The sequence below is a fragment of the Eptesicus fuscus genome, chromosome 2 (genome assembly GCF_027574615.1).
Source record: "Eptesicus fuscus isolate TK198812 chromosome 2, DD_ASM_mEF_20220401, whole genome shotgun sequence".
Classification (NCBI taxonomy): Eukaryota; Metazoa; Chordata; class Mammalia; order Chiroptera; family Vespertilionidae; genus Eptesicus; species Eptesicus fuscus.
The window spans coordinates 71212984-71357162 of NC_072474.1; the positions used below are offsets into that span (position 1 = coordinate 71212984).

The window sequence follows — 144179 nt, forward strand, 5'->3', positions numbered from 1 at the left end:
TATGATGGTATAGTTTATTATCTCTTGGCTGTGTGAAATATTCAGATATTTCAATGTTACTATTCGGGGTTACTGTGGCATCTTGTTTAGGGCTATTCAGATTGGTTTCAGAAACTGAAGGTGGCAAAGTCCATTTTCAAGGCAGTAGATGAGGTGAAAAAGCTGGCAGGTGTACTATTATGTTGGTATATCTACACATGAAAGAAAAAAAAGGAATAGGATGCAATTAGAGAGGACAAAAGCCTTTAATGGCATGCATTTGTCTTCTAAATTAATAATAATAGCTAGCACCTATTAGCTAGCTATTGAGCCATTTTGTCAATATTTGACCTACAAAAGCAGCAATTCATTTTGTTCAAACTAATAGCACTTACCATTTGTGAAGCACTATATTTAAATATACTAGAAGCCCAATGCACGAAGATTCATGCAACAATGGGCCTTCCTTTCCCTGGCTGCCAGCACCACCTTTCTGCTCCAGACCCAGAGCCACCTTTTTCTGCTCCGACCCCACCTTCCCACATTGTCCAGAGGCCCTGAGCAGCCAGGGATGGGGTGGAACATCCCGCCCCGCCCCTGGCCGCTCTGCACCTGTGTATGCAAATTAACCCACCATCTTTGTTGGGTTGATTTGCATACTCACTCCTGATTGACTGGTGGGTGTCACGAAGGTATGGTCAATTTGCATCTTTCTCTTTTATTTGTGTGTGTGTGTGTGTATATATATATGTGTGTGTGTGTATATATATATATATGTATGTATATATATATATATAGTCTCATTTAATGTTCATTAAATCCCATGAGGAAATTACTCCTTCAACCCAATTTTATAGATGAGGAAAAGAAGCCACAAAGAGGTTAGGAAGCTAGATAGAAATAAAATCTGTGGCTTCAGAATCCACACTTTTAAACCACCTCAGGCTGTGGCTTCACCCTAAATCACACTCCCTCAATCTGGCATCCTTTATGTGTCCTCATTTGTAAAATGGGAATAATAGTATCTACTTCATGAGATGGTTGTAGGAGTTATAGGAATAATACATGTAATAATATGATCAAAATACATGGTTGGTTGACACACAGAAGTATGTGATAAATATCAGCTGTTACAATTAAACTATGATATGTCCCACCCATCATTGTAGCTCTATCTTCCACTAAATCTTATGCTCACTACTTCATTCTTATCTTAAAACTAGTCAAATCAACTAACTCATCATTGCTTGAAATACCTCACACTCTACCACATCTCTCTCTCTGCTGAAACTATGTCCATTTTCTAGTCCTTGACCATGACCTTTCCTGGTCTCCGTGACAATGTGTGTATCAATATTCCTGTGCATCATATCATCTATTAGCTGTGCTCTGATTTCTGACACCAGAAATTTGAAACGTGCCCTTTATTATAATTCCTTATGTGTTTATAACTTGTATGAATTCATTAGTGATCTGGTCTTATCATATTCATGTTATTGTCTGCAGCACCTAACACAGCATATTGAACATCATAGTTACTTAACAAATGTTTATTGGGTTTAACTTGCCAGTGTATATAAGTATGTTGAAATCACTAGAGTGAGAAAAACTATTTAGAATCAAGTAAAGAGCACTATAATGAAAATTACATTTTTTTCTCTAATAGAAATAATCAATTATTTAGTAAGCACTAAAATATTTCAACTTTTTTTTTTCTTACAAAAAGAGATCTGGGAAAGTAAAAAGTCCATGATAAGTTCTTTATGTTATTTATGCCAGGATTTCTGGGGAAAAGACTATTATAAATTGTCACTGAAAGCTCAATTTAATTTAAATATAGTAGGATCCGTTGGTTCCAATGTCTGCATCATGTATATAGCGTAAAGATGGAAGACAAAATAATTATGAAAGTAACTTTATTACAAAGCACACTTCATTCAGTTCTTTGATGATCACTATTAGAAGTGGTATAGACAGAAACTCCAGTTGCATTTGGGATAACTTTTACTCTAAAAACCCAGTAGCCAGTTTCCAGGGGATGTGGCAGCCCATTACATCTACCTGAGGCTCTTCAAAGGTGCCTTGATGTCCTATTTCTGTTGCTGATTCTAAGAAGCATAAAGATTATGGGTGGAATGGAGAATGAAAGTGGGTTGTACAATAAGTAGATTTCTCTGCTGAGTAGGAAAGGAGAATTCAGTGTAAACTGGCTAGTGTTCTTGAGCAATGTTGTGAGTAGCTGAAAAATAATTGTTGATTTGAATATTAGACATGGGTTTCATTATTCATGAAGAATAAAATGCAGATATCAGCAATCATCCTACATTGACATTTCTGGAATCATTTAGCCTCCTAGGAGAGACTGGCACTTTTCTATCAGTTTGGATGCCTAAGGAAAAAAAGAAATAAGCACATGGGTGAGTGAGGGAAAAACAAACAAAAACATTTAAAAAGCTCTGACCCCCATATAGAAAATCTTTAAGACTTCCCTGTTGCATTCCTGAGTTGGACTCTGAGAGCCTGCTTCTCACAGTCTTAGAATTTCTCACAGGCCCAGTCCCTTAGCTTAAGGATTTAATTAACTGCACATTTAATTAATGTGTCTCCCACTTTCAGGAATTTGCTGCCTCCTCACAAAAACAATATGTGATGCTTTTGCTGCAAGGCAAAAATGGACAATTAAAATCAGCTTCTCACTGAATTTTAAAACTGCTCTAGGCTACTTTTGTGCTAAATCATCACATAGCCAAGTACAGGAACTCAAGAGGAACAAACCCCTAAAATAGATCAGAATATCTCTACCCCCTTCATATATACTGCTATAGACCTCTACATAAATTTCAGCAGTTTTCCCCAATTTTTACCTTCTAGATGTTATTCCAACAGAAATTATTTGTGATAAATAAAAGTGAGATTTTTAGCAAAGTAGGATGGGACACCCAGAACTCTACTGCTAAGATACACACACACACACACACACACACACACACACACACACACACACACACACGGGAAATAAATGACTTACAATCCTAAGAGCCCCTAGGATCCTATGGAAAATGATTACAAGTCGATTAATTTAGTCCTCCTTCCTGCCCTCAAACAGCACCACATCTGAGTTATCTAGAGAGATTGGAATCTATTTAGGCTCATTTTAAAATATACCTCTGGAGTTGAAGTATGATCATTTCTTTGGTAAGCCATGACTTTTATATCAATCTTCGTAAGAACTTTGCCATAAGCAACCTCAAGATTCTCATATTTAATCTTGTTCATTTTCTCGGAATCTAACAATATTGGGGGAACTCATAATTCTACATATAAGTCTTTCCTGACTTTATTTATTCCATAGTTTCTTGGTAAATTTCTGATTTGTTATGATAACAAGTGCTGGGAAAGGAGGGAAGAATTTTTGGTAAAGATAAGGAAGAATGGAGGCACTGGAAAAGATTACTATAATAATGAAGAATGCCCTGAGCGAGATAAGAAGTGATAACTCCACATTTTGAGATAAGGCCCAAGCAAGATTTTGAAATACAAAATATGGACTTATCTGATGGAATGTAGATAACCGAGAAGAGAAAGAGGAAACATCTTTCTTACCCTGAGACCAAATCAGCCATTCTCTGATTTCCCATAATGCTGGACATGTTGGGAGACTGCTAGCATGTCACCCTTCCTAAGACTTTGGGATAAACATTACCAGTTTATTTCTCCATATCCTTTGGGACATACTTTTAAATCCTTTTTCCAATCTGGAAACTCTTTGGACATAATTTGCCAATATACTTTTAAAATGTGCTGTCTCTCATCTTTTCCAAAATTACAATTCAATAACAGTAAAAATGTACAAAAATTTTTTAAAGAATAAAGTCCTATCAATCCCACATCAATGTAAGAGACATTAATGAACTTCTGGGAAACCAAAGGAAAGCCTTTGGTATGATATTAACTGATACACCAAAGTGCAGAAATAAGAGCTCAGAAGAGTAACGTGAAGAGGTGTACCAGCACTAAAAGACCAGAGAGTCATTGATTCTGAGCTGTTTTGGCTCTTGTCTGCTGCCTAGCCTATTTTTTAAACTTCCTAAAGATTCCTGAAGCCACCACTATCCTTTCAATAAATTAATTTTTACTTAGGTTAGCTACAATTTGATCCTATTATTTACAACTAAAGAATCCCAACTGACATAGCATCAACAATACTGTGCAAATATATAGATAATAATATTTTAAAATATGAGGACCCAGAAAGCTGATCTCCCTTGTGACCATTTGAAAAAATACATACAGCCCAGCCGGTTGTGGCTCAATGGTTGAGCATTGACCTATGAACTCGGAGGTCACAGTTTGATTCCTGGTTAGGGCACATGCCAGGGTTGTGGGCTTGGTCCCCAGTGGAGGGCATGCAGGATGCAGCCCATCATGATTCTCTTTCATCATTGATGTTTCTATCTCTCTCCCTCTCCCTAGTCCTCAGAAATCAATAAGAATTTTTTTTAAAAAAAAAAAAAGAAAGGAAAAATACGAACAAAAGTAAACTTGACCAAACTTTAGAGATGATGCATAGTTACCTATAATAAACATTTTAGAAGTAATTCTAACAAATTTTAATTAACATAATATATTTTTTAGATAACTTCTATTATCTCCATTAGTTTGGGAAGAAACTGTAAAAGAAAATAGAAGAGGAAGGGGAGGGAAAGGAAAACTATTTGGGCTCTTCAACTATATGGTTGAAGATTACTATTAGGCAAAAAGTGTGGGGAAAAGCACACAAAAATCTTGCTGTCGTGCTAATGATGAACTAGATGGAGCAAGCACAATTCATTCTCAAGAGCAAGAAAACTTTCTTGGGAATGCCCAGGCACGTGCTCTTCTGCAAACGTGCTTATTTGTGTGGCTGTGGGGTTGTTACTCAGGTAGAGACATGTTTTCTGAATACTTCACAAAAAAGTAAAGAGGCTTTAAAATAACTAAATAAATTCTAGTATAGGTGATTATTTTCACTTTGTGTATCAGCTAGTCTGGGAGTCAGCAAAAATTTTTTTCTGCAAACAGCCAGATATTAAATATGGAGGGTTTTGCAGTTACCACAGTCTCTGACACAATTTAATTCTGCAACTACTCAATTCTATTATTGTAGACAGAAAGCAGTGGTAGACATTATGTAAATAAATGGGCATGCCAGGTCCCAATATAACTATGTTTACATAAACAGGAAGTGGAACCAATTTAGCCTAAGAGCTGTAATTTGCCTACTCTTTACTTGACCATAGATATATGACTTTTAATATAACACATGTAATATAGCTGAATAGGTAGAAAAGAACTACTGAAGGTAATTAGGCACTCATGAAAATTGTTACCTGTAAAAACATTTTCTTGGGCCATTACTAAACTTAGCTCGAGTCCTAACCAGTTCCAGCTGGTTTTACAGTTTTGACTGTAAAGGCTGCTTTATTATTATTTTTTAACTTTATCCTTGCATTTTTCTGTTTAGATACTACTAGCTACTGTATCCGAGTTTCCACTCCTCAAGTTATGTCCCTGGGAGAGCAGTCTGTCCTACCTCCTCTCTATTAATTTACATGAATATTCTGTGCCACCATGAAATTTAAGTCACACAACTTCATCATCTTACGAAAAGTCATTTACTTGTTAACTATATGCAATTACATTAATTACTGAAAACAGTCTCCTGGTAGGCAGTTCAGTGTGTATGCACAGAGAGATACTCTGTTCTGGCATTTGTTCTTTCCTCTCTCTTTTCTCTAATCTCTAATCTAGTGATCTGGCTACTGAGAAAATAAAATCTTTATGTTTCCTAGTTAAACCCCAGTTACATTTGGTGACTCTTCCTGATTGTGCCCTTGAAAATTTCTAGAACAAAACTGCAGTTTGCTCAGACAGATCTTGAAACTGTTATTACTTTAAAGTTTCTCTATATTTCCAAGGACACCATTTCTCTACAATTACCAAAGTCTTCAATTCACCTTCTTACTCTCACTCCCAATCCAAAACATCACCAGTACATCTGGTGGCATGACCCTTGTATTCATTCTCTAATCATGTTTAACACTTCTAGTTTCCTCAAATAAATATAAATATTAACATATCCTAACACATCCTAAACCCAATTACACCAATCGATTGAGACCAGCCATTTTCAACCTGTGTGTGGCAGAATTTTTAAAACATGCAATACCTGACTAAGTTAATCAGGGGCATTGACCTCTTTACCTTAGATTGTAGAATTAAAAAATGATAACAGCCAACACAACAATGGCTGCCGATGTGAATACCCTGTCTTTTATTAAAATATATTTTTATTGATTTCAGAGAGGAAGGGAGAGGGAGAGAGAGAGATGGAAACATAAATGATGAGAGAGAATCATTGCATGCCCCCTACTGGGGACTGAACCCACAACCCAGGCATTAAACCATGACCTCCTGGCTCATAGGTCAATGCTCAATCACTGAGCCACTCTGATCAGGCATGAATGCCCTGTCTCAAACAATAAATATACAGGCAGTCCTCGGGTTATGTCAGAGATCTGTTCCTACGGCGCGATGTAACTCAATTTTCACAGTGAGTCGGAACCCACCTACACGAGCACCTATGTCACTCACATGGAGCACGTACACAGCAGTAATGAAGTGAAACAGTAAAAAAAATTAAAAGAAAGATAACAATTCCTGACCTTTACTTGTGGTGAATAAATAATAAAAAACACAAAGCACATATGTAGATACATCGAAATGACGGAACTTCTTTTTTAATAAATAAATGGGAGATGGTGACGTAACCACAAAAGAACGTACATCGGGTCTGGTGTAACCCAAGGACTGCCTATATATATCATATAATAGAGTTATCTTATTGGTCATGTTTCATAATAAGGTTGTGTCTGATTGGTTAATTCTTTGGACCAGAAATCCTCATATACAAGTATAGGCAACTGCTTTTTTTAAAAAGTCACATTAGAGCAAAAAGGATAAGTAATTACTATTATTTTCTTGTAAATCAATCAAAATTATACCTGTTATTGGTCACATAGGCGAAAAGCATATTTTTTATATGCTGCAGAATTTTAGTAATACTTTATGTGTGCCATGAGATGAAAAAGGTTGAAAATTGCTGATCTAGACTGTGATTTATTTTTCCGAATCCACTACAGATTGGAACGGAGAAAAGAGGTTTGTTGTTGTTTTTTGTTTTGTTTTTTAACTTTAATAAGTCCTAAGAGTGCTAAGAGAATAGACAAGGAGACAGGAATACCTCTTCTTGGAAATATGTTTCACGTTTTTCTTCTTGGCAGCACATCTTCACCAGCTGAGTAAAATCCACAATAATTGGCTGGAACTGCATCTCTGCTGCATATGGTCTCTGCTTCACAAGGTTGCTGAGGAGCCTGAATCAGAAATGAGTTGCAAAAATAAAAGCACCTCTGATTTCTACAAGAATAAACTCAAAATAGAGTAAAGGCTTAAATGTAAGACTCGAAATCATAAAAGTCTTAGAAAAATACATAGGCAGTAAAATCTCTGACATCTCTGTTAGCAATATTATTTCTGACATCTCCTCAGGCAAGGGGAAATAAACAACAAAAAAAATAAATGGGACTATAACAAACTAAAAGTTTTTGCACAACAAAGGAAAGCATAAATAAAGAAAAGATAACCTACTATTTGGAAGAAAACATTTTCCAATGACACATCCAATAAGGGTGTTAACAATCCAAAATTTAGAAAACTCATACAACTATACACCAAAATAACAAACAATACAATTAAAAAGTGGACTTGACATTTTCCTAAAAAGGACATACAGAAGACCAATAGATATATAAAAAGATGCTCAACACCACTAATCATCAGAGACATGCAAATTAAAATCACAATGGATATCACTTCACACTGGCCAGAATGACTGTCATCAGTAAATCAACAAACAAGTATTGGTGAGGATGTAGAGAAAAGGGAACCCTGATACTCTTTTGGTGGGAATTTGAATTGGTGCAGCCATTGTGGAAAATAGTATGGAGTTTCCTCAAAAAAATTAAAAATGGAACTGCTTTATGACCCAGCAATTCCATTTCTGGGTATATTCCCAAAGAAATTCAAACCACTAATTTGAAAAAATATATGTATCTCTATGCTCATTGCAGCATTATTTACAACAGTCGATCTAGGAAGCAACCCACATGCCCATCAATAGACTTGATAAAAAACAGTGATACAAGGGAATATTGCTCAGTCATTAAAAAGAATGAAATCTTATCACTTTGGTAAGAATCAAATCTTACCACAGCATGGATTGCCTAGAGAGTATTATGTTAAGTGAAATAAGACAGAGAAAGGCAAATACCATATGATTTTATTTCTATGTGGAATCTAAAGAACAAAACAAATAAATTGAAACATTCATCAACACAGAGAGCAGTCTTGTGGTTGCCAGAGGGGAGGGTTTTGGGAGACTAAGTGCTAGAGGTGAAGGGATTAAGAAATACAAATTGTTAGCTGCAAAGTAGCCATGGGGATGTAAAGTACAGCATAGGGAATATATTCAATAATATTATAATAACTACTAGAGTCCCAGCGCACGATATCACGAGAGACCCAGACCCCGCTGTGCCATCGGGACCCAGACGGACTCCCATGTATCGGGCAGGACACGGGACCCAGACTGAATCCCACCACGGCAGGTGGGATGCAGGACCCAGAGTCAAGTCCCCACCCACCCGTGTGCACCTTAAGTCCCTGCCCACCTGCGCGCACCTCGCCACTCACATACAGCCTCCTGATGACCAGTCTTTGGTCGTTCTGCTGTTATGGCATGATGACCACAAGCCTTTTATGATATAGATGTATAGTGCCAGGTGGGTACTGGAAATATTGGGGGGAACACTTTGTAAATTAAATGATTATCTAACCACTATATCATACATCTGAAAGAAAAACATGATATATGCTTTTAAACTAAAGAATTATTTTAAGTATAATTTTATAAAATAACTTGAGGCCTGGTGCACAAAATTCATGCGGGGCATGGGGGAAGTCCCTCAAGCCTGGCCTGTGCCCTCTTGCAATCCAGGACTCCTTGGGGGATGTCTGACTGCTGGTTTAGGCCCGAACGGTTCTAAAATAGCAGTTGGACATCCCTCTCACAATCTGGGACCCCTCGCTCCTAACCGCCCGCCTACTCACTCCTTACCACTTGGCTCACTGTTCCTTAGTCCTGCTGTGGAGGCAGGAGAGGCTCCCGCCACTGCTGCTGCACTCGCCAGCCTTGAGTCCGGCTTCTGGCTGAGCGGCACTCCCACTGTGGGAGCTCACTGATCACCAGGGGCAGTTCCTATGTTGAGCGTCTTCCCCCTGATGGTCAGTGTACATCATAGCGACTGGTCATTCTGGTCATTCCACCATAAGGGTTGCTGGGCTTTTATATATATAGATAAAGGAATCTATTTACTATGGAAAAAAATAAAATAAAATAAACTCACAAGCCAAACATTCAAGAACTCCAATTTTCAATGGGCACTAAATAATTAAAATGCCTTATTGTCTTGAAAAAGAAGAAGAAGAAGAAGAAGAAGAAGAAGAAGAAGAAGAAGAAGAAGAAGAAGAAGAAGAAGAAGAAGACAGAAGTCTGGGACTCAGAGCAGGGTTATCAGGATGTCATGCTAGCTCTCTTCAGCATTACAGATATAAAGGCTGCCATTTTTATAGCTGGGACTCTGTGGAAGCTAGACACCCCCCAAACAACTATGTCACATACTTGTCATAAACTTGGGGTTGATTTACCTCTCCTGCCCTTTTCAACACTTCCCCACTATGATCTCTCTCAATCTGACTGCTTTTATTTAAAAATATTTCCTTTAATCCTTTCTGTTCATTTAGTTTTAAAATGTTTAATTTACCTTGTATATATTACTAAAGGCCAAGTACATGAAAATTCCTCAGCCCAGCCTGCGCCCTCTCGCAGTCCTGGAGCCCTCACTCCTTACCGCCCACCTGCTCCTTGCTCCTTACTGCTTGGCTTGCTGCTCCTTAGCACTGCCTTGGAGGCAGGAGAGGCTCCTGCCACTGTCTCTGTGCTCACCAGCCATGAGCCCAGCTTCTGGCTGAGCAGTTCTCCCCCAGGTGGAGAGCACTGAACACCAGGGGAAGCTCCTGCATTGAACGTCTGCCCCCTGGTGGTCAGTGTGTGTCATAGTGACCAGTCATTTAGGCTTTTGTTATACTAGAGGCCCGGTGCACAAAATTCATGCGGGGGGGGGGGGGGTGTCCCTAAGCCCAGCCTGCACCCTCTCCAATCTGGGACATCCCTCTCACAATCCAGGACTGCTGGCTCCCAACTGCTCACCTGCTGACCTTCCTGATTGCACCTAACCACTCTGCCTGCCAGCCTGATCACCCCCTAACTGCCCTCCCCTGCCAGCCTCATCACCCCTAACTGCTATCCCCTGCTTGTCTGCCCCCGCAACTGACCTCCCATGCAGGCCTGGTCCCCCCCAACTGCTCTCCCATGCAGGTCTGGGTCCACCCCAACTGCCCTTCCCTGCAGGCCCAGTCACCCCCAACTTCCCTCCCCTACAGCCTGGTCCCCCCCGACTATCCTCCTCTGCAGGCCTGCTCACCCCTAACTGCCCTCCCTTGCAGGCTTGATAGCCCCCAACTGCCCTCCCTTGCAGGCCTGGGTCCCCCCTCAACTGCTCTCCCCTGCAGGTTTGGGTCCCCCCAACTGCCCTTCCCTGTAGGCCTGGTTGCCCCCAACTTCCCTCCCCTGCAGGCCTGGTCCCCCCCAACTATCTCCTTTGCAGGCCTGGTCCCCCCTCCCAACTGCTCTTTCCTGAAGGCCTGGGTCCCCCCCAACTGCCCTTCCCTGCAGGCCCAGTTGCCCCCAACTTCCCTCCTCTGCTGGCCTGGTCACCCCTAACTGCCCTCCCCTGCAAGCTTGATCACCCCCAACTGCCCTCCCTTGCAAGCCTAGTCCCTCCCAACTGCCCTCCCCTGCTGGCCATCTTGTGGCAGCCATCTTGTGTCCACATGGGGGCAGCCATCTTTGACCACACGCGGGCAGCCATCTTGTGTGTTGGAGTGATGGTCAATTTGCATATTACTCTTTTATTAGCTAGGACTAGAGGCCCAGTGCACGAAATTCATGCATGGGGGTGGGGGGGTGGCCCTCAGCCCAGCTGCACCCTCTCCAATCTGGGACCCCTCAACGGATGTCCGACTGCCCTCTCACAATCCAGGACTGCTGGCTCCCAACTGCTTGCCTGCCTGCCTTCCTGATTGCCCCTAACCGCTTCTGCCTGCCAGCCTGATCACCCCCTAACCATGCCCATGCCAGCCTGATTGATGTCTAACTGCTCCCCTGCCAGCCTGTTTGCCCCCAACTTCCCTCCTCTGCCGGCCTGGTCACCCTTAACTACTGCCCTCCCCTGCAGGGTTGATCGCCTCCATCTTCCCTCCCTTGCAGGCCTGGTCCCTCTCAACTGCCCTCCCTTGCAGACCTGGTGCCTCCCAACTGCCCTCCCCTTCTGGCCATCTTGTGGTGGCCATTTTGTGTCCATGTGGGGGCAGGATCTTTGACCACATGGGGACAGCCATCTTGTGTGTTGAAGTGATGGTCAATCTGCATATTACTCTTTTATTAGATAAGATAGAGGCCTGGTGCACAGGTGGGGGCCAGCTGGTTTGCCCTGAAGGGTGTCCCGGATCAGGGTGGGGGTTCCCTTGGGGTGTGGGGTGGCCTGAGTGAGGGGCCTGTGGTGGTTTGCAGGCCAGCCACACCCCCTGGCAACCCAAGAGGAGGCCCTGGTGTCTGGAATTTATTTACCTTCTACAATTGAAACTTTGTAGCTTAGAGCGTTGCCAAGCCTCCTGCTCGCTCTGTGGCGGGCAGCCATTTCTGTTTAGGGTTTGTTTACCTTCTATAATTGAAACTTTGTAGCCTTGAGTGGAGGCTTAGGCCTGGCCAGGGAAGGCAGAAAGCTTGGCTTCTTCTATCACCTTGGAAACCCAAGCCTCCCTCCTGCTCTCTGTGACTGTAGCCATCTTGGTTGGGTTTATTTGCACACTCGCTCTGATTGGCTGGTGGGCGTGGCTTGTGGGTGTAGTGGAGATAGGGTCAATTTGCATATTACTCTTTTATTAGGTAAGATAGGATTTTTAATTTTCAATCCCATCAACTTGTTTTCAGTTTTTCATTTCTAAGGTATTAATCTTTCATTTTCATCAAATTTATGCACCATTTTATATACTGTCTTAAGCCTTTACATTTCAACTCAATAGTTTTCATAATTGGACCTAAAATTCTTTTTTACCTATTCCTTTTTATTTTCTCTATCTTAGTTCATGACTTCAACTTCTACTTTCCCTTTATTATCCTCCTGAATATTTTCTTTTTCTTCCATGAGGCCCTTCTCTTGTTTTTTATTTGTTCATTCATTTGTTGTAGTGTGTGTGTGTGTGTGTGTGAATTTATGCTTTGACGACCAGCCAGAATTATATAAGGGTAAAACCATGGAGAGAGCCCTTGACACTATACTGGGAAGTTGGAGGGTTTTTTCCAGCCTGGGCTTTAACTCCCAATGTGGATCTACTCAAGATAGTTCAGAAATGCCCATAATAACTTTCTTGATGTTAATTATACAGATAACACAATGAATTTCCTGTAATAAGGATGTTTCCTAATACTTCACACTTCTTATCAAGCTCTTATATGAACAGTTCCATGTTTTACAAATAATAACCAGTATTATAACCCTTTGGTTGGGGCATACTAACAGCTAGATGTTGGCAGTTAAGCACATATTCTTTGACCCAGACTGCTTGGGTGAAAATTCCAGCTCAGCAACCTAGCTACCTGTTGCATGACCTCATATCAGGTCTTACTTTCATAGCTTCAGTTTCCTCATAATTAAAATGAAGTCACAACATTACCTAGCTCATAAATTTTGTAGTAAGAATTTAGTGAAATAACATATGTAAAGTGGTGCCTATCTATGCCCAGAGAACTTCCTCAAGAGAAAGCAAAAGCCTGCACTCTGGAAGTAAAATAAACTTCTTTATCCTCATATTTCCACATCAAGCTCGGATTAAAGAAAGAATGATTGACTGAATATTACAATGTACTCTGGGTGCTTATTGGAAAGTTTTAAAGTCTGGTTTGTGATCAGGTCACCTTGGGAAATGAAGAAAGAACTTCAAGGTCAGCTGGCTACTGAATTGCAAGTACTGTGATAAAACAGAACAAGTGACAACCTTGTGCTTGCTGATCATGAGGAGGTGTTCATTTCCAAGGCAACATGGCCACACTTGGCAAGTTGATATTGTTGGACTAATAATATTTGATCTTGTACAAGCAAGACTTATAGTAAATAAGTTAATTATAAATAAACTACCACTTCTAATGCTCTTGGGTGAGAAAGAGCAAGGAGGCCCAGAGCCATGTGAGAAGGGCAGGAAGTGTGATGGGCACTATATGGGAACTGACCCACTGTCAGGGGTTGGAGGACTTTCAATGTATCCTTCTGACTCAGAGAAACCAGAATTTCACCCTTTGGCTTTTCCTAGAAAAGTCACCTTTTGTTGATGCCAAATGGGCTTTCAATATCACATCCATCTGCAGCAGAATTCATTCTAAAGGAGAATGCCTGGACCATGGGGATATCTTGGCTCTAGGCTTAAGAGTGGGGTGGTGTAAAAAGATAGATGATTGATGCCACTAAGAAGGATATTTTTTTTTGTCTGCAGCGGCAAAGAAATAGCCCCTTTTCTAAGATCTGATCATAAGTGTTCATTCCCACCTATCCATGTGTATGGGATAGGGAGAATTTAGGGAAACGTCAGTCACTTGTGAGCTCTTAATCACCTGTTTTCGGTAGCCAGGGGCAAGAGCAGCCGCCCTAGGTGTGTGCGTGCTGCATGTGCTATTTCTAAGGCTAAGCTCGTCATGCCTCAGCCACCTCAGTCACGGTCAGAAGTCTAAGTAAGTCTCCCAGATTATCTGTCATCGTACTGATGCTTCTACATCCCTAATCTGACCCATCTCCTACCCTTATGGCCTTCTCTAACTCATCCTCTGTCTCCTTTGTAACTTTAGGCTTTCTCATTTAAAAACTTCCCTATATCCACAGCCTCTTTTCTTAACTTCTCTTTCTTGCTCTATAGGAAAACATGGCTCTCCAGAGGAAACAGCTTCCCTGAGCCTCTAAAAAGAAGGCTATTTTTACTTGAACTCCACTTACCTTACCACCTAGTTTTCTTTTACTACTTCCAACACATTCCTCCTACAATGTCTTTTAAAAGCCATAGTTTCTTCTAAGTATATGTCATCAAATTTATAATATCCCCCATCCCTATCTATTCCTGTCACACATAAGAAGCTTAGTCATGCCACCTAATTTTTGATGGCCTCAGACCCAATAAATTGCCTCACTTTCCATCATATCTTGACATTCATCATTGTCTGTAATTTCAACAACTACATTAATGATTCACACGAGATAGATTGATTACAAAAATGGACGCAATTGTCCATATTTCTCTGTATCCATGCCCTTTACATGTGACTTTCCAACTCCGCTTATCATGAAGTAAAGTCTATTTCTATATCCTTTTAATCTGATCCTGCAGAATCTTAGTAGATTCTATGGCCCAGATGATGATAAGTTAGAACAAGCTAAATAGATTATTGCAGGACTTCTCCAACTTCCATTGTTAATGGAAGGTATACATTTCTGAGAAGAGCAAGGATCAAACTTATTTGATCATGGAACCCTATTTTTATGTACTTCTATGTCAATATTTTCTGATTAACAGACTTCAATCTCATTTTCTGATCAAGTTTGGACATCACCCATGATAACCTCAATTGCAGAATTGCATAATATTCTCAATTCTACTTGATCTCCTAATATAGTATTTAGCAGCTCCATTCATTATGTAGAACTTAATATCTGCACCTGCTTTATGGTTCTCTATACCTGCTCCTTCGTTGGCAGTAATAAACAAATTCAACAAAAATTCTTACTTTTGCTTTTCAGTTTGGATTTCCTCCTCTTGAGCTTTGCACAAGTCCTCTTTAAGGCTGATAATTTGGTCACAGGATAAAGGTGGAGATATATAAGTTCCATCAACTTGCAGATCATCAAAGCATAGCTTTCTGAAGGCATAGGAATCATCACAACAGTGACCCACTCCAGCATTGATAGGTTGTGTCTCATGTCTTCTGCATAAAGCTCCAAGAATTAGCTTAGCCTTTCCCAGAAGAGAATTAAAATAAGAGCCATTAGGTTTGCAGTTGTTATTTTCTTACCCATAGAAAATAAGGTTATATTTAAGTATTCTCAAATTCTAGTGCCTGCTCGGTCAGCCTTGAATTCACTGTTTGGGGGAAAGGAAAAGTCAGGTCCAGCCTAGTTCTGAGACTTGGCTTCCCTAGTCCTACTGTCTTCGAGTTCACTCTATGAATCTCTGTATCTGGCTGCTCATCTCTGTCCTTAATCATATCCTCTAATCAACTGATAAACATAAGGAAGTGTTTCCCTGAGTCATGTGAGTTCCTCTAGCAAATTAATCAAACCCTAGAAGGGAGTTGTGTGAACCTCTGTATGTAGCTAATCTGTCAGAAGCACAGGTAACAACCTAGATTTGTAATTGTCATCTTGTAGAATTGAGCCCTTAACCTGTGCTATCTGAGGCTCTCTCCAGGTGGATAGTATCAGGACTGATTTAAATTGTAGGACATCCAGCTTGTGTCACAGAGAATTGCTTGTTGTGGAGAAAAACCCACACACGTCTGGTGTCAGAAGTATTTTAAATGTGGTAAGCACTGTGAGATAAAGAACACAGGAGGAAGACTGGGTACTTTTTCCTATGCATTTGATTAAGATGAGTTAGTCTAAAGTCAGCATTACCTTTGCAGTTGCTGGCAAAATCTTGACTTGGGGTGGTCAACACACAATACAATATACAGATGATGTGTTATAGAATTGTATACCTGAAACTTGTATAATGTTATTAACCAATGTCACCCAAACAAAGTAAATTTAAAAATAAATAAGAAGTCACTTTTGTTGACTTAAAAATCCAAGAAATAGAACAAGGGGTGTTGAATCTGACATCCTCAATGTTAGGGAAGTGATAGCCTTACCCCTGTTGCTAATCAAAGCCAACTGGCATGAGCTGACCTGAAAGAATTTCTCCCGGGGACAGAATTATTAGGCTCTATGGACAGGTCATAGATGTACCCTGACATGAGATTACTTGCTGAGGGTTAGAGATTAGAACTTCAAGAACAGGTAAACATGAAGTCACAGATGTGCTTACCGCGTCCTCCATGCAGACAAACTGCTGTTCATCACTCAGAGGGCAACATTTGGTGGTGGCAGCTGCCATGTTCTTTGTGAACATAACCAACTCTTGAGCAGGTAGTTGTGGGGCTTTCTTAGTATAAAGGACCAGGAGCCTGAAAGAATAAGTTCCTCTTACAATGGCTGTGTGCCTAAAATGAATAATTCTACAGAGTTTTCCCCAATATCTGACATTGTCTCTGATTGAGGTTGAACATGGCATTAAACTGGGTTTAATTCTATCCTTTTAGTCCTTGTTCCAATAGCCCAGTGGCTTATTCAATATACATGGCATTCTCTTCCAACTTCACACATTGTAATGTTAGCCATGCTGTCTAGAGAAGGGTTCTTCAAAGAAACACGGCCACTCTGGGAGTTTTCTCTCTTGCTTTCATGTGACATTATTTATGTGGAAGATTAGTACTATGCCCCTTATTACACCGGTATTCAATAAAATCCTATTTTTCTGTTTCTGTTTACTGGGAAGATTCAGATTTACAATTTTTTTTTCTCTCAATAGGTAACATTTGAAAAAATATCAATCTCATGTACAATGTAGAGACATGTGAATATCCATAACAGTTTTCAACTTGTTTCTGTTAAAACTGTACCTTTAAAAATATAATTTGAATAACTTGGTCTTGTCAGACTCTGAAGACTTCAGTAATTATTGTCTTCGGGGACAAATAACCTACAAAAATTTTGCTCCACACTGATCTATCTTTTTCTACTTACCAAGAATAATTATGATAGCTAATTTGGATTGCTGAAAAATCAGACGTGAACAGGTTCCAAAGTAAATATATGCATAGAACATTCAAGCTGTTATTAGTTGTCTACAATGTGAAAGAATAAGTACTACAGCAATGTTCAGGAAACAATCAGTAGGGATCACGCTCTAGTGGGGAGAGAGACAAATACACTTGGTGGAGTAAGAGGAGTACAGAGTGCTGTAGGTGCACATAGAATGTAAGTGCACAGGGAAATTGGACAGGCCTCCTGGAGGAAATGACATGTGAGCTGAGATCTGACAATAATTAAAAATGAGCTGGGTCGAGGGGAATTAAAGTGGAAAGAGAGCCTTTTGGAAGTCATTGAATATGATTTTTTCCCCTTGATTGGAGGGTAGCTGTAGAAAGGAGAGGAAAGATAACTTAGTAACAGAATTAAATTTACATTGTTTTTAACATAATCATGGTTGCTGTATATAGAACGGATTGGAGGTGGGGACAAGGCAATATGAGTGAAGAAAAAATCTGAAGGCCATTCCAGTCATTTAGATGAGAGATGGTGGTAGCCTAAACTAGGAGAATGGTGGTGGGAATTGAGGGATATAAAGAGAGATTTTGAAGAGAAAGACTCTACAGGCTTGGATTTGAGAAGCATAAAAAAATCAGAGTCAATTCTTGCATTTATATTATAATGGAGTTGGGGAATGGAGTTAGCTATAACATCCAATAAAACAGTCAACCTAATCCAGTGGTTCTCAAATTGTGAGTCCTGGACAAGCTGTATCAGCACTCCTGGGAACTTGGTAGAAGCCTAAACTTCCAGGTTCCATCCCAGACTTAGGAATCAGAAACTCTTGGGGTGGGGCTGTATTTTAACAAGTCTTCTAGGTAATTCTAAAGTTTGAGAACCAGAGATCTAATCCTTAAAGTAGACATTAGCAGTTGAACACAACATAAAAGAAAAGTAATAAGCCACATATTCTCTCTGAAAAGAGAACAATTTTTCTGGATCCATTATTCTGGACATTTAATTTAAGATCAATAATACTATGGGACACTATGTCAAACTGAACTTTGCCTCAATAATCTTTTTCTAAATAGACTATTGCAGTGTGATCCTAAAGACTCCTAAAAATTGGCTTTTGCTTTTTGATATATTAACCTTTGAAATACAGTGGGATTTACCAGTCTCTCTGCACATAAGAAGTTGTGTGTGTTCCCTCTGGCAATTAACTAAGGTATCCATTCATCTGTACTCTCAGTGGTGACAATACTAAATTTGCTATATGGACCTGATTTGAAATGGACACAGGGACCCTACATTAGATCTCTGATGTAGCTTTGGCTCAGAATTGCAAGCAAAGCCCTAAGCTAAATGCCCAGGTGTGTGGGAGGGAGCCCCTCTGTGGGATTGCAGAAAGGCAGCCAGTGCCTGCTTGGCTCCTTAACCTCTGGGCATTGACTGAGATCTGGAATCTGGCCTGGAAAACAGAGGAAAATTTATGTGGTCATCTATCTTATCGAGACGAAGATAGCTAGGTTAATTCTGAACTGATTTTTTTTCCTTAGCCTCTGAGGTTTTAAGGTTGGATACAGACTCTTTGAAACTCTCAGCATAAGGAGTTAGCAAAAGCTCACTAAACAAGTATAAATCTAGACAATATCTTACAAGCATACCTGTCATGGAAGTTACTGTCTCCTAATTTCTCACGCAAATCACAATGATGTTTAACATGCTCGTGGCTTTCATGAACCACTCTTTGGAACATCTCTTTCTGAAAAATAAAGATAATCAGTGTTTATCTATCACTGTAAAAGTATATCTCAGGTAACATTGCAAAAGCATCTTCTATAAGAATTTAATATAGCTGTTTTCCTAAACCCAGGGCTTTATTTACTTACTGAGTTAACAAATCTTGAAAAACACATTTTGCTAAAACAAGAATGACCATGTACTTTGTGGGGGAAAAAAAGTGGGACAATGAAATTAATATTCAGTTTTCCATGATAAAAACTCATTGTGATGAAATAGCATATTTTACATGCATAAGCCAAATCATTTATCAAGTCAAAAAGAGCATTAACAGTAGTTTATAGATCTAAGTTTAATTTGTCAGTGTTTTGTGTGTGTGTTTTTGTGTGTGTGTGTGTGTTTACTGGTTATTTTTAATAATACTGTCTTTTTACATAAACAGCAAATATAGAGAAAAAGATATAGGTAAAGAAATATGGACATGTATTAAGAAGTGATGGTGTAATAAAAACATGCAGCCTTGAATATAGTAAAACACTGCACAAATCCACATTAAATCAATCAAAGGGAATTCTCAGTGATAACTGTAAATTCAGAGTTTTTGAACACACAAATTAATTCTGTTAGGAAGATACACGTGACCTTGCAGGCTGAATACTTTGGTAGGAGCACCAAACCAAGTCCCCCTGATCCTGATAGGCAGTGTTTGTTGTAGGGAAAATTTTGCCAGACATGCAAACTGTTTGCCTGGATTTAAGCCTCATCCCTGTCCTTATTGCCTGTATGGCATTGGTCAAGTCATTTGAACCATCTGCGATTCAATGCTCTCATCTATAAAATGTTGTTAGTAATTCTGGCATTACTTGATACCAAGCCTATATGAGGACCAAATAGAACACTGGGTATAAATTTGCTGTGTTAACTCTAATCATCCATGTTTCCTTGGGTGTTATTACCATGATGATTATTGTGGAGGTCTGCTGGTGATGCCACCAGAGGGTGCTAACCTACAGGAGACTACATCACCTTCATTTATCATTCTCTCTGTGAACAGGAAGATGCTAAGTGTACCTGCTCATGCCCAGACAGGTCAAGAGATTCCCTTCACCCTCCACTCTCACTCCTCCCCACACTATATAAATATGTAAGCTATTGGTTAGAATAACAAAAGCCTGTTTCCTGATACCCCCACACCCCAAAAAAAACAACAACAATCAAACAATCAGATTTATAAGGCCACCTGCATTTTTCATGTCAAATGCATACCAGGAGCTTATGAACAATATGATTTCTGGCCAGAAATAGGGACAGTTTCCAAGCCTGCTTGGTAGAAATAGTAGACCTTCCCAACAGGCTGTGCTGTCATGCTACCTGCTACCGTGCCAAGCAGACATTCACTTTAAAGAGGAGATTGTTCAGTGAAGCTTCCAGGACATACAGAATCTCTAAGACAGTGACTTGCACAGAGAGTCACTGTGGCATGATGATGTGGCCTTTGGTTTAGATGACAGTGATAGTCCATGTGTAGTGAAATTAGCCAGAACATGTATAATCATCTTACGAAAGTATGGCCCTACTAACAGAACTGTATTTTTTCCTGTGCTTATAATCACTTATGAGTAACAGGTTAAACAATAAAAAGGCATTTACCCCATGGCTATAGCATTCCAGAGGATTTTCTAATTTACAGCATTTTTCCAATAACTTTTGATATACTGAATACACTCTTAAAATCACTGGAACTGCCAACTCTGGATGTCTTCTTGAATATTCATAAAGAAACCTGTATCCATATGAACATATTTGAAAGTAAACAGTAAAATTCAAAGGCGATGAGTTTTCTTTCAAAAGCCAATTATAATTCTGAAATGTATTCAATATTTAACTGTCCTTAAACATTTAGAAACCTTAGGAGGCTGGGAGGTAATTTTATTGACTACATTTTGAGGTAAGGAAACCAAATCAATAAAATATATGATGTTTTTTAAGTCACACAGTAGCCAAGTCGGGATGGTTCAGCAGTTGATTGTCGACCCATGGTCAGGGCACATGCCCGGGTTGCAGGCTCGATTTCCAGTAGAGGGTGTGCAGGAGACAGCCAATCGATGTGTCTCTCTCATCAATGTTTCTATATCTCTATCTGTCTCCCTTCCTCTCTCTCTAAAATCAATTAAAAAATAATAATAAATAATTTTTTTCAATAAAGTCACACAGTAATGAGTGGCAGATCCAGAACTTGAACCTAAAATATTCTAATTAGCTGATAGTTCTTGGCTTAGGATCTCTAGTTACTTTCATTAGAAATTAATTTCAAGTACTTGGGTGAGAACACATTTTTCTCAATGATTGTTGAGGCTAGACTTTATAAGTATTACAATTCTTTTGAAAGAAGTGCTGACTGGCTAGATATTAAATCACCATCTTTCCTTCTTTTCCATATAAACCTTCAAGCATGAGTAGTTCATGCATAATCTACCCATTCTTCTGGGTTACAAGAAAGGAAATTTGGAGTCTAGTATATTTTCAAAGGAATCAGGAGGTATTTGCAGGAGGTATCTTAGAAGTCATCTTATCCAACCACCTCAGTTTACTGTCGGAACACAAGAGCCTGGAGAAATTTCGTGGCTTGACCTATATGCCAAATGGCAAAGCTGGATTGGAAATCAAGTCTCCCAACTCATAGTCTAATGTGAAAACCACTAAAAAGCTAGGCCTATCAACTTTTTCAGTACCAGATGCAAGTTTAGAATAAGTAGGTTCAGGAAGAGACACTTACTTTTTAAGCCAATATCAAATACAAATTTCGAAATATAGCTATGGACTTTCTACAAATCCAAATCATATTCCACAAAGTGATCTTGGAAATATTTTAACCAGACAATAATATTGAAATCAGTTTGTCTTATGCACAAATTAATATGCACTTGTGGATGGTTACCAGAGATATTAATACTCCATCCATATCTCTAATCTTTAAATGCCACACTATGGCTTTGGGAGTAAGTATTAATTAAAATAGGAGAATTGCCCTAGTTGGTTTGTCTCAGTGGATAGAACATTGGCCCGAGGACTGAAGGCCCGGGTTCAATTCCAATCAAGGGCACATGCTCCTGTTGTGGGCTCGATCCCCAGGCAGTCAATCCATGATTCTCTCTCATCATTGATGTTTCTATCTCTCTCTCCCTCTCCCTTCCTCTCTGAAATCAATAAGAAATATGTTTTAAAACTAATAATTAAAATAAAATAGAAGAGCTGACCAGATATATCATTCTGAAGCTCTTACTTAGAGGACTCTAAGTCCATTAGAGAAAAGGTTGCAAACATTTGACCCCCACTGCATTTCTTAAAAAGTCCCTGTGTTAGTTGTCAACATTTAAAAATTAAAAGACTCCCAGAATCTCTCAAAATGCAGTAGACCTAACCACCCAAAGCCTGCATTCCAGTATGGTAACATGTGGCTGGAGTTATGTAGTGCTGCCAACTTTGGACTCCGCAAAACATCTCCTGCTGGTCACAGTTCCCATTTAGTTGCTCATTCACATCATTGTGGAACCGCTTTCATCGTTTAAGTTTACAACTCTATATACCATTTTAAATAATCCGTAAATATAATATTCCATCATTAAGATTTTACAAAAATCTGTATTACTCTTGTAGGAAATCATCTTGCTTGTCAGTGAATTGTTTGCATACAAATCGATCTTCTGTAAACCTACTGAGTTGCAGGGATGAAAGATGAGGTTTATTGTCATTTTCAGAGTTGATAATGCATTCCCCTCTGAATGGCACTGGCAGTGCACAGCATGGAGTGATCTTGCTGGAGAGGAGAGCCTGTTTAGAGCAGGTGTAATTCATAAGCTGGCTCTAAAACAGAAAAGGGAGCAGTTGTTTTTGATGATTTCATTCTAACTTATTTATTTATTTATTTATTTATTTATTTATTTATTTATTGTTATTAATAGAACACAAGAGAAAAAACTTCTCATCTTATATTGCTTTATCTTTGGCAAACTGAGAGACCAAAAAAATCATTTGTAGTGACTCATTCTAATTAGAAAAGCTTTTCTTTTTTACCTTACTCAAGTGTCACAATCTCTTTTAAGTAGACCATATTGTTGTTTCCATGTTTAGGTCAACAAAATACAAATGAAGAGTTGTATTGTCTTGCTATTGTTACTATTGTTGTAAGATATCAATTTAGGAAACATTTGTCTCTGTCATTTACTATATATCCTATATAATAAAAGGCTAATAAGCAAATCGACCAAACAGCAGAATGACTGGTCACTATGATGCACACTGACCACCAGGGGGCAGACACTCAATGCAGGAGCTGACACCTAGTGATCAGTGTGCTCCCACAGTTGGGTTCATGGCTGGTGAGTGTAGCAGCGGTGGCAGGAGCCTCTCCTGCCTCCTTGGTAGTGCTAAGGATGTCCGACTGACGGCCTAAGCCTAAGCCATCAGTCGGACAACCCTCCAGGGCTCCTGGACTGTGAGAGGCTGCAGGTTGGTCTGAGGGACAACCCCCCTCCCCCCCGCCGAGTGCACAAATTTTGTGCACCGGGCCTCTAGTATTACAATAATATTACTATTATACTTACATACATTTACCTATCCATACATATGCACACACAAATAACTGTGTGTGTGCATGAATAAGCTAGTCTCTATACTTAAGCAACTCACAATCTATTTGGAGAGTCAAACAATTAAACAATAATAATGCATTATAACAGAATTTGTAAGAAAGGTATACTAGTATATATGACACTTTGGAAGAAAAAAGCAATTTGTAGTGCAAAGATCTTGAATAATTTGAATCTTAAAGGACATATAGAAGTTAGTTGGAAACAAAAGAAGAGGAAAAACATTCTAGAATCGTTCATCTTTATATGTAAAGAATCTTAGAAGTAAGAGAAAGCTGTCACACCAGTTTCTGTCTTCATCCCTGCTCATTTCACAGACAAGTTCTTTCAATCCTTCACAGAAAGGTAAGTCTCAATACTATTTAATTTATGTCAGAAAATTCAAAAGGAAAATAATTCTAATTCATTATTTAGAACTTTGCATAACTAAATACCAAAATCTGATGAATGATAATTACTTTTTCAGATTCATTATATACCACTATCACCTTTATTTAAGCAATACAAGGTTTTTAAATTAACTAATTGGGGTGATATTGGTTAATAACATTATACAAATTTCCAGTGCACAGTTCTGTGATACATCATTGCATTGTATGCTCAACACCCAAAGTCTACCACCATATAGTTGACCCCTTTAACCTCTTCATCCTCCCCCCATTCTTCTTCCCTTATGGTAAGAATTATAAGTATTTTAAAGGTCGAAGTGAGTTTTGAGAAGACAGAGGATCTTACCCTGCCAAACACACATGCTACTGCATTTCCTTCACAACAGATCTGATGAAGATTTTTAATATCAGCAGCCAGTTTGGCAATTTCAGAAAAGTTAACATTAGGTTGTTTTTTAGTCAACAGAACCAATTCCCTGAAGAAAAAAAAAATGTACATTTTAAACAATATTGTGAACTTGATAATTTCTAAAGTTAGTTCTAGTTCATTGAGTAACCAAAAGGTTAGAAACACATTGTAAATGTAGGGTGAAGCGAGTATTCTAAATGCTTTCTATTTCTTCAATGATGGCACCCAGAGTCATACAATATCTAAGTCACAAAACAAACATGATTCAACTCATAATCATGGATAATATAGTCATTTTAATCATTTAAATTATTGCTTAAAGAGTTGAGCTGCTTAGAGAAGTATTTAAGGTTTGGGTATTTATCTGACCTGATTTTCCAAGTAAAATTCTTCATCACAAAGACAATAATTACAGGAGGTTTGGGTCTCCCTTGCCTCTCTCTGTTGACAACTGAGCAACATCCCTGAAATTTCTTGGTAAATAAAGAAAATGGGCCTGCCTTGTAAGGAGAACTGAGCTTCTAGGCAGCCCAATGTTGTCCTAAATTGGAGAAGAAGGTAATATAAGGCAAATGCATGTTTTTAGGGGCAACTTGGGCAGAAACACAATCTAGGCCAGAAAAGAGTTATATTGGATAACATCAAATTCTTCTCCCACCTCATCCTCCTCCATTCCCACCCCAAGAAACACCACTGACCTCCTCTGTTCTGTATAACATTGAAGCCAATGTTTTCCTATCTTCCCAGAAAAAATAATAGCTTTTGTCCTCCAGCCTTTACCATGCAGAATAATTAAGTACCTGCTTCTGTATATGGAATCCGTTGTGCACTGAGGAAGAGACTAAGGGTGAGCAGATAGAAAAAACTGAGGCAGGAGATAATGGGCAGAGATGACAATTGTGCAATTTCATGCCCAGCCCTGTGTGCCCTATTGCACAGGCAGGGCAAGGAGCATATGTGTAGAGAAAAGAACCAGGTCTATACTGAGAGGTATTATTAAATGAAAAATAAATGATTTTTCAAATGAGTTTAATCAACAGGGGTGATCCAGCAACAACAAAGTCCACAAATCTGAATAGGTAACTTACACTGCTTTTGCTACTTTGTGGTTGAATTTAGTCCCAATTTCACATAAATGGTGATGCCTCAAAGATATTTCTCTAATGTATTTTCTGATGGGTTGTAGCTGTAATTAGAAAAACAAATCTCAAAGAAATATGGTAGTTATTTTCATTAGTAAAGAAAAGAGAAAAGTAAAATTGTGTTTTGAAAAATTTTTCAAAATTAGAAAAATTTTAGTGTCATATTTGAAAGAGGCCAAACACAACAGCATAATTTGGGGGGCTTTATTGTTGTGGTGATATATATATAATGGCATCTCTCTTTCTCAGAGATCACTTGTTCCAGTGATAAAACATTTGGAATAGAAATGAGAACAAGAAACTGAGCAAAGGAAAGTCCAAAGAGCCACTAGAATACATTCTATATGTCTTACAGTTGTATTTTGGTTTTATTCAAGTAACATGTCTCCAAGTGTTATCTATAATATATGTTTTAGTTCTACAATATGTATTAATGAAGTCCCCCCAAATATGTTCATTCTTTAACTCAGGATTTTTATTTTTGAAACTATTGTAAATTAACTTTTCTAAGTAAATAAAAATAAAATTACCCAAAAAATGTATTTTATGATAGCAAAAATTTGGAGACAAATAAAATGTTTCAACAGCAGAGAGGGGGTTAACTTAATAATAGCACATTCTTTTTTAAAAGATGTATATTTCTAATATAAATAAGATGTTTAAATCTCTATCAAAACTCTGTATTTAGTGTGATTACACAATGTACAAAATAAAATCTGTAAAGAAAAATAATACTAAAATTGATATCTCTGAGTGCTGGGAATGTAAGTAATAGTTTAAAATTTCAGAAGAGGTCTATATTTCCACTGAAAACATTATATTGACCACATAATACTTTTACTTTGGGTAACTGCACCATACAGTACTATTTTTAAGGATAAATTAGAAAATATATACAAAGGAAATATTCAAACCACAAAACTGACACAATAATTATAATTATATTTATATAAATAATTATAAATATCATTTTTATCTTTAAGACTACACATTTGAAATTAAGTACAAACAAGCTTATTTATCTATATGTATAAAAGCTTAAGTGACCATTATGACCAGTCAACCAGTTGCTATGATGCACACTGACCACCAGGGGGGCAGACGCTCAACACAAGAGCTGACCCCTGGTGATCAGTGCACTCCCACAGCCAACCTCCCACGGTCCCTTCCCCTGGCTGACCAGCCCTAATCAGCCCCAATAGGGACTGGGAGTGAAGGCCACAGTCAGCCCCAATCGCCAGCCAGGCTGAGGGACCCCACCCATGCACAATTTCATGCACCAGGCCTCTAATTTATTTATAAGAGAGTTTCTGATACTTAGTTCATAAGGTTGTGTCTGATCACAGATACAATTTTTGCACAATAGGTTACGTAATTTTTTCTGAGGTTGGGAGCCTGAACTGCTAGGAACAGACCTCTTGGAAACAGTGACTCTAAATATCACAAAGCAAGGTAGAGGAGAAAAGAACTCTTAGCTAACTTAAAAACATTTGCTTATACTTAACATTATAGAGGCATATTATACATGAAGGAAAAATTTTCATTGCAAGGGTTAAGGTTAAGAAAACTTTGTAACTTAAAATAGTAAGCATCAAGTTACCTTGAAAATGCATCTTCATGAAAATGCTCATTCTTCAGAAATACCAGGTAATGAAATATAAGTTTGCATGATCATTTACTTTTTGTTTTTTACTAATATGAAACCAAAAGCAATAAAAAAGACTGTCCTACTAGGAATACAGAATTGGCTTCTGAAAGAATTGGTGTTCAAGAGAAAGAATGAAGAGGTAGGTAAAATATATATATTTTTTATATATCCTCTTATATAATAAAAGGTTAATATGCAAATCGACCAAAGGGTGGAATGACCGGTCACTATGACGAGCACTAACCATCAGGGGGCAGACACTCAAGCCAGGAGCTGGGCTCACAGCTGATGAGTGCAGCGACGGTGGCAGGAGCCTCTCCTGCCTCCACGTCAGCACTAAGGAAGTCCAACTGCTGGCTTAGGCCAGGTCCCCACAGCAGGCCTAAGCCATCAGTTGGACATCCCCTGAGGGCTCCTGGACTGCAAGAGGGTACAGGCCAGGCTGAGGGACCTTCCCCCAAGTGCACAAATTTTTTTAATGATAATAGCTATAATTGTATAATTAGCATATCCAGAAACTCTTTAGATATATAATTTAATTTCTTACACAAGGTAGACAATGAAGAGTTCAACAGGAGAAACAGGTGTAAAGGAATAGAGAAATAGCAGTTTAGAGGAATATGAGATAAAAACCTCACTGAAAAGATTAAAAAAAAAACACACACAGCAAGGAAGAAGCGGCACTGCATTTAGCCTTCAGGAATTCATCAACATGATTATCAAACTACTACTCATTTCATCACAAACTTTGGAAAATCCATCTGGTGCCTCCTCTAGAAAAAATGGTTATTGTATGTTGATATTTAGAACCTTTAATTTGCACACACAAAACATACTTTTATCATGAAATTAATCACATTTACAACTATTTATACATAATTTAGTGAAGGACAAAATGCCACATGGTTAAAGTTAAGTGTGGCTGATTGTATATTCCAAAGATGACTACAGCAATATTTTCTCTTCTTACAGTGAGACATTGACAGTTCTCCCATCAAGAGGTACAAGATTATTATATACTGTCCCCTTCAAACTGATGAGTTTTCGTGGTGTTTCAACCATAGAGTATGGCAGAAGTAACATCTGAGTCTGGGTCATGAAAGGCCATACCATTTCTGCTTTACCCACTAGAATACTCATACTTAAAGGCTTTGGCCATGGGAAAGCAGTGGAATTGCCAAGGCTGTCATGCTGTAAGGAAGCTCAAAATAGTTAAGGCATTGTGGACAATGAAGAGGCGCTATAATAAATCTCACCAAAAATAACCTCACAGGATGATCTGATCACAGCTTCCTAACTGGGCCCATATGGTGGGCTGTCAGTTTAGCAAAATGTTTATCTTTGCCTTAAGCAAGTCCTGTCCATTGTTTCTGTACATCTATGTTAACATCTTTGAAATGCTTCATAATCTTGTTAACTATCCTGAAAGCCAAGCCCTGCCTTGCTTTCTCCCATCTTTATGTAATCTTCTTTAGATTCATTCCCTTCTTAATTTTCAATGTATAAAACTGCCACACTGCCATTTTCCCAAGCATTTGAGATTTTGATTCCTGACCGTGTCACCAGTTTGGCTCATATAAATTCTTTTAAAAAATTCTCTATAGGTTTTTGCATTCTTTTTTCAACAGCGGAGAGACTGCCCTGAGATTATATGAGAAGAAAGAGATGTTGAAGCACCCCCCTGGTGTTTCAGCCCTTCAGAGCTCCAGACCCAAGCATTGTCTGACGATAACCACATGAAAGGCCATGAGACAGAAGCGCTCAGATGAGTCCTTCCTGAATCCCTGACCGTCAGAAATCGTGAGAGAGAATAAAATTATTGTTTTGAGTCACTAAAATTTGGGGTGTTCTGTTATGTAGCAACAGTAAATGAGATATTAAATATTTATTATGGAGTAATATCTATGCTAGATCATGCTCCTCAGATTTATATGACTATACACATCGCCTAAGTATCTTGTTAAAATGAAGTCTCGTCTAGTAGGCCCGGAGAAGAGCTGCAAATTCTGCATTTCTAACAAGCTGCCAGGTGATGCATGTGCCGTTGGTCCACAGCCCACACTTTGCATAGCAAGGCCCTGAATAACAGTTGACATACGAGTATCTTACCTTTATCTGGAAGCATTCAGTCTTATTTTCTTCTTGGCAACATGACTGAACAGCTGTTTCATAGCAAGCAGACATGGCCAGAATAGTGGGTCCATACAAGAATGGATGCTTTCTAGAAGTTTCATAAATGTACCTGTAATTTGACAAACCCGAAGTTGTGTACTTTGGAGTTCAAGAACATGTGCTGATGCTGTTTCTTAAAAATTTAGGGTTGCCATAGCCAGTTTGGCTCAGTCAATAGAGTGTCGGCCTGTGGACTGAAAGGTCCTGGGTTTGATTCTGATCAAGGATATGCCTGGGTTGAGGGCTCGATCCCCAGTGGGGGTGTGCAAGAGGCAACTGATCAATGATTCTCTCTCATCATTGATGATTCCATCTCCCTCTCTTCCTCTCCCTTCCTCTCTAAAATCAATAAAAATATATTTAAAAAACAATTTAGGGTTCACTTAGTTTTGTTGACCTGTAACACCTAGAATATCATGGTGAAAGATATGAACTAGCACTATACTTAAATGCATCAAATGTTTACAATAGATAGATTACTGTGAGGTTAGTCAGATATTCCGAGTGCCCATGAGGTGACCAACTGTATATCTGGGGCGGTGGGGAAAGAGAATCAGTAATCAAAACTTTTCACTCTTACATAAGCATAGAAATTAGAAGATTCAATAGTCTAAACTGAATTGTAAGTGCAGGATTATACACAAGTACAGAAGAGTTAAATTTAGAAGTTCTTTCTAGACTAGGAAAGTTGTTGTGCTATCTTTTCAGTCCAAAGTAGCTGACTTTTTCTACAGCTTTGATATAAATTACTGTTTCCTTGGTTGAGAATTAATTCAAGTTCTTGGCTTATAATTATGAGGCAAGTAATTAGAAAATTATTTGTCCCTTAAATACTTATAGTTGTATGCACATAAGTTAAAATCAGCATATAAATTAGTCCCTTAATTACTGACTTTATTGTAAATATTCAAGAAGAGGTTAAATTTGCAGCTTGAGTATTGGTTAGAATTTTTAATCTCTGAAAGTTCAACCCAAATCTGATTCTATAATTCTCACCTACAGTAAATGAGTAGCCATTTTTCCATTCCCGTTTGGTTGCCCTTAATGTCAGATAAGTTGGGACCCTATCCAATTTCTGTTCCATCATCCTTTCTTCCTATGTGGCTGAGGCCACTTAATTTTTTTCTTGAAGGCTCAGTAATTGCTGCGGCAATTCTGCCCTTTTTATGGGTGAATTAATAGAATTAGAATTATTCAGCATTGTCACCCTGCCTGCCCATTCATCTCTGGCCTAGAGTTTCATGACTAAAACCTGAAACCAAACTTCTATGATCTTGCACTCTAGATCCAGCAATCAGATCTTTGCCTTATTCTTGGTGCCTGAGCCTGTGTTGATAAAATGGCCAGAACTGGATTCCTTGAGAACTGAAGTCTTGTATTTCTCTTGTCATTTCTACCTCTCTGCATATTGATTTCCTGCCTCTAAACCCCAGCCACTTGCTAGCACACTGCTCTCAATATATAGACTCCTTCTGTGTTAACTAGAAAATCAAAATATGAGCTTGCCTACCCATTTGCTATATGCTGTCCACTCCAGGTGGGAATTATAGAACCAGAGTTCTTGAGTAGAAAACCCATCTCTGACATATACAATTGTTACTTATTCCTAGTGTCTCAATGACAGCCTCTGTGTCCATGCCTATCAGATACCACCCCTGATATCCCCTGATGAACATCCCAAATGCTAGCCCCTTGCCTGAGGTATTACCTGCTCTCTGTTTATTATGCTTTACCTGCTTTACCTGCTTGACTGTACATTTCAACATCATTTGCTTCTGGTTTGACTAACCTAACCTTTAAGGAGATGGGTCCATTATAGGTTCTATAGGTTCTAGTCACTTTTAATGTTTCATGGCTCAGACATTTCCATACCCTATTGAGTTCTCTGAGACCATAATTGTCAGTCAGAGGGGGAATATATATATATTCCAGGGCCTAAAGAAGTCAATATATTTTAAGTGAGAATTATCTACCAATAATATATATATATGCTCAAATTTTCACTTTAATTCCATGTAATAAAGCATTGTGTTCTCAGAGGTTGTTATGTAAAAAAGACCTGTCTTCAAAATTGGAAAATACTCTTCTTCAAAGACAATGGCAAGGAGAAATGACTTACCTCTTCTTCACTAACACTTGATTCTCTTTGTTCACCTCACAAATCTGCTCAAGATTAGGAATTTGCAATATTTCCCTGTAATCTGCTTCATCATTTTTATTTAATAGGAAGCACTTATGTCTTGCTGTGTTATTTATATTTCAACAGTCAGAATATTCATGTTTGTCAGCCATTCCTTGGTTATTACATATACGCTCTAAGAAGGTGGCCATCTGTAGGAGGAAATAATAACTTAAAAAGGAAGCATGTGTGTTCTACATTCCTAACCACAGGAAGCGTAAGGAATTATTATTTTTTAAAATATATTTTTATTGATTTCAGAGAGAAAGGGAGAGAGAGAGATAGAAACATCAATGATGAGAAAGAATCATGGATCGGATGCCTCCCGCACACCCCCTACTGGGGACCGAGCCCACAAACCAGGCATGTGACCTTGGCCAAAATCAAACCTGGGACCCTTCAGTCCCCAGGCCAACGCTCTATCTACTGAGCCAAACCAGCCAGGGCAGAAATCTTTTTTTTTTTTTTAATAGGCAACTGAGTGCAGAATGTTACACTTTATATCCAATAGTCCCTGGATATAGTTCTTCTGAACAAAAGTCTTTTAGGTTTCTAAGTCTAAATTCCCACATGTTGGACATTGACCAAATAGAATTTATTATTTTCTCTTTTCCTATGTAATTACTTCATTTTCATACAGTTCATAGTTATTAAAATAAACATAAGCCAGAATGTCCAGGGCCTAAAGAAATCAATATATTTTAAGTGAGAATTATCTACCAATAAATAGATAGTAGTTTGCTTTCCTGGCTTTCTAGTTTTATTTCCATGGAAACTTATATTAAGAATTGAACTCTGAAGCAATGTGTATTTAATGTCAAATATTCAAGTGGAAATGTAATTATTCAGTTAGTTTTCAAATGTCTTTTAGTGGCAGTAAATGTGTGGAATAGTATAAACTTCAAATGAAATGTTTTAAGATTTGGGGGATAACGGAGTAAAATCTTCAGCTTTTGAAATGTAAATAAGAAGAAATCACTATAAAATAAATGAGTCTAGCCACTGACATAAGTACTTCATTTAAAATCTATTTCTAATAAGACTAATGATTTTTCTCTATCTACATACAGTCTAATAAAAGGTAGGCTTTAGAAAAAGGGATAAAATATTACAAATAAAGAAGAAAACTACTCATTTGTATTTTAAATTTTTTGCCATGAGAATAATTGATCAAGTAGATAGGTGGGTAGGTAGATGATAGATAGATAGATAGATAGATAGATAGATAGATAGATAGATAGTAGAATATGTTAGTGTTTATCAAGAATTTGCTAATCATAAGATAGACATACTTTATAAGAAACAATAATAATTCCTAAGATTCCAAGATTATCTACTAACTTGGAAAAGAGCCCATAATAATATTCACTTCTTTTTTTCTCTTACATATTCTCTAAGAAACATTTTAAAATTAGTACTTCATTTTCCCAGGAACCTTTATACAAAGATGTCAGACTATAGTAGTTTAGTGATAGAGGCAAAGAAACCAACTTAACAAATTGACATTTTAGGCTATAATTCATTCCCTTGAATGTTTTATTCAAAGAGTCCTAGAGATGAACTGATAAACTATAAGTTTATAAAACTATAAAGATTATATCTTAAGTATGAATATGTACATATTGCTGCCTTACAATCCTCAACCAATTTATTCAGTGAGCCCTCCTTATAACAACATGTTTTGGTTGCAATGTAGTTAGTTAGAGAGAGAGAGAGAGAGAGAGAGAGAGAGAGAGAGAGAGAGAGAGAGAGAGAAAGCACAAGATGATTTACATACCAACTGGTAAGAGCATTCTGAAGGTGACTCATTTAGCTTGAGGCTCTTGCACTTCTCTGCAAAATCTAGTAACTCTTTAACTATGGTTTGTACTTCTTCATAAGTGGATTTCTGAAGAAACTGAGCAACCATAATGCTAATGCTGAAACATGACACTGTGAGTGTTAAAGATAGAATTGAATCCCTTTCCACCATCATTCTTGTTATCTCATTGTCCCACTCCACTCCCCCTAAATAATTAATGTGATTTTAAGTTTCAGATAAAGGTATATTGATATTAAAACTCACATGTCTCTTAAGTTCTCCTCCAGATAATTCTGGCTATTAGAGTGCTGCATGGCTGGTGGGTGGGGTTGGGGGGGTGCAGAGAAAGAGGCTTTATATGCGTAACAGGAAATTTTCCAAATTGAAATCCCCCTTTACAGTTCTGAAACCTATATTTGTTCACTCATAAATTTCTAGAGGTATTTTTGATTATCATAATAAATTAGAAAAATTACTAGAATATATCTTTGCTTGGTATTTAAACTGTATTCTGCGAATGACATTTCTATTCAATATATTGTGCAGTTGAAATCTATCATTGGTCTACAAATGAGTTACATATACTTATGTTGAAATTTCTAAAATAATTGAACTTGATGATTTGGTTATTTAACTCTACATTAGAAGAGTTCAATACCACACTGAAGAAATATTAAGAAAATTAGAGTTTGCTTCATTTGGCAAAAGTAGTATCTCACATGTTTGGATTTGCTCATCATCTTCATCTTATTCATCACCTCCACTCACCACATTGTTTTCTATTGAAAATAATGTATTCCTTCTTATACTAATAGCTTCTATAATGCTTAGCAGCTATTTAGTAAGTAAAGAAACCACTATTATTTGCTATACTAACATAGGGAAAGGCTTTAGAGATATCTATTCTGAGTTCAACTTTGAGCTCTGATGCTTAATGTGGCTTTGGGAAAATAAGCTCTCAGAATTTGTGTTTCTCTATAAAATGCAAACAAGTTCTTACACTAGGTAGTTGTTCACAATAAATGAAATCATATGTGTTAAGCACCAAGCATAGTGCCTGGCTCACAATAGGTACTAAATAATGTAGCTCTAATATTATTCCTGCTATTATGAACACTTTTGATTTATCTAAAGCCATTTACCAAATTTTAAATGCCAAGTTAATCTCTACCTGTGAGTGCATGAGCAAATAATATGACCCTATCTTAATTCCTCAACAAAGTGAAAATAAGACTAAAATGAGGTCTTCCTGTGGATTGATTCAATATATTCAATATATTAGCTCTCTTCATTCATTCATTCATTCTATAAGTTAATTTCCAGCAATTTTCAACAACCCAATGACAGTGATGAACACTGAGAAAGAGAAGTGTTTCCATATGCATTTTAGTATGTCATTACCTCTTACTCCGGGCACATGGAATGTACAGATTAGAAATAGGATTCCCTACCTGCATCTAGTAAACTTCTCTGAAGAGTTTGACATTTAATGTGGCTGAAGAAAGCAAGAAAATATATGAATCTAATAGTCTTCATTTTTTCAGACAAACTTTTATGGAAGGTGCTCTATCATTTGAGGGAATTGAAGAGTCCTCTTATATAATTAAACTTTTTCTGGTGAATATTTAGCCAGGCCACTATGACCTTGATCAAGTCAAAGAATTCATAGCAATGAAGAAATGTTGTTGATGGATAACCATTCATTAACGAATACTGGATTTTAAAATGTTTTATGTCAATGTACTTGTTTTTTCAAGATTACACCATGTAGACCTTGCAATGAAGTGATCAATAACACTTTGGGTAAATATCTCTTTTCCTGGAAGTGTCTGCTGACATGGTCAAAGTTCTAAACTGAGGGAAGTAGATAAACATGAACCACCCCCAATTCAAATAAATGGTTAAGGCCCCAGTTCCAGTGCTAGACACCTTTTTAGGCCCCTGAGAAAAGTAGGGAGCACAAGACTTTGGAGAAAGCACAAGGGAATGGGACCAAACTGACTGGTGCTTATTGTGAGCCTGGCACTTTATATTACCATACTAGAAGCCTGGTGCACAAAATTCATGCATGGGTGTGTGTGTGTGTGTCCCTCAGCCCAGCCTGCACCCTCTCCAATCTAGGACCCCTCGAGGGATGTCCGACTGCCTGTTTAGGCTCAATCTTACCAGTAGAATTGGGCCTAAATGGGCAGTTGGACATCCCTCTTACAATCCAGGACTGCTGGGTCCCAACTGCTCGCCTGCCTGCCTTCCTGATTGCCCCTAACCGCTTCTGCCTGCCAGCCTGATCACCCCCTAACCACTTTCCTGCAAGCCTGATTGATGCCTAACTGCTCCCCTGCCAGCCTGATTGCCCCTAACTCCCCTCCCCTGCAGGCCTGGTCACCCCTAACTGCCCTACCCTCAGGCCTGGTACCCCCCCAACTGCTCTCCCCTGCAGGCCTGGGTCCCCACAACTGCCCTTCCCTGCATGCCCAGTCACCCCCAACTTATCTCCTCTGCTGGCCTGGTCACCCCTAACTGCCCTCCTCTTGCAAGCCTGGTACCTCCCAACTGCCCTCCCTCGCAGACCTGGTCCCTCTCAACTGCCCTCCCCTGCTGACTATCTTGTGGCGGCCATCTTGTGTCCACATGGGGCAGCCATCTTGTGTGTTGGAGTGATGGTCAATTTGCATATTACTCTTTTATTAGATAGGATAATAGCAATACCCTTTCTTGAATAAGGAATTAAGACAGGGTCATATTATTTGCTCATGTACTCACAGGTAGAGATTAAGGCTTGTCTGACTTCAGAGCCTATACCAGCCAATAGCTAGTATCAAAAGCTGAGGTCCCAACATTCCTCAGCTACTGTCTGCTTGCCTGTCATTGAATTCTTGGGTCTAGAGCAGGAAACAGGTAACTACTGATTAAATAAAAATTCTAAAATAAATGTAAAGTCCACAATTTTTGGAAATGGGATATCACTGGTTACCACTTTAATCATTTCTGTCCTCAGTTTCCTCATTTACAGATGAAGCGTTTAGAACAGGCCATCTCTAAGGCAGGCAGTCCATTGCTTGATTCTACTACCCACGTATTCTCATTTCTGGTCTTCTATGCGAAGTATATCACAACTAAGAGAGATATTTGTTTGAAAAGCAAAACAAAACTGTTATTATTTAAAATTGGGACACATTGGCTAATGTAAAGAATACTGATGGCCATGTGTGATAGAAAGCCAGGGTCAGCAAATGGAAGAGTGTCTTTGCCAGGTTTCCATAATCATTTTCAGGGTTCTCTAAATAGTCCCAATGCTCAACATTTCTTTTGTCATGCATTCTTAGAGCCCTTCCCTTGAGATCTTACTCTAAACCTCTGGGAACTATCAGAAATGGATCTATTACTTTAGGAATGACATTACTAATTGATGATTGCATTCTTTCTCTCTGAACCTAGACTCAGTCTTAAAATCATCCACAGCACAATGCCATAGGACAACCACTATTAACTGATTGGGATTGGAACTTGTTGTATGTGGGCAAAATTCATTAATCTTTCTAAGAAATTGAATGAAATTAACTTCCCAGGAGAACCATTCTCTCAGAGTAAGACTTTTGAAAACAAAAAGATGTTAAGCCTGATGGTGGAATTTCAGACCAGAGGAAAGACAAGTAGCTATTTAAGAAAGGGCAAGGAATGACTTTTGTGACAGGACTCAAAAGACAGCAAATAATTTGTTCCCTGAGAGAATTAGATCTTCAAACTGACCTTTAATATAAGAAATGGAAGGTGTACAAGTACAGAACACACTGATAATTTTTAACAAATGTTATTTGCACAGCAAACTTAATCCTTGCCCAACTAATAGAAACAGAGTTCAAAGGAACTTCAGAAAAATCACGACTGGATCCCTAGACCCCACCAAAATTCTGGTGGTGGTTGCTCGTGCACTCATTAATCTTGACACTCATTAGTGCATCAGGAGGCTTATCACACTTACAAGCATCTCTAGTACCAGAGCATTCTTCCTGCAGAAAGTCTAGGTATATTTTACTCCTTGATATGGGTTTTGTCAGAGCAATACAGAATAAGTGGCTCTCAGTTCTCACTTCTCCATGCAAAATGTGTGTTTTGAATAAATCATTCCTTCCCCTCCTCACATCACATTGGTTAATATTAGTTTGTCCTCTGGCACATCAGCAGAGAGTTGTACGGCAGTTTCCTCTGTGATAAAGAGCCTTGTGATGGTAATAGGTTTCTGGGGCTCAGGTGTCATAGCTGCTGCTCTTAGCATAGTATTGGACACAGAAGAGGATCCACTATTAGATACAAAATAGAATTAGCTAATTGTGCTCAGTTTCACTTCTGTTGGCTGAATTTATAATCTATTATTTACGTAAAACTTTCTTCCTTGTCATCTTCATTAGTAAATGAGTGTTTAGAAAAATGGCAAAAGGAAAAAATAGCTCCATGAACTGAATACCTATCATCTGCTGGCCATTGTATTGGGGACGTTGTAGTACAGTAGTTTAATATGTTTCTCTGAAGCCTTTGTGACATGGAGGTTATTCTCCCATCCTACACAAATCAATGGAGGTCTAGGTAGCAGAGAACTTGGCTGAAGCCACTAGTATGCAGCAGGTTAATGGCAGTAGGAATTTGAAACTCCACACCCCTTCTCACCCTGTATCTTCAGCTTAGACCAAGTGCCTGTGCAGTGTACACCACAGCAGGGCCCTTTTCCCAGCCCTGCACCTATGACATGTGTGATCGCTTGCTTATGGTCCTTCTCCCCTGCCCAGCAAGACACAAGAACGATGTCTAGTTGGCTCACATTTGTATCCACAATATCTGACACACAATAAGAGTCTGATAAATATTTGTTGAATAAATGAATAAGAATCCCAAACATTATTCCCTCCATGCCATACCAAAAAACTTTGTGAATATTTTCTTTATATTTATTTATTTATTTATTTTTCTTTATTGATTAAGGTGTCACATATTTGTCCTCATCCCCCCATTCCCATCCCCCACCCCACCCCCCTGTTGTCCTTAACCATTGGTTAGGCTCATATGCATGCACACGAGTCCTTTGGTTGATCTCTCCCCGCTATCCCCACCCTCCCCTACCCACCCTCTGAGGCCCGATAGTCCGATCGATGCCTCCTTGTTTCTGGGTGTGTTCTTGTTCCTCAGTCTATGTTGTTCATTATTTCCCCTAGATGAGTGAGATCATGTGTTACTAGAAATATACTTATAAGAACCGAATGTGGGACGAGCAATAATAGTTATGCTGACAGGCAAATGAATCAGTCTGTAGTAAGTTTCTTTCTGGACCAACAGTTCTTTTGAGACCCATTTTCAGTGTCCACCAGTTCCTTATGTGTACATGTCGGCACTGACTTTTCAGTTCTGGGTGGTGGACCAATGGTGGTAATGCAGGTCCGACTCCCTCTGGTTTGGTCTCGCCTGGACCCAGGGGCGCGGCTTCACCCGGACTCAGGGGCTCGCGGCCTCACCCGGTCCCGGGATCCAGCTTCACCCGGACCCAGAGGTGCGTGGCCTCACCCGGACCCAGGGGCGTGGCCTCACCCAGACCCGGGACCCAGCCTCACCTGGATCCAGGGGTGCGGCCTCACCCAGACCCGGGACCCAGCCTCACCCGGATCCAGGGGCACACGGCCTCACCCGGACCCAGGATCCAGCTTCACCCGGACCCAGTGGTGCGTGGCCTCACCCGGACCCAGGGGCGCGTGGCCTCTCCCGGACCCAGGGGCGTGGCCTCACCCAAACCCGGGACCCAGCCTCACCTGGATCCAGGGGTGCGGCCTCACCCAGACCCGGGACCCAGTCTCACCCGGATCCAGGATTATTTTCAAGTATTATTTATTAAGTGATCATCATCTTCACTTTCAGACATTGAAACACTAAAAGCCTTAAAAGTTAAGAGACTGGTAAGGATGGTCAGACCCTGCACCAATGATCAACCTTCATTTCCTGGCTTCCCAGTTCCTACCACTCCCTCGGCTTAGACATCACTGCCACACACTTACAGCTCCAACATCACAGCAATTTTGGCTTGGAATGGAGGGAGAGAAGAGTCACTGTCAGTCTTCCTTCTCTCTAAATAACAGATTTTATAAGGCATACAGCATGGCCAGACCTGAGAGGTTGTATGTACGTGGCTAAGAATATCCTTCTGGAATTAGAGGACTCAAACTTTGGTTCTGCCTAATACGAGTCATATGACACTGAACAAATTAGTTATCTCCCCAAGCCTCAGATTCCCAACTTGTAAAATAAGAATAGAAATGATGTATACTGCATAGAGTTGTTAGGATTAAATGCGATAATGCATGAAAAGTACCTAAGGACAGTGTTTGGTACATGGAAAACATTAAGCACCAGCTGGTGATAGTAGTAGTAGCAGTAGCAGCAATGCTGGGAGCCCTCAACTCCCCTTTTCCTTGCCAATAGCAGCAAAAAGGGGGTCTGTGAGGATTATGCCCACACCTTTGCTATTTGAATCCTGCTGTCTATGGAATAGATTTAGCCAGTGAGCCAGAGATACTGATGGAATAAACAAATCTTGATTGTTTAATTTTATCAGTTTGACACATGACATCAGTCTTTGAGAAATAGCTCTATATTTTGTGTTACAATAACATTTTAGGTAAATGTTCTTTTTACTGTATTCTTCTCAGAAAATGAAATTCCAGGACAGCTGGAAGTGGGTAAATTGGTCTTTCTCTCTTTTTTCCACAACCTGGGAAGAAAAAAAATAGTATCTTATGCAACAAAAGAATGTGAAATATTATAGCTTGGGTGATGGAAAATCATTTATATAAAAAATAGCTAATGGTAACTATGTTCTGCCTTTTGTAGATACAAACCTACTCCCTATGGTAGTCAGGTCTCTCTTCCTGGGCATTGAACATCATTTCCATATCTATGCAACATTTTGTTCCTGAAATTTGTATATGAATATTACCTAAAGTGCAGAAGAAAGCGCATCTATATATTTTTTTTTGAAATCACAAGCATTGCTTTTTGTTTATGTAAATGCTGCAGTAAGACTCTTGGAACAGGTTGTCTGGGGCATGTCTGCCATCCCAACCCCTCCTCTCTCTGTCAACATCCAGACATTCGATTGCCTCCCCTTTCTGGTCCAGAGAGCTGAGTGCAACAGCAGAGGCAGAGGAGTGGGTGCCTTGGGAGTATTTAGAAAACTGCTTGGACAGTAAGAAGTGCAGGCTCCAAGGCGGCAATGCCAGCCCACTAGGAGTGGTAGGCGCCCAGAGAAACGTCACAGGTCCAATATCAGGGTCTGATAGTACAAGGCATGTGGGATAAACTAGAAATAGACCTGGCAGCACGAGAGGGGGGAAGCCAGGACAACCAGAGAAGCTACAAATACATTTGGCATTTGATTGAAATGTTACCTTGGTTGTTTTTTTGTTTCTCAAGAAGCCTGGATTTTGGCTGCCAATTTTGGACCCTAAGAGGGGGAAACAGAAATAAATAAGTAAGTAAGTAAATAAGTAAATAAGTAAGTAAGTAAATAAATAAATAAATAAAGGAATTAAAATTTAAGACATTGTTTAAATTTAGAGAAGCATGTTGCCTTGAATTTTGGAAATAAAAATTAAACTATTCACATATTGTACAGGGAGACAGTGAACACTCTTCACATGAATTTGAGTCCAGACACCCCAAACCTATGAACTGCCAGTGAATTTATCCCTCCTTTTACGTGGCCTCAGGTACACAGTCACTCGGTTAGATGCTAGATATTGACTCATGCCTCTAATTATGTTAAGCATCTTTTTAAAAAATCTAATGACTTGTTCCAAAATAAATTTCTCATAGACGAAGCACTCGATGCAAGCACAGAGGGCTCTCAACCGGAATGAAAGCCGTGGGTGAGTGTGTGTGCCGGTGAGTGTGCACGAGTACCGATTGTGCACAAAGTCAGTGTGTGTGTGAATTGTGTGGAAGGCTGGAGTAGAGTTGGTGTCGCTAGGTAAGAAACGGTGAGAAACAATGTTGGAAAATGGTGAAGAAGTACCTCCAAGGAGCCATCACTGGGGCTGCATTCACAAGTACTGAGGATGCCTGGACACCACAGTGAGTCCGTCAGACTGGTCACTGGAGTGAGAAGAAGCAGGACACATGTCCTCTCTTCCCTCGTTCCCTGCTACCCTTACCTCCCACTTCCTCACTTCAAACACATCTATTCTCAACCTAGGGATGTTGGGACAAGGTCAGGAGGGTGAGACAGGCATGCCCTGAAAGACTTCACATACTAATGACCTTCGCATTTGCCTGTGAAGTTGATTAATTTCCTTCCCAAGTCAGTTTGACTATTTATTTTATTAAAATAAGGGGTGATTCAAAACAGAAAAGGGCCAATGGTATAATCCAGGGACAATAATTGCCAACCATCCTTATTTACAGGTGATGAACTGCAGCTCGGTTTAAGACTGGTGGCATCTGAACCCAGGTTTTCCTAACATCTTTTCTTACACCATGTTGTCACCAAGGAGAGTGCCAAAACCCTATCAGTGACAGGCTGCATAGTAGCTGTGTAGCAACTCTGCCCTCAAATATCAGCCTCTGAGACACTGTGGGATGAGTCAGAATCCTATGGGGAGTTCCGTTGCGTTTCATTTGACTAGGAACACCGGCAGAATTTCAGTGGAAAATAAATGTAACTACCTCTTCATTGAAGCAGGCTTCAGGCTCCTCTACTTTGCAGCACTTGTGCACTAGGTTAGTGAACTCTGTAAGCGATGACCGCAGCTCCTCATCTGTAAGTTCAGGCTTTAGCTTCACTAAATTCACAAGAAACCTGTGACCCAAAGATGTCAAATAGAATTAATTAAAAATTTATTTCTTAAGTTCCTCTTCTCCAAAATGCTTGTTATAGTATCATATATCTTGGCAAGGGAGGCATCTCAATTTGAATGAGTATAAAAAGTTAAAATATTCTCACTTTTGAAAGGTCCTCCTGAAATTTTTCTGTTAAACTTATAGGACAACTTTCCATGGTAATATTCTTTATAGGGTTATGTTATAGCAAGATAGTATAAAAAATGTGAACATATATTACGTCTTCATTATCACAGTATTATAGAATATGTGACTACATTTGATTTTCCTAGAAAATTTATTTTCACTCCCCTTGATACAGACATTTCCTAAGTCTAAACACTAGGTCTTATTTCTTGACATTTATAGTATTGCCTAAGAAAATAAAAGTAAGATTCCTGTCACTTTTAGGCCTCTCCATTTTTCAAACACTAAGTGAGATTCTCAGGGCATTCTCTCAAGAAAATTTGATTCATTATAATCCTACTAGAAGCCTGGTGCATGGCATTCGTGCACTGGGGAGGGGGGGTCTACACCCTCTCGCAGTCCAGAACCCCTCAGGGGATGTCCAGCTGCCACCTGGTCTACACCCTCTCGCAGTCCAGAACCCCTCAGGGGATGTCCGACTGCCGCCTAAGCCAGCAGTTGGACATCCCCCAAGGGGTCCTTAGCAATGCTATGGAGGCCAGAGAGGCTCCCACCACCTCCGCTGTGCTTGCCAGCCATGAGCTTGGCTTCTGGCTGAGCAATGCTCCCCTGTGGGAGCACACTGACTACCAGGGGGCAGTTCCTGCATTGAGCATCTTCCCCCTGGTGGTCAGTGTGCATCATAGGAACCGGTCATTCTGCAGTTCCATCGATTTGTATATTAGCCTTTTATTATATAGGATAAGCCTTTCTGCTGGGTATCCTAATTCACTTTCCCAACTCACAGTCTACTGGACACTCCATGCCCACAGCAAAGGAAAAGGCTAGCTAGGTTTCCACGTTAAACAATGCAATCAATATGCTCTGGTATTTTTCTGAGTTAGAGAGACAGGACAGTTTGATGGAAGAAAATGGACTGTAATACTGAAATCACATATCCATTACAATAAACCTTCCCATTAACACACGATGTGTCTTCCCGCTGCAGAAAAAGATGAGTGGAAGAGAGTGGTAGTACCTGTTTTTCTTTCTCTGGAGCTCCTCCTTATGTGCCTGACACAAGTCTGTGTGAAACGTGAATAAACCTTGAGAGGCAGGTGGAGGCACATATGTTTTATCGGCTTCCAGGGCCTCAAAGCAGTGCCTTCTGAAGGCAAAGTTGGTTTTACAACAGTGGTCCACGGCAGGGTTGATGGTTCGATTCTTTACTCCACATATCTCTCCAATAACTAAATCCACCTGTACCAATGAAAGTTGGAACTCAGATAGGACTTTAAAACTTGAGTGGTGCTCTGAAGTATGGTTAAGTGAATCATTAGATTATTATATGTTCACTGTTAACTTTACTCAGAAAAACCCATGCACCCATAACATGACACTATGTACACAGAAAAGTAGGAGCTGGGGCCCTAAGTGGCATTACATATAACAACATTTCAAGCCATAGCAATTTAAATGCCTAGAGATAGATTTCTTGTTATCACATATACAAATTTGTGACTGTTAGCTACAAACAGCTAAGTGACAGTGGCAGCCAAACACTGTGGCCCTTAGATTTATATCTCTCCTGGGATATGTCCCAGGGTACTGTTCAACCCAACCCTAAAATACACCCAACTTGCAGTGGGGGGTTGGTAGGGGCAGGGAAACAGCAATTCCCTGACTGACCTGGTGGGCAAGAAGGATAATTTGTAACATTGCTTAAAATGATAAGGTTTCTTATATCATTCTGAAACATTATTGTGATTCCTAAAACATTTGTCCTAACAAATTACTTCTATATAAATAAGAGGTAAGGAAGATGATTTGGAGAACTCCAAGAAAATATTTAAGACATTCTCTTTTTCTTCTTATGATTTTGATTCAGTGAGTCAAAAAGAAAACTTGACATTCCTTGCTTAACAATGTTGAAAACAATGAAGAGAGGAAACACATAATTGCTATAAAGCAATGAGGACAAATACAGGGTGTCCCCAAAACATGTATACACACTTTAATAGCTGATGGATCAATACCTGTTTCTTTCTTTTCAGCCAGACTAAGCTTTGAACAAAGGAAATTAATCCTAAAATGCTACTGGAAGTTTGAAAATGCAGTTGAAGTACAAATACTGCCTTTATAATTATTCAGTGTGTATAAAAATGTAGACACACTATGACAACTGATAACTCACTTAATTTTCACTCCTTTTCTGGTTTAACTGATTTGAAATAATGGGTGAAGCCAGACTAAGCTTTGAAAAAATACATTTTTATGGGGACACATAAAAGGTAAAGTTTATGGTACAAAACTGGCAAGGGTTGGCAAATTGAGGGTGTACAAATACCAAACACAATGATTCTTGATGTTTGTGATTTCATTGTTGTGCGTTTTCAGCAGTGCCTGGGCCAAAACGGTCATCAATTTGAAGACAATTGACATTGACAAAACAAAATAATTCATTTCTGTAGATACCTTTAAATTTTGAAAATGAGCTATATGTTAATAAACACTGACTTTATCATCACTCAAAGTGTGTATATATTTTTGGGACATTATGACTATAGGTATTGGTTTTGTTTGGTAGGAATACTCAGGTACATGGGCCATGCTCACCAAATTATCGGCGCAGGCAAACTCTTCACTCAGAGTGCAGCAGGTGAGTAAAGCTGTCACCATTTCCTCGCCAAGGAAGGTCAGTTCGTCAGTGGAGAGCTGAGGGGCTATCTTTGTGAATTTGATAAAGTAGCTGAAAGAACATTTGTCTGTTTGGTTCTGAACGAAGCAGATACCCTTTTCCCTTGACTCACTACTTGAAACCCCAACACTTTAGGCTACAAACAGTCAATGTGCTAGTAAGGACAATGTGAACCTCAGCTCTCTCATAAAAAGGTAGAGAACTGTCTCTTCACCCTGTTTTCCTGCACCCTGCCTTCTAGATCTCTGTATTTTGGCTTCCTTCTGATTTCACAGTGATCTCAGAAACAGGAAGGTTTGCCCTTCCTGTTTTACCTGTGATATGAGGAGCTCCTTGGCAGCAAATACCTTGGCTAGAATGTAAAATTCTGCTTGAAATCCCTTGCATGGTAATAAATATTGTAAAAGGGAGACTTTAATAAATACAAGTGGAAAAGGATAAACTGGAATGAAAGAAACTTAGATCTTTAATGGGCTGAGTGACTTCCCAGCAAACAGCCAGATTGCAGAAATAGTTAAAACATATTTTGGTTGGACAGTCTGCTCAGTGTAACCTTGACTCCGGATCCAGTTTTGTTAATCAGTTTATGGTGATCATTATACCCCACATATGAGTGAGATCATGTGATATTTATCTTTCTCTGACTGGCTTATTTCACTTAGCATAATGCTCTCCAGTTCCATCCAGACTATTGCAAATGGTAAAAGTTCCTTCTTTTTTGCAGCCTGGTAGTATTCCATTGTGTAGATGTACCACAGTTTTTTAATCTACTCATCTGCTGATGGGCACGTAGGTTGTTTCCAAAGTATGCATACATATTAGCATGACCAATGGACAGTGACACTGAGGCAGTGGGAGCTTGCCCTCAGGGTTGAGTGGCGGGGGGGTGTTAATCAGGAAAAAAAGGAGACATGTAATACTTTAAACAAACAAAAAAACGTATTTTTAAGTGTTTTGTTTTGATTTGAAGATGTTTGGTTTCAACACACACGAGATTACTATGGTAATTAATTAAGAAAATCCAGAATAAACTGCATATTATCCATGAATGTTCACCAGAGCACTAGAAAATAAATATTAAAACTTTAAGCAAATCCATAGTTATTTCTACAAACTTAGTAAGATGGGCTTAAATCCTGGCATGCCATCCTTTCCTTGGGAAATTGTAATCACTTAAAGTTTACTTCACCTCACCCTCACCTCCAAATGTGGAAGAATCCAGAAATTCTGGGTTGAGAGTAGGAAAGACAAGTCCAAACAAAAACTAAAGCATTATAGAATCAGTTTCTCCAGAATCCTGTATTTCTTTAATTTCTAACCTCCTTCCTGATAAGAGCTTACTATGCTAACTCAATGTACATTCCTGACTTTATGGTTTTATTCTTTCCCAGAGTTTATGAATTCACCATAACTGAACGACTGAACTAAAATATTGACACTTGGTGGCTCTCTTTATTTTATCCTGGTCACAAGTGTTAACCGACTTGTCCAAACAACTTACTGGTATTTCAAATCGTCTTTCCCCAAATTCTGGAAATGTTCACATTCTCGTTGTACTATTTTGAGGCTTTTCTCAGTTGTTTTGTTGAATTTGTTTTCCTGAAAATAAAAACAATATGTTTATGAATATTTTATCTAAAATTTAATCATAAACTTCACATCAAGTTGTCAAATAGCTTTTTAAATTTATATACTATTTTCAAACCATTATTAGCTTATATTACTCACTAAATCAAGGGTAGTTTTCTGTATATGTGTGTGTAAAAATTTGTATCTCAATCAATCATAGTTATACTTTATATATAGTAATATACTTTTTTTGCTTAAATATGAAAGTCCAAATTTTTTATCATAATTTTGTACATTTCTTAGCTTACCAGTTTACAAAGTATAATTCAAATGTCATGGTGACAAGGATTATATTCTATTCTCACTTTGAAGTAGACAGATCAGTTGTTAATCTGTTTTTACGTAATGGAAACTGACCTTGTGAAATAGTGACTTGCCCAGAATGACCCAGCTAATAAGTACTGCTAAAGAATATTTTAAGTCCCATTTACTTTTATTTTATACCTTCTTTTTCATCAGCTCATGTTGGAAATTAGAACCTCCAATAGTTGTCTTCAAATACTTTATAAACTCTCTCTCTCATGAGGCATAAAATTAGACACTTACTGAGTCAACACCAGAGAGAAAACTATACACCAGTGGGTAGATGCTGTGGGACAAATTGTGTCTCCATGTAAAGTAAAAAAATTATAGTAGTATGATTCATTTAAGGATCAGAAAAAGACCTCCTCATTAGGGACAGTGGTAGAGCTGTACTGAAACTCAAGTCTTCTTACTTCATTGCTCAAATATAAATGAATATAAACTGGCTTTTTGGCAAGTGGAATAAATTTTTTAAATAAACCAAAAACAGCATATATCAAATGAATAAGAAATAAATCATAAATTTCAAATAATTTTTATAATACAAAAAGAGTATATATATATATGAGTTGATATTAAAAACATGAATTTCAATAGGAAAATGGGTAACTAACATGAACAAATTGTTTATATAAAACTTATAATTACTATAGCTAAAATTATATGGGAAAAGCTTAATTTCATTTAAAAAACCAAAGGTTTGCTTAAAATATATTCACTATTTTTTATATATAAATCTAGTAAAGTTCATTTTTGTGTGCAACATTGGTGAAGGTGAGAGTAAAATGAGCATTTTTAAGTATTCTTGTAGGACTATATGTTGGTAAAAACTTTCTAGAAATTAACTAAGTCATTTGTATTAAATTTTTATGTCTACATATTTAACCTAATAATTTCCCTTCTAAGGGAAATAATCTATTTTAAGAAAATAATTAATAATAAATATTAATAAAAATGAGTACAGAGATATTTCAGGTTTGCTTATGAGATTAAAAACAACCTAATAACTAAACATCCAAAATGCCCAACGTAGTAGAAAAGCAGTTAAGTAAATTAGTATGATGGTATACCTCTGTTTAAAGAAAAGTAGATTTTAAATTCCATTTAATGACATAAAATTTTCTATAACACTAAATAAAAACCACATCCAAAAATTCTATCAGAAATATTATTCTAATCTTATTTTGAAACACACTTATATACAGGGTGGGCAAAAGTAGGTTTGAGTGCACAAAACACAGGTTATTCTTGTCTTATTATTTATTAATTATTGTATTATTTTCCATATGAACAACTACAAACTATACTTTTGCCCCACCCTGTGTAAGAATATTTTAATTCAAAAGATGAAAGAAAATGTTAATTATAGCTATTTCTTGGTGACAGAATCAGAAACTTTTTATATTTTTCTTTGTAACTTATGGTACTTTTTGAATTCTCTTTAATAATCATTTATTACATTTGCAATCATAAAAATATTCAATATGATTCAATAAGATACAGAGTACATAAATAAAAATACAAATGTAAAATGTTTAATGGGAAGTTTGTTTATCAACGCACAGGATTAATAGTTCAAAATATTATACATAACCCAATGATTTTGGTCTTCCTAGTGGTCATCTTGCACTGAATTCAAAGTAGACTCAGATTGGTCAATCACATTTTCTAGCCCCTAGACTAAATTAAAACTTTGATATCAATTTTTATATGTTTGTTGTTTTGATTTGTGGGTTTTGTTTATTCCCACGGAATGGAACCTACCACATTACTGTAACAGTCTGAAGGGTTTTCTGCATTGCAACACTCTTTCAGGAGGTCATCATACACTCTAGCAATTCTTAAAAGCTCAGGTGTAGACAGTTCTTGATGTCTCCTTGAGTATTCATAAAGAAACCTGTGATGTATAAAGTATCTTGTATATTAGAACTCAGAGAATGAGCAAAACACCAAATCCTGCTATCTTTTAGTCTAGTCAGATCTAATATAAGTCTGCTCTCAATGCTATGCCTTCTCTGGTTTGGTCAGGGAGTGATTTAAGAGGGCAATATAACTACAGGCGATCATTTTACCTAAATTCTCTATATATAATGATTTAAACTAACAATGCTTTTACTTAGAGGATAGAATTGTTAGAGCTATTTAGAATTAATTATTAAGATTATTTAATTAATAAAGTGTCAGAAATAGTATATCATACCACCAATATTTGAGAAAATACAGATCAGGTATAATTCTGCTGGGAAATGCATTCAGATTTTCAACTAAATACAGTTATAGATATACTTAGTCCTCAAGATAAGTACTATTTTATAGCTGAGGAAACTAAGTCTCTGACCAGTTAAGCACCTTGCTATTAATGGAAGAATAGAATTTGAACCTAGTTTCCATGTGATGCCCACTTAATTCTTCTTTAAACTATAAAACTCTCTTCTTAAACTCTTCTCAAGAGAACTCTTCTCTAAGTACTCATCTGTGCTATTTACAATCTTCACCTTAAGAAAACATTACCCATTCAAAATAAATTAAAATGGTCTTTCCGCCCTAGCCTGTTTGGCTCAGTGGATAGAGAATCAGCCTGTGGACTGAAGAGTCCCAGGTTCAATTCTGGTCAAGGACAGGTACCTAGGTTGCCAACTCCTCCTTGGGGCAGGCGCTGGCCAGGGTGTGTGCAGGAGGCAACCAATTGATGTGTTTCTCTCACATCAATATTGCTCTCTGTCTTTCCCTCTCTCTTTCACTCTCTCTAAAAATCAATAGAAAAATCTCCTCAGGTAACGATTTAAATAATCTTATCTAATAAAAGAATAACATACAAATTGACTATCACTCCAACACACAAGATGGCTGCCCCTATGTGATCAAAGATAGCTGCTCCCATGTGGACACAAGATGGCTGCCACAAGATGGCCAGCGGGGGAGGGCAGTTGGGAGGGACCAGGCCTGCAAGGGAGGGCAGTTGGGGGTGATCAAGCCTGCAGGAGAAGATAGTTAGGGGTGACCAGACCGGCAGAGGAGGGAAGTTGGGGGCGACCGGGCCTGCAGAGAAGGACAGTTGGGGGGACCCAGGCCTTCAGGGGAGGGCAGTTAGGGGTGACCAGGCTGACAGGGAAGCAGTTAGGCATCAATCAGGCTGGCAGGGGAGTGGTTAGGGGGTGATCAGGCTGGCAGAGGAGTGGTTGGGGCAATCAGGAAGGCAGGCAGGCGAGCAGTTGGGAGCCAGCAGTCCTGGATTGTGAGAGGGATGTCTGACTGCCAGATCCCTACTGGGATCAGGCCTAAACGGGCAGTCAGACATCCCTCGAGGTGTCCCAGATTGGAGAGGGTGCAGGCTGGGCTGAGGGACACACACCCCCATGCACGAATTTTGTGCACCGGGCCTCTAGTAATAATAATAATGGTCTTCCATGTTTTTTGAGAGCAGTACCTCACAAGAATTTTTGAAGTCCAAGGAACAATTTTTAACCCTTTTGTTTTGCAGCCTTTGGTTGTCTTGATTCATCTTGGTTTATCTGACATCTTCTTTCCTTTTCCATCTGCCTTCTCAGTCCCATTTGTAGGATATATTCCTATCCCCTAAAGCAGAGGTGATTATCCCTCAGAGAACTAAGGGCTCCCTTTAATATCTGACATAAGTCATGGACCTTTCCACAAGAATAAAATTACATCTAAAATACCAACAAAATGTTGCAAACAAAAACCCTTAGAATCCTACCCTAGCTTGGCAGATCCATTGAAGTCTTGCGTCAAACATTCACACCCAGAAAGACTGCACTTTAAATCTCTATTTCTGACTTAACATGCTCATTGTTGCTCTATCATTTCTCCCTACACTTCAAACACTATCTATGTTGTAATAGTGATGATGATGATGATGATGATGATGATGATGATGAAGATCATGATGATGATAAAAATTGCTTGCCTTTAGTAAGTGCTTGTGCCAGTCTCAAGTGAAATGCATTACATCTATCATTTGGTTGACTTTAATTTGACTTAGCACCATGACTTGTGAGAAGCAATAGATCACAGTGGTTATAACAACAGGAGTCTGGAGTCAGACTACTTGCATCCTGGCTCTACTGCATATTAGCTATGTGACTTTAAAGCAAGTTACTTCACCTCTGTGCTTCAGTTTCCTTGCTTGTAAAATGAGAATAATAAAATATTTTAACCTCAGAGGGTTGTTTTGAAATATATATATGATAATAGGTGAGAAGCACTTAAAATTTGCTAAATATTCAATAGCCTATATCTTCAGTCCAGGCCTCCTTCCAGAGCTCCAGGTTGTCATGCAAAATTTTCTCTTGACAGTTCCAATTAATTATTCTACAGGCACCTCACAGTCAATGTGCATAGATTCAAATATACTATTATACTCCCTAAACCTGCTTCTTCACCATACTTTCCATCTCGTTGAATCTGAAAACTACTTACCCCACCACCTAAGCCCCAAACTGGGATTCATTCCAGATGAAGTTTATAAAAAACAAGTGATTTTGTCCTTCCTTATTCTTTAATAAAAATCCTTCAGTGACATCTCGTTACTTAGCATGCCTGCATGATCTGACCCCTTTCACTTCTTACTACCCTGTCTCTCTCCGCAGATACCCTATTCATAGCCACATATACACCAAGTGGTTTTATAATTCAACACATGCTCTACCCCCTGGATTACCAAAATTTCCTCAAGAACTTCCTTCTGATCAAGCTTTTCCAGCAGCCTCAAGTTCAATTGACCACTTCCTTCTTCTCTGCCCTCACATTACTTAGCATATAGTGCAAGAAATAAAGAACATTTCTTGCACTCATTTATATGTCTGTCTCTTCTCACATTATACTCCCTATTGATGAAAGCTTACTGGAGATATAGAAACCTTATAGTAAACCTAGTAAAGCTCCTGAATTATATTTCATTATCAATAAACTTTGAATGAATGAATGAATATTCCATAAATTTTATAGATGGTGAATTAAAGCAAAGAAAGGTTAACTTATCCCAGTGACTCAATCAGGATTCATATCTTGTCCCTTTGGTTCCAAGTCCACTATTTTTGCCTTGAATAGATGGGGTGGCATCCATGACAGTTAAGCCCACAACCTTCTGGAGTCAAATCCTTACTCTGTCATTTTTTTAGCTGTGAATTTGGGGCAAGTTACTGAGCTTCTCTGTACCTCATCTGAAAACATGGCGGGGGGGAATCATTTATTTTACATGACCTTATAAGAATTGAAATAGATAATCTATATAAAGTATTTAGCCCATTGTCTGGCACATATTAAGTACTCGATAAATGTTAGCCATCACTATAAAAACACAGTGGCATTTTCTTAAAATTGTGAAAATATCACAATCTGTAGCCATGATTTTTAAAAATTATATCATACCCAATGATTTAAATGGTGCCCATTCTTTCCACCCAAATTAGCCAAAATAGGTCAAATCATAAGTTTCTGTTTGCCTTATAAATTTCAATATGGAGTTACATTACTTATCCATGAAGGTATCTTGGTCAGCATTTCGTTCTTCACACACATTTTTATTTTCAGTAAATGTTTCTTCTTTTAGAGATAAATCCTTTGGCTTGTCATCGTTATTCATGTTAATTATGCACTCGCCACGCTCTGGTATTTTCTTTCTACAGCACTCTTTAATTTTGCTAGAGATAGAATCTTGTTTTGAACAAATATGGCTCATAACCTTGCTCTGTAAGAATGAGAAATGAATTTATTTTCCCAACTTTGTTGGGGCTGTATTTTCCTTCATAATGAAATGCAAAGTCAACCATGAGCATAGCATCTGAAATTGCTTCATTTTGATGGGTATAATTTGTTTAAATTTTGTATTAATTTAATACACATGAAGTATCATATTAAAACAAGCTTTTTACTCAAGATTTTAGATGATATGACTATGAAAAGTAAACTCTATTATATAAGTTCACATTTATTGATAAATAGTGATAATTTAAATACTTTACTCCTACTTCTCTAGTATATTGGCATTTTAAATTCTACATGTTGCTTCTTTCCCATAAGAGTTTACCTGTGCTTCAATGAGGGCCACCCAAGATATTACTTTAATACTTATAATTCTAGATTTCTTCCTTGTGGCCTAAAACTACACTGCCAAACACATACTAGAAACTCAATAAACATTTGGTAAGTGAAAGAAAGAATGGTAAACAAATGAACCACTATAGTAACTACCAGATGAAGACTTCTGAAACATAAGAAACCATTCTACTCATTGTTGTTCTTTTCTGATGGATACTATTAATTTGAAGCTGTTCAAATTATCAAATAATGTACAAAATAGAAAAACCTACTCTAGTCTCTCTCCCTGTCCCTCATCCCAATTCTGATCTCCACATAAAGCTATGGAAATAAGACAGAGGATGAGGTTATCTTATTTATACATTAGTTGGATAATTTTTTACAAGCTGATCTGGCCCCTAGTTCCTTCTCTAGACTCTCCAGAATGAGGCTGCACATTGTTTCTACTCTCTATTGCAGTTCACATGTACTTCATTGAGTTCCATGAAAACACCAGGCCATTCCAGAGCTCTCTGACTTTGCTGAAGCTCTTCCTCCTGCCTAGAATCTTTTTCTGATGCTTACTGAGGGTGAAGAATAGGATGCAGCTCTGGGTTGAGGTGAGAAGTGGAATGGGGGTTGGAATCATGTTTTCCATAAACTACATAGAACCAGAGAGCCAGTCTTTGCAAACATGCACACATCTCACCTAAGGCCATTATCATTCAAGGCAACACATATCTTATTGTCTGGAATTCATTTCTATTTTGAATGAACTATAATTCAATTTCTCTTATTTCTCTATAAAGGCATCAATGAAGATATTAAGGATATAATATGATCCCTTTGTCTCAGCTCCAAACTTCATAGAAAAATCTTCAATTATATCTTAGTTCAGTACATTATACTTACTATTATAAAATCCACATGCCCATAAACAAACAATATAAAAATAAGTAGCTAATGAGAGAGAGAAAAACATTGCTGTGAGAGAGAAACATTGATCAGATCAAACCCGCAACCCAGATATGTGCCCTGACCAGGAATTGGTGCTCCAACCAACTGCATCACCTAGTCAGGGTAGAATTTGCAATATTAAAGAATACTTTAATCTGGTGTTAATGAATGTTCACAAGTATATTTATAAAGTTTTATGTCAAACACATTTAGCCATATAAAATAAAATCTGCTAAAACAATCCCATGTATTAAAAAATGTTTTTTTGGGGGGCATATATTTTTACATTTTACTTTTTTATTATACTTATTTTATGTTTTTATTCAACAATATATTAACATTCTCATTTCATTATGATAAAGTAGCCACACATTAGTGCAACTTTAAGTTTAAAAAATGACTGTAAAAATCACTATCTTTACTTGCTTTTAGAGAATATTTACCCTGCCACGGATGCACTGCACAGCATCCCCTTCACAGCATCCATCATACTTAGAAGAAACATCTTCTAGAATGGAGGTAAGTTCTTCAAATTCAATCTTGGGGAATTTTTGACTAAGGATAGCAATGTATCTGGAAAGAGAATTGATAAATCACTAAAACATCTTGAATAGCAAATAAGACAAGAGGGAGTTATTTGATGATACAGAATATGTAGCTGCAGAAAAAGTATTGGTACCCTTGTTTTTTCACAGAAGTCTTTACCAAATAGTTGTTTATCCATTGCATGACCTGCATGATAACTTTGAAAATTCTAGGCTTATAGTTGAGTCCTATATCAGGACTGAGTATAAAACAAAATTACCTGAGAGATGTGCTCTCTCCCATCATTTTTACAGCAAAACTCATCTTGTTAGGACCACCGCTTCCAGTTGTGAGCCCATGGTTAGCATAGGTAACCCATCACAGACCACTCTCCTGCTAATCTACTTGAAATCTCAGTTTTCTCAAAGCATTGAACTAGCACCATTACTAATTGGTTAGGACAAGCAATTGAGATAAAAATGTATCCATATAAAGTAATCTTCTATTTATCAAGGTCAAAGATAGGTAGATATGTCATATTAAAGCACTTGGAGGTTTTAGTTTCTAATTGGTAGCTCTCAGACCAATTCAGATTCTCAACTAACCATAAAATATCTTAGAACTAGCCCTCTCTCATTCTGGGCTCTCCCCACCTCCCAAGTCTTTATTCATCCCAACATAATGTCCCGGTCCTGAGTTATCCACATAGACTGAGGAACTAAGGAGAGTATAAATAAAAAAGTCATCAACAATTTAACAAAAATGGGGCAAAGACAAAAAATACAAGTAGAGATAAGATACGTATAATAACACTCACATAGATTTTAAGACTTTCGGTCCAAATTTCAAAAATGCCCCACACACATTTTTTTGAAAAGAAGAGAATGCTTTTAAGTATTGTATGGCAGGTACTGCCTGAAGAAGAAAAAGAAAGTTCCTTTGAAGCAAGAGCAAAATTCTCTTATCTCTTAACTACATGTTAACCAAATTATTCCAAAACTTGCTCAGAAATTTTAAAAATATCTATGAGATTTTTATTGTAATAAATTTACATATCAGAAGAAATACTCATTTGTGACACTTTAGAAAGGTGAGGCCAGTCTTTCTGATAACTACATTGCACTTGGTGAGAAGGTGAGTCATACTGTGCACTATGATCTTCTTCATCTTTACTGGGATGAACCCATGTTTGGGTTAGCTAAGAGAAATCTTGCTAAGGATAGAGATAAAATGTCAAACTTTACCCTGAATAGTTATTCACTAGAGCTTTCTTGCAATTTACAAGTAAGACAAAGCCAGAAGAGAGACCCTGGAAGTGGGTATTTGTCTGTCAAGGGTCTCAGGAAATAAGGACTTTTAGATCAGAGCAAGTGGTCAATGGGTTGAAAACCGGTGAAAGTAGGAAGAGAACGGTTATAAATGGTAAACAACTCTTTTGCTATAATTTAATTTTCAATAAAGATCTACTGCATTGGGTGACTCCTTATCCTTATCTAGGAAATAAATGGAATTCTTACCTTTGTTCTAAAGCAGTTAGCTTTGTCTTGTTCTTCACAACATGTTTTAGCCATCTCCTCAAAATGAGACATGGCTGTTAGAAGTGTGGGGGTGAAAACAAAGGGATTCCTTCTGGAAACTTCATAGATATAGCTATAAAAGAAAAAATAGAAAAGGAAAGAAATGAAAGAATGATAAAATAGAGAGGGAACAAGAGAAGGGAAAGGAATGATAGAAAAAGACAAGGAGATCAAAGTGTGAAAATGAAAGTATAAGAAAGGATTTCCCATTAGAGAAATCTTCAATATAAGGCAGTGCTATCCAGTCTCCAATAAAAGATTTTACAGTCTTATCATTGAATTTCCAACTCTAAAATGAGATTGATGATTGATGATTGCAGTTACAATCCTGCACACTGAGATATAGCTATTGCCCTTCCTTCCTATGCTGCCAAATGGTCGGCATCTCTCCCTTCCATGTTTAAAGAATAGCTACCTAGACACACTCCATCTGAGATTCAGGAATCAGATTCACTTATGTTCAAACAGACTTGTGATTTAGGTTTCAGTGAGTATACAGGAAAAGTCTCTGTTCCTGTAATTACTGTACTACTGAAAACAGATTTTTGCTAAACAGTTACTGATTTCATCTTTATTCTCAGTAAAAGCTGTACCTTCCCTTGGATGGCAATATTATTTCCTCCACTAGCAATTTTTCACCATGCACATACTTCCGTTCTAGGACTTACCACAGTAGAAAATACACATCATTCATGAAAGGATCTTGAAAGCAGGTTTCATATCTTATGTTTATATTCTCAACACTGAACACAGAATCTGACACACAATAAACACTGAATGAATTAATCACTCAATGAGCACCACTATATTCCTTTGAAATAGATATTAGGTATTCTTTAGCCTAAGGATATTTCTTCAATTAGATCATTTTTCTATTAAACTTACTTGCTTAGAAAAGATTCACTGTTATTTTTATAAGCCTGGCATTTCACTTCAGGATCCAGAGTAGGGAGAGGAGGTAGAAATTCTACATCAGCTTTCTTATTATGGAAGAAACAGAGTCTTCTTTCAAAGTCAACCTTATTACAGCAGTGTGAAAAGTTGTGCTTTTGTGGTACCCCCTCCATAGCACATATTGCTTCTAGTAAAGCATCATTCTGGACAACAGAGAAGAAAAAGACACTTTTCATTCAGTGTATAGTTTCTCAACATTTTGAAATTATGCAATGATTAGTGAGCATCACCCTTTAAGGAAAATATTGCAATTTTCCCAACATCAGCAGCTGAGGATCTTGACCCACACCTTTGAAAACCATCCCTTTGGCAAACTTTCAGGAAACTTTTTCTATCCTATCCTCAGGCTCTCTAACCTCGTACTTTTCCTTTGCTGCTTATATATCCCTTGCATAACAGTGTTTTTCCTCCTCTCCCAAGGTGATGAGGTCAGAGTGTGAGTGTATTGATAAAGTATTTAATAGAGGTGTTTAGTAATACTTTTTTAGCGATGCAGATGGTGATTTTGTGCGGGAAAGGTAGAATACACATTGAGAGAGGCAGGAAAAGAGGGTACTTCCGTACGTCTGTGAGCTTTGCCAGGCTCTGGTTGCCCTGTAACTGTATGTATAGAGCATGGACTGGGAGCTCATGATCAAGTCCTCCTGTGCATTATAATACAGAATTGCATCTCTTCTAGGAAACTGCCTTATCCTAAATACCAGTCAAAATAAAATGAGGGCACATAGTATCTTTCTTTTTAAATTTTCAAGCCAAAAATTCTATGTTGACAAATAATCTTATTTATTTATGAAATGGAAACAAGTTACTTACAGGTAATTTTGAACACTGAGGGAGTTTCAAGTTGGCCAAGCATTGATCTCTGTATTCCATCATGGCTTTTGCCAACATTTCTACTTCCTCAAAGGATGCCTCCTGAACATATTGAGCAAATGAAATGATGGTGCTGCAACAGTCCACACAGAGCGCACAGTGATTACCTGCAGAATTTCCATGTATGTCCAACAAACTCATAGAAACATCCACTTGTTGACTAACCTCAGGAAATTATCAAAGTGTGAGGCTACAAATTGTACAACTTCTTGACAATTCAATTACCTCATCTGAATTTTATGATTAATACTATATTTACATTTTTATATAGTTTCTATTTAATTAAATTACTTTTAAGAAGCATTAACAGTTCTGGAATATATCAGATTAGATTATGATAAACACCATCATCATCAAAAAGACTTTAGAGAAACTCACATATAGCCAACATTGTCCTCTATAAATTTCTGGGTAATATTAAAATCATCTGAAAAGCAAAGATATTAAAATTATGAAATATCCTGATATTTTTAACAGTTTCCCAATAACTATATAGATTATTTAAATTCACTAAGTATAAAAGAGAGAACTAATGGTAGAAAATATTTTGGTATATTTAACAAGAATAAAAAAGTCATAAGAACCAAATATGGGATCTTAATCACAGCTGATTGTGTGTTCAAGATACATTCATTAAATTGAATTGACTTTGAATTAATCTCAAACTGACCAGACTAGATTTGCCATTGATGGCTCCCCAGTCACAAATGTCAAATACAAGCACCACTTCTTCTATGTTAAGTATTTATCATGTAAGACTATAAAAGTATTGTGAAGGTAAACTGATAGGTGATGTAATATTACAATAGAGACAAACAAGTGCTGCCATGGCATGCTGATGGTCAGTAGGGTTTACAGTGCTAGCCAGACATACTTATTTAGGTGACCTCTGGACTAGTCTTAGATCATTGATTCCCTCCCAATGAGCATAATCCAAGCACATTTATATTTGTCCACAACGACTACTTTTATAGAGTCCTTACTTTTACAAAATATTGAGCTATACATTATGAGGCAACCAATGATGACCTACCCTTGGACATCAGGTTCCTAAGTACTCTCACAGTACAAGTGACTCATGAACATGATTATGTATAATGCAATTTAAAATGTATATGGCAGCATACTGGTTAGACAAACATATACTTTACAAAGCATTCCCCCCAATATTTCCAGTACCCACCTGACACCATACAGTTACTACAATATTATTGAATATTTTCCCTATGCTGCAGTTTACATCCCCATGACTATTTTGTAACTACCCATTTGTACTTCTTAATCCCATTATACTGTACACCTGAAACTAATACAAAATGATATTGAATGTAAACTATAATTGAAAAATAAAAATAATAAAAATAAAATGTATATGACATTCTAAAATAAGGTGGGTAAGTATCTAACAGGCATGCTTTATGATCCCTGGGTGAGGAACTAGAAATGGATTATGGGAGGAGTGACATATAAGTCGAATCTTAAAAAAATGTATAATATTTCAGCTAACAGAAAAATAAGGAGACTCATCTTTCTGTGTGAGTAAAAGCACAAATGTGAGATATTTTGGTATGTCTTTAGGGAAAGTCAATTAATCCACTTTGATGAGAACATGGGCGATAAAGAAGAAGAAGAATGGAACCTAAAATAGAAAGGACCTGGGTCCAGACTATGGGGGTCTTGCATAGAAAGCTGGGATTTGGGGCTTAAATTGGAAGCCATAAAGAGCCATTGAAATGTTTATCTGAAATTATTATTTCTCTATTCTATATGCTAAGAAATATCAGCTGAGATCTCCCACAGTGCCTGATAAATAGAAAGTGACAAGAACTATGTCAAATAGATGGATAGAAGAGTGAATGAGTGGATAGAAAAATGCAAAAACAAACAAAAAATACCAAAAATAGCAAAACCACCAGGAGATTTTTATTGAGAAATCAATAGGACATTGATTTTAGTAGGATAATGGAAATACAAAGGAAAACATAGGTGCAAAAGATATCAGAGACAAAAATCAATAGCATTTTGAACAAGTTGTTACAAGGGACAAATGACAATGAAAACTCAAGAATAATCACTCTTGTTCAAGCCTTGTGACTGGGTCTCACTGCCAGGCACTGTGGGCTATCAAATTGAGTAAGACACAATCCTCATCTTCAGGCCATTATGTACATTATGTGGCAATCAAAACACTTACTGCATCTTTGTGCAAATTACAAAAAGGTACTCCTTTCAGGCCAGATAAATTACAACCAGACACCTCCTCTGATCAGATGAAGTTCAAAATTTTCCCCTTTGGGTAGAAGAAATATAAAAGTCACCCTTTCCTCCAAAAGGGCACTCCTTGGCCATGTTTGTGAGAAGGGGGATGTTCAAGTTTGGGGAGATTTAGAAACTATATAGTTGGAAGAAACAGGGTCCAGCATACTTTAAAGAAATGTTTTACCCTGTTGGAGAGATATTGAACAACTGAAGGTTCCAGAAAAATCCCAACTCAAATCTAGTGTTCACTGTTACTATACACTATCCACATTTGTGAGAAATATGAATATTTTCAAATCCAAATTATATCTCCCAGCAATACTTTCTATACTAACATAAGACTAGGTTTCTGTCTGTAGAATGGGTACTATGATCACCAAAATACAAAATCTGGAATAGTTCAGGATATCCAATCAGCATATACAAACTAACAGGGGCAGGGGAGAGAAAAAAAGAACACAAATAAAAATTAAGTTGAAAGAATACAGGTTAAAAAAATAGAAATTACCCCAACTTAGTCATTCCTTAGCTGATATACAAGTAAATTTCTTACCAACATCTTGAGGCTTTGTGGGCAAGTTTAGGCATTTAGTCAAAAAGAACAAGAAAATAACAAAACCGGTAAGTTTTAACTGTTTCATTTCTTTAGAAATCACGATATTCACAAAGGAAAGTAATGTGATTGAGGAAAATCAAGTTTTTATATTATCCTTTGACACTACTAGTAAAAAAGTAACCTGTTTAACCTATTTCTCACATACCTCATATTTGATTGTTACTTGATCACACTGCAGAATGTTTGCTAATTATTAACTAGGAAAAAATTATCTGTGTTTTACTGGGAAAAGAATCTATTGAGTTAGAAAAAAGTCCATAGGGTAAGTATGCACAATACCTAATCAAATAGATAACCGAAAAAAAAAATTGAAATATTGCAAATGCTAAGAAAATAAGGACTAAAATAAATAATTCACCAAACACAACTAGAGAAATGTTAAATTTTGCTGGTAATCAAAGGAAGTCAAATTTAACAATAATAATTTTTATACCTGATAGAATTAAGAAAAATAAAACAATTAAAATATTCTGGTAAACATATAGCAAAACAGGTACCCATACATTCAAAGCTTTTGAAAAACAAGTTTATAAGGATCAACAGTCTTAAAAATATTTGTTATTTGAACCAACCACTCAAATTTTTAAATCTATATTTATTAAGAACATGATCCTAAATATGGAACTATTTTAAAGTACATGATAAAAAAAAAAAAAGCTAACAAATCAGGTGTTAATGAGAAGAGTAACAGTGTAAGCAACTGGGTGCAATCTTACTGGGAATTGTCTAAGAAGTGGAAGATTTCCTAGAATCATCCTACCAGAGGAATGGGAAGCTGGGGCATTTATCCACTGGCTCAGCTATACATGAGCAACAAAGAATAATCATGAAAACCTTAAGAAAAAAAAAGTTACTGGGATGAAGTGTTATGCAAAGCAACACTACTAGATAGTACAACAAATTTTAAAATCTTACCTAATAATAGAGAAACATGTAAATTGACCATACCTCCGCTACACCCACAGCCAATCAGAGTGAGTATGCAAATTAACCCAACAAAGATGGCGGTTAATTTGTATACATACCTGGGTCCCAGGAACCTCCTTGGCACCCAGGTCACTCCCAGCCAGCCACAGGGCAGAGGCTTTTAGGCTTGAGAAGGGGACGAGCCTGCAATCAGAGGGATGGGGGGAGGGGGTCCCCCTTCCCAAGCCTAAAGCCTGGGGCGGAGGCTTTAGGCTTGGGAAGGGGCTGAGCCTGCAATTGGAGGGGTGGGAGGACCCCTTCCCAAGCCTAAAGCCTGGGGCAGAAGTTTTAGGTTTGGGAAGGGGCCGAGCCTGCAATTAGAGGGGCCCCCTGCCCAAGCCTAAAGCATGGGCAGCCTGAGCTCGAGATCAGAGGGGTTGGGTTGGGGCAGGGCCCCTGCCCAAGTCTAAAGCCTGGGGCGGAGGCTTTAGGCTTGGGCAGGGGTCGAGACTGGGATCGGAGGGAAGGGGAAAAAATCAATGGAAACATATCCTCAAGTTAGGATAAAAAGAAAAAGGAAGCCACAGTCTGGCCTCCCTTTGCAAGAGGCGACAAGGCTGATCAGGGGAAGGCGCCAGCCCCATCACCCCACTGCTGCAGCCACTGCCAGTCACTGCAGCCGCCAAGGTATTTTCATCAACACGGACGCCAGTCCCTTCACCATGAAAAAATGACAAGTTTCTTTAGGCATTTTCAATATGTGTCTTTCATAGAATATGACATTTCTTTCTTCATTTTTCTTTTTATCCTAACTTGAGGATATGTTTCCATTGATTTTTTCCCCTTCCCTCTGATCCCAGTCTTGGCCCCTGCCCAAGCCTAAAGCCTCCGCCCCAGGCTTTAGGCTTGGGAAGGGACCCTCCCCCACCCCTCTATCACAGGCTTGGGAAGGGCTCCCTATCCCCCACCCCTCTGATCGCAGGCTCAGCCCCTTCCCAAGCCTAAAGCCTCAGACCCAGGTATGTATGCAAATTAACCGCCATTTTTGTTGGGTTAATTTGTATACTCACTCTGATTGGCTATGGGTGTAGTGGAGGTACGGTCAATTTACATGTTTCTCTATTATTAGGTAAGATGACTAAAGTACTAGGTTATACATTGTGGCATTGTTTGCAGTAGTAGAAGAATGGAAATAATCCAAATGTCCATCAATAGAAGGGTGGTTAAGAAAATATAGATATACACACAAAGAAATTCTATGAAGCTGTTTTTAAAATTTTAGGGAAAAAATTATGCATAACATTGAGTGATTGTCAGGATTACATTTTTAAGTGAAAAAAGCAAGGTCTAGAACAACATTTGTAATATGTAACGACTCTGTAATAAAGATAGAATGGTGTAATAGGAACATATTTATATACATATTTGCTTAGATATGAAAAATAAAGAACAGGTAGATTAAATAGAACTAAGAAGAGCTATTATCTATAGGAGAAAGGAAGAACAGGAGAGAAGGGATAGATTCTTAATCAGTTCAGACTTCTCTAACAAAATGCCATAAACTTGGTGGCTTTTAAACCACAGAAGTATATTTCTTACAGTTCTAGAAGCTGGAAATCTGAGATCACCCCTCCAACATGTTCAAATTCTATGAGAGCTCTCTTCTAGGTTGTAGGTAGGTGGCTGCCTTCAGGTTATATCCTCAGAGGGGGGAAAAAAGGATATCAGGCCTCATGAGTTAGAAAATATTTCTTTCTCTTCAATTTTTTGGAAGAGTTTTTGTATAATTAGAATTATTTCTTCTTTAAATATTTAGGATAATTTACCAGTTAAGCCTGCAGGTTTCTTTATTTAAATGACCTTAAGGAAATTTTTCATTTCTTTAACAGATACAGAATTAATCAGATTATATATTTTTTCTGGAGTGACCTTTGGTAATTTGTGTCTTTTGAGGCATTTGTCCATTTCATTTAAGATATAAAATTTATTGGCAAAATATTTTTCAAAATATTCCCTTATTATTATTACTAGGGGCCCAGTGCACGAATTCATGCACCTTGAAAGGAACTGTGGACCGCAAAGCTGCGGTGGGCAAAGGGGCAGGTCTTGGCCCATCCTCCATGCCCCCACCCAGCCTCTCCTACCGTGGCCCCCAGTCCCCCATCTGCCAGAAGCTCCACTCCTGCTGCCACTGCTGCTCCCACATGCTGATGGTGCCGGCCCCACTCACACCCCGCAGTGGGAGCAAAGAATTTTCAGCTTTTTTGATTCATGAGTTCTTTAGAAATTATAGATTTAGTTCATGAACATTTTGGGGTTTCCAGAGACCCCACTATTATTTATTACCAATTTAATTCCATGCTCTCAAGCAATTCTCTAGAATCTCACTTAACTCTCTTCAAGGAAGACAAATTCCTTACATGGTAATCCATGATTCCTTATATGACCGGGCCAGAGGGAGCAGGGAAAAGTTTGGGAGAACTCATTCTTTTTCTTTTCTCTTTCAATTTTATTTTGTACTAGTGGCCCGGTGCACAAAATTCATGCACATTAAAAGGAAATTAAGTAGAGGAAATATTTTAATATTGCTATTTGCCCTTTCTCTATAATAAAAGTGTCAGAGATGTAAGAAAATTAGTAAAATATATATGAAAATCTTCCTTTTGTCAGAGTCTGGGGCATGCTGTGGGACCCAGAGTCAAGTCCCCGCCCTTCTGTGCATGCCTCAAAATCATGCAAGACCCAGACCTGGCCAGTCCCACCCCCATTGGGCGAGATCTAGACCCGGCTGGCCCCACCCCCATCAAGCTCCACGGGGCAGGGGGAACAGCCTCAGGTCCACCGGCCCAGCACCAGGCAGGGGGCGCAGCCTCAGGTCCCCTAGCCCAGGGTGAAAAGTGCAGCCTGAGGTCCCCCAGGCCAGCACTGGGGTTGAGGGAATGGCCTGAGGTCCCCTGGCTGGGCGCTGGGTGGGGGGGGGGAGGGGTGCAGCCTGAGGTCCCTAGTCAAGCCCTGCTGGGCAGGGGGAACAGCCTCAAGTCCCCTGCCCCAGCCCGGCACCAGGCAGCCTCAGGTCCCTAATCATCCCTCATTACGGGAACCCTGCCTCCGCTGTGGGTGCAGCCATCTTGTGTTACAGGAACCCTGCCTCTGCTGTGGGCACAGCCATCTTATGATGGTGTGATGGTTAATTTGCATATTACCTCTTTATTATATAGGATTGGTTTCAGGTGTACAGTTTAGCAGTTAGACAATCATATGCTTTTCACAGTGTTCCTCCTGCTATTTCCAGTACCCACCTGGTACCATAAACAGTTATTACAATATTATTGACCATATTTCTTATGCTGTAGTTTATATCCTCATGACTATTTTATAGCTACCAATTTGTAGTTTTTTAAAGTATTTTTATATTTATTGTTGAAAGTATTACACATATCCCGTTTGTCTGTTTGTTTGCTTGTTTGTTTGTTTGTTTGTTTTTTGTTTTTCCCATTGATCCCCTCAATCACACATCTGCCCCTCCCAGGCCTTCCCCACTCTATTGTCTGTGCCATGGATGATGCTGGGAGCTAATTCTTAAGAGAGGCTGTTCTATGCTCACCTGTTTTCAACAGTTTGTCACTCCCACAGGAGTTTTTAGTTTATTAATATCAGGAATGAGAAAGGTGGCATCACCATAGATGTTAAAATGATAACAAGAGAATATTTTGCCAATAAATTTGACAGTTTAGATAAAATGCGCAAATGCCTTGAAAGACACAAACTACCAAACCTCACTTCAGAATAAAGAATCTAATCCTGTTCACACCAGGCAATATGGTCACTGCTTCTGTTTCACAGTAGCAATACATCAAGTGATGGTCTTCTTTGCAATTTAGTGTACAGACAAGAGCACAAGTTAGATTCTAACTGCCCCTCCAACACATACCTATTCATCCTCTTTAAAGCCTGCTACCCTAGTCTCTCACCACTCTCCAACCCACATCACACATACACACACACACACACACACACACACACACACACACACACACACCCCAGATCTTTTCTTTGTGAAGGAGAAATGTGTTTTCTCATGTTTTTTATGTTAATTTTTAGACCCATGCTTCTTCCTCTCCCCAGTGTGCCTTTTAGATTATGAAGCTAGAAACCTCTCTAGTTCACCACCTTATAAGAATATACAGCCATCCATCCACATATTCAATAAATATTTATAGAATGTCTATTATGTTCCAGGCACTGCTCTCTATGCTGAATATAACAGAAGTGAACAAAACAGACTGGAATCTCTGACCTCATGGGGCTTCCACTAGTGGAGGTAGACAGAAAACAAAACAAGTGATGTGGGGCATAGTGATAATGGTATAATTTAAAATAGGACACTAAAGAAAGACATTAACATCCAGTAGATGATAATGAGTAGAAAGTGTGAGGAGGTGATGGAGTGAGCCCCACAAATATCTGAGGGCAGTTTTCTAATCAAGAAGAATCACAAAGGCAAAACTCTGAACAGGAAATTGATTGGTGACTTGAAAAACAGCAAGGAGGTCACTGGCCCGAGCAAAGGAACCCAATGGGAAAGGCAAAAAAGAAGAGGGCGGAAAGGGACCACCATGTAGGGACAGTGTACAGACTTTACATTTTACTCTGAGTGAGATGGGAAGACACTAGTGACTTTTAGTTAAAAAAAAAAAAAAAAACTGGCATGATGTGTGTGTTACAAGCTATTGAATCAGGTCCAAGTCCTGGCGAACCTATGAATGGGTGATTCCACAATGTTCTGTCCTCAACAGCCCTGCTCAGCTCCTGCAGATTCATGCTTATGGCTTCTTTTATGGAATCATCCATCTCATATTAGGTCTTTCTCTCTTCCTGATGCCTTCTATTTTTCCAACATTACTTTCTTTCCCAAGAACCCTGCTTTCTCATGATGTGCTCAGCGTGAGACAGCTTCAGTTTTGTCATTTTTTGCCTCCAGGGATGTTTCTAGTTTAATTCTCTCTAAGACCCACTCGTCTATCTTCCTGGTGGACCAGGGTATCCATAAAACTCTCCTCCAACACCACCTTTTAAGTGAATCAAATTTTTTCTATCTCCCTTTATACTGGCCCAACTTTCGCATCCACAGATAGTAATAGGGAAGTTGAGGTTGTGGATGATCTTATCCTTGGTCTCTAATGAAACATATTTACTCTTGAAGATCTTTCCTAATTCTTCCATTGTTGTTTCTCTGAGTCTCAATCTTCTCATGAATTTTTGTTTCCAGGCATAATGATGTAAAGAATCATTTCACTTAGTATCTTGAAACCAAAGCTGGAGCGGGTGGGGGCAAGGATACTTGAGAGGAGACCAATTAAGAAACTATTGCAATAACCCATGTGTGGTATGCTTGTGGCTTGTATTATAGGTATTGAGAAAGAGTCAAATTCTAGATGTATTTTGAAGGTAGAGCCAACAGACTTTGCTCACGGATTAAATGTAGGGGCGATAGGGGAGAGAAGAACCAGAGATGACTCTAAGGCTTGTGGCTGGGGAAACTAGAAGAACTGACAAGACAGAGGGAAACACAAGTTTGGGATAGAGAAGAGTTCAGTTGGGAATGTGCTAAGTGTGTGTTCTGTCTGCATTATCAACATGGAGATGTGAGGAAGGAAGCTGGCACATGAACCTGGAAATTAAGAAAAAAACCTGGGCTATAAATGTGTATTGTAAACAAATATTAATGTGTTGGTATTACTGCAATGTCTAGATGAGATCATCCAGAGAGTGAGTTTAGATTTAGGAAAGGCTGCTCTGATTCACTCCAATACTTAGAGGTCAGAGTTGCAGAAACTACAGTGAAGAAGACTCAGGAGGTGCAGCCACAAGATTGGAGGGAAATGCAAAGCAAAGTAGAAAAATGTTTCAAGGGAAAGGGAATGATCAATCCTGTCAGGTTGTACTGAGAGAACTCAAGTAAGCTAGAGACTGAGAAGTGATTTTCCAGCATGTAGGCCATTGTAACCTTGATTAGATGTTACCTTGAATCTTTATTTGTTTGCCTGACTTGTTTTTTCAAAGAAGTAAAAACCATTTAAAATCTCCAATTTACTATTGCGTTGATGTCAATTTGTCCTTGTGTTTTCTTTTTTTTAAATGTATTTCACTGAAACATCATTTGGCTCATAAATTTTTCCAATATTTTTATCATCATTGAACTTCCCTCTTAACCAAAAAAAAATGTATTTTTCTTATTTAATGCTTTCAAATTGAATTCTACTTTATCTTATTGTGATCTCAAATTAATACCTCTCAGAATTACAACAAAATCAGATGAAGTCCACGGATGTTGCAACAGACTTGAAAGAAAAATGTAAAGTACTATTTAAAGAAATCATCTTTAGGTTTTTATAAGTAAGCAAGTAGGAAAAAGGAGACATTTGAAGATACTTTATTTCTATGATAAGGAAATCTCACATAAAAGTCTTCATTATTTTATTCATTCATAAAAATTACTAATTTTAGAATTAAAAAGTTCACATTAAACCGTAAAGACATATTGTGTCTTCTTCTCTTCACCCTGTAATATGAACAAAAATATATTAAGTACTAATTAAATGAGTAAGTGCAGAAGGTTAACTGGTTCTATTATTTGATATCAGAGAAATGTTAGATAAATAGGAAGTTCTTCCGATGACATTCTCTGAGGCCTCTGAATCAACCTCAAAGAATTTTGAGCTCATTGAGTCACTAATTAACATTTTAGGCATAATTTTGTTTCAGTATCTTTAAAATAAAGATTTTTTATTGAATTGCATTTATTTGGTAGAAAAAGCATTTAATGGTAGTTGTTAGGATGTATTTCACTATAGATTGATATTTGGGAAATTTCAACAGTAAATAGCTTTGTCTGAACTTTTTGTTACCTGAGATAATTTAAACTCCCAAAGCAGCACGAGTTTTTGAAATCAGTTTTGGACCCTGCAAATTAAGAACAAATAAGAATCATTAGATAAAGAAATTGGTTACTGTTCTAGTCATACAGTTAATTCTCCACTATCCAAGGGTGAATTTGCAGGTTTATAGATGAACCAAGTTAAAAAAATTAAGATATACATTTCTGATGCCAACAAGCTGGGACAATGGCAGCCAGAGAGAGACAAAAATCCATTCAGATCAATAGTAGATTTTGTTTTTCCTACACTAATCTCTGAAACACAGCCACATACTGGTAAGTATACACACTCAAGCACATTTAATTATATTACCTATTAAAAGCTCAAGATTTCTAAATATTATATACAGTATCTTTGGAATTTATATTAAAATTCTAAACTTTTACACTAGGAAATAGACAAAATTGGCAAAAAGGCTAAATTATACAATATATTTTTTAAATGTAGTGATGCTATATTTAGATATTTAATAATATAAATTAGACTTACAAAATGTAGCCAGTTACAAAAAAAGCTAAAATTGCTAAATAATTAGATTAAGATAATTCCTAACTACTAGTCTGTTGATATTCAAAGCCATGTTTCCAAAGGAGTTCAAATATATTTTCTGTAAATATTCCCCCAGGATCCTGTTTGTACAATTCATTTGCTAATAATCCACTTAATATATTCGGCTGAACAGATAACTTTTATGTCAGAAACTATCTAAATTATCATCAATTCACCATATATTCACTTTATTACTTTATCTACTAGGAAATAAATCAAAATGAGTAATTCTCTTAATATATTTTAAATTATACTACTTCCTAATATTTGGTGAGAAAACTATGATTATTTTTTAAATGTCACCTAATTCTTCAATCTATTTCTAAATGAAATGTACATCTCTCCGGCATTATTTTAAAGTTATAGATCAGTGGGGTGTTCTTTTTCATTATTTGTTGCAGAAAATTCTGTACTAAGTATTTTGATTGTGAAAATGAGCTGCACATGCCTCTTCTGCAAAGCAGACTTCCTGTTCTTGACCTTGGCAGCACTTTTCCAAGAGGCCAGAGAAATCTGCAATGACAGCCTCAAGTTGTTCCTCTGATATTTGTGGCTTTTGCTTCACCAGGTTAATGAGAAACCTATGATTTAAAACAAAACAAAATGCGAGAGAAGTCTGTTATGCAATGATATTTTTCTAAAGGCTTTCTCGTAGAGAATATTCAGAGTCTTGGCAACCTTCGTCATAAACCCTCTTTCCATCATCCCATTCCCAGACTTAGCTCACACACCTTGTCTAATACTTTCATTAGAAAGACAGTCTAGAAACATGCCATGTGTTCCACTGGTCTGAATTTGTGCAGATTATAGAGGAAACATTACTTAATAGCTCCACCACACTTACATGTAGTGAAATACAGTCTATTTCTTAATAATCCAGAATATTGTTCCAATTCTCTCTTCTCAGAGGCCCAGATTTGCCAATACCTGCCATTCATAATTATGACACCCTTACCTGTGCACTAGCAATACTAACTGCCTGCTCTACTCATTGAGCAATGCTTTCATGTTGGAATTAATGTTGGATGGAGCAATAGGAAAGGCCTGCCAGAAGAGATAGCATGCTTACTGTACCTTGCAACACACCCCATATTTTAACAGAGAAAAAAGGGAATACCAGGTTTTCCAAAATGAAGGAAGACCATTTACAAAACAGGCGAGTATTAAAATGCATGGGGATTTGGAGACCATGCGTTTCATTGACTTGCATTACCATTACCATTACAGAATGCCTCCCACAATTAATAGAAATGTGCATTCCATTTCTTAACACCCACACTTAATGGCTGAATTAGATATAGATATTCTTTTCAAAGAGTCAATTATGTGAAAAAGGATTCAGTGGTGTTTTGGAATGAAAGTATCCAGACTTATTGTAAAGATATATCCTAATTCCCCAAAATAAATTGCCCATTTTCCGCAGTCCCAAAATAACATTACCACAATAGTTCCAGTAGAGACTGTTTTACAAACAGGAAATTGTCTGCCTTACTGATTTTTTTCCAGATCTACATTCCAGTGAGGCTGTGAAGTCACTGAGAGAAGACTATTTTGAAAGCCACTTTCAGTACTTTGGAGTAATGCTGTTCTCTGAGGAGCCCAAGAGTGTTGGGTGTGTAGCATAGAAATATCAACAGCTATTTGGTGTTGTCAGCCTTCTCCATGCTAGCAAATAACAATTTCTTACTGTTGCTTCATGGTTTGCAGTGCTACACCCTGAGCTTGACACAGATCCTTATGGAAGATGAACTTGTCATCAGAGAACGGTGGAGGGACGTATGTTTCATCCACCACCAAGCTGCTGAAGCACGGCCTCCTGTTGGCATACGAAGAAGTGCAGCACTGGCCAACAGCAGTGTTTATAGGCATCTCTCCATGCCTGATGCATAATTGGCCAATAATAAGGTCCGCCTAGTTAGGAGAATGGGAAAAAAGAAAGCAAGGGGATTGAGCATTCGCCATAAAATTGATTCAGGTTTCCAGAAAATTATTGCAATAATTTTAATATATTATAACTTAATTAATATTACAAGAAAATTTGCTGTCTGTATAGTATCATATATTGCTACATTGTAGATCCTTGTTTACCCATTTATTTGGGATGAACTTCAGCATTCAGTGACAGGTGTTCTATGGGTGATGTTGAAGATAGTCTCTTCAACTCTATTTTAGTTTTTTGAAAGATGCTTCCAAAGGGGAAAAGTGTCTTCCCTGACCTAGGAAATCAATACATGGCTTACATTTTCCTTGTTATCTGGTTGAGTTTTCTATTTTACTTTTGGGACCCGGAGAATCACCTTCTGAAGGTAAGAATAGTACAAATTTAGTCATTTCGTGTGTGTGTGTGTGTGTGTGTGTGTGTGTGTGTGTGTGTGTGTGTGTGTTTAAGGTTTTCCTAATGTGGAATCCTCCTACCTTCCATACTTCGGAGCTATTTTCAAGCACCTACTAATAACTAGTAATAAGGGCCAACATACTTTTTGTGTGCACATGTCTTAGGCTAGTCCTAATACAAGTGAGTTGGGCACATCATCTTTTAATAGCCATCTTATGAGGATGATATGCCAGATGGAAAAGCTCAAGCTTAGTGAGGTAACTATCTTCCCCAGTGTGAAATGACTAACAAATGTTGAAAATGGGAAGGGACTATAGTCAGAAGCCCCCCCGCCCCCTGCCAGAACACACTCTTGAACCATTCCACTATCCTACATCCTTGCATCATCCCAACATAGAGAAATCAATAAAAAACAAAGATGATGCTTAATCACAAGAAATTCTCCTTTTCCTTCTAATCTCTGGTGAAAAGTCCCAAGACATGAAGACTAACTGGCAAATCACTCCCCATCATTAAAAAGAGAAAAAGAGGAAAATGTGTATACAATTTTGGTCATAATTGTGACTTTAAGAAAAAAGATTAAAAAAAACTGTAATCATATGTAGGACACTGGTAACATCAGTCATTTTACTATTGAAAACGTGGGACTTACCCTGTTCTGTACCCTACACCCAAAAGGGAACAACTTATTCCTAAAATCAGAATACGATTATACTACAAAGGATAAAATTATAAATATGGCTAAAAAGAACATGACTAATTTTAATCCATCAAAAATGAAGCCTTTTTCTTTCTTTTCAACATTAAAGTAAATATTTAGTGAAGAAAACAAGGAAATCTTGGAGTGAATGATGTGTTGGCCAGTCTCTTCTCCCTTTACGTAAAGCTTGCTCAGACATTGTTGAATAAACTGGTTGCATTTCACCAGCCATTCTAGGACAGGAAGCCTGGCCACATGCTAACTGATCAGAGCTGAGTTCTCACACACCCTCCAACTGCAACTACATGAATAAGTCTACTAAAGTCACCTCCACACTGGTTTTTACCATTTCCTCTAAATGGGAATTTTGAGGCCCTTTCAATCAAACAGAGCAGAAACTAGATGAGACTAGACAAAACACTCACCGCTCCCTCACCGCAGGCCAATTGTTTCTCCTCGCTGAGCCTGCAACAGGTGGCTGCTGCGCTTGCCATTTTCCTGGTGTAGGCCATCAGCTCAGGGGGGGTCAGCTGAGGGGCTTTCTTTGTGTAAGCAACAAGAAACCTGAAAGGCATTTGTCACCAAATCCTGCTAAGTCATTCACGAGTCTTTGGACTCACTTCTCCAAGACCTTCTTTTGGTGTCAGAAGACATGAACTCAGCTCATTTTATCATCCACAGGGTATTTGGACTAACTTTGGAGATGCGATTATTCTAACAACCACCCCTTATACTCCTGTGATACCAACTTATCACAATGGGAAAGCAACCCCTGGACAGAAGGTTGACTCTTATTCCCAACCTCAGAAGCTTCATTGATTTTAACTTTGATCTTTTGGTGCTTTAACCAAGACAGACTCTGACAGAATGGATAGCTTTACTGCTTGATTTGGGGGAAATCAAAGCCGGTGCCACCAATCAGACTTCACAGGCCATGCATGTTGCTTCCTGAACCAGGGAACGGGGAGGGCTGCCTTCTCCCAGGGGAAATTGGGTGATCACATTATACTGACTCCCAATCTGAAATAGGAGCTGAAATTAGAGTCAGATGAGAGACCAATGTAGATGTATATTTCCCTCACGGGTTCATAATTTTAAATCACCAAAAACACTGCTTTAAAAAAAACATACGCATTTTGTAAGTAATATTCTCCTAGTTTCTGGAAGAGGCCACAACTTCGCTTTGCCAATGCTTGGCTCTCCTGGATATATTTCTCTAATTCTTCTTCCTGAAAATACAAACATTATTTCATACTTTTTTTTTTCTCTTCCTGGACACACAACTTTGTATGTAAAAATTGACCAATAATACTTTATTCTATGATGATATCAATCTTAGAGAAAGCTATTTTAGAAGGATTTTTTAAAACATTAAAGTGGCAAAGTTTGAATTGTGAGAATTAAAGCAAATGGACTTTGAGAAGATTAAGTTTAAAACTTTGTGAATCACCAAGTTATCTGATGACAGAATTCAATCTTTGGATAAAGGATTGTAGTTCTTTCTATACAAATCATTGCCTTTCTGGAGCTGTTAAAAATGATTATTTTTATTCTGTTCATCAAATAATTATGAGTAACATTTTTATTTCCAAAGTAAGCCACTAGTTGTTGACAACTAGTTAATAGCTATTTAATACCTAGATGACTAATTAATAGATATAGCTAGCTAACCATTAGTTAATAACTAGATAATTTCAAACTAACAGCATTTTTAATGGATGATATCTATCTAGTATTTCATATTCTCCCTACAAAGCTAGAGCAATTTACCCCTTTATCCTGGCATTCAAGAGGGTTTTGAGACTGGGAACACTTCTCCAACAACTCCTGATATCCTTTAGCAACTCTTAGAATTACTGGGACAGCAAACTTAGTATGTCTTCTTGAATATTCATAAGTAAATCTGAAATATGTGTGAAAAAAATCAAGTTATTAGAATTAAGAGATAAATTCTTCCTTTGTTATATGGCAAGCAGGAACTAAAATTCAAATAAATAACCCTGGAGATCAAATATAATTTAAACTATCTTCATGGCAAAACTATTAGTACAAATTATAATACCTCAAATTGTTTTAAAATGCTGTGTTTTGTCTTCTTTTGCAACCTTCATTTTGGCTTTTTAATTGTGGACTTTACATTCATTTATTCAACAAATAATTTTTCCAGTGCTAACTCTATGCAAGCATTCCTTTAAGCAGCAAATTTTCAATAATGTATAAGATAAAATGTCGACCTCTCAAAAGCATACATTACAGGGAGACAGAAAAAAGTAAACAAGAAATGTGTCATCTGACTTCCAGTGGTGATAAATCAATGAAGAGAAATAAAGGAAGGTAGAAGAGAGAAAAAGAGGTAACACCTAAGTTGGAGTGTGTAGTCAAGAAAATTCCTTCTGGTAGCTCTTTCAGACCAGAAACCTGGGTGAAGGGAGCCACACAAGTATCTGGGGGAAGATCATTCTCGGCTGTTAAAATTTCTATTGCAAAGAACCTTTCCAATTGAGGAACTGCTTCAATTACATAAACAACAAGCTGTGGACATGTACGGATATGTAAATTTAAAGATAACTCTTGAATTTACTAATTGTATTCCCAGATTATAGAAATGGGTTATGTGAGTTCTGCCACCAATAAATTGTCAATATGGGTTCTTAAATATTGGCATTGTTCTTATTTTGCATAATTTTATTTAGCTGTGCAAACAATGTGTGAATGTCTAATTTTAATGTAAAAATGGAGTAATATCCTGGGGGAATATTAAAGAGAAAATTGGTCCATTATTTTCATTACTACATTAGAAACAGACTCTTAAATTTAGACAGAACTTTGGAGATCATTACGCATAATGCCCTAAGAGCTGCACAAATTCCTCCTCTAATAGTGTCCATAGATATACACTGTACAATAAAGGAAAATGCATTGACTGCTTGTTCCCTTAAAGGCAAACAAAATGAGAACATACCATATCAATTACAACAAATTACTAGACTGCAAATGTCTCTAAAAACCTTTTCCTTACAAAAATAAAACATGAGTTCAATAAATAGCAAATAAACTCTCCTAATAAAAGTCCTTTTATCTAGCATTAACTATTGCATTATATTGAGGGGGGGTAAAATATGCACAGTGAAAAAGCACATTCTGAATCATGAACCCTTCTTTTTTAAAAATATTCACATCCTATCTGGAAGTTCAAAGGGGATCTTCCTATGAGCAATCCATATGGGGATGACAATGCTTCAGATTCCAGAGAAATTCATACAAAAATAGACTACAGCCTAAAAAGCAAGCATTTAATAATAGTATAGGTGAAAGTCCCATCAATAAAGATAGATTTTATTCCTTATTCCCTAGTTATCTGCTCAAATATATTTTGCTTAAGGACATTCTTGCATTATTCTCACATACCAAGCTAAAAATCCATAGCCTTCACCCCGCATTTCAACAACACAAAGCTGTCAGCTACATAATCTTTATTTGTGTGAATGTACATTGATAGAGTGTGTTTACCTTGCCATAAAGAGGTCTTTTTCCCTTGAAGAAAATTGGTTGAAATCTCTCTCTCCTAAAAACCTATTTAGAGTTGGAGATAAACCTTCAGGTTTGTCATCATTTTCTGCATGAATTATGCATTGACCAAGTTCAAGTGTGGGCAATTTGCAGCATTCTGCTATTTTGCTTGACAGAGTATCTTGTTGAGAACATATGTAGAACATAATTTTTTCCTGTGATAGAAAAAATAAAGCATACATTTTAAGGTTTAATGTAGAACCTCAGGGCCAGTTTCAGGGAGGAAGGAAGGAAAGTGGAAGGAAGGAAGGAAGGAAAGAAGGAAGGAGGAAAGAAGGAAGGAAGGAAGGAAGGAAGGAAGGAAGGAAGGAAGGAAAGAAGGAAGGAAGGAAGGAAGGGGGAAAGGGAACCATAATGAAAGTAAGGAAAGAAGAAGACATTTTACCTTGTCTCCTGTTTTAGTGCTTTCTCCCAATGTTGCCTTTCCTTACTCCTTTCTACCCGTTTATTCAATTTTTTTTAGTGTCTAAAACCTACTCGTTTAATAGGAAGCTTTTAAAAACAAGAGATAAATGTACTCCTCAAACCAAATTACATGCACATTTATGTATATATTTCTATTAATGTTGAAATTTGTTGCTAAATACATTTGCTGTTGATATAACATGGAGAGCAAACCTTCTGCTCTATCTTTAACAAAACAATCTGCAGTGACCCATAATGACCTCCAGAGGGCAGACTATCGATGATGAAATAGTTCACTTAAGTGGCCAGAAAGCAACAGAATGCACATTCCCCTGACAGGACTGAACATTCTGTGCATTCTCAACAGGGACGATTAGAACTCATAATTCGGTCATTAAAATCCAAATTACATACCATATTGCAATTAATGTTTCCACTTTAAAAGAAAAAGTGCTTATGAGTTCCAAAAAATTGAAAAACTAATTTTTAAATGACTATACAAAGTAATAAAATTGTCAATTAAAACTGAGAAAACTGACCTCAAAGAAAGACAAAATTGTTCTCATTTATTGTTCCTTATCTGCATATAAATACTTCTAAAAGGTAAAGTAAATAAAATAAGAAAATCTGTCTTGGTGGCAGCCCCCTCTCAGTTCATCTTCCCCCACTCCTTACACCAGGGTCTCTGCCTGTGCTCAAAGACTGTCACTCTCCCTGCAGTTGTGACTCCTTGCTAACTTCCAAGACTAGCTCAGCCAAATTGCCACTTAAATGAACATTTTACCTTCACTTTCCACCTTCTGGAAACCATGTTTAAGCCTTCTTGGAGAAGAAGGTGTATCATAGGACCAGAGAGGGAGTGATTTCAGAATAGACAGAACTCTCATATAATATCTAGGAAGCCTAGGGTTGGCCAAAATAGACCAATGCCACACTGCATAAATTGTGACTGACTATGGCATTCTCAATGGATTCTGTTGTTAGGGTGGTTTGGTCTTGGTTTTTAATTTTCCTAGAACCCTTTATTTGTACCTCTCTTTGGAATGGCTATATCTTTACCTTATAGAATAGTTTCTGTGTTACTTTGTTGTACTCATATACTAAATCTATTCTAATATATAAAAAGCCAGGGGCCATCATGACCGAACAAACAACCGAGCAGGAGGCTGTGTGGGGCTACCAGGCTGGCGGGGGGGGGGGGGGGAGAGGAGGGAAGGCGCAGTGAGGGACGACCAAATGACTGGTCCCTGGGCTCTGGCCATGGTGCAGCAGCGGAAGGGAGCTCTGGGCCCCAGCCAGGGCACGGTGGAACTCTAGGTCCCCCGCGATCAGGAAAGTGGCCAGCCTCCAGTTAATGTATAATAGAGTGTCTCCCAAGTGCCAGGAATTGTGCTGGCAGCCTACGGAGATAACAATAAACAAAAGACAACACCTATCCCAAGGAGGTCATCTGTCTTAGCTCTCCTATCAGCCTATAAATGCCTTTAGGTCAGCGTGTGCATTGATGACAAATGTCCTTTACAGTGGCTATTGCAGAGGAATTATTTAATATGTCTTTGTCAAATGGAAGAACAAATGGATGGAAACCAAATACATTAAAAGTAAAGAGTCTGCTCCCCCTCCCCAAATCTGATGTGGAGACCTTCTGAGATGGTTCCATCTCCTTCAGAAGTAAGAATGAATGGGTGCTGGACTCACAAGAGGAGAGCATCCCTTAAGTGAAAGGCAGGATCAACAAAAGACGGTTTGCTTCACTAGCACCAAGTCTAACTTCACTGAGTCAGCTAGCTACCATTGCCTGTGACCAGCTCAAGTCAGATAGCCTTCTCCCATTTAGAATGAGAGCAAAGGAAAGAAAAGGGAGTGGAAATATGTCTCTTTTTTTAGGAAGCAAGACTCCTCACCGCATCCTGCAGACACTCCAGCACGTTTCCTCTGCAGCATTCCTCATGTGTGTGAGCCACATCTAGGACCAGTTTCTGAATTTCAGTAAAATTAGTTTGGGGAAACTTTTGACTCAATTTTGTAATGGTTCTAGAGAGAGAGAAAAAAAAAAAAGAATTAGAAATAAATCTTGATTATTTATCAAAATTAAATAACATTTATCAAGTAGAAAAATAATTTCATTTCCAAAGACAAAGAACTGAAATAACCTTGTTGTTTCAAGAGGGAAAGAAAAGTGTTACAAGTCTTGTTGGTTGCAGCAACTTCCCAAGGGAGTGGCTCTGTAATTATGACCTGGTCCCACAAAAGGTTTGGAAGTGACTTGTCTTTACCTAAAACGCTTCCCAGGAATTTCAATGAAACCTATCTTTTTGCTGTTCGTCCTTGATGCTGAGCATTTAGGATCAGTGTAGTGAGTGGAGTGAAAAAATAGAAAAAGGATAAACAAGTAAGAAATGGAAAATTCCACGAGTATGACAATCATTTTTTACGTGGGAGAAAAAATATATAATTCTGAGAATACAGGGAGGGGTCTGTATTTGTAAATCAATAAAATGGGACAAGAAAATGGAGCAGAATAAACATTCTGATGTGTCATCATACCAAGACATGTAGTGTGGCCCAAAAGGAAGGTAAGACATGACATAAAAATATTTTTCCTACTGCATTTCATTAAATTTAAGAGATGTCTAGGTGAAACCCCTACTCCCTAGAGCAGCTGGTGATGCTACTACTAATGAAGATAAATTTTCTTAATAAATTCACAAGATTTAAGTTTAATCACTTATGGATATCAAATAATAAAATCATTAGAAAAGTATCTAATTTATAGTTATTACTAAGATAAATTTAAATAAACCAGTTAATGAATCAATCTTTACATTTCTAATAGAATGAGAGGGTAAAACATAAATTTGACCTCTCCCAAGAAGAAATTTCAGTCAATCTTGGACCTAACTCCATGTCTAAAAACTTTAATGTAGGCTTCTATTGTGTGCAATATTCTTAACTGTGTAATTTATAAGCAAATAAGCAAAAAATATAATGTGAATTCATATAATTAATACTTTTTGATTAGCAGCTCAGATGTTTTCCTATACTAGAAATATTTCATAATAAAATTTGAAGAATATTTTAACCAGTGTGTAATTTAAAAAATTTTAGCAGTTGCATTGAAAAGTAAAATAAAACAGGTTAAATTCACTTTAATAATATATTTTAACACCACATACCAAAAATAGTGTAATACAGAGAACAGGTTGATGGTTGCCAGAGGGGAGGAGGTGTTGGGGGCTTGGGTAAAAAAGGTGAAGGGATTAAGAAGTACAAGTTGATAGTTACAAAATAGTCACATGGATATGAAGTACAGCATAAAGATTATAGACAATAATATTGTAATAACTATCTATGGTGCCAGATGGGTACTGGAAATAGCCAGGGAATCACTTTATAAAGTATATGATTGTCTAACCACTATGCTGTACACCTGAAACGAATACAAAATAATATTGAATGTAAAATTTTTAAAGTATACATTATCTTAATGTGCAATCAACATTAAAACCTACTAATGAGATATTGTGCATCCTCTTCTTCATACCAAGTCTTTGAAATCTGATGTATATTTTACACTTAGAGCCCAGTTTCCCATTTGCACTAGTGACCTTTCAAATACTCAGAAGCTACGTGGGGCCAGCGGCTGCCATATTGGATAGCACAGCTCTAAACCATTGGTAGTTCTGATTTTTATATCTGACTTCAATATTTCGTTGTCAGAATACAGAAAATTAAAGATCACTTACATAGTAGACAAATAGGTATAATGAAAATAAATCATGACAGGACCTAGAAAACTGGCTTCTGATGTCCAGCAGTATGCTCTTGGATAAAGTGCTTTAATTCCTGTGGCCCTCAAGTTACTCATATGTAAAATGAAGAGGCTGGACTAGATGATTTAACTGGATTTATATTATATTCCTCTTCATTGTAACAACAAAGATAGAAGAAATGAAATAAAAGTAGGATGGGTGGGTGAAAAGATTAGATAGATGATAGATAGATGATAGATAGGTAGATAGGTAGAAAGAAGATAGAATATCCTATATAATGAAAGCCTAATATGCAAAGTGTCTGGTCATCCAGTCATCCTGTCGTCCGGTCGTCCATTCAGCCAATCAATGTGTAATATGCTAATGATATGCTAAGGCATCTCAACCACTAGCTATGACATACACTGACCACCAGGGGGCAGACAGTCAACCAGTCACTATGACGTGCACTGACCACCAGGGGGCAGATGCTCTGACCAGTAGGTTAGATTGCTGCTGGAGTCCAGCTGATCAGGACTAAGTGAGACAGGTTGGACACAATCCTGGAGCCCTGTTGCGGTCCCTCCCAGGCTGGTCAACTTCCCGCGTCCCTCCCCGGTCATCATCGTGCACTGGTGGGGTCCCCCAGCCTGGCCTGCATCCTCTCACAATCCAGGACCCCTTGGGGGATGTCGGAGAGCCAGTTTCAGCCCGATCCCGCAGGCCAGGCGAGAGACCCCACTGGAGCACGGATTCATGCAACAAGCCTCTAGTAGATAGATAAAGTTAAATAGATATAATAGACTGATAGACAGATAAAGGCAACTTAAAAAGGGAGAAAGCAAATATGTCTAGTGTAAGAGTTAATATGGCCAATTGAAAAATTCCAAATTTGCCTTTGAGCTTTTTAGCAGCTGGGACAAGAACGCAAACTTCAGTGAGTAACATTGCTTTCATCAGTTAGAATACATCCTAGTTCTTCACACATGATAATTTGTTTTTCTCCTGTGACTAGATTCTTATATTATTGACTCAAATGAATGTTTTCATGGAAAGCAGCAATTAACATAATGGAATTTAAAGCAGACTAGGAAGCAAAATTAATAGAAAAAAACTTGTACTTAAGCCAACAATATTAAGTGACACATCAGTGAAGGCTAATCTATTTTAAAGAGAATCTAGAAAAACAGCCTATGATGTATAATTTGATTACAGCCCAGGAATGTAAGATTATCTAGAATAGATCAACAGTATAAGTCTTAGATGCCCTCTCTAAGTATTTTCTCATCTAGATAAATAAATGTGAAACAGCAAATTGATCTATTAGCTTCCTTCCAATCCTAAGATTTCATGATTCTCAATCACATTAGCTCTCATCAAAGGAAACTGCTCCCTACAACAGTGACAAAAAGAAAATGAACTTAAATTACAAAATTGTAATTCTGCAGACCTCACCTTGTTCCCTAGATAGAACTTTAACTTACATGGCTCCAAAGGTTCGGGGTCCAAAATTTCTCATTACTGCACATACATGTTGATTTAACAAGCTGCTTTCTCTTAATTCTTTTGTAATTGATGCTGCCTAAAATTCGAAGAAACAAAGCATCAAGAAAGCATGTATTTTCTATTACAGCCTCTAACAATTTCCAAAACAATAGTATAGGTAAAATGTGAAACTCTATAAAATAAACTTTTTACTAAAAATTATAAATACATTTTTTAGAACTGTATTCATTTATTCATTATTTTAAGCTAGTTTATGTGCATCTATGCCACATAGATTTTTTTAAAAATATGTTAAAACAAAAATCTTACAACTTTCATATTTGGGATAATGAATAAACAACTGTAAGACAGATTGAAACCTGCTAATTTATTAAATGTCCGCTCAACCACAAAAAAAATAAGATTGTATCACAACCTGACATTCTGGAAATAGTCATAATTCTTTGAAAATTTTTGTTGTAGGGCTTCTGATGGCAAGTAATTAATTGTGGATCTTGTTCTAGCTCTCTGACCCTAAAAAAGCTATTCGCTTCTCTCAATCTAAGTTGTCTTGATTGTTAAATAACAATAACAACATGAGTTTGAACTGTGCAGGTCCACTTAAATGTGGATTTTGTCAATAAATACCTGTACTATTTGTTATCTGTGGTTAGGAGTCCACGAATGTGGAGTGCTGATAGTATGCATTGATCTCTGCCATTTTACATAAGGAACACCTAACCCTTATATTGTTCAAGGGTCAACTGGATCACCTGCACTTACACCTCAAATTTGTTCTAAGGATTAAAAGAAATAGTGAATGTAAAGCATTTACATAGTAAAGCATTTATCATAGTTTTCTTTTCACTATTTTCTCTCTTCTTCTGCTCCTCCTATTCTTCTATTCTTACTCTATCCTCTTTTACTTTTTTCTTTTACCTCTCTTTCATTTATCATCTCTACATTTGTCTTTCTTTATTCCCACCAGACTCACTTCCTTAATAATAAAATAATTTTGGCTGAATGAAAGAATAAATGAATGAATAAAAACAAAGCAAATTCAGGGGTTTTTTTTTTTAGCCCAAAGAGTATCTGACTGCTGAAATATGCTCTATTCTGGAAATGATCTTCTATACAAAGCATATTTCCATTTTTAACTTTGGTTTTAATGAGTCATAGCCAGATGAAAGTGTTGGTTCAGATATTCACACAAATATAATACCTTTGTTTGGAAGCATTCTATTGCATTTTCAGCTTTGCAACAAAGTGGAATTATTTTGTCATAATGAGCAGCCAAAGAAAGAAGTATAGGTGCATACAGGAAGGGATGCCTCCTTGCTATCTCATAGATGTATCTGTGAAATGAAATAGAACTTTAAGATTTACAAGCACATAAAATAAAGCTACTACTGCTTGGGAGTAGACTCCGAAATATGTTTAAAAATGCAGAAAACCATCATATTTTTTGTCCATGTGCTATGAAAAATTTTTCTCACTAAAAATCCCCAGGGGGAAAAATTGGACAACAGATACCATATTCTAATATGAGAACAAAACTGGCAGAGATGCTTACTATGCTTCTTATTAAAGTGTCATTTTCAGTAAGTCTACTCAAGGCTCAGGCAAGGCCAGACACCACCAAGTAAAATAGAAAGGTAGATTTGTTTTTCCTCATCAGTGCAGAATAGAATTACCTATCTTGTCAGTCTCCAGAGCAGATTTATTCTAAGGCCAGTCCCCCCCAGTTTTCTGGTTTAGGTAGCAACATAGGAGACACCAGTGATTAAGGGTTAGATACAGGCTTTCCTTACAGAGAACCTGGGTTCAAACCCCAGCTTGGGGTGTACGAGCATTGTGCCCTCACCCAATTTCTCTAATCTTCTAAACTTCAATCTCCTCATCTGCAAAATGGAAAGAGGAAGAAAAAGGAAGAGAAAGAGGACAAGGAGACTTCACAGGCTGCTGTGCGCATAAATCTGATCATGTGCATCAAGAACACATGTGCTTATAACATCCTACGTGCACAATAAATGTTAGCCATATTTGTGTAACTTACATATTCCTGGATCACATTTTTTATTTATTTAAAGGAAATTTGTTCAACACAAAACACCAAATATTTGACTCTGAAGAAGTCCTCTGTGAGGTACTAATACATCCTTGGGCAAACTAAAATGGAGAGAGTAGAAGGGAAAAGCCAAGATGTATCCCAAGAGGCCACAGGAACACTGGCAGGTCTGCTGTGTGGTCCCTGCTGCATCTCTCTGGCATGCTGAGGAAAGAAAGGTTCACTGAAAGCTGCTCACCCAACTTCCCAGTGCAGGACCCATTACTTCTCCTTCTCCGTGTTTTAGAGTGCAACTGTGATATGCAGAAATATTAGATTCTGCTTGGGACTGCTCCCTTTCTGGGATTTTAATCTACATCTGCATTGGATCCTTACCGATTCATGAACGTCTCCCTGTTTTCTTTATATTCTTTACAACTTGTGACAGGTTCTGGAAGCTGAAAAGGTGGGATGGATGCTGGAGAGGCCTTTTTATGCGCTAGTAAACAGTTATGTCTTTCTTCTTCACCTTGGCTGCAGCAGTGTGAAAGTCCATACTTTTCAGAAATTTCCTTCTCGTGGCAAATTTCTTCCAGAAAGACAGAGAGCTAGAAGAAAGATTTCTTTTTAATAAAAGATAACTTGACTTTTATTAAATCTGGAAAACACATTAAAATTTTTCTAATATCCAAAATCAGGAATATAGATTAAGGAAATAATTCCCCATACAAATTCCAACATATTTAGGGGTTTTTTTGTTTATTTTTTTCCATCACCATTTATCCCCTCATCCACCTCTACCCACTGCCTTCTCCCCCACAATCACCACACTGGATATTATTTTTAGACACACAAAAAATCTGAAATGCAACAAAAATAACATGGAACATTTTTCATGGGGCATAATTACAGATTTACTCAAAATAATTTCAAATGTACATTTTAAATATTTAAAATCCTTTTTTGTTGCCTTAACTTTACCAAGGTCAGATGATGCCACCAATATTCTGAAGAATGACACTGAGGAATACTGTGTTTCATTCATTTCAGGAAACTTTTAATTTAACTTTCAGAGTTGCTAACATTTAGAGAATTTGGGATATCTTAAGTAAATCTTCCAGTACCTAATCTACATAAAAAAATCATGCCTTTAACTTGATAAAGATAAATCACCAATCTGTAAAATTACGCTAAATCTCCCCTCTGAGATAAAGTTGCAATATGGAATGTATGATGTTGAATTTATACACATCCTTAAAAGATTATCAGGACAAGCCAAAAATAGAGATGCAAAACAGGGGTCTTTATTAAATCATCAAATTCATATTAAAAAGTGCTTCATATCTTTAAAATGGCATCTCCTCTAAATATTCCAGGCACATTGTCTTTTGGTCACTTCATCAACCCACCATGACAAAGATTCTCTGGGCATTTTGTTCCATAATTAGGGTAGCTCTAGTCACTATAAAGTTCTTTTCTATATTGAAATAAAGTAACAATAACTGTTATTTATTGATCTTCTACATTAGAATATCCTTATACTGGAAAAAGTATTCATTATTTACCTGAAATTCAAATTTACGTGGACTTTAAATTTTGTTATTGCTGTTTGCTAGGTAACCCTATGTGCTATGCACCTCACATTCACTACAGTGCAGTGTATAGTGCTTCCAAGGGTACTAGTGCTGCAGCCACATGGTCTAGTTCAGTGGTCGGCAAACTCCTTAGTCAACAGAGCCAAATATCAACAGTACAACGATTGAAATTTCTTTTGAGAGCCAAATTTTTTAAACTTAAACTTCTTCTAACACCACTTCTTCAAAATAGACTCACCCAGGCTGTGGTATTTTGTAGAAGAGCCACACTCCAGGGGCCAAAGAGCTGCATGTGGCTCTCAAGCCGCGGTTTGCTGACCACTGGTCTAGTTGAAATCCTGATTGGATCTGAGCTCCCTTAAGCAAGTTTCTTCACCTCTCTATGACTCGGCTTCCTCAACTGGAAGACTAGCATCTATCCTTTGGATTATCATAAAGATTTAATCAATTTATATTTGTAAGCAAAGCTGATATTCTGCCAATAAGCCCCAGCCAGGGTCTCTTGGCTCACTGGACAGCCATTCTGATTCATCAGTGCTATGTTCTATATCATAAAATACTTTGAGTATAATATGTATGTAACACTCCTTAGAAAATGCCTGTCACTCTGTGCTTAATAAAAATTAATTCCTATTACTAGAATTATATCAATTTCCATGATAATCCTGAAATAGAAGCTATTATTATTCCTTATTTTGTAGATATGGAAACTAAAGGTTAAAGAAGTTAAGAAATATGCCTATGGTCACCCAGATACTCTTATTTCAGAACATTAGCTCCTAATCACCATGCTTATATTGTCTCTTTACAATAGTCACTCATTGTTTTCTCTTCTATCCTCTTTAGCAATTCAGAATTAATCTAATGCTTCTTTCACACAATAATTATTCAAATACTTAAATGTGTTTCTTATGCTATCCCTGTATCTTCTCTTCTGCATGTTAAATTTTGGTCAAATTTAATTTGGTCAAATAATAATTACTATTATTATAATTATTATTATTATTATTATTATTATTATTCACTCACCTGGTTTTCTAGACACCCTGCAGGCTGTTCATTGCCAGAGGGTTTCCCAATTACAGGCAATACATCTTTTACCATTTTGCTTACTTCCTGATAAGTGGCTTCTTGAACAAACTGGGCAAAAAATATGGTAGCTCTGAAACAAAAATACATATGAATGCTTAAGAAGCACCTTGCATCAAGTTTAGTTTTCACTTGTTTTTGTTTCTGTTATGTTATGACCTATTTAGGGGGTAACCTTTGCTAAAAATTCATGTGAAATTAGGTTCTAGCCATCCAAGAAAAATATAATTCTTCTCTTTGTCCTCATTCCCCACAAATATACACATATCTGTTAAAAATCAAAATAAGTGAGTATTCCATAAGAGTGGTTCCTCCTCTTTGCAATGCAACTGTAATCAAGGATATCTATATTCTTCATAGTTTCTTTTAAATTTAAACAAAGAATTGATCATCAGACATCTGCCTGTGTCTACTCCCAGCATGATCAAGGTCTGATTCAAGACTGAGGTGCTTGTGGGTTGACCCAAAGTGTTGCTTTAGCAGATCTCTGTGTGCAAACAGTAGTAGTAACACATTCCTTTAAATTCCTTATTAGAAACTTCAGAAGTGTGGTACAGAAAAATAGCATTCAAAAGAACAACACACCATATTTAAAATAACAGAAAATCTAATATTTAATCTCTTCTTTTTTTTATTACTAGGATTTAAATAGTATTCAAAATAGAGAATATTGCAATATCATTTTATTGGTATTGATGAGAAAAATTCCTGAATTCTTTTTGGTTGCCACTGATCAGATACTAATCTTCAGTATCTAAAATCTGATTTGATTTGTCCCATGGAATTGCAAGAAATCTAGAAGCTAACATCTAGGATGTAGGCCAATGCTCAACCTCTTCAATATCAACCTGATATTAAACATATGTTTTTATATTTAAAAAGACACTCATAGGACTACCCAATTTTATTTAATTACTTAACTAAAATTATCATTGCTTTGCATGTTTAAAGTGGATCTACACAAGCAAAACTTACAGATCAGCTAATTTCACCTCTGCAGAGCATTGGGAAGAATCCAGTATGGAAGCTGGAAAGCAAAATAAACTTCATGAAAAATGGTGTTTTCAATTGCAACCAGGAAAGTAATCATTATTACATGTAAATGTTTGTATTTAAGTTAGAAGTAAACAATTTTAGAAATAAGAAGACATTAAGGATCATTTATCCAAACATCTTAATTTTGTACTTAAGAAAACTAGAAAACTAAGAACCAAAGTTAAGAATAATTTATAGTAGACTTAACACTAAAAATCCATATTTTATATCTTCTAATTGTTTGTTTCTCCCCTGTACTGTGATGCTCTAGTAGGCTTGGAAATCAAGTGATTAAAATTATTAATTTTAGCCATCCTTTTGAACATATTTACACCATAGTTTGCTTGCCCATTTGTATCCCAGTCACACTATTTCTTCTTCAGTTAAATAATTCATTTTTCTCTAAAATAAAGAATAAAGATGTTACTTATATTACTTATTTTACCAGTCTGAGGGGGGTTTGCATGTAATGGAACCAGGATTATGGTCTGATATATATATATGTAAATAGGTATATCAATTGAATAAATACTGTACAAAAATGAATTCAACATAAAGAATAAAAACCATTCAACAGATAATGTTAAACACTGCCATAATTTTGTAAACCTCTTGTAAAGTTACAAGTTTATCATGCATTTAAAAATATTCACTAATTAAATATTTTCCCCTGTGTAGAACAGTAAGGGTGATAAATAAATTAATACAAATGAATAAATTCAAATTTAAGAATTTTAATATAGAGAAAATACATAAAAGTAAAACAAAATATCTTACCTATTCCATATGCATTGTTATGCATTGTTCTGGATTCAGTAATATTTAGTAGGAAAATTAAAAGAATTGATACCACCCACTTCATGATTATTAGTTATTTCGTTTTTGTTGGCAAAGGTCAGACAAGAATATTGAAAATCATGCTGAAATTCTTTTATACCCTTCTCAAGCAATGCCTGTTAACTAGTAATCTTTTATTGGTGTATCAGTTACTTTATTTCCTTAGGTTGAAATGGACAACTTGCCAATAATTAACAGCACAAGGATTATTTGTATTTAATGTTCAAGGACACAGACCTCTTTTGGGTGGAAAAAGAAAAAAACAACTTGCAAATTTATCCCATGTTGAAAATATTAACAAATATTCTTCTCAAACTACAGAATATTCAAAGACATTGTTTTTCCTTAAATTGTACAATAATTAATTCCTTTCAAATTAAAAAATGAATGAGATAATTAAGAAAAGAGACCAGACTTTGTATGAAATTCAACTAAATCCATCAATTCATAAAAAATATTAATTGAATGCCTATCACATGCCATGCTCTGGACACAATGGCCAACTCAGGGTTTCTCTGAAGAATCCATTGATTAATTATTATGTTGCTGTTTAGCTCAAAATTCCTTTTCACATGATTCATATGCCAATAAGATCCATTTTTAAGTATTTGGCATACTGTGTATGGTTTAATATAGAAAGCTTAGAGAGCAAATCCTCGCAAACCAAGTCCTATCATCATTTTATTTGTTACAAAATAATTTTGTATGTGTGTCAAACTTTGAAGTGGGTTCATTTAGCAACTCAAGATAATTATGTTAATACTCAATAAAGTGCACTTATGAAAGCCACCTGATTCTAAGAGTTCATCTCATATCTTCTTTGTCTATGAGGGCTGCACATTAAAATCACTAGAGTAACTTCTAAAATTATCAGTGCCTAGACTGTACCCCAGACAAATTAAATCAGAATCTTTTGGAGTTGGGACCTAGTATTTTCTAAAGCTTCACAGGTGATTCGTTATTCTACAGTTAATATTTAAAAATCAAATTAGCTCTGGTAGGAAATAAGTAGGATATATTCATAAGATGGAATAATATGCAGCCTAAAAATAATTTTGTGGAATAATATTTAATGATATGGAAATATGCTCAAGGCTGGATAATTCAATCTCATCATTCATCAAAAGATTTGAGGGGACATATGTAAAAAGCCTGGCAAATAATAGGAATTTATAAAGTTTTGATTATTTCAATATTATAGGTATAGATATAAATAGACACATAATTATAAATAATATGTGCACATTAAGCTAGAGGTGTGTTGTGACAGTCACCAGTCTCATTCATTGGCACGCTGATAAGACTAAACCAAAAGATCAACCAAAGGACTTATTTTGATTATTTCAATATTATAGGTATAGATATAAATAGACACATAGGTATAGATATAAATAGACACATAATTATAAATAATATGTGCACATTAAGCTAGAGGTGTGTTGTGACAGTCACCAGTCTCATTCATTGGCACGCTGATAAGACTAAACCAAAAGATCAACCAAAGGACTTACATGCATGCATATAAGCCTAATCAATGGACACAGACAACATGGGTGTAAGGGCATGAATGGGGGGGTTGGGGAGAAATGGGGGAATAAGGACACATATGTGATACCATAATCAATAAAGAAATTTTAAAAAAGACTAAACCAGGAGTAACAGCTTTACTATTTGGTTTTTGTTTTTTTTTTTATCTTTCCTCTGATATTGTGCTGGTCTTGTGTCTTCCTTTAATCTCCTTCCATGTTCTCCCTCACTAAGCTGACTTCTGCCATTTTTCACCATATGATCAGAATGGCAGTGCAGTGTCATGGTTAAACATGTGGGCTCAGGACCAGGTCTGAATTGCCCCATCACTTATTGCTGCATGACTTCGGATTAGTTATTTAAATTTCTCTGGGCTTTTTTTTTATCATCTATAAAATAAGGATAGTGATGGACCTCCTTCATGAATGACTGAGGATTAAATAAATGAATGAGCATAAGTGGCTCAGAAGAGGGCCTTGCGCAGAGTAGCACATCGTAGATGGGAGCTTTATTTATTCATTCAACAAGAACATGAAGTCTGCACACCCAGCACTGAAATTTGATTAGAATCATCAGTAACAAGAAGCAGGCACCATCCCACTCTTGCTACATTTAGCATCTCATGGGAGAAACAGAAAGTTATGTCAGCAATCACAAAACAGTGTGATGGATGCAATGATAAGAAGAGTGAAAAAAGAAACACCTGACATCTTTAGAGCATGTCAAGTAAGTCTTCCTGGAGTAAGTAACATTGTCCTGGACATCAGAAAAAAAGGGAGGGAAACATGTCCAGGCAAATGTAGAAAATCGTGGAAACAGCCCCTGGAGAGGGCAAGCCTGGTGTATATAAAGAACTGGAAGACATGTATTTTCAATAAAGTACAAAGTTTAAAGATGAGGAAACTTATTCCATAAGGGACATTTTCTGCAAAGCTGGCAGGGGCCACATCTCAAAGACCTTTTAAATCAAATTTACACCTCATCCTAAGATAATAGAATACTACAAAAGAAAGCCAATGAAAAATCACATGTGTGCTTTGAGACCATCTCTCTTGGTATAGAGGGGCACAAGATTGTGATAAGGATATAAGTTAGGAAGTTTTTGCTATAATGATCCAGTAAGTGGCCTGGATGAGAGTAGTGCTAATGGGAAATGAGAGCTGTGGATGAAGTTAAGTGGTATGAATGAGATAAAATCAAAAGAATTTACTGAATACGTGCTGTTTTGGATATAGGTATTGAGCTCAAGATAGAGTGACCAGTTTACTCAAACAGAACTGGTATGTGTCTGTTGACTTAGAGTAATTATTAAGCAGAACACCCTGGTTTGTGTGTTGAAGTATCTTTAAGACCTTGAAGTCGAGAAGGTGACCAGCAGTTGAGTAGTGATTCTTACCCTCTCGCACAAGATTAAGGCTGGAGATGGAGGTTCAGGAATCGTCATCTTGAAGAAGGTTATTACAGCCATGTGATTAAGAAGAGAGAGAGAGATTGTAGAGAATGTAGGCACCCAAAGGAACACCAAATTTTAAGAGACAGCAATAAAGAAGAGCTTCAAAGCAGAGTTTTTCTACTAACTGCAAACAAACTTTGATCTATATGTCATTGCTCAAAGTTCGATCTAAGTACATAGTGCACATCAAATGCTTTTCCACTGCCTGAATTCTGACTCTGTTTACTTTTTCATAAATACGTGCAACTGCTCAGAAGCAGCAAAGCACAGTAAACTGGACTTTGGTGTCAGAAAGATTTTAATCCTGGTTTTGTCAATTATTAGCCATATAACATTAGGCAAATAATTTAATCGCTCTGATTCTTAGTTTTCTCATATATATAATGAAAATGATATTTCGCCTGAAGGTTTGTTTTTTTTTATGTATAGATGGAGTGATGCCTTTAAAGCATCTGCTACCTAGGAGACAATTTAAAAAGATAACACTTGCTTTCATGGTTAGCATTGTATTCATGATAAATATTATATGTACTCTTATTCATGGTTAGCATTGTATTCATGATAAATATGATAAATATTATATGCATGTGATTGTTAGAAAATGACTTCTCTTCAAACAATACTGGACTACGTATTCTTTCTGGGATCTATTTTCTTATTTGTTTGTTGGCTTGAATGGTTGGTTGTTTTTCCATGGTACTTCTCATTTGGCCTTACATCAGTCTTTTGCAAGCTTATGCCATTCTTCCTAGATAGGTGACTTGTTGGATTCAAGGATTCATCTTTGTGAATCCCATGGTACCTAGTACAATGTCTGGCACAAAGCAGAACCTTTATCATAGAAAATGAATAGCCTTGAATCAGATTGTTGTGGTCAGGATCACTAATTGTGCCACTAATTCATGTTATACAAATACCCTATTCACTACAGAGCATTACTGAAATCTTTTTCCCCCTCTGCATTTATAATTTTCTCTGACATTCAGGGTCTAGAGGCCCTGGGACAGATCTGAGAAGAGGACAGTGCCTGACAGGAGGGAAGCTGGTGAGTCTTGTCACAAGTTGTAGAGCTTAAAACAAACTCCATCAATTAGATATAATTCACATTCCAGCAGGATGAAAGTACCCATAATCCTCCAGCCCAATAGGGTCTTCTTGTCCCTTTAGATTTAGTACCTTTTCCTCCATGCTGATCCCATATATGGAGAGCAATTAGAATTACCACCACTATCCTCCCCAGATTTCAAAGAATTCAGGAGTCATGCAGGACTCCTTGCCTTTATCCTTGATAACTCTGGCTCTTATTTCCTGGTACTGCTAAAGTATATCTTTACCTATGCTTTATATTCTCTCCTAATCATACTCCTTCTTCTTTGTCCTGAACCCTACATTGGTGACCTCTCAATTGCTTTTTCAAAGAACCCCAACACTAGTTTGTAGCAAGGAACTTGAAATCAGACATGAAAAGTCTTTTCCTCAAATTACAGTGGGAAGGTTAGGGAGAGGTGGGGGAGATAGATCAACTGAAGGACTTGTATGCATGCATATAAGCATAACCAATGAACACAAAACACTGGGGGGTGAGGGCATGTATGGGAGTGGGGGGGACAATGGTAAGATATGTACACATATAATACCTTAATTTAAAAAATGGAAAAAAATAAAATAAAAAACATTGTAAAAAAAAAAAAAAGGCCTTTCATCTTGTATCAACACCACCTGACTTTTCTTCACTTGTTGAGCCCCAACCAACCTCCTTTCTTGTTCTCTCCCCCTCCTTCTTTCTTATCTTTTCTCATCTAGCCTTGGCTTCTACATTCCCTTTCTACATTAATGATGTCCTCTGGATTTATGCAACACCAGCATGAGCCAATGTGAATTATACTAATTTGGCAATTAAGATTTTGAATAATGAGTAGAGAAGCAACAATTACTTGTTTATTGTCCAATATGTGCACATGAAGATTCTTCCTATGCACCATATCTTCCTGTTCAGGTTCAAGTACTATCTGAAGTTGGTATTACCTTCTTTATTGTCAAGTGCATCTCATTCCTGGCTAATTTTAAATATGCTATCTTAAGAAAAAGGTAGCAGTGCTGTGATTCCTTGAAGATTGTTTGTATTGAAACAAATAAATATTCTTGCCTCAATAGTTCTCTTTTACTATATATTTAATACCTGTTTTATCATTATTCATAATGACACATCCTCCATCACATCACCATGAATTTTAGCTCCCAATGACTCCCTTAATGATCACTGTGTTTCATTGATGATAACCACAAATACAAGGTCATCTTAAATTTACTATTATGCCTTTCTTAGCACAAATACATCTTCCAACACTTATTTCTTCCTGAACTCTTAGACCATAATGACTTCATTTTTAGAATGTGGTCTCTGTCCATGTTAACTGCATCCCAGACTTCTGCATACAGAGAGGATAGATGAGGGGCTGTGATGAAGTGAGAAGAGTGAACCATTCCTATGAGGCATGTTTGGAAGAGCTCAAGACCAATCCAGGGCAGCACAAAACAACCACACTGACAGAGGCGAGAGAGGACTTCGACTGGAAGAGCCCAGGGTCAATACAGAGCAATGCCCTCCAAAGCCCTCAAAAGTGATAGACATGCCCACCGGTGAAAACTGCAAGACACTTGATGTGAAGTTTGTCAAGGACTTGCAGTATCCACCCTGGTTGCCAGTAAGCAGTGTGCACCCAGGGAGCACACTGGGTAAAGATACCTGCCACCTTTGTGTACTGTAGACAGAGACTATACCACTGGTACACAGACCGGAAAGAGCTGCCCAGACACTCAGATCATCCCAAAGTTCAGTCAACAGCCCAGAACCCAAGCTCACCTTGTGTCCAATGTGAGTGATTCACCCAAAACTCACCAGTCTAAATTTCACCGAAGAAGAGGAAAAATTGGGCTGCCACAAGTAACTTTGAAAAATGATGTTTTGACTGGAAACTAAAATGCTAAAGATAAAAGGAAGTATACATAAATACTGTACTCCAGTTATAAATTTGTTTCTCATGGAGGTATGAGTCAACAGTTCTGAAATTCCTTCACATGTATCTTGGGGTTGAACAGTAAGTAAATGGATGGTAGATAGGGGAGCCAAGTTTTTCACTGTCAGAGGAAGTTACAAATAAAGAAGAAGGGAAAACAAATAAACTCTGTGGTTCTGGAGCAGAGTCAGAGACATCAGTATGCATTCATATTTAGCCAGATTGATAGATAGACAGACAGATGTAGACGTAAAAAAAAAATTATAGGTATGTGTACATGCATGGGTTAGTGTACAAACCTACATTTTTAGGTTTGCACACTAACAGTCTAGAAGCAGTGATACCCCATTAGCAGTGAGCACACCCCGTGCTCAAAACTTTGTTCCTAATACCACTCTGTAGTAAACAGAACCCCAAAGCTCCCTGAAGAAATGGCAGTATCGAGGTCTGAGGGAGGGAAAATGCAAATGAGCCTGGAGATTTTTGTAGTGCCGGAAAGTTAAGATGTGTTCAAAAACAAAGTTCAGGGGCACAGCAAAGGGACACAAGGAGCCTATTCGAGAACACCCCAAAGCCAAAGCTGGAATAATTTAAGTCACAAAAATCAATAATGTAGTATTGTATTACAACCTAAAGTATAAAATAAATACAATTGAGTTCATGGTAGTATACGTAAGTGAATAAATAAATATAAGAAGTGACAAATCTGTTTTACAAAAGAATTTTGAATATATATGTGGATACTTATCCTTCCAAGAGCTTCATGTTCTCCCTCATTCTCTTCAACTGTGACTAAATTTAGTGACTTGCTTCCAAAAATAGATATGGAAAGGGAAAAGTAATCATTGTACAGTGAAGAAAACTGGCAATCTCTACTGTAAAAAAGAGCTCAATCTTTAAATCCCTGGTGATAAATCATGTGGATATTATGTACCTGCTGATGAGGAATGAGAACAGTACACACACACACACACACACACACACACACACACACACACACAGAGTCACATCTGGGTGTCTGCACTATCTGGTTGCCCAATCTCCCACATCGTGCAGCAAAAGACATACAGTGAGAGCCAGACAGACAGATGATGCACCTTTATATTTCTAAGAATAAATACAAGATCTGTAGGTCCCTGCATACATTTACTAAAAGCTCCCTGAGGGTCCCCCTTTGCTGGTAAAGTCCACCAAGCTTTCCTTCCACAAAGTCTAATTTGCTCATATGCCTGTTGCACATAATGTAACTATGCACTTTCCAAGTTGCTGTCTCAGAACCGGGAGGTCACTGGGCTCCTGGACCATTCTTAGGCTCCAGTGTTCAGGAAATTTGGGGAATTTGCCTGACCATGAATAAATTGGGGGAAGCTGGGCTCCAGGAGTCCCACACATTGGAATGTTTTTCTAAAAGTTTTAAATCCCCATTTGGTGACTGGACTGCAAGACATCCAGGCAAGAGTGCTGAGACTTAGTCCTGTGTGGGTCCAGTTATGTGGAAACACCTTACTCAAAATCTTCTATGTCGGCCTCCAGGACCCTTGACAAGCCACTCCATCTCCATTTCTCCCCTCCCAGGCTCTCTTCCCCCTTTGAGATGATTCCAACAGATGGGGAAAGTATTTGATACAATCAGCATGAGGCCAAAGTGGGGTTGGGTGTGGATGGGGGAGGGTGTGGATTGTAACATTCCAGATACAAAAGGAGCTTTTCATTTTAACTTGGTACCAAAATCATTTGCAAGAATCATACTTAAATTAAAACTATAAAGCATTATTATTAAGGACAAAATAAATAAGTTGTGGAATAGCACATGTACAGTATGAAACCAATTCTATAAAAATAAAAACTACACAAAGTAACAAGACTATAAAGGACTTTTAAGTATGTAAATTTGTAAACAACGGTCTGATATTCTTGACTATTTCTGAGACCAGGGAAAAGAGGCCCAATATTGAATATAACATCTTGATTTTAAATATATATATATATATATATATGATTTATATATATGCCATCCAACTCTAATACTTCTTCAATTCAGTATACCTTAATCACACCTTATGTGCTTTTCTCCAGATCTCCTAATTCCCTCTTCCACTAATGCTTCTACAAACATGTTAAGTTTCTTATACTCTTCATGTACTATCATTCTAGACTGTTACATTTCTTTTAAGGTCAGGGTTTATTTCCCAAATAAATTAATTATTTTTAGAATGATTTCTAGCTTTATTGTCTCACATTTTTTAGAGGGTTCTAGTAGTAAGGAAATACCATGTTTCATATACCCTATTGGTACCACAATCTTTAGTCTTTTATTTAAAACTAGAGACCCAGTGCATGAAATTCATGCATGGGGGTGGGGGGGAGGATGTCGTTCAGCCCAGCCTGCACCCTCTCCAATCTGGGAACCCTTGAGGGATGTCCAGCTGCCCTCTCACAATCCAGGACTGCTGGCTCCCAACTGCTCACCTGCCTGCCTTCCTGATTATCCCTAACTGCTTCTGCCTGCCAGCCTGATCACCCCCTAACCACTCCCCTGCCAGCCTGATTGATGCCTAACTGCTCCCCTGCCAGCTTGTTTGCCCCTAACTGCCCTCACCTGCAGGCCTGGGTCCCCCACAACTGCACTTCCCTGCAGGCCCAGTCACCCCCAACTTCTCTCCTTTGCCGGCCTGGTCACCCCCAACTGCCCTCCCTTGCAAGCCTGGTCCCTCCCAACTGCCCTCCCCTGCTGGCCATCTTGTGGGGGCTATCTTGTGTCCACGTGGGGGCAGCCATCTTGTGTGTTGGAGTGACAGTCAATTTGCATATTACTCTTTTATTAGATAGGATTATAATAATGCTAAAATATTACTTTCAATGTTCATAACCCACCACTTAGAAGAGTATTAATGTTTTCTTTAACTAATAAACCCATTAGGAATGAGAAGTCCTCCTATGAAGTGGGGGAACACAGAGGAGGCTTTCACAAAACCTACAAAATTTTCAAGATGGCTACTATTCTTCGAAAAATAACAGTCCTGAGCCATATTAGTTTTTTAAAATATTTTTATTAATTGCATCACAGAGAAAGGAGGCAAAATACTTAAAGACATGTATGTACTTTATAGAGGCTGTTGGTTTTATACCAAAGGAAAGGAAAAACAGATGAATAAGATTTGGGTCTTCGTTTCTCTTTCTTTCTCTCAGTATAAGCTGAAAAATAAAAGGACAATATAAGTACCGTTTGTAAAATGGCTTGTGTTTTTCAAATCTATTTAAATAAATGTCAAATAGCTTAGCCTGTCTTTCTGCAATTTCCAATTTTCACCAATGAAAATAAGTCAAGCTTGCCCTCAACCCATGGCAGCTGAATTCTTCTGCTGAGCTAGGGGAGCAGACACCCCACTAGGTATTGTAAAGTCCTCTCTTCAACACTGATGACTTCATACTTATTCAAAGTCACAAGCTTTCATAATCATCCTCAGAGTCATTTACTTAATAGCTGTTTCTTACCTACACTAATCACAAACATACAAGGTGTCTTCTCCAAGTTAATTGCCATTTAGGACTGAAACAAACCACATTTTGAAACAACCAAATTTGCAGAGACAGGAAGTTCTTCCTTGTCTGAATGCACAATATGTAGGTTTTATCATGTGGCAAAGAGTAAGTTAAAGGCCATTTAGTGGAATAAGCATCAAGGTCAGTTTGGAAAATATAGAAGGAATTAATGCTCAGAAAAATGTTGCACAACTTGTTTTTCATGAAAAAAGAAGTTTTATATATATTTTTAATTTTCCCAAAAATATTACAACCAAAATAGATAAAACATGTTTATGGTCAAACATCTAAATTATAAAGTGGGCCTTTGTGTCCTAAGAAGAGAACATCTATTAAAACTCAGCATGTTGACATAATGGAAATTTAGTAGCAGATTATTTACTATTAAGTAGGAATTCACATAACAGATTTCTCATCTTCTTCAATGACATGAATTTGGTATTGAGCTATTAAGTTGAACCTTGTGAAATTATTGTCATTCAACTTTTTTTAACTTTCAAGAATGCATATCATCTTGCCTAACACCTGAAGTCATCCACTCTGAATCATTGCTTAGTTGAATGACTATCTACTGTGTCATACTAGGTCAGAACAGGACAGTGATTAACTGTCAAGCTCTGGTTTCAATTTTTAATTGTCACTCCACCTCTCAGAAGCTGGGTGATCCATAAGTAAACTACTCAGTCTATGCTTTGATCTGTGATTTTATTTTCCCATCTGAAATATTGGAATTATAATGGAACTCAATTTAGAAAACTATTGTGGAGAATTAAATAAGTTAATATAAACAAAGACCTTAAAACAGTGATTGGCATTAGTCCATATGGCTCTTAGCTATTTTAATATTAACTATTATAATTAATTTTTTAAAGAAAATCCAGAGAATATTACCTGAGATGTTTGTGAGTGTGTTGTTTTTAGGCCAAGGCAGCTTGACTTGAAGCAACAAGTTTTGGACCCTGAAAACAAAGAAATGAGAGATTTGGGGGAAGTATTAGCATCACTATTAGGATAAATAAACATTTATACAGCCATTGATGATTACAAAATAATTTTCCATGTTTCATACCCTTTAATACCAGCTTAGTACTAGAATCTCTAGAAGGAGACTATGAACACCCATTGCACCCAAAGCAATAAAAACATTACTCTCAAGTTGTAGAGAAAAAATAGTAAATGACTCAGATATTTAAATATAAACTTCCCACCTGCCTGAGAAATCAAGCACTCAGATTCAACCAAATTGCAAACCGATACTTTTAAATAAAATATTTAAATAAATTAAGGTTTTATTTTAACTATGTCTTTATCAAAAAGATTTCAGAACTTCTGAATATTTCTATTTGAATTCATAAGTGACCCAACTTTGAAAACAGAACAAATACTACAAATATCTAATAATATGCTTCAATTTAGCAGGAGATTTTTTAAAAAAATTCATTTAAGTTATTTTTTCAGACAACTGTATGTAGAAGAAAATTCCTGGGCCCCAATGTATAAGTGTCCTCAGATACAGTCCCCTGAGCCCTAGCCTGATCAAGCAGCAATAAAGGGCACTGTGCATATTAAAATTAAGACGACTCCAGCACCTCCTCTGCAAAGCAGGCTTCTTTGTCAGCAGCTGTGCAGCACTTCTGAAAGAAAGCTGTGAAATCCCCCATAACAGTTTTCAGTTGTTCCTCAGTTGCTTTGGGTTTGTGTTTCAATAGCTCCACAAGTGCACTGCATTTAAATGAAATGAAAACAAAACAGGGAAATGGTTACTCACATAAGAAAAATATAGATGCTAAAGACAGTAGTACTGTTGTTTGAGATCGTGAGTCTTAGAGCCAGGCAACTCTGAGCTTGAGGCCCAGGCTTACCACTATAAAATTCAATATTCTCATTTCCATAGGGAGGAGAATAAAATCCATGGGGTTGATGCAAGGTTCAAATAAAATCATCAATGTAAATTGTTCAACATCTGTGGTATCAATATATCCCTTTTCAGTTAAATCTCTAGAAATTATTATGTTATTGCATTTAGAAAGTATTCAGATTTTTAAATGTGTGCCGTGTTGAAGTTTATAGCAATTTAAGAGCTTAAAATGATCCTTAAAAGCTTAATTATTTGGACTCCATTTAAAAGTTTTTAATTAAAACCCAGCCAGCATGGCTCAGTGGTTGAGCATCAACCCATGGTTTGATTCCTGGCCAGGGCACATGCCTGGTTGTGGGCTTGATCTCCAATGTGGGGTGTGCAGGGGCAGCTGATCAATGACTCTCTCATCATTGTTGTTTCTGTCTCCCTCTCCCTTCCTCTCTGAAGTCAATTTAAAAATTTTAATAAGTTTTTAATCCAAGAATCTATAATTTTGGTTTTTAATTGGCCCATTCAAAATGAATATGCAGAGGCCATGGGAATCAAGACTATCCAAATTCATGGAAGCCAGTGGTTCTCTTTCATTGACATCTGCACAGATAATAGTGCTAGAGAGTCGTGTGAACACAAGTTTTGCAATATTCCTCTTAAGTCTATGGCCACGATCAGAACCCACCAGACATGACAGCAACTGTACGTTGCCTATCTAACCCCTAGTGACAGCAGCAGAGTCATGCTTCAGAACTCGCATTTCTAGATGTCTTTCATCCAAATTCCATTCTCAAAAGTTACATCTTGGAGGTTTACCTTGCCTGTGGGTTGCCATAGAACAAACTTCAAATAATCACTTATGCCTAGAAATAAATTCTTCTAAGACTTCTACTAACTAATTTGCTATATTCACAATGACTCAGTTAATTGTTCAGCTTTTTCTACTGGATCTGTCCTTAAGATATTAATCTTATTACTTATGCAGCCTTTTTCCACATAACTATTCTGAATGTTTTCTATAGAAAATTATAATATAATTTTGTTGTTATTGTTTATTTTGGTAAGAGAACAAAAACCTATCCGTTTTAATTTTGACAGTCTTATCACCTTAATAAGGCCAATACTTAAATTCTTTTTTCTAAGGGATTTAATCACTACTTAAGAAAATTTTGCCCATTCAATTGACAGTTTTCCCTATCAAGATTACAAACATATGCAGGAATGAAATGTTCCTCACGTTTGTTTCTTGACTTGTTGCTCAGGCTCGGGAAGTGCGCATACATCTGCATGGAAGGTGAATGTTTCAGCGCTAAATTCTTTGGGAGTATAGGTTTCATCAGCTTCCAGTGCAGAAAAGCATGGCCGTCTGTTCACCAATGACTCTGTGCAGCATTTGGTAACTCTGTCGCTCACTGGTGATTTCTCGTGCGACACGCACAACCAGTTCAAGACCACGGACAGCTGAAGAACAGGGAGTAGAGCAGAAATTCAAAAAGAAGCATAATGAAAAGTTTTCCATGAACTCCTACTTTCCAATAGACCAAAAGAAGTGTTGTATTTTAACTAGCAACACTGAATGCAAGATTGATCTCACTTGGAATATAATGAATAAAATAAACTGATGATCAAAATAGATCTTCTAGGGAACAGACTGATGAATCTCAGAGGCAAGGTGGGGGGAAGGGGGTGAAGAAGAGATTAACCAAATAACTTGTATGCATAATCTATGGACACAGAGAATAGTGAGGTGAAGGCCTGAGGAGGGAGCAGAAGTGGGAAGGAAGGGGTGAATAGGGGAAAACAGGGAAACATCTGTAATACTTTCAGCAATAAAGATAAACTTTTTAGAAAGTCTATGCCTACATTTGAGAAAATAATTCATTAAAATAATTTGAGGTGATTCCTAAGACATGTGTAGGAGTGGGAGAAAGCAGTCTTATACTGATACATTAATGGGAAAACCCCCCAAAAGTAAATTTTTTTAAATGATAGGATGAAGCATTAAATATTCATGGATTTTTTTTTCAGAATAATTTATCATCTTTAGGATCTTGTCTCAATCCTCATTCTGATGGTCAGGATGATGTAGGCAACCAAGTCCTACATACACACACACACACACACACACACACACACACACACACACACATACACACACATTTGTTCACTCCTGCTTCTGAAAGTTAACTTTATAAATATCTAAAGGCAAAATTAATCATTATTGACTTATTATATTTTAAAGGACTCACATAGTCTTCAGCACAACCCATTCTTTTTACTTCTGGAAGCTTGCAGCAATAACTGCCCACTCTGCCTAGTTTTCTTGAGACATCCACAAGAGTTGGAGTTGACACTTGGGGTAATTTCTTCGTGTAACGAACTAAGAGCCTGTAACAAAAGACTGTGTTTTCAAACAGGCAAGAAGCTATTTTTTCTAACATAGTAGGTGAAGCAAAGAACAATTAGACAAAATCAATTACAATTATTTTCCATTCATAAAATCATCTCCATCTTTTGTTTGGTGGGCTAGAATGGGGGAAGACCTTGTTCTAAGCAACTTGGTAAGCCTAACTTTGAATTCCAGCTGTGCTGTATAATTTTAGGAAAGTGACTTAGCTTACTATAATTCAGTGACATTAATGCATTTATTAATTGCTTCTTTCTTTCAATAAAACCTACTGAGAGTTTAATATGCAGGTGTGGGCTGAAGTAGGTTTATAGTTGCTCATATGGAAAAAGACATGCAGGTTAGGATTATTACTACAGTTTTATTAACTCTGTGTTTAGCTTACTCACAACTGTAATGCTACTCTTGCCCACCTCTGTATAGCAGCACTGTGCTAAATTAGAAAGATATGGATGAGTTTTCTCATCTATAAAAGAGAGGATGTGTACCTGACTCAATAGGAATGGTGCAGGGATTAAAAGACATAAAGTATGCCATCAACCTGGCATAAGATCTAGCATGTAACAACCCTTTATTAGGAATTCCAACGACCATTGAAAGGCAATGTATGGCTGTAATCTACTCAAGGGAAGAGACTTGTTAATTATTGCTATCCCTAGCACCCACAGTTAGAAGAGTGTTGACATTGATCAGTAAATATCTAGCTAATGATATATCCCTACTTGTCTTTACCTCCACAGGTAAGGCTCTATTAGATCAGGATATTATTCATCAACTCATATATTACAGTACTTCTTGAGTCACTGCTATTCAAGTCCAACTATTTGCTATTCTGGAAAGCATTGCTTTTTTTTGTCCATAAATTCTTCCTTAACCTTCAGAGGGCATCCTCAGTTCCTACAGCAAAATATTTAGTATTTTCCTTCCCAGTCTCAAAAGGCTAATTTTTTAAACTGAACTCAAATATAGGTCTCTTCAACCCATGAACTATTTTATCTCTCATTCTCCAGTCTTTCTTGATGGAGAGGGATTAGAAATATATACTGTATTTTCATGATTTCAAGTTCTATGACAGGATATATATATATATATATATATATATATATATAGTCTTAAAAATTACAAATTGATCTCACTTATATGTGGAATCTAGTAAATAAAATAAACTGATGAATAAAATAGATCCAGAGACATGGAAACATGGAATAGACTAACGAATCTCGGAGGGCATGGGTTGGGGGCAGGAAGTGATTAACCAAAGAATATATATTCATATATGCATAAGCCATGAACACAGACAATAGTGTGGTGAAGGCCTTGGGAGAGGGGAGTGAGTCGAAGGGGTAAAATGGGGGGGGGGGGTGGAGAAAGAGGGGACAACTGTAAGACACAACAATAAAGATAAATTTTTATAAAATAAATAAAAATTTTAAAACCTACAAATTGATCAAGAATGACATTAGTCAAAATCAAAAATACGTACGCATTTTGGAAGCCATACTCTCCAAGGTTTTCAAAGAGTTCACAATTTTTTGTGACTAATTCCTTTGGCTCATCCACAAGAGGCTTAAGTTCATCAAACTAAAAAATAAAAGAATTGTGTTTACAGGGTTCCACCCATGGACCAGATGCAGGATGTTTTTTGCCCCTATAGGCAGACTGAGAGCCTTTTTGAATGCTTCTGCCCAAGGTCATGTAAATAAACCTTTGATGCCAAACCTGTTACAGTACATCCACACTGCATGGTATAAGTGATTAAGAATATTCAAGCTCTGGAGTGTGACTGCTGGTTTTTTGGCAAGGTCATCCGACTCCTTTTTCTAGTTGTGGAACTTTACTTCTGATCACCAAGTTTTAGAAACCTCACCTCTAAAATGGGGATGACGATGGTACCAACCCAGAGAATGCTCTATAAAAACCACCTGAGCTAATGAAATTACAATAGTTCTTGGAACACAGTAATTCTCAATAAATTATAGCTGTGATTATAAGCACTATTATTTTTAAGCCATCTCTCCAGTTGGATCCTAAGCTCTCTGAAATAAGAGATTATATCTTGGGCATGGGATCCAGCATGGTGCCTGGCATATAGCAGGTTCTTGGTAAAGGAAAAAAATTGGAAACCACTCCACATGTTGAAAGTGTTAAATATCCTAAACCTGCTAAAAATCCCATTTTAGCATAGCAAAATATATTAAAAGTCCTCCAGAACTGATTTTCTCAACTTACTAAATTTCTTGTAAGACCATTCCTAAACCTTCTCAAAAAGATTTTAAAATAGTCTAAATGAATAGATTTCACAACCTTCCTTAAGATACTAATTTTTGATACTAGATAAATCTTGAAATCAGGTTAATTATCTTCATATCTAAGTTATATCACTTTAAATTAACATTTACATTTACTTTATCTTATTTTGTTCTCAGGACTGTGAAAAAGAGGAAAGATGTGGTCAATATTTTTGAAATTAGAGCTTGCTCTTTTCTGAGCCTTTTTTTTATATACACTACTCTAGTTTTTATTAACTAGCTTATTGAGGCCATTTTCCCTAAAATGCTTAAGAGCACAAAATTGAAATTATCTCAAGAGAATATCTCAATTGCATTATATAATATATTGCATTCTGGCATTATTTTTCTCTCTTATTATTGTAATCACCAGACAAAGAGCTTTGAGAAACCTACCGCTTTGGAATAGCATGCATGAGCATCATCGGTGGCACAGCACCTCTCCAGTGTGGCTTCATATCCCTTGGCAAGTCTCAGCAGCAATGAGACAGCGTAGTCAGGATGCCTTCTTGAGTACTCATACAAAAACCTAATTAAGATGAAAATAAAATAGACTTAGTTGAACAAAGAAGCAAGAAAAATCACCTAACTAACCTCAAGCATGACTCATACCCCAAAGGTTCGATTTGATCAAACCCATGCAATAAAGCTTGGTGGCCAAGGGCTAGGGTTCAGAGTAAAGCAACTTCATTCAAATCCTTGCTCTAACACTTATTTTACTATATCACCTTAGGCAACTTATTAAAACTATCAGAACCTTAGTTCCCTCCTCTTTAGAATGGAGATAATAATACGATCTATCTCAGAAGGTGGATTGTGAGAAACACATGTCATAATGTGTGCATAATACACACTGGCACATATTAAATGTTTGATCAATGACACCTGTTATTATGTTTTTTTGTTTGATTTGGACTACATCTCAGAAAGGTTCAGATAGATAGATAATAGATGATAGATAGATGATAGATAGATAGATGATAGATAGATAGATAGATAGATAGATAGATAGATAGATAGATAGATATTCTTAAATTTTTAGTTTCCTCTCTGTATGAGTGAAATCTTGAAGGGCACATAATTTTGTAAAATATTATTTAGTGCACAGAATGCTATTATAATCCAACAATAAAATTCAAAAGTTTATCACAACTTACTGACTGTAAATAATCATTTATTTTATCATTTAATTGTATGCTGCCTTGCCATGCTACTGAACATCTGGTCTTTACAAACAAATTAAAGTTCCTCGTAGCAGACTCCATACTTCTCTTTATACACCTATTCTGCTGTCTGATAGATATAGAGCTATGAAGATGTATGACTTATATTCATCCATATATGTCATGGTAAGTTCAAGAAATACTCTTTAAATAAATAAGCTAACAATATGTATATAATTTATATGTACACAAAATTTTTCTAGAGGTATTGCCAGAAATATTCCTAAGGTGCAAAGAATAGGGGGAGGGGTGATAGAAAATTCTACTTTCTCCTCTTCTCTATTGATTGAGACTTTGCCATGAGCAGATATTATTTTATGAATATTTTAAAAACTAATTGATTTTTTTCCCAAAACTTTTAAAGGCTCAGAGAGGGAAGGATAAAGTAGCACTGCAGGCAACAATTGTAACACCTCCAAAGGAAAGCCTAGAAGTGTTTTCTAAATCCTCAGAGCCTATAAAAGCGATGAAAGGATCATTCTTCATCCACTTACGTGCCCAGGAAGACATCTTTTGCCTCCTTATAGTTTTTGCAAACATCCTTATCATCAACAAAATCAGCATTTAATGGGGCCAAGTCACTAGGCAAATTATCATTTTCCACCTCAGTAAGGCACTGGGATTTTTCCAACACAGGTTTATCACAACATTCCTGCAGTTTGTTGGAGATTGTAGCTTGATTTTCACACATATACTTGGCAAGATCCGCCTATAAGCAAGTTGATGAAAATTGTTCAAAGTCAATTGACATCCCAATACTTTCTCTCCAGACTTTTATCATGTTGGCAGAACACATCCACTGTATTCTAAGACCATGTACATACCAACCTGCCTTCTATGAACATTTTCAGTCTATGCTCAGAAATCTGGAGACTCAGAACTACTAAAATATTTCCACTTGCTTAAAAGCTAATCAATAACTGTTATTTATTAAATTTATATTTCTACTGTTAAGGCACTTAAGTTTCAAAATTAAAACCCAATAGTAGAGGGCTGGGTGAAAAAGATATAGGGATTAAGAAATACATATTTGTAGTTACAGAATAGTCACAGAGATGTAATTTACAGCACAGGGAATATAGTCAATAGTATCCTAATGACTATGTGTGGGAAACATCGGGGGGCTAATCTGTACTATAAAGTATATGATTTTCTAACCACTGTGCTGTACATCTGAAACTAATACAGAATAATACTAAATGTGGAGATATATATATATATATATATATATATATATATATATATATATATATATATATATATATATAGTTTTTCCAAATATTCCCCAACATTAAATGCCTGCATTTGGAAAGCAAATAACTAAATAAAGTGCGAGGGATTTTTGGAAAATTAGTCAAGAGCATAGTCACAGGCCCAACTTACACATGTAAATTTTGTATAATCTGCCTTAAATTTTCCAGAAAGTGTTCTGAGAAATTAGGATTCTGATATTTGTTCGTGTATTTACATTTTGGGAACAGAGATATCGTGCTAAATATTTGTATATTAAGGGAGGATATATAGAAAAAAATTACATGATATGCAAAGGTCTCTTCAGGTACCAACTCTAATCCAATTCTACCCATGTCCCAAAATTTTTTCTTAGTAAACAACCTTTGCAGCTGTCCTACTTCAGTTTAAGCTTTTGTTCTCAGAATACGACTGAAAGGAATTAGAAATTAATGAATGCATTTATCAGATCATTTTGTGAGTGCAATAGCCAGGTTTATATAAATAAATAAATAAATAAATAAATAAATAAATAAATAAATAAAATGCCATAAGGCATATTAGACATAGAAGAAAATTTCAGTTCATTGTTAGCGGTCACCAATTATACTAAGCAAATTCATTGTACCCACTGAAGCATGTTACCAAAGAGAATACTGAGGATTCCTTACCCTGTCATCTGCACATTCAAGCATGTCACCTGCGCAGCATTCCTTGTGGACTTTGGTAAGATCTGCCACCAGTTTGGAAACCTCCATAAAGTCAGCATTGGGAAATTTCTGACTCAGGCGAGCGACGGACCTAAAAGGAAAATTCACCCATCACAACTTATTAACATCCAGTATTTTATGTGAAAGCACTAGGAAAATACTACTTTTAAGAAGAAAATTCAGGACAAAATTAAATATAGAAATAATTTTTAAAATTCATTCATTCTTATTTTAGTGCTATTTCTAAATCAAATTGTTATCTTAGGGCAAAATGTTTCTTTAGGGCAGAATTCTCTATTCTAAGTGTGTGTGATGGGTAGAAAAAAGTCAGCGATTCATAAAATCAGAAATCAAAGAGGCATTCTGAAAGAGGTGACATCTGAGAAGCATCAGGTTTGGAGCCCATATCTGACTTCCAGATCTGACTTTATTGCTTATTATCAGTGTGATCCTCAGATAGTTACTTAGATTCTCTGAGCTTTAGCCCTGGAGAGACACACAGCATGCTGCATCAAAGGATTGTGGTGAGAATTAAATTAGATGATGCATAGGAAAGCATTTTATAAACTGGAAAGGGCCACACAAACTCCAATTATCTTTGTTATCAATAAAAAGCCTTCTTCCTGAGTTCCAAAGCACATAGAGAAAAGAAATTTCATATATTTTCAAGATTAGAGAGTCTAACATATTTTTACCAAGAAATTGATCCAGCACAGTCTCTAAGCCTGATGACAAGATGTGAAAGGCTAATATCTACAAGCTTTCACAAATCATTTCAGACTTGCCTAAATCTGATAAAAGATACTTCTTCGCCAAAACCAGCCACAGCCTGTTTAATTGTGCATTGTTTCACATTGGATGATTTTGTTTAATTATTTGTTAGATTTTAATGTGTAGATGATAGAGGTGACAAGCAAAGATAGTACAAGTGATGGTTTGTAGAAACGTTGCAAAATGTCTGTTATTCTATCTTCTGTTCATGTTGATTAGCTGTTGACAAGCAAATGAGGAATTGGGATGAGGGTAGGAAGGGGGTTCTTGGCTCTTAGAACCAGCTAAGTAATATAAAAATAGAAGTCCAGGCAAAAACAAGAAATTAAGAACAGAGCTGGAACTATGAGAAAATGAGAAGTGATCTTGATGGCTGAATTTAATTATCACAACTTAAAAAACAAGCAGATAGTTTCAGATAATTGCAGGGGGCTGGAGGAGACAAAACTAAATAACAGACCCTGACTACAACAGTATAAGAATCATGGACCATTAGAATAAAATCCCTATTAAAAAGGTGAAGGGATTAAGTACAAAATGGTAGTAACAGAATAATCATGGGGACATAAAGTACAGCTTAGGGAATTTGGTCAACAATATTCTAATAACTAAAGATGGGTACAAGTTTTATTGGAATGATCAGTTATTTAAGTTATAATGTCTAATCACTGGGGTACATATGAAACTAATATAATATTGTAATAGTATGTGAACTATAATTGAAAAATAAAATTTATTTTAAAAAAAGAATAAGCCCCCTAGTCTTTAGAAGTAAATGGGCGTTTAAATAACTATCATAGAATTACCCAAAAAAAAATCATCTAATTTTTTTACTACTTTGAAAACATATAATAAAAATAATGATCAATTGTCAATTATGCTCTGATTTTTCACTTCTGTTAAATTTCTGACTTTTAGATAACAAGAAGGATATACATGAAAGCACTGTGTAAAAACTCATATAAATGTTCCCTGGCCAGATGGCTCAGTTAGTTGGAGCATTATTCCATGCCCCAAAGGGTTTCGGCTTGATTCCTGATCAGGTCACATAACTAGGTAGCAGGTGTCTTCCCTGATTGGGAAGCACTGATCTATGTTTCTCTCTCACATCGATGTCTCTCTCTCTCTCTCTCTCTCTCTCTCTCTCTCTCTCTCTCTCTCTCTCTCCCTCCCTCTCTTGCTAAAAATAAATCAATAAAAACATATCCTCATGTGAAGATTAAGAAAAAAACTCATATAAAGTACAATTTTGTCAACTGAACCATCATCATTTACATCATTATAAAATACAAAAACTAAATTTTAAATACCATGCTTTGAAAGCTCTGTCTCCGAATTTCTGGAGACTGGAGCACTTCAGTCTCTGTCTGGCACCTGAAACCATTACTTTTTCCTTCAAGGCATCCATCTGCAAAAAGAAATAGTTTTGAAAATATATTTTAAAACTCTATATAAAATATCCCTTCATAAGTTCAGATAAGACTATAACAAATTAAATTTTAAAGACATATTGTACACCTAAATTCCCAAGTATTCACCATTGGCAAATAATTCATTTGCTGTGTAGTTAGAGGAAAAATCAGTCTGGTCATAGTGGAAGCCCCTAGGTAGTGAACAACCAGCATGGGGGCATGGCCAGGGAAAAGGGAACTGAAAAGAATGGTAGAAGAACAGAGTACACTAACATCCCAGAAAATGTAATTTTATTGATTTCTTAATTTTGCATAAATTCATTTCAATCCCTCCTTCACCAACTCTCACATCAATAAAATCCCTAGAAAAGACGATGAGTACATAATAAATATTTATAGAATGAATGAAACAAGCTAGGCTTCTAGAAGCAGTGAAATTCTCCACTTTGAATTCCTCCACAATAGGAAAGACTCGTGAAAAGATAAATAAAAACTGTGGCCCTTTGTTGTGCAATTTTACAAATGAGTTTATCCTATATAATAAAAGGCTAATATGCAAATTGACCAAACAGCAGAATGACCAGTCACTATGACCCACACTGACCACCAGGAGGCAGATGCTCAATGCAGGAGCTGCCCCCTGGTGTTCATTGCTCTCCCACAGGAGGAGCACCGCTCAGCCTGAAGCTGGGCCCCAGGATGGCAAGCGCAACAGTGGTGGCGGGAGGCTCTCCTGCCTCTGCGACAGCGCTAAGGATGTCCGACTGCAGGCTTAAGCTCACTTCCCGCAGGGAGGGGGCCAAAGCTGTCAGTTGGACATCCCCCAAAGGTTCTTGGACTGCAAGAGGGAACAGGCCAGGCTGAGGGACACCCTCTCTTCCCCCCTCCCCCCGCCACCGAGTGCATGAATTTCGTGTATCGGACCTCTAGTTTCACTATAAAAAGAAGAGGGTATTTAGACACATACACAGTGGTTCTCTATAAGATCTGCTGGGGTAAAACTTAGAAGGAGTAATGAGGATGTCATAGACCTTCAATGAGGGTGAAAAATCTTTGGGGCGAATAAAGTAAGGAAGGCTTTTTTGACCAAGTAAAGAAGTTTATATCAGAGACTTAGGTACCCTACATCTAGCCATAAAGTGTCCCAAATCTGAGGTTTGAGTCTTAACTGGCTCTTCTGTTCTGCTGGGCATACCTTTGGTCCAAGGCAGGCAGCTTTATCAGCAGCTGCGCAGCATTTTGTCAAAACTCCTTTATATTCGTGAGCATAGTAAAGGAGCTCTGGGCCATAAAAGAAAGGATGTCTCCTGGCAACTTCATATAAGTACCTAAAATTTTAAAAATAAGAACAGGCAGTCATTTTTTCTGTAGCAGCCAGTATTACAGGGACAATTATTATTAACAATTTCTCTAGAAACTCCAAAACTCAAAGACATCTAACATCAATTAAACCAATTTGCACATGATGACCTTGCCTTTGTCATAATTTAAGTCAATAAATAGATTAAAGTTATACGCACATATATAAAGTAAAATTAAGTTAATTCTGACAATAAGCTAAGTTAATTCTGGCAATAACTAAATGAAGTTAATTCATAAAATTTTAATGTGGACAACCCTAAGTAATGTACAACCATCATGTGGGCATTGCCAGGGAAAAGGGAACTGTTAATGTTTTCCATACAGATCATATCCTGTTTCAATGAATTCCAATAGATGATTGATCAAATTTTTTATTGTGTAAAATTTTATAGCATTAAATAATATTTCTTTGAATTTGTCATTAGAACAAAAGCTTCTAAGACTTAATGTTGAAAATATTTTTATAGTAGTTGTTATAATGAGTCTTGACCGATTTTATAATTTTTAATGATGAAGCACAAATATCTGATTCCTGCCCTGGGTGGGTGGCTCAGTTGGTTGGAGCATCCTCTCCTACACCTAAGTTGGGGGGGGGGGGGGGGAGGGGGAAGGAATGGTTTGATTCTGCAGGCAACCAATCAATGTCTCTCTCTTTCTCTCTCCCTTTCTCTCTCTCTCTCTCTCTCTCTCTCTCTCTCTCTCTCTCTCTCTCTCTCTCTAATCAATAAAAATATATCCTCTGGTGAGGATTAAAAAATCTGATTACTTACTTTCCCAACAACTTCTGTTCATTTTCCGTAAAGGCAGTGCACATTGCTTCGGGATCTGGTCTCACCAATGCAGGCAGGTTTGGGTTATCATCTTTGTGTTTCAGGAAGCATTCGTTTCTCTCGGGTTCTTGTTTTTCACAGCAGTCAGCCATGTCACCATAGGTGTCACGAAGAGATGCTACCGTACACAATTTATCTCCAAAAAGGGCGTGCTAAATGGAAGACAGAGGCTTCAAATTGCTAGGCAGTGTTTTATCTTCTTTACACCCGAAGAACAGTATTAAAAATGTTATATACTGGTAAATCTTGGCGAGGAAATGATATTACAACCCACTTTTTTCTCAGGTTTAGAGAGTTTCCCCTGATTTGATAACCTATGTGTAATTTTTTTAAGAAGTAATTATCACACTGTTAGTTACAGTGGATAAAATAGAAGGGCACATTAGAGAAGAAAGTGTATTTAAATCCACTATGATCATTGTGTGTGATCTCAATAAAGAAAAGCTTTAGAACTATAGCCATAGCTAGAATATCTCTATCATAGAAGAAATGATGCCTCTACCCATTTGTGAGTGTTGCTTACAAATATGGTCATTTAATAATAATAGGGAAAGCCAAAATGGGGTGTTTTCCCTTTGTAGTGCTCAGGGTTACTTAAAATAAGAAGAAATAACATTCAAAATCACAATGTACTTACAAGTGACTTGCCACAATTTTCAGCTGACTCATCAGCAACACAAGTTTTTGCAAACTCGGTTACTTCATTTGCTAACTTTACATGTTCTTCAAATGGGCATTGCTGGAGATACTGAGCAAAGGTAACCAGCACCCTGAAACACAGGACATAAAAAAATTGGTATAATAAAATTTAATATAAAATAGGTTGCTATGCTAGAGAACAAATGTTCTATAGTATTTTTTGCATCTTACTATTATCCTGAAAGACTATTCACATCAGCAATCATCTGAGGCCTAAACAGGTATATGTGGTTTTTTAAGCAAAGAGGATATGTGTTTCCACCATATTTAAGTATATATGTGAGTAGATGAACACATACAGAGCAAGCAAGCAACATGCATTTTAAATAGGTATAATTGTTAAGATGAGGGGCATTACATAGGCCCTTGTACTATTTAAAACAAAAAACAAAAACCATACACACATTTCCTTTAATCAGGCTATAGAATGAAATTGACCTTTAAAAAATAAGCTATTTTCTCATTCTTTACTAAATTGAAAACATATTAAAATGCTCTCTAGAAATGACAAATCTATTTGCTTGGTAAAGGAATCTGAGAGTGTTCTGGGAAAGGAACCATATTTTAAAGTCTTTCCCCTCAATCAAGCTTATGTAAGCGTTCCAGAGCTACTATACTTCCCCATACAGTAGCCATCAGCCACGTGTAACTATATAGTTAAATTAATTAAAATTACATACAATTGAAACTTTTGATTCTCAGTTGCACTTGCCAAGTTCAAAGTTCTCAACAACCATGTGTGGCCAGTGGCTAGCACATTGGTCAACACTGATATGGAATATTTTCATGAATGCAGAAAATTCTACTGGACGATACTGTTCTAGCGTCTGGACTCTGATGACAGGGGAATGTAAGAACTTCAGAATAATAACCAATCCTATTAGAAGCATTAAATTTGAGTCTTCAATATTGTAACTTACAGGCCTCTGAAATATTCTTCTCCCAAATCCTTAAACCGATGAGCAACTTCACTCTTGTCTGTGGGGGGAAAAAGATTTGTTTAAATACTGAAGAAAACAACTGGTTATGATATTAGTTTTTATGTTTCTCTCCATTTGACTTAGTATTCATTTGCTCAAAAATATTGGGATGACAGTGAACTATTTCTTCTGCTTTTAAACAAGAGATGATTCATTCACCAATGATACTTTTGAAAAATCATTAAATAATTATAGCTTTATATTCAAACTTGGATAAGATATAATGCTACTGAGAGGACCGTATGAAGGAAAAAATATAAACACAAATTTTATTTATAAGACTAACAACACAGGTTGTGTTGTTTTAATGCATCAAGGTGCAGTGGATAGGGCTTTGGCAATTTGAAGTTATGAATTCTGTCTTCAACTAATTCTGTGAAGTTTAAGTCCCTCTATGTCCCATTATATGCAAAGGGAAATGACAGTCACTAAACAATCCCCACCTTTTTCACTTAGGATAACTTCCTAAAGGTTCACAAACACAAAATATCGTCACAGTCTAGAAATTAATGCTAAAGGAAAACTTACTTCTTTAAAGATGCAGGGTTTACTGAAACTTTCTTTTACTGGTAAAATAAAATAAATTTGAACAATAGAAAAATAGAATTCTTACGTGCATCTCGACGAAACACACCCCTGGAGTAAGCAGAGCTGAAAAGAAAGAGAACACAAAGAAAGGTTACCCCCTTCATTGTGCCAAAGGTTTGTGGGGTTGAAGGGAAGGTAGGATGAATGGAGAGAAATTAGCACTAATATACTTCTTTAACCGATCATTGTAGATTATTAACTAGACTCATCTTTGTATTTCATTGGCTCTCAACTGATTACAAAATTCATAATGTTCTTGCCAAAAAATTGTTTGACTAAATCCCTTGCGTATGTTTGCCATCTGGACCTGTTTTCTCCACAAGACCTTGTCAATTCATTCAAGTTATGTAAAATATCTTATCTAATTTTACCTAAGAGTTTAAACAATCTGTACCTATCATTCATGACCATGTTCTTTGTCTGTGATTTACCATTTGAACATTTTAGTTTTTAATATTTGCAAAAATTTAGCCAAACCAATGACTCAGTATGGGAACAAGACATACTAAAAGAGCTAAGCTCTGAACCATATATATTATGAATTCATTATTCATTTTACAATGAATAATGGAACCAGACTTGCCCTTTAGGTCACAGATGAATAGAAATAAAAGAATGTCTGCCTTCTGAGAAAGAGTTTATTTGAAGTTGATGTCTAGCCCTAGTTTTTTTAATGAGTTTCCAGGAAAGACTTGATCAAACAGGAAATTCTTATAATTCAGTATAATCCTATTAATAAAGACGGAATTTGCAAATTGACTGTCACTTCAAGACAAAGATGGCAGCTCCCACACCCAATAAGGAGGAATATGCAAATTGGCGCAACAAAGATGGCGGCGGCCAGTATGGATGCTTGTGTCATCACCATGGTGACAACGCAGGTGTTCCACCCACCCCAGCCGCTCCGGGCCTCTGGGCAGCACACAGGGAGCTACAGGAGGGCGGCAGGGCCAGAGCGATGCAGAAGGCAGCAGCCAGAGCAAAGGCCCGGGTCCTGGGTGCCAGAGGGAAACCGGTGCCCACAGCCAGGGGAAGGAAGGCCTATTCTTGCACAAATCTTTGTGCATTGGGCCTCTAGTTGTATTACTAATTCTCAAAATTAGCCTTTGTCATAACACCTATACTTTGTGCATATGTTTCATTTAATAAATGAAAAGAATAATATTTGTTTCTCCATCTACTTTGCACTGCAATATCATATTACAATACAATAGTAAAGAGGGAAAACCATGCCCTAACTGGTTTGGCTCAGTGAATAGAGTGTCGGCTGTGGACTGAAGGGTCCCAGGTTCGATTCCAGTCAAGGGCATGTACCTTGGTTGTGGGCATATCCCCAGTAGGGGGTGTGCAAGAGGCAGCTGATCAATGTTTCTCTCTCATTGATTTTTCTAACTCTCTCCCTCTCTGTAAAAAAATCAATAAAATATATTTTAAAAAAGAGGGAAAACCAAAAAAAGTCATTCATGATTTTAGAAGCTGATCATGGATTTTCCTGTGTTCCATGAAGATCCCAAAGTTCTCAAATATAAAAAATGAAAACTGTTTAATCTTTCCCTACATTACCAATAAGGTGTATTCCTTGTGCATATCTTTATTAAAGATTAATAAATGGTTATAAAATTAAAATATTTTATTCTTAATACTATCTTCATGCTTAAAATCTATCTTAATTAATAAGCAATGCTTTAACATTTGCATTTTGTGGATTCCTAAAGTAATAATTCCAACATTTTTTCTACTATGCAAATGTATTCTATACTGAGAAGAATAAATCACATAAATGTTAGTTATTTCTAGATACTCTGTTCTTCAAGCTTTTACTTTTTTATTTTTTATTGTTTAAAGTATTACATATAGTAGTACATATATCTCCTTTTTTTCCCCCTTTGACCTTCCCCCTGCCTCCCCTAACCCCTGTCGCATGCCCTCATCTCCCCCCCCCCCCACAGTGTCTTGTGTCCATTGGTTGTGCTTATATGCATGCATACAGGTCCTTTGATTGATCTCTTTCCCCCACTCCCCAACACTCCCCAGCCTTCCCGCTGTAATTTGACAGTCTGTTTGGTGCTTTACTGCCTCTGTATCTATCTTTTTGTTCATCAGGTTATAATGTTCTTTATTTTCTATAAATGAGTGAGATCATGTGGTATTTTTCTTTAATTGCCTGGCTTATTTCACTTAACATAATGCTCTCTAGGTCCATCCATGCTGCTGCAAATGGTAAGAATTCCTTCTTTTTATAGCAGTGTAGTATTCCATTGTGTAGATGTACCATAGTTTTCTAATCCACTCATCTGCTGATGGGCATTTAGGCTGTTTCAAAATCTTAGCTATGGTGAATTGTGCTGCTATGAACATAGGGGTGCATATATCCTTCCTGATTGGTGTTTCTAGTTCCTTGGGATATATTCCTAGAAGTGGGATCACTGGGTCAAATGGAAGTTCAATTTTTAGGTTTTTGAGGAAACTCCATACTGTTCTCCACAGTGGCTGCACCAGTCTGCATTCCCACCAGCAGTGCACGAGGGTTCCTTTTCTCCGCATCCTCGCCAACACTTGTCGTTTGTTGATTTGTTGATGATAGCCATTCTGACAAGTGTGAGATGGTACCTCATTGTCGTTTTGATTTGCACCTCTCAGATAATTAGTGACTTTGAGCATGTTTTCATATATCTCTTGGCCTTCCTTCTGTCTTCTTTCGAAAAGATTCTATTTAGGTCCGTTGCCCATTTTTTTATTGGATCATTTATCTTCCTTTTATTAAGTTGTATAAGTTCACTGTAGATGTTGGAGATTAAACCTTTTCTTCAAGCTTTTAAATTCTTATGTTATCAAAGGACTCTGGCATGAGAATAAATGCATATATTTAAACCAAGAGTTATAAACATGGCTTATAGAATCTAGTTTTTTTAAGTAAGTAGGAAATGAAATCCAGTGATTTTTAAGTATTTTCTATTTTATGGGAGAATAGTTAAGAAAATTGCTTCTTATGGAAAGAATAGTAGTGCACTGATCATTTAGAAGAGAGAAAAAAATACCTAATTTAAATATAATTGGGAATTAAACCTGAGTTTTTAACCCTTTGGCCATTGTTTTTCCTTCATTTTGACAGGATGGAAATGGCATAGTATTGAAGCAGATGAAATATCGCTTTGGACCAGTCCCCCACTTCTTTGTATTCTCAATAATAACCTTAAACCTGCACTCTCCTACTACCCTGGGATTCCTGAAGCTTCTCACCAAGTCAATCAAACCAGGTTCCTCTCCATCTGGCCATCTTCTTGGTCCAGCCTTTATGTGGTCACCTTCTATGATAGACTACTACTTCTGAGTTACCGTCTCTTAGAAATAAAGTGAAACATATGCATAAGAATGTGACAACAATATCTAGTAATAGCTACAGTATTTTAATAGACAACCTCTTAACCCAAAGTCTTTAGAAAATAGGGGAAATTTGATTTCATTTGGAGAGAAAAATAAAAACAGGGAAATCTTTCCTTAACATTCTCCCTACTGTACTATGGACATATGCAGATCTTACCTATCATGAGGGGCCTGGGCTGTTTTCAAAAAAATACAGAAGGTAGAAAAACGAAAGACTATTAAGCATTAGACTAACCAATTGAACATGGTAAGAGATTTAATTTATTTACTTGTGAAAATACATTTCTCATTTTTTTTAAAGTTTTAAAATGAATAGTTCAAAATGTATGGAATGTGCATAAGCATTTCTAATGAAAATTAAAAATTATAGTGTAATCTAAATATCAATGTTCCTCTCATCTCCCTCCATAAATCATCCCCCCTCCCAATATTTCTTGCATTAGTAAGAAATATAGAATTTGCTGAAGATTACGAATCTCCCCTGGCAGGAGGGTCTTTTCTGCCTTTCCTCGTGTTCACTAGGCCTCTGGGATTTACATCTTTTCTGCCTTTCCTCGTGTTCACTAGGCCTCTGGGATTTACATCTAACTCCTCTCAAATATACTAACCATTTACTTCAAATTTCTCTCAGCTCCTTACTCTGCAGCTTAATGCAACTTCACGTCAATTTCTAGCTCCAAACTCAAACATGCAGATCTGTATATACCTCCACACCATGTGAGTCATGTTGGATTAAATTTTTTAAGTATATTTTTATTGATTTGAGAGAGGAAGGGAGTGGGAGAGAGAGAAATAAACATCAATGATGAGAAAGAATCATTGATTGGCTACCTCCTGCACGCCCCCTCACGCCCCCTACTGGGGATGGAGCCTGCAATCCGAGAATGTGCCCTTGACTTGAATCAAACCTGGGACCCTTCAGCCTGCAGACAGACAGGCTAGCCACTGAGCCAAAACGGCTAGGACTGAATTGAATTATTTGTAAGGACTTTCTATCTTGAACAGCCTATGATTCTATATTCCCATGTTACAGTCTTTTTAAATGAGAAGAGGACCTGACTGGTAGAATGACTATACAGGTACCCCCTGCTTTTCAATAGTTCACATTTCCCCACTTGACTCTTACAAAAACAAAACAAAACAAAAAAAAAACTACGTTAGTACCTAGTTTGTTTGTTTGTTTGTTTTTCATTATTATTTTTTTTTAATCCTCACCCTATGATATGTTTTCATTGATTTTAGAGAGAGAGGGAGGGAAAAAGAGAGAGAGAAAACAATCAGTTGCCTCCTGTATGCACCTGATCGGGTATGGAACCCGAAACTTAGGTATTGCCTTAATCAGGAATCGAACCCACAACCTTTATGTGTAGGGGAAGATACTCCAACCAACTGAGCAACCTGAGCAGGGCAGTCAATATCTGATGTTTATAACAAAAAGAAATCTTTAAAGGATTTTTACTTTTACAACAAAAATGGTGAAAACTGAAAACAGCAGTCAGCATTTGTTTTGCAGGGAGCCCTCATACAGGTAACACATACCCCCAGCAAAGAGAGGGGCCCTTCAGCTCCTTCCTCGGGAACTGTACTCAGCATCTCAGCATCAAGCCCCAGAGCTTTGAACTGTGAGCATCTGTGCTTTATCTAGATTTATTTTGTGCATCCATTAGCAAGATGTGTCCTAAGGTATTAGAAAAGCCCAAGAGAGCTAGTAGGGGTGTTTTGTTCAGCTTAAAACTGAGTGTAATTAAGCATTCCAATCCTAGTGAGCAAAGTAAATACTGCATGTGTTGAATTTTGGGTCTGGGATCACGCAAAAATTTCTTCCATATAAATTATGGTAACTGCTTCTTTGCTTTACACCATTTCGGCTTACAAAAGATTTCATATACTTTTGAATAGCAAGGAGAAACCTGTATCAAGTCAGGGAATTGGTAAACAAATTTGAGAATTTGTTCATTGCTGAGCTGCCCAATGGATCCTTAGGCATTATTCACTACCTTGTTCAGGTTAATTTTTTTTTTAATAAATAGGTAATTTAAACTTGTCTAAACTACATAAATAAAATGGCACTTTCCCACATCCTTTCATTGTTTTTCCAATAAAAAAAAATATGACTAATGCCCAGAATCCATGCTTACCCATTCTTCATATAAGTTAACAAAAAAACAACATATTCTATAAACATATAAATTGAAAATAATGCTAGTAACTCCATAATAATAGCTACAGATCAAAGATAAATATACTGCTGAGAGTTTAATAGTTCTTCGTTTATTCTTTTTCTATATTTTCCCAAATATAATTAAAGAGACTCATTACCTAAAATGAGTTTAATTTAAAGTTACAAAATTTAACTTTTAAAACCTCTTGTCAAACAACAAAAGTTTCCTGCCAGCGTGGCTCAGTGATTGAACATTGACCTATGATCACGGTTTGATTCCCTGTCTGGGGCTCATGCTGGAGGCAGCCAATCAATGATTCTCTCTCATCATTGATATTTCTGTCTCTCTCTCCCTCTCTCTTCCTCTCTGAAGTCAATAAAAATATATTTTAAAGCAATAAAAGTTGTGTGGCTAAAATATCCCTATGTTAAACTTCACTGGAACAAGTTTAGAAAGTTTTCATTAGAAGATAATATTTTTTCTCCTGATGTCTTCTAAATTGGAATTTACTTGATATTTTGTAATCTTCCAGTGCTAGTCTTTAGCTGAAAATTCTCTGTCCTGCCACCCAGCTGAGCCTTGGAATGTAATTCTTAAAATTCTTGTCAGTTTTTCAGGCACCTATGTAGGGGCTAACATCAAGAAATAAATTATTTCATTCAAAAAAATTATAACTTCAAGAAATACATCAAATAAATAATTGACTTGTGTTTTCTGTTTTTAAAATTCACCTCTAGCAAAATTATGATAAGCTATATAATGTAAATATTTTCAAAATAATTTGTAAATATTAGTACTTCATATATGAGCATTAAGTTTTTTAATTAGTTTTTCATTATATAGACATTGAAAAGAACAAAATTCTATTAGAGTAATATTTATAGCTTTGAAGGTTTTGTTGGCAAAAAAAAGCTCATTTAATAATGCGTTGCCAAAATAATGAATTCAAACAACATAAAGAAGTAATTTCAATGATATGATGTTAACAATGGCACTCTTTTCCAAATGTTTCTGATTCACAATTGTGAGATATTCAGCGTATTTAACACCAATAGTTTAAATTACTAGATTAAATATACACAATTGATATTTCACTTCCATTTTAATTTTTATATTTACATTAGACAGTTATGCATTCATTCAAATTATATAAATTCCCCTTCACTATTTAATGACTTAAAAGTAAATAATGGTTATTGATGAGTCCAAATGTCTCTCGGCTATCACATGGGAAAATGGCCAAAAACACACATCAAGAATGATGAGATCCAAAAGCAAACATTGTCTGGGCATCAACAAACTCACTATTTATTTAAGAACACTGGTGTTCTTGCTGACAAGGCACAATCCAGAAAACGGTGTTTTATGTTTATTTTAAGTAACACCACGTAGTTTTCATTCATGCTCAAAGTTTATTGAGTTCCCACTAAATGCCAACCATTTGCTAGGTTATGAGGAGTACAAAAGTTTAATGAGATACAGTGTCTGACTTCAGTGAGCCAACAATCTATTAGGGTAGATGGACAGATAGAATGTTCTAATGCAACAACATAAATTACCGTGCATGTAGAATGCAAGGTTTCCTGGAGTGGTAAAGAAGTAACAGTGGAGAAGCTCTAAATCAATTATGCAATCTAATGCATAAATAAGATGTGTGGGATCTAAACTCTGTAGCTACCTATGCAATTCAACAGATGGTAAAACTTAAAATTTGCATTCTTTGTATTCATTTCTGTTTGTGAAGGAACGTTGCCTGAAGAAGTGGTATGAATAGGTAGAGGACTGAGGGAAGTATACATATGAAAATGTGTAATTTCTAAATATTTGAGAAAAAAACAAAAACAGAAAGGAAAGAATCCTCATTTAAAAGACAATGGAACTTCCTGTAGGAGTAAGAAATAAAGACAAGCTGGCAGGCATAAAAGAAAAGCAGAATTTTCAGTTATTTATATTTTCAGGCAAAGCTAAGAATGGTGATTGTCATTTTAATATTATAAGCCCCAAAGACAGATATTTGCCCTTGTAGAAAACTACCAAATTTCCATGGGGCTTATCTAAGGTGATTGACCAAGCTGGTAGACCACCCGAGTAATACTAGTCAGTGATGAAACAGTATTCCTGATTTATGCTGCATTTCTTTATGATACTGTGGTCCTAGTAGTCTGAGAGTACTTCCTGAGTACATGACTTTTAAACTGAGAATTTTTTAAAGGGGCAGGAGTAATGAGGGAAGAGAATAGCCTTCCAGTCACAGGGGACAGCATGTACAAATGCTTAAAGTAAGAAAGAGCATAAAAAAAATACTAGACAAAGAGATGAGGGGAAGAGCATGACATGAAACATGAGAATTAATGGCATTGCATATCATCTTAGCTATATTAAATATTTTGGTCTTTATTCTAAAAACAATGAGAAGTTCAATGACTTTAATTAGCTCAATAATATCTAATTGGGGGTTCAGAAAGTTATCTGGCTCCAGTGTGGTGAAGAGATTTTAGAGGGCAGGAGTATATATAGGAAGATTAGTTAGAGGACTAATGCAATAGTCCTAGCAAGAGATGGTGAAATTTTTGAGCTACATTGATGGTGTAGAAAAGAAGAGAAATGGACAGATTGGAGAGACACTAGGAATGGTATTAAACATAGACCCAAACAAGAGAGCTTCTTCCCATTCTTTAGAAGGCACTCTCTGGCATCTTCCAGCTATGCTCTACCCCAGAGGACAAAAAGCACAAAACCAAGGGTATATGCCCACCAAAACTTGTCTTCCCCTTTTTCTAGACCATGATTCAGGCACCCTGACCCTGGAAGTCCCTATTCAAATAGCCCTGAATTTCTTCTAGGTCCTGAGAAGGCCCCTTACATAAAAGCACACCTTCCCATGGGCAGGCCATATCACTGATGTATGTACCCTTAGGCCTGAGAAGAGGCCAAGAGGCAACTGTTTGGAGGAGCCAGGACATTAGAGGTTGTTTCCACATGCACCTAAATGACGCCCTTTCATAGTACATGATGGAGCCCGTGGGAACCAGAGAGAAGAGATGGGCCAGGGATGGGGGCTGGATCTCCCCCAGGAAATAAAATTAGCAGTACCTGATGGACTAAAAAATGGGTGCTAAGAGATATAGAGATGATTTCTAGCCTTCTGCCTTGTACAATTCAATGGTTGTGATATGACAAAAACCAGAGCTACGTAGAAAGATCATTAGCATGATTTAGATATGTTTGCTTGTAAGCATCTTTGAGACCTTTGAGACATCTAAGAAGAAATGTCATATAGATAGTTATAGACACACAATCTAGAGGTCAAGAATATTATCTCTTCCAAGAAATTTAGATGAGAATGGGGCAGCTGAAGGGAGTTTAGAATCAATGAACCCTTTTACTTGTGAGCAGTTAGAAGGAAGTATGAAGGGTTCCACTAATGGTGGCTTCTATGTTCTCTGTAAAGTGTATGGGGGAACACTAAGAATGAAGAACTTGGAGTTGAATATTTGAGGAAACTGGGAAAAAAATTAAATATTTATTTAAAAAGTGAGGGCATGCAGTGAGCAGGGACATTGCCATGGGCTAAACTAAAAAGTCAGAAAACACTCTCTGTGGCACTCACCTTCCTCTCCAGCCTTTCACTGCCCTCTGCAATCCTCAAACCCATGTCTTAGACTCACCCCAGCACTATTCTTCTCTCAGGTGCCCCAAGCCCATCACTAGGACCCTGCTTTTAGTTCTATGTGCCTCCTCTCTGCACACCCTGTGCCAGAACTGTCATTTCTTAAGTTGTAGGCAAAGACAAGTAGGTGTTACTCTATTTCCTACAGAAACAACACCTAACCTTCCAAGAAACAGGGGAATTTTAGAAGGGACTGCTGTTCTGTCAGTGAATTCCTAATGAGTGGGATCTCAGACATAAGAAAATGAAGAGAAAAATCTGAGGCGCTGGTTCTAAGGTTCTTCAAATCTCACCAAGTAGGTCGCTGGGGCAGAGGTTAAAGACCCTTGTAAATAACCATTAGGGCCTGAATTTTGGTGCTTGAACCTTGTAATCTCCATTTGATTGTTAAGGAATGTTTTCTCTCTTCTTTTTTTTTTGGATCATTGCGGTTGTTAGATAAATGTTTACACGGAAATGTTATAATTTATGTCCCACATCCCTAATATAATAATGTTCTTGACGACATAAACCATTCTTACACTAGATCCATTGAATGCCTGGGATATAGGAGCCATTCTAAACTTTAATTGACTGCCAGCTTAATTTGACTGATCAGGAGGCAACTACAGCCGTGAGCAACTTGATATTGTGTGTCCTTCCATATTTTTCTTTTCTCATTAAAATGAAGTCTGGGGATTAGTTTAGTTAGAAGAATAAAGTGGAGGTAAGGGGGCTAACAGAAGCTGACTTCCTTCAATCCTGACCAACTAAAGAGACTGAAAGCATTCTAGCCCTTGGGCATTTGCGGTTTATTTAAGTTGCCCAATGATATATATCCCAACAGCCACATCCATTGCCCACAATGCTGCTCAGTTCTTAGCAAGTGCCATATAGCTGGCACGTCTTTGCTCTCCCCATCCCAATTCAATATTAATTCCTATTTATATTTTTTTATATTCAGGTTAAGTGAGTAAGCAAAGGGAGTGTTTAAGGAGATAAAATATGAAAATTTTTCCAATGACTCAACCACATAAGTGAAGCAAGTTCACCTGTAGAGAAAGTTGCTCATGGCCACTAACCACATAGGTACAATTTGTTCCTCTTCAGCCAAATCAAACTGACAACTACAATAGCCTAAATCAGTCCATCTAGAGGTTATTCTTTGGTTCATTCTGAGTATACTTTAAAACTATGAGCATATTCCTAGGAAGTATCAAGTATGAAATGTGTCTTCAGAGATGGGGAGGAGAGAGTATGGATAGCATTACTTTACTCAATAGGAAAAATCTGGTGAAAATAGACTTCAACACAGATACCCTTCTTTTCAAACTAAAACATGTTTTTATAGGAAAAAATAATGATTAGATTGCATGCTATTTCTTTATAATGGTTTCCACCCCCTGGAGTATGTCTAACTTATTCATGTGTTGGAATCTCTCTGTAGCTATGATCATCTAGAAAGAGTTTCTATACCCTGTAAATTTGAACTTATTTCCTAATGCCATATGACACAATCCAAAATATGTATTAGCCTTGACTCTTATTTCCAGAAATCTCAAGCTCCTTATTTCTAGAAATTTCTAAAACAAGCTCCTTATTTCCAAAAATCTCTAAAACACACCTACAACAGTAAGATCTCAATTTTCAAGTATTTTTATCAGTTTTTCATCAGTGCCAAGAAATAAATTTACTGTCTCATGACAAGTACATTTTTATTAGCAAAATAAAATGAATAGAATTGATCAGAGCACATTGCGTATATAGTGTATCACCCTGGCCAGTGTGGCTCAGTTGGATGGGTATTGTTCCATGCACAAAAAGGTTGCTGGTTTGATTCCTGGTTAGGGCACAAGTCCTGGTTGCAGACTTGATCCCTGGAAGGGGAATGCAGAAGGCAATTGATCAAAGTCTCACTCTCACCTCTCTCTCTCTCTCTCTCTCTCTCTCTCTCTCTCTCTCTCTCTCTCTCCCACTCTCTTTTCCTCTCTCTTTAAAAAAAATTTAAAAATCTTTTAAAAATATTGTAAGTATCATCTTTTCAAATTTTTGATACATATATTAGTATTAGAAAAAAGATTTGCAAAATGATCATCTTCTGGAGAAAACTAAGGAGGGTTACCATATAAAATGTATTTATTATTATAGTCATTGTCAAAAAATTTGAAGATCTGTTTCTCCCTTTAAAAATCACTTGCCATAAGCTCATTATGTCAGTATGTTCAAAATCAATTTATCATCTTCCCACCATAACTCACATCTAATATTTTTCCAAATTTACACATTTGGCTTAAAATACCATAATTATCCATGTCATTCATTTTCATAATGTTACAGTAATTTTAATACCTCTTACAACCTCGTGTATCCAGTTTGTCCCTAGTTTTGATGCTTCCTTTAAAATTTCACATTTTGTATCTGAGACAGATTGGTGCTCAGATACAAAACTGCTGAGTTAAGCAGAGGCAGAGTGGACAGTGACATCACTCTGGTTTGGGTTCTCACCAAATCATGCCTGAGTTATTATAATAAACTATCAATTAATGTTCAGACCTTGACTCTGTAATTAATCCTAGAATTTTCCTCTCCTTATAATATTGTAATGTTTCCCATTGCATTTTAAATGAATTCCAAGCTTCTTATACTGGTATCCAACATGTTCAATAATCTAATTCTACTAGTTTATATCAATCATGAAAGCAGAGATTCTATTTTTCTCCATCACTATAATATTCCCAGTGGATAACACATGACTGGTATGACTGGTACATGATGCATGTTCAATAATATATCTTGAATTGATGAGTAAGTGAATGTACAAATAAATGCAGGAATGGTCTCGATAGCAGAACCTTCTTTCTCACTCACATAAAAGTTCCCTTCATTAAATGGGTAATATTCATTGTGATACTTTTGAAAACTTCCAAAATATGACATTACTATAGGTAAGAAGACTCTGCATGGTGCTGTAAGGCCACCTCCATGTTTCTCGGCATGCCAAGTTCATTTCCAGAAAAAAAAAATTCTCTTTATTAGGTTGTCTCCCACCATGAAGACTCCCTCCTACTTTCTACCTATCTAAACCTTTCTCTTCTTCAGAGCACACCTCAGAACCTTCTCTCCCCCAGGCTTATCTTCTCCTCACTCACTTCCAATATATCTGCTGCATTGTTTTAATTCTTCGTCAGATCTCTTGGATTTTAGGGTTGTAAAGTACCCATCTCTGGCAAATTTAGGATTATTGTAAAGAATCCTACACATTCCTGTCATATAGTAGGTGCTCCATAAATGTAAGTTGAATGAATGAGTGAATGAATAAACAAACAGATAAACAGTGTCCAGCCTGGAGTTCATCAACTCCTTGATAGCCATGAAAGCATAATGAAAGTTGTGAGCTTATTGTTAATATTGCAAAAATAATAATAGAAATTTTGCATTTATTCATGACGAGGCTGTTAACACTCAAGTGCCTTTACATTAGCTTAGAACTATATCAACTCTATTAAGTGTGTCAGGAGGAAAATGACAAACATTTATAAAGTTATTTAATAAACATTTATAAAGTACTTAACTGTGTCAATCCCTGTTCTCAGCAGTGCTCGGCATTAGCTCATTTACTCCTCAAAACAACCTTACGAGGGCAGCACTGTTATTACCTCTATTTTACAACTGAGAAAACTGAGGTTAAGGTAAAGTAACTGAAATTATAATTTGGCCAAGGTCAATAGTGAGCAATAAAGCAACAATTATGAACTCAGGCAGCAATTTCCTTATATTAAAAAATATATATTAGCATTGTCAGTAGAAATATTTTTCCTTGTATTTGAGCTGCAGAACATGACATGAGGATGGACCGTCTTTGCCTTATGCTTTATTCTTTGTTCTCCTGAAGTAATATCTCCAAGTGTCATAGAGACCTTGCTTTTTCCTTCCTGTAACAATCCAGAGGCCACAGCAGCAAGAGAGATAGTTGGTAGAGGTGGCAGTACAAGCTGGAGAGGAAAACAGGCACTGGCAGCCAGGTTAGGAATGAGGCACTAAAACATCCATGAATATTTCAAATTTCACATAATCTGACAGTAAGTGAAATCGGAATCCACTCATTTACATTATTTTATTCTACAGTTTAAAGGAGTCAACGTTTTAAAGTATTTTAACTTTCAATAGTTACTTTGCCACGTCTAGAAGACATGTAGCAAGCATACTCTTTCATAACTCTAAAAGCAAAGTCCTTCTAAGGCACACAAACACCTGCTGCTCCTCGGAAGACGTGGTTTGAGTTTGTTTTCAGTTTAGTTGTACTAATAATTGCCCTTTCAAGCTAAGTAGGTTGGAAGAGATATCCATGGAATTTGTTTGAAGACAGATGGGCTCTCAGATACAAAACTGCTGTGTTAAGCAGAGGCAGAGTGGACTATAAAGATACATACAAATGCAAACCTCATGAAAGTAGCCACCCAAAAAAAAAAGGTATTCGTGGTTCTGAGCACCATTTCCGTAATAATTTTCTGGATGAGATATGCAGCCACTCCATAGAACTGTTGCTGCATATTTTTCTTTTTTATTCATTCATTCAATTTTTTCGAATGAATATCGAGTGTCTTTCATGTTTATAGTGTCCATAAACATGTCCATAATTATCATTCATTAAGAGCAATGATTCAGAAACAGATTTCCCAAGTTTAAACACCAGCCCCATCACCAGAATTGGGCAAGTTAGTTCAATTTTTGTCCCTTGGTTTTCTCCCCTCCATATTAGAAATAATGTTATTTAATGGGGTCACTCTGAGAATTAAATTAGTTCATGCATGAACAAGTGATGGCATATATTGACACTCAATGAATTTTAGCTGGCATTATCATTATTACCATGAGAAAAAGCAGGCTGGGACCAGCACAGGCTCTTTCCTCAAAAATGTTCAAATGAAATTGCACCAATAGGCACAGATGCCAGAACACTTAACCAAGAAGGCAAAATAGCACATGGCTAACTGCAGACAGGCCTGTAGAGACTCTTAAGTTGTCCACATAGGAAGGGCTGGAGAGATCTCTGTTGGGCAGGGTGGTCACAGGTGCTACTTAATCAGTATCTTAGAATATCAGTATGACATGGACATTCTGCTATCCTCATTATTCAGACCAATTCAGTGCTAATAAGCTAGAACTAAATTTTAGGACTGGAAAGGTTATTAGAGATAATTGGTTCCATGCCCTTTGTTTTAAAGACAAGAATATAAAGGCCAATTAGTCAGCCCATCAGCATATATTTTTTTGATAACCTACTATGTGCCAGCCTCCATTCTCCAATCTCTAGGTGCCAGAGATTCAGCAATGAGCAAAATATACCTAACCCTTGACCTCATGAAGCTGATATCCCAGTGGAAAAGACAACAAATAAACAAGTGAATGTAAATAAATATCTAATTTCATGTACTGTTAAGTTGAAGATAATAAAATCAGGTACTGTGAGAGAATGCGACTAGTGAAAGGCTGTAGCTTTCTAAAAGGGTGTCAAAGAAGGCCTGTTTGAGAAAGTGGCATTTCAGTTGAGATCTGAATGATAACAAGGAGACAGGCATGTGAGATTGGGGCAGGGGGCAAAGGTCATTTGAAGTCAAAATAAGTCAAACGGCTCTAAGAAGGGATGAGAAGAAGGCCAGGGTGGCAATAGTGCAATGAACAGGGGCAAGTAGACAAAGATGAGATCCAGAGGGAGGCAGAAACTGAGCTCTCGGGACTTCAGGAAGGAGATTGAAATTTATTCTTAAGTAGCAGCATGACAAGATCTGATTCAAACTTTAGAAAGATCACTGTCTGATGTAACAGACCACAGTGGGCAAAAGTGGAGGTAGGAAATCCAGTAGAGTGTGGCAGTGGCAGTAGCCCAGGCAAGAGATGATGGTAGTTTAAACTAAGATTATCGCAAAGGAAATGGTGACCAATGGTCAGATTCTGAATATATTTTGGGAGTAGTGCTGTCAGCTCTTCCTGATAAATTAAATGTAATGTATGAGGAGGAAAAAAGATGCAATAGTGACTCTTGGGTTTTGAACTATGCTGGAGCCATTTATGGGTAGGGGTACAGGAGAGGAAGGTGAGGGATGATATACCAGATTTAAGGAAGATAATTAGTAGTTCTGTTTGGCCTTGTTATGTTTAAAATATGTCAGACATCTGGTAGAAATGTCATGTTGTTCAATCCATGAGTCTAGAACTCAGGGGAGTGGTTCTAGCTATGGATAAAAAATTGAAAAACTAGATCACATAGATGTATTTAAACATTGGTGTGTTTAAAGCCCTGGATTTAAATGAGATCATCTGATCACCTCAGAAGAGATTGTAGACAGAGAAGAAATGGATGCCAAGGACAGAACTACAACATGTAGGGAGGGTCTTGAGGGTGGAGGAAGAGCCATAGAAACCTATTGGCAAGGAGCAGCTGTGAAGTAAGAGGAAAACCAAGAGTGTCTGTGTTGTAGAAGTCTAAGAAAGAAGTAATACAAAGTTCTGTTGCTGGTTAGTGGCAGATAGAACTGCTAACTGTATATGTGTCTTAAACACAGCAGAGGCCTTAAGTTTCTAGTTACTTTATTTCTGTATTACCACCAGTACTTAGTAGAGCTAAATATATGGCAAATGTATGACTAGAACTCACTAAGTAATTACTATTGATTAGTTATACATGTATGTGACACATGAAAACCAAGTTTACCTTGATAGGAAAGGTAATAAATTTCTATATTTACTATAGTCCCACTGACTTGCAAGTGGATATTTCTGTGTAATATTACTTGGTTATCCTCATGAGCAATAATTGCTTAATCATATCACACTCTCTGAATTTGTGACTCAATACCTATCCTGTTGATATAATACCTAAATATTTTGTGACTCAATACCTAAATATCTTGACCTGAATTTGTGACTCAGTACCTAAATATCTTGACCCTAAGATTTAAATAATCTTGTGCAAAGAATGAGATAGATTAATAGTTGTGTTTAATTTGGATAAATAGTTAATTCAAAATCTTTCTTGAGAATATACATTGTGTCAGAAACAATTTTTGACCTTATCAAATTCACAAAATTGTGAATATGCACAGTAATTTTTCCCAATGATTTTACAAATTAAAAAGCCATGACAGGCCAAAAAATATGTATAATACAAGACATTAGGCCATGACTTGCTAAATACAGGTGCAAGCAATGTGCACTTTTATGCATTCATAGTACTTCTAAATTTTAATATGTAGAGATAGTCAACCTGTTAAACTTTATAACCACCTGTAACCATAGTTAATTCTTTTTCCATACACAAAAGCATCTTGAAGAAATCCTTCAACATATTAAAGAATGAGTTCACTAAAAATGTTTAAACTATAATATCAGACCATCCACCACATTAAAGGCCATTGACTCAATGTTTTATACTTTAACCCTTTACCACAGATAATTTGCAAAACACAGGAAGACAGCAAATACTTTACAACTCGAATCAACAAAGAGTGAACTATGTCCATGGAAAAGTATACTTTGGGCAAATGAATTACAGAAAGTCCACACACAAAATGACCTCACTGGATGTGGGGAGAAAGATAAATGCTGAATCCAGCAATTGTGTTATCAGTCTGGGAGACCTCGTGGGCAGAAATTCAACAAATAAGTCCCACTTTAATATTCAGATAGAGAAGCCACTAAGCTCACAGTCTGCCTGCATGTGATCCTCCTTCCACGCAGGTTTACCTCCTGCCACTTGCCAGGTTTTGCCATTGGACAAGTTACTTAACTTCTGTATGCCTCAATTTCCTCAATTATAAATTGGGATCATGAGTTTGTTTTAAAGGAGTCAATGATTTCATACATATGACTGGATAGTAACAGGCACATAGCAAATATCAAATAAATGTTGGTTATTATATCTACTATTATTGTTATTATATGTTGTAAGAACACAAGTAAATGTATGTGTGGCAATTATGGTAGAAGGCAGAGGTGAGAGTGGATGAGGAGAGATTAACCAGGGAACTTATATGCAAATATGCATAGCCCATGGACAATAGTGTGGTGAAGTCCTGGGGGGGGGGGGGGGGGGAGGAGGGGGCGTGCAGATTGGAAGGGATTATGGGGAAAATATTTTCAACACTAAATATAAATTTTTAAAAAATACAACAACAACAACAAAAAAAAAACAAGCAAAGAAATGGGAATGAAGAATCCAAGAAATTTTAAAAAACAGAACATACTTTAGGTAAAGAAAGAATACACATGTCCACTTACTTATATCCAGTTCTTGATGATACATGCACTGGTAACTCTAGAAACTATTTGCAAGGGTAACCTGTACACTCTTTGTAAAGAACCCTTACATTTCCCATGTTTCAAAGTCTTTTAATGGTACAGTTAAAAGCTGCTAAAAATTAATCTGGAATCCCTAAAGGGAAAAAATGTCAAAAAACTCTAGAAGTTTTTGTTTTATTTTATTAGAGGCCCAGTGCATGAAATTTGTGCGCTGGGTGGAGGGTGTCCCTCAGCCCAGCCTGCACTCTCTTCAATATGGGACCCCTCGAGGGATGTCTGACTGCCCGTTTAGGCCCGATCCTTCACCCCCAACTGCCCTCCCTTGCAGGCCTGGTCCCCCCAACTGCCCTCCCTTGAAGGCCTGATCTCTCCCAACTGCCCTCCCCTGCTGGCCATCTTGTGGCTGACATCTTGTGTCTACATGGGGGCAGGATCTTTAACCACATAGGGGGAGCCATCTTGTGTGTTGGGGTGATAGTCAATTTGCATATTACTCTTTTATTAGATAGGATAGAGGCCTGGTACACAGGTGGGGGCTGGATGGTTTGCCCTGAAGGGTGTCCCAGATCAGGGTAGGGGTTCCTATGGGGTGTGGGGTAGCCTGGGCGAGGTGCCTATGGTGGTTTGCAGGCCTGCCACTCCCCCTGGCAACCCAAGTGGAGGCCCTGGGATCTGGAATTTATTTATCTCCTATAATTGAAACTTTGTAGCCTTAAACGGAGGCCAAGGCAGGCTAGGGCTGTGGAAACTTGGCTTCCTCCACCCCTGGGGTCAACTCAAGCCTCCTGCTCTCTCCAGCTCTGTGGCTGCCGCCATTTTTGTTGGGATTTATTTATCTTCTATAATTGAAACTTTGTAGCCTTGAGTGGAGGCCTGGGCCCACCAGGGTGTGCGGAAAGCTTGACTTCCTCTATTGCTGGGGAAACCCAAGCCTCCTGCTCACTCCGTGGCCACAACCATCTTGGTCGGGTTAATTTGCATACTTTCTCCTGATTGGCTGGTGGACGTGGCTTATGGGTATAGCAGAGTGATGGTTAATTTGCATTAACTCTTTTATTAGATAGGATATCTACACATTAAGCACCTAGAATAGTACCTAGCACTTAGCAGAATTCTGATATAAGTATTAAAACAGAAGGTGGAGTCAGTTCTGAATTCTGCCACTAATATGATGTGACCTTGGATTGAATTACATCTCTGTCTCATTTTTATAGCTCCTAGTGCAAGAAATAATAGTTACTATGTATTATTCATAAGTTTCCTCTGGGGTTAAGCACTATTTAAATTTTTTAAAATGAATTAAGGCTCACAGTTAAATGGTCCCATTTTATCATTTTCCAAAACATCACAGGAAAGATATTTTCTCTAAATATCCTTACCTTCCATCTTAATTCAACAATAAAGAATGCCTTAGGAAAAAAAAAAAGAATGCCTTAGGACCCCCTTCTTTATATGAGGATTCCCTAATTTTTTGGAATTGACAGTACAGTCACTGGATATTTACCAAATATTCATGAACTGAATATGACCTGTCCCCACAAACTAAAATACCAGGATCTTTGTAATGGGATAACATTTCTTGATCTAGTAAATTATCTTTCTTTTTTCAGAAAATGTTGCATCAAGTAATTAGACCATTCTGTGCTAACTGCTTTGGAGGAGAAATGTAAAATGAAAAAAGCATGAACAAAGGGCTCCTTTTGGTGTTGGCTTCTAAAACTTAAGCTCTTAGAGGAGCTGATAGTATTCCTAAGGTAGATAAAAATTTGGGAGAAATACTTGGGGGAGAGCAGAGGACATGAGAAGAGGCTAGAAGTAATCCCTGAGACTGAGAGAGATGGACATGGAGGGGAGTAATAAGATATGGTTCCTGGAGGTCAGAGAGAAAGGCTTGTTTGACAGACTCTTTTTCTTGAATAGCATAGGAAAGGTAAAGGAAAAAATTATCTTGAGAGAGGGGTGGGCCCCATGTTCTAACCCAAGAAGGGCTGTGGGAGGGGGCAAGACCCCAGGAAAGAAATGACTATGTGGCATGTCTTAAGCAGCCCCAACCTTGGCAGGTTTATAAAGATAGGGAGAAGCAATGAAATTATTCCAATATCCCCAAGCTTGGTATAGGAGAAACAGGTAACTTGAACAGAACTGAAGGGTTGCCAATAAGATGGAGGGCCACCTCATAGGCAAGCTACATGAAGAAAGAACAGAGGGCCAGCTGGGCAGTAACTCACATCTTGGCAGATAACTGTGTAAACAACTAGGAGGCCAATGGACCCTTCACCCCAAGGGTTGGTAACCCATGTCATGTCTTAGCCAACTCAGAGAAAGCAAGGAGACCCCAAATTGATGAAGATGAAAATTCCTTCTCTTCAGCAGGTTCAAAATTGAACTGAATTTGATTTACAAAATTTAAGGAAAGTTGCATTCTTATATAACTGCTTTGTTTAAAACATACAGATACATACACACCTACATGTATATAAGTATATTAAAACTAATTTTGCTTTGAACATTTATCTACGTTCCACCAAATTTTTGGTAAACCCAGGAGCTTCATAAATGCTTAATACAGTATATCAGGACCCAATATAGCACATATATGAAAATAATAATTTAAATAAATTATTCAGGCTCATTTTCTCTATTATTTATAAATTAAACAATTTTATGAAAATAATGCATATTTAAATGTTTTCAGAAGAAACAAGATCTAAGTGCCATTTTCAAAGTTCACTCCTTTTGATTTCATCATCAGTATCTCACAATGAACATTTGTTCAATTTCTAGCCACAATATTATATATATGCTCATATTTAATGAATATATATCAAATTTATAAATAACTTTTATCTTATTTTATTTCTATTTTTTATTTTTATTTTATTTTTCCATCACCATTTTATCAATAAATTTTACTAGTGATTGTCTTTAAACAATGAAAACTATTTCTGATTAAATAATGTCTCTTTTTTTATTTCACTGCTTTATTCATAGAATTTAATTATATGCCAGCAAATAATGTAAAGAAATGTTAAGATCATCTTGACATATATTATGCTCTTGGAATCAATCATTGTTTTATTCAACCCTTCCACAAATGTTTACTGAGTGTCTGTGTGGTACCAAGAATTATGCTAACGGTATAAGTAAAATCCCTTGTTCCAATACATCATTGTTGAATAACTAAACAGTAAATATTTTCAACATGTACTTCTTAACATGTTTTCAGAAAATCCAATGTATGAGTAGAGATTATAGTGGCATGTGATTATACTACTAGAATTCTGTAGTCTGTAAAAATCTTGGGAAATTAAAAATGCTAGTGAAATTTCATTAATTTGAAAACTCGATAGGCATAGCTGCTTAATGTGTTTCTTTTTTATTCCTTGTCTTTCATAAAATTTAAATGAAACAAAAATTTATAATCTCACTTTCCATTTGATTTACATTATCCTTCCATTTTAATATGCTTTCAGTTTTATATATAGTCATTTAATTATTGAATAATAATTTAATTTAATTATAACTTTGGGAAGGGAGGAAAAAAGAAAAAAAGAAAGACACCATTAAAAAACACATCAATTGCAAAGTGCTTCCTAATTTCAGAAATGCTCCAATGATAAAACAAATGTTCATCTTAGAGTATGGAAGCATGGTATTTTAAAGGCCATATTTTGAAGCTAGTATTTCATTTCCATTCAGCAGGATCATTTGTGCTATTACATTGAGTGTAGAGAACATAAATATAAATGGTCCTGTTCCTTGAAAATCAATAGACATCTTTTGTCAGAGAAAAATCTAGCAACACAGGAAGCTTCACTGATTCAAATAACAAGTCTATTTGAAGCTATCAATTGCTATCAAAATAGATCAGCTTATTTTATTACCCAACAGATCATACATACCTTCTCATACACCCTATTGATTCTGAATATGCATCAAATACATAGATCATTTGTAATGTTTGATGTTCTAGTCTAAATTTAAGAAGTTTTTCAAATAAATTGTAGCAAATTTTATGTTTATCAGTACATACCATAGCAAGCCAACAGAGAAATTATAGCATACTAGGGGCCTGGTACACAAATTCATGCACAGGTGGGGTCCCTCGGGGTGGCCTGCAGAGAACGGGCCCCAGCTTGTGCCCCCAGCCTTGCAGTCCAGCAGCCCCACCTGGCACCCCACTGTGGCCTGGCGCCACCCCCTCACCTGCTCCACCATCCCACCTGAGGGGCGATAGGTCAGGGCCAGGTCCCCCCCCCCCCCTCAGTGCCTGGGAGCCAGGTGGCAGACCCACACCCCCGCCACCACCGTTGGTCATTGTCTGCAGGGCGATCTGTGGGGCAATCGGGTCCCAGCTCACACCCGCCTTGGCCTGATGCGCCTGCTCACCTGCTTCACCATCCCACCGCAGTCCAGCTCTCATCGGGGCCCATCAGGGCTGGCAGTGCCTCCACTGCCACCCACTGCCAGCACCACATGGCTGATGCCTGCCATGCTCTGCATCTCCCCCTGGTGGTCAGTGCAATTCATAGCAAGCGGTCAAACTTCCAAACTCCTGGTCAAACAATTTGCATATTAGGCTTTTATTATATAGGATAATTCTACAAATATAGCTAATAAATTAAGGACATGTTTTAAGAGAACTTAATTCAGTTTAATTCAAAATAACACAAAATATGGTATTCTGGGTACTGGAACAAATCAACAAAGAGATATGTACTTTCAAGCAAATAATTAGAGAATCTAGCCAAGTAGAAACAGTGTATCACACCTGTTCATCAGACACTTTCATATTAACTATTCTTTTAAAGATTGAAATAGTTCTTGATGGTTTGACTCACTGGATAGAGCACCCGCCTGCAGGCCGAAGGGTCCCAAGTTCTATTCAGGTCAAGATCGGGGTATGTGCAAGAAGGCAACCAATCAATGTGTTTCTCTCACATCAGTATTTCTCTCTGTCTTTCTCTCCCTCTTCCACTCTCTAAAAATCAATGGGAACGTATCCTCGAGTAAGGATTTAAATAAATAAATAAATAAATAAATAAATAAATAAATAAATAAAAATATTGAGATATATGAGAGAATACTAGTATACAGTAAAGACTTAAAATTATCTTCTTAACTCTGAATTTGCTAATACCACAGTAATGAGTTACTGGACAAAGCCATGAAATATAAAAGCCCACAAACAAAATGTATTTGCAGGGTTGGCTAAACGCTGTAGGTGATTGACTGGCATATGGTAAATGCACAATAAATATTTGTACAGTGAATGAAAGAATAAGTGAGTGACTCACTCCACATCCCTATATCTTCAAGAGCCAAGTCTCCAAGAGATTAGGTTGGGTAGCATCAGTAAGTGGAAATGAGTCTTTATTCCCAAAAAGAAATACTTAAAAAGAACTTATGAGAGACCAGTCCCTGCTGTCAGCACTTGACACATATGCAAGCATTTAATCCTCACAGCTGAGCCAGGTACCATTATTATGCCCACTTAACAGATGAAGAACTTGAAGTATCAGGTTAAGTAGATTAATTTATTAAAGGGTGCTCTTAACCACTCCACAGAGCTGCATACCTAAGAATCATGGGGCCCACAGATTATTTCAGACTCATAGAACTCCTCCAGGTTCCCTACACATTAACCAAGGTCGGGGGCAGGGCTGACCATATGTGGGTTGTTGGAGTGCTAGAAGGAAGTGTGACTCAAAACTCCTGCTGCAAATTTGACTTAACTGTGCTTAAAAGTAACCTGTCCTTGGGGGAAAAAATATCATCATGAAATTCCACTCAACATTTTAATGATATTTGCTGTTATAATTGAAAATGGGGTTCCCATGAGGAAGTCAGATCTCTTCTCCTACTTTCTTATTACAATCTGAATTTCATCTGAATTTTTATTCTGCCTTTTTTAAAATTTATCTTTATTGTTAAAAGTATTACAGATGCCCCTCCATTTTCCCTATTGACCCCCTCTATGCTAATTCCTGCCCAGGTCTTTACCCTCTCCCCAGGCCTCACCCCACTACTGTCTGTGTCCATTGGCTATGCATATATGCACATAAATTCTTTGGTTATTCTCTTCCCACCACACATACCCCCTTCCCTCTGAGATTCCTCAGTCTGTTCCATGTCTCTGGATCTATTTTGTTCCTCAGTTTATTCTGACTTTTGAAGGCCACCTGGCTCCTCACTCTTAAATACAAAACAACTCTCACTCTTGACTGTGGGCTCCTGGAGAACTGAGACCCTCCGTCTTGATTCTTACACTATCCCCAGTGAGTAGAATACTGGGCATTCAATAAGTATTTGTTAAATGAGTGAGTAGATATATAGCAATGTTTGATGAATTAATCGAAGAAAACATGTAAACTTATTTTTAGAAAACTAAGCCATTCTCTTCTGTTTTCTCTTCTTACTAGAAAACAAATACATTTAATAGAGAGCAATATTATCGCCAGTATTTATTTTTTCAAAGTAGTTGCTTGAAAAGCTAGGAGCCAGATGTGGACTCTGGGGTGATGGGGGTTGGGGGTAGGGGAGATAAGGGAAGGAAGGAGGGCTTACAGAATTATTTATTTTATTTTATTTTTTATTGATTTCAGAGAGGAAGGAAGAGGGAGAGAGAGAGAAACATCAATGATGAGAGAGAATCAATGATAGACTGCATCCTGCATGCCATCTACTAAGGATTGAGCCCACAACCAGGGCATATGTCCTTGAGCGGAATCGAACCCAGGACCCTTCAGTCCACAGGCTGATGCTCTAACCACTGAGCCAAACCAGCTAGAACCCCAGTATATTTTTTGTTGTTAATCCTCACCAGAAGATATTTTTTCCATTGATTTTAGAGAGAGTGGAAGGGCGGGGGAGAGACAGAGAGGGAGAAACATCAATATGAGAGAGACACCCCCGCAATATGACTGGCCCCTCATGTACCCATTGTCCGAGGGAGAAATTAAAACCATGACCCTTCAGTTCGAGTGCCGGCATTCTAACTACTAAGCCAAACTGGCTAGGGCTATCCCTAGTATTTTATTAATCAATTTACTGCATGCAGAACCAAATGATTTGATCCCTATATATGGCAAATCACCACCTGAATTTTATGAAATAAATTTATTTTTTATTAAGGTATAGTTGGCTTCTAGTATGATCATTTCAGGAATACAACATAGTGATTTGACATTTATATATCTTGCTGTGTGATCACCATATTAAGTCTAGTGACCATCTGTCACCGGGCAAAGTTATCACATTATTATTAACTATATTCCCCTTTACCTCTTTCACCCATCCCTCCACCTCCCTCCCCTCTGGCAACCATAAATTTGTTCTTTGTTTCTATGAGTCTGTTTTAGTTTTGTTCTGTTTTCATTTGTTTTGTTGTTTATATTTGTGGGGGGGGTTATTCAACATATAAGTGAAATGACTTATTTCACTTAGCATAATGCCCTATAAGTCCATCCATGTTGTGGCAAATGGTAAGATTTCATTCTTTTTATGGCTAAATAATTTTCCACTGCATATATGTACTACATCTTCTTTAGCCATTCATCTATTGATGGACATCTAGGTGGCTTCCATATCTTGGCTATTGTAAATAATGATGCAATGAATGTAGAGGTACATAACTCTTTTCAAATTAGTGTTTTTATTTTCTATAGATAAATACCCAGAAGTAGAAATGCTGGGTCATATGGTAGTTCTATTTTTAGTTTTGTGAGGACTCTCCATACTGTTTTCCATAATGGCTACACCAATTTGCAGTCCTACCAGCAGTGGATTAGGGTGCTCTTTCCTCCACATCCTTCCCAACACTTGTCATATGTTGGGTTTTTGAATAATAGCCATTCTAACTATTGGGAAGTATCTTATTGTGGTTTTGAATTGCATTTTCCTAATGATTAGTGATGTAGAGTATCTTTTCATAGGACTGTTGGCCGTCTGTGTGTGTTCTTTGGATAAATGTTTCTTCATGTCCTCTGCCCATGTATTGATTGGATTTGTGTGTGTGTGTGTGTGTGTGTGTGTGTGTGTGTGTTATTGAGTTATATGTGTTCCTTATATGTTTTGGATATCAACCCCTTATCATTTATCTTCTCTCATTTATTAGGTTACTTCTTCATTTTGTTGATGGTTTTCTTCAATGTGAAGAAGCTTTTTAGTTTGATATAGTTTCATATGTTTACTTTTGCTTTTGTATCCCTTGCTTGAGGATATATTAAGACTGATGTCAAATAGTTTGCTATCCATGTCTTCTAAGACATTTATGGTTTGAGGTCTTACATTTAAGTCTTTAATCCATTTTAGTTTAGCTTGTAGATGGTGTAAGAGAGTGGTCCAGTTTTAATTTTTGCATTTGTCTATCCAGTTTTCCCAGAGCTACTTGGTGAAGGGACTATCTTTTCTCCATTTGATACTTTTGCTCCTTTTTCTTAGATTAATTGGTCATATAAGCGAGGGTTTATTTCTGCACTATGTACTATGTTCCAAATTTATTTTTATTTAATTTCATTCTGTTCAATATTATCTTTGGCTAAAAGCATAACTGAATATGATTTAATTTTGTATATTTTAAAGCTTGCCATTTAAACCCACAAATAAAAAAGAAATAATTTGTTAAACCATGAGTATTTATTTGTAGTTCAAAATGTAATCCACATAATTTAATTGAATAGGCCCTAGTCTTTTATTCCAGGACCAAATAATGATTACAATAAAGATTTATAACAATGCAACATAATATCTTGTATAATGTTAAATATAATTCTTCCAACAGCACTGGGAGACTATGAGAATAATCAAAAGAGAAGAACAAACTTGACTGAGGTTGAAATGTGAATGAGTGGTAGAGCCAAGACAAAATCCCTGGTTCTTCTAAGTTGGAGGTCTAGTTGCTTTCCATTATCCTACTCTTCATTTAAAATATCTAAATAGAGAATCTATGAAAGAAGAAAAAGATTTACCTACTACTAACACAAATATATCAAGAAAAAAACATGACTTATTCTGGTGGCAGGTAAAAGAATAAAATCAGGAGATAATAATTGTGTTTTGGTTATGCCTTGTAAAGTAGAAAGGCAAGTTTGTTTTTTTAGAAACATTAAAAGAAAATTGAGAAGCATTCACATTAAAACTGGGGAAAGGCCCTAACCAGTTTGGTTCAGTGGATAGAGCGTCAGTCTTTGGACTGAAAGGTCCCGGGTTCAATTCCTAGTCAAGACACATGCCTGGGTTGTGGGCTTGATCCCTAGTAGGGGGTATGCAAGAGGCAGACAATCAATGATTATTTGTCTCTTATCACTGATATTTCTATATCTCTCTCCCTCTCTCTCTGAAATCAGTAAAAATATTTTTTTAAAAACTGGAAAAAGGATATTCAAATGAACTTTAAGAGATGCTCACTGAGTAAATGAGTTTTAAGAAGGTTTAACCTCAACCATATAGTATTGATATGTTTTCAAGGAAAGATTCATCTTTGTTAACCAGTGAGATTTTTGTTAAAAGTGAGCTATCTAGTTTATAGAGTAAAATTGGGTCTATTTATGTTTTAGCACTTAGAAACTGAACACACAAAAAAAGCCTGAGTTTGGCAATCAAGTCACAAGCCTAATCCTGTTATAGGCACACAGACCATTGTAGATGCCTAATAACTGTGTTAGGCCACCTGCCATTGAGTTGAGTAAATTGAATTAAAATTAAACTCTAAATATAACAATTTAAAATGGCAAGGCATGAGGAAAAGCCAATTTATAGTCACTCAGCTATAAGAACCAAGTAATCTATAGTGGAATATGATTACCTGAACCTAGAGGGGAAAAAATTAATGATTTATATGTGGATGATGGGGCTCAGATTAATAAATTTGTACTTTACTGAGAGTCAAGGTTACCATGTTCCTCTAAACAAATTCTAAAGCCCACGCATGGTAACCTTTGAAATTTTAACAGCACATCACCAGGCTTGCACTGATTGCTTCAGTTTGCTTGCCACTGGTCATAGAACTTTGAACTGGCCATTTTTGTTTGGAAAACTTAGAGATAATGTATCTCTTTAAGTTAAACAAACACTTGGATATACCCACATGTTTTTTAATGAGCGTTGTCCCCTACCTATAAACAGAAATTTTCATTGGTAAGAGATAGTCAAACTAAATCTAATATTCCTTGGGCTGAATAAAAACGCATGTATTTCCTATATTTTTCTTTTACCCACACTGTATAAGAAAAGATGTCAATACCTCTCTGTTTTATTCTTCAGAATTATGGGATCTGGAATTACACCTATTTAAAATTAATCTTAAAATATCTTATTAAAATGTAAATATAATAAAAATTTATCTTTTGCTTTGTAATATTCTTTTTTTTAATTTCTTTATTGATTAAGGTATTGCATATGTGCCCTTACCCCCCTCCATTACACCCCCATCCCCCCTACTCATGCCCTCACCACCCTGTTGTCTGTGCCCATTGGTTAGGCTTATATGCATGCATACAAGTCCTTTGGTTGATCTCTCCCCCTTACCATCACCCTCCCCTTCCTTCCCTCTATAATATTCTTTATTGAAATACAGAGGAGTTCATAAGTAAATTTCTGATAGTATAATTCTATTTTTCTATTAAATTTTATGAAAACATCAGACACATTTTTATAGGGAAAAATATGACCCCTTGATAAACTAAAGCTATAGTAGTATATTATCTAATTCCATATTTAGCTATAACAAAGTTTAAATTGTCCAATTAAATAAATAAAATTAATTTCCCATAAGCTTTGATAATAATGTTCAGAATATGTATTCTATTATTGGCCAATAATTACTTTTTGCATTAAAAATACTAAAGAGAAAATAAAGAGACAGGTTAAATTCTGACACTATTCATTTGTTTTCTTATTGAGGTTTTATTGAGATGTGCTTTTTATTTGTTTGTTTGTTTTTCCAAAGCAGCTGCCTTTAATTGGCTGGCACAGGACAGCAGGGTTCTCAGCTAGGAGCCATGAGGCTTCTGCTTTTTGTCGAAGTTTTTGTATAGCTTCAGTCTTGTTTAGAAGTGGGTGGAGGGTAGAATAAATTCTAATACTAACAATGCAGACATTGACTTATTTCAAACCCCAAGATAATGTTGTGGTCAATCATAGGATAATTCAGGGAACTATTCTTAGTGCCTTTTCATTTCCTAAATTTTAACTCAGTCACGAGCAAAGATCCTATCTAATAATAGACAAATATGCAAATTGGCCATACCTCTGACACACCCACAAGCCACGCCCACCATCCAATCAGAGCGAGTATGCAAATTAACCCAAACCAAGATGGCTACAGTCACAGAGCAAGGTTTCCTAGGTAACAGAGGAAGCCAAGCTTTCTGCCTACCTTTGCCAGGCCTAAGCCTCCACTCAAGCTACAAAGTTTCAATTATAGAAGGTAAACAAATTCAAACAAATGGCCGCAGAATGGAGCTTGAGAGAGCAGGCCAGGGTTGCCGGCGGCAACAGGGGAAGCAAAGCTTTCCGCACACCCTGGCTGGGCCCACCCGCTTAAGGCAACAAAGTTTCAATTATAACCCCAACACAAATGGCTGCCGGCCTCGGAGGGAGCCCTAGGCTTGGCTCCGCTCCAGGCTACAAAGTTTCAATTGTAGAAGGAAAATAAATTCCAGATACCCAGGCCTCCGCTTGGGTTGCCAGGGAGTGTGGCCAGCCTGCAAACCACCACAGGCCTCTCGCTCAGGCCGCCCCACACCCCAAGGGAACCCCCACCTGATCTGGGACACCCTTCAGGGCAAACCAGCTGGCCCCCACCCCTGTACCAGGCCTCTATCCTATCTAATAAAAGAGTAATATGCAGATTGATCATCACTGCAACACACAATATAGCTGCCCCCATGTGGTCAAAGATCCTGCCCCCATGTGGACACAAGATGGCCACCACAAGATGGCCAGCAGGAGAGGGCAGTTGGGAGGCACCCGGCCTGCAAGGGAGGGCAGTTGAGAGGGACCAGGCCTGCAAGGGAGAGCAGTTGGAGGTGATCAACCCTGCAGGAGAGGGCAGTTAGGGGTGACCAGGCTGGCAGAGGAGGGAAGTTGGGGGCAAACAGGCTGGCAGCAGAGTGGTTAGGGGGTGATAGGCTGGCAGGCAGAAGCGGATAGGGGCAATCAGGAAGGCAGGCAGGCAAGCAGTTGGGAGCCAGCAGTCCTGGATTGTGAGAGGGATGTCCGACTGCCCGTTTAGGGGTCCCATATTGGAGAGGGTACAGGCTGGGCTGAGGGACAACCCCCCTCCGTGCACGAATTTCGTGCACCAGGCCTCTAGTATGATATAAAATACAAGGTCCAGCCTGTACATCTATTTGATATAGGGCAAGAATGTGATAAGCCCATAACATGACAAGAGCAGATATTCAGTGGGAGGTCCTTCTCTCTACACCTCAATTTAACATAAACTATATTAAAACACATTGTTCAAACACATATGTATTCATGTTGTTTACCCTGCAATAAAGAGTGTTCGGAAAGCATTTGAATTTGCATGTTATTGGGTGGAGCACCCTGTCCATTTACTAGAGGAAGTCACTCCCAATAGTTTTACACTGAGCCTATTTTGGCCATTTGGGTCACACCTGCCTGGTCTTGGTGGACAGGTGATTTTCTAATCTTTGTTTCAAGCTGATGGACATTCCATCAGAGCAAAGATATGGACATTCCATCAGAGCAATCTGAGAAAGATCCTCTTCTATCAAGACAACTAGAGAAATTGTTTGTTTTAAAATCTGGAAACATTTATAATTTTATAATGCCCCCAATTAAAAAAAATAAAGAACAGCCAATCAAGGGAGTGTCTGGAACCCTGGAGTTCTGCAACTTTCACTCCTGCTGTGGAAAAGGCGTCCTGAGAGTAGAGGACTAAGAGTAACAGAATG

The 144179-nt window shown here is 37.3% G+C and overlaps 4 protein-coding genes across 4 annotated transcripts; all 4 read right to left on the reverse strand.

Annotated features, from left to right (window-relative positions):
- Positions 1 to 2323: 2323 nt before the first annotated feature.
- LOC103303917 (alpha-fetoprotein-like) lies at positions 2324 to 34755 on the reverse strand. The gene is given in 14 exon segments (XM_008160894.3): positions 2324 to 2368; positions 7262 to 7394; positions 15026 to 15252; positions 16324 to 16462; positions 18755 to 18852; positions 20481 to 20613; positions 22480 to 22694; positions 24215 to 24344; positions 25366 to 25463; positions 29177 to 29309; positions 31359 to 31570; positions 33196 to 33337; positions 33484 to 33535; positions 34671 to 34755. Coding segments are annotated over 14 exon segments (1842 nt in total).
- A 5911-nt stretch (positions 34756 to 40666) lies between these two features.
- On the reverse strand, positions 40667 to 60662 carry AFM (afamin). Its single transcript, XM_008160893.3, has 14 exons — positions 60566 to 60662; positions 58132 to 58180; positions 57694 to 57826; positions 56812 to 57023; positions 55867 to 55999; positions 55167 to 55264; positions 54268 to 54397; positions 52324 to 52538; positions 48596 to 48728; positions 46401 to 46498; positions 44818 to 44950; positions 43241 to 43461; positions 41923 to 42055; positions 40667 to 40702 (listed from the first exon to the last, which is right to left on the reverse strand). Exons 1-14 carry the CDS (start codon positions 60651 to 60653, stop codon positions 40667 to 40669), a joined length of 1812 nt encoding a protein of 603 aa, XP_008159115.2. The 5' UTR covers positions 60654 to 60662.
- Positions 60663 to 68452: 7790 nt separating this feature from the next.
- Positions 68453 to 87896, reverse strand: AFP (alpha fetoprotein). The gene is made up of 14 exons (XM_028138127.2): positions 87812 to 87896; positions 86975 to 87026; positions 85940 to 86072; positions 83712 to 83923; positions 82491 to 82623; positions 81268 to 81365; positions 77936 to 78065; positions 75567 to 75781; positions 73827 to 73959; positions 73188 to 73285; positions 72482 to 72620; positions 70709 to 70932; positions 69470 to 69602; positions 68453 to 68497 (listed from the first exon to the last, which is right to left on the reverse strand). Exons 1-14 carry the CDS (start codon positions 87894 to 87896, stop codon positions 68453 to 68455), a joined length of 1830 nt encoding a protein of 609 aa, XP_027993928.2.
- A 10432-nt stretch (positions 87897 to 98328) lies between these two features.
- Positions 98329 to 113867, reverse strand: LOC103303910 (albumin). Its single transcript, XM_008160888.3, has 14 exons — positions 113789 to 113867; positions 113116 to 113173; positions 112134 to 112266; positions 111437 to 111648; positions 110500 to 110632; positions 109203 to 109300; positions 107083 to 107212; positions 105676 to 105890; positions 104355 to 104487; positions 103154 to 103251; positions 101513 to 101651; positions 100501 to 100724; positions 99001 to 99133; positions 98329 to 98370 (listed from the first exon to the last, which is right to left on the reverse strand). The coding sequence occupies exons 1-14, from the start codon at positions 113865 to 113867 to the stop codon at positions 98329 to 98331; spliced, it is 1827 nt and encodes a 608-aa protein (XP_008159110.2).
- Between the last annotated feature and the right edge of the window lie 30312 nt (positions 113868 to 144179).

Bases quoted from the DNA above. Each gene is read 5' to 3' on its own strand.
- LOC103303910 (XM_008160888.3), bottom strand. From the start codon at position 113,867: ATGAAGGGGGTAACCTTTCTTTGTGTTCTCTTTCTTTTCAGCTCTGCT. The intron at 105,891-107,082 runs GTAAGGAATCCT...ACTTGCTTATAG, and splicing joins TTGAATGTGCAGATGACAGG to GCGGATCTTGCCAAGTATAT. The intron at 104,488-105,675 runs GTAAGTGGATGA...CATCTTAATTAG, and splicing joins AAAGATGTCTTCCTGGGCAC to GTTTTTGTATGAGTACTCAA.
- AFM (XM_008160893.3), bottom strand. From the start codon at position 60,653: ATGAAACAGTTAAAACTTACCGGTTTTGTTATTTTCTTGTTCTTTTTG. The intron at 56,000-56,811 runs GTAAGTTTAATA...TTTCTTTTATAG, and splicing joins AGTGAATCTTTTCTAAGCAA to CTATATCTATGAAGTTTCCA. The intron at 43,462-44,817 runs GTGAGCATGGCC...TCATTGGTACAG, and splicing joins TTGCCTGCGCCGATAATTTG to GTGGATTTAGTTATTGGAGA.
- AFP (XM_028138127.2), bottom strand. From the start codon at position 87,896: ATGAAGTGGGTGGTATCAATTCTTTTAATTTTCCTACTAAATATTACT. The intron at 87,027-87,811 runs GTAAGATATTTT...TTTGCTTTCCAG, and splicing joins TAACAATGCATATGGAATAG to CTTCCATACTGGATTCTTCC. The intron at 86,073-86,974 runs GTAAGTTTTGCT...TTTTTGTTTCAG, and splicing joins GAGGTGAAATTAGCTGATCT to AGCTACCATATTTTTTGCCC.